At 49.7% G+C, this 130,685-nt stretch overlaps 3 protein-coding genes and 1 pseudogene across 3 annotated transcripts in view; 1 reads left to right on the top strand and 3 right to left on the bottom strand.

Moving 5' to 3' along the window:
• The window catches only part of LOC139268222 (macrophage migration inhibitory factor-like), a 14,990-nt gene extending 12,441 nt beyond the window's left edge, over positions 1-2,549 (bottom strand). The window contains exon 1 of the mRNA XM_070886273.1: positions 2,354-2,549. Coding sequence (XP_070742374.1) covers positions 2,354-2,461 — 108 coding nt within the window. The 5' untranslated portion in view covers positions 2,462-2,549. The remainder of the gene's footprint in view (positions 1-2,353) is intronic.
• Positions 2,550-9,485: 6,936 nt separating this feature from the next.
• On the bottom strand, positions 9,486-65,853 carry LOC139268831 (solute carrier family 2, facilitated glucose transporter member 11-like). The gene is made up of 11 exons (XM_070887574.1): positions 65,767-65,853; positions 59,204-59,364; positions 56,690-56,814; positions 53,838-53,967; positions 52,647-52,795; positions 14,522-14,709; positions 13,828-13,938; positions 13,613-13,714; positions 12,877-12,952; positions 12,456-12,583; positions 9,486-9,707 (listed from the first exon to the last, which is right to left on the bottom strand). The coding sequence occupies exons 1-11, from the start codon at positions 65,851-65,853 to the stop codon at positions 9,486-9,488; spliced, it is 1,479 nt and encodes a 492-aa protein (XP_070743675.1).
• A 42,035-nt stretch (positions 65,854-107,888) lies between these two features.
• On the top strand, positions 107,889-108,007 carry LOC139269435 (5S ribosomal RNA; annotated as a pseudogene).
• A 6,795-nt stretch (positions 108,008-114,802) lies between these two features.
• The window catches only part of patz1 (POZ/BTB and AT hook containing zinc finger 1), a 99,732-nt gene continuing 83,849 nt past the window's right edge, over positions 114,803-130,685 (bottom strand). Inside the window, exons 5-6 of the mRNA XM_070887570.1 lie at positions 130,509-130,685; positions 114,803-118,315 (exon numbers count right to left, since the gene is read on the bottom strand). The exon at positions 130,509-130,685 is cut by the window's right edge and continues 2,744 nt beyond it. The gene's annotated coding sequence lies outside the window, so the exon portion shown is untranslated. The remainder of the gene's footprint in view (positions 118,316-130,508) is intronic.

The following is a 130,685-nucleotide window of genomic DNA, read 5'->3' as shown; positions in this document are numbered from 1 at the left end:
GTTGGGGATGTGGAGTGGGGGGGGGATGGGGATGTGGAGTGGGGGGGGGATGGGGATGTGGAGTGGGGGGGGGATGGGGATGTGGAGTGGGGGGGATGGGGATGTGGAGTGGGGGGGGATGGGGATGTGGCGTGGGGGGGGGATGGGGATGTGGCGTGGGGGGGGATGGGGATGTGGAGTGGGGGGGGGATGGGGATGTGGAGTGGGGGGGGGATGGGGATGTGGAGTGGGGGGGATGGGGATGTGAGTGGGGGGGGGGATGGGGATGTGGAGTGGGGGGGGGATGGGGATGTGGAGTGGGGAGGGGATGGGGATGTGGAGTGGGGGGGGGGATGGGGATGTGGAGTGGGGGGGGGATGGGGATGTGGAGTGGGGGGGGGGATGGGGATGTGGAGTGGGGGGGGGGGGATGGGGATGTGGAGTGGGGGGGGGATGGGGATGTGGAGTGGGGGGGATGGGGATGTGGAGTGGGGGGGGATGGGGATGTGATGTGGGGGGGGGATGGGGATGTGGAGTGGGGGGGGGATGTGGAGTGGGGGGGATGTGGAGTGGGGGGGATGTGGAGTGGGGGGGGGGATGTGGAGTGGGGGGGGATGGGGATGTGGAGTGGGGGGGGGATGGGGATGTGGAGTGCGGGGGGGATGGGGATGTGGAGTGCGGGGGGGATGGGGATGTGGAGTGCGGGGGGATGGGGATGTGGAGTGCGGGGGGGATGGGGATGTGGAGTGGGGGGGGGATGGGGATGTGGAGTGGGGGGGGGGATGGCGATGTGGAGTGGGGGGGGGGATGGGGATGTGGAGTGGGGGGGGATGGGGATGTGGAGTGGGGGGGGATGGGGATGTGATGTGGGGGGGGGGATGGGGATGTGGAGTGGGGGGGGGATGGGGATGTGGAGTGGGGGGGGATGGGGATGTGGAGTGGGGGGGGGTTGTGGGGCGGGGGCACGGATTATGTCCAATTATTCAGTGCTGTTTATCCAGTGAATCAATGGGACATTCCAGTCTTGGTAAACTGCTGTGCTCACAGCTTGCTCTGTTCAGGTCCCCCCGGGCCATTTGCAGAACTCGTGGTGGCAGGCAGTGCAATGGCCTGGAAAGGAGACTCTTGTATCATCCAGGGCTCGGACAGTGTGCAGTCTCTCCTGGCGGGGGTGGGGGGCCCTTCAGGCTGTCGCACCTCCCCAGATCAGCCTTCCTAGCGCTGAACACACTCTGCATCCTTGTTGAAAGCCTTTTCCCACTGTGTGCCACCCCGCGGTGACGGGTATCTGGGGTCTCGCGCTCAGTATTCTACCCAGGGCGCCAGGCAAAGCCAGGTTTATGCAGGATGGGGTAGGAATGGTGAGCGAGAGTCTGTGTCACTCCACTCGGGGGCAATCATGGTCCCAGTAAGTCACCTCAAAGTATATTCATACCCGCCACAAACTCCGTTCCCTAGCCACTGACTCCATCCCTCTCCCCAACTCCTGTCTGAGGCTGAACCAGACTGTTCGCAACCTTGGTGTCATATTTGACCCTGAAATGAGCTTCCGACCACATATCCGCAGCATAACTAAGACCGCCTTTTTCCACCTCCGTAACATCGCCCGTCTCCACCCCTGCCTCAGCTCATCCGCTGCTGAAGCCCTGATCTATGCCTTTGTTACCTCTAGACTTGACTATTCCAACTCACTCGTGGCTGGCCTCCCACATTCTACCCTACGCAAACTAGAGGTGATCCAAAACTCGGCTGCCCGTGTCCTAACTCGCACCAAGTCCCACTCGCCCATCACCCCTGTGCTCGCCGACCTACATTGGCTCCCGGTTAACCAACGCCTCGATTTCAAAATTCTCATCCGTGTTTACAAATCCTTCCATAGCCTCACCCCTCCCTATCTCTGTAACCTCCTTCAGTCCCACAACCCTCCGAGATATCGGCGCTCCTCTAATTCTGCCCTTGAGCATCCCTGATTATAATCGCTCCACCATCGGTGGCCTGGGCCCCAAGCTCTGGGACTCCCTGAATATTGGGGAAGACTGAAGCCATTGTTTTCGGTCCCCGCCACAAACTGCGTCCCCTGGCCACCGACTCCCTCCCTCCCTCTCTTTAACCTCCTTCCTCTGTGACCAGGCTTTCAGTCACCGGCGCCAATTTCGAATTATGCGGCTCTGTGTCCAGCTTTGATTTAGAGCGCTCCTGAATGTCTCACTGTGGTAAAGGCGCTATAAAAATGAAGGTTGCTGGGGTCTGGTTTTCTGGCTCAGGCCCAGCCCGGCCCCTGAAGCCGGGTGAGGCACCGCTCACCTCCTGGCCCCGGCCCGGTTCCTGAAACCGGCTCCCTCTCCCCGCCCCTCTCCGGCTCCCGCTCCCTCACCTGCACAGGTTTGCCCAGCTCCTTGGACAGCACCGTCGTCAGCTCCTCCCCCAGGACGTCCGGGATGGTGGAGCGGCTCAGGTTTGTGTTGAGCACGAATGTCGGCATGTCTGCTCCCGCTCCCGCGATCAGCAACTGAACCGGCTGCAGTCAGCGCGTCCTCACGTCCGCACTCCTCCCGGCCGCCAGAGGGCGCTGCACCCTGTCCGCACCTCCTCCAGGCCGCCAGTGGGCGCTGCACCCTGCCCACATCTCCTCCCGGCCGCCAGAGGGCGCTGCACCCTGCCCACACCTCCTCCCGGCCGCCAGAGGGCGCTGCACCCTGCCCGCACCTCCTCCCGGCCGCCAGAGGGCGCTGCAGGCTGTCCGCACCTCCTTCCGGCCGCCAGAGGGCGCTGCACCCTGCCCACATATCCTCCCGGCCGCCAGAGGGCGGTGCACCTTGCCCGGCCGCCAGTAACTCACCCAGGCCGGAGGCGGCGCTGTCGGGAAGTCCGGCTCAGTCCCAGGCCCAGGGCAGCGGGGAGCGGGCGGTCTCTTTGACCACAACAAGGCCCGTTTACAGCCGCTCGCTGACTCCCAGCAGGAAGTGTTTGCTGCACTCAGTCATAAACCGATGGTCATGCCGTTCGGGCCGCAATGCTCTGGCCGCTGGCCCCACTCACCGGCAGAGCCTCTGTCCAGCAGCAGTCAGCACAATGGCTGCGGTCACTCTGACCTCTCCCCCTCCCACAATGTGACCTCTGACCTTCCCAATGTCTGCCTTCAGCCAGGCCACGGATCTCTCACCATTTCACCGAAGGGCGCCACTCATCGCCGAGCTCAGGGCCCGCACCCCACCGTAGGCAACCAGGCCCAAGCAGCAGAGCCTGGTCTCCCACCGCCTCGGACCCCTGCCACTGGACCATGACCAAGCTGTGATGAGCCCGTGTGGTGGCTGGTGTGGAACGGCTGCCCCATGTTAAAATAACTCGTGCACAGGCATCTTCCACCCTTCAACAGGAAGTTCGGGACATGGAACGTCAGGACCCTCATAGACATAAACCTCACCTTGCATCATGTGTGCGCATCGCGGTCCCCGGACCCAGCCCACTGGGAGCAGCCGCCCCAGGCCCAGGCTATGCTCGCCCCCACCCAAGGCCCAGGCTCCGCTCGCCCCCACCCCAGGGCCCGCTCACCCGCGCCCCAGGGCTCACTCAACCCTGCCCCAGGCCCTGCTCACCCCAGGCCCCATTCGCCCCCATCCCAGGGCACGCTCACCCCCGCCTCAGGGCCCGCTAACCCCCGCCCCAGGCCACGCTCAACCCCGCCCCAGGGCCCACTCAACCCTGCTCCAGGCCCCGCTCACCCCAGGCCCCATTCACCCCCCGTCCCTGGGCACACTCACCCCTGCCCTAGGGCCCGCTCACCCCCACCCCAGGCCACGCTCAACCCCGCCCCAGGGCCCACTCAACCCTGCCCCAGGCCCCGCTCACCCCCACCCCAGGCTCCACTCACCCCCGCACCAGGCCCCACTTGTCCCAGGCTCCGCTCACTCCCACCCCAGATCCTGCTCACCCCCGCGCCAGGCCAAGGCCCCGCTCACCCCAGGCCCTGGTCCCGCTCACCCCCGCCCAGGTCCCGCTCACCCTTGCCCCAGGCCCCGCTCAACCCCGCCCCAGGCCCCGCTCAACCCCGCCCCAGGGCCCACTCAACACTGCCCCAGGCCCTGCTCACCCCCGCCCCAGGCCCAGACTCCGCTCACCCCCACTCCAGGCCCCGCTCACCCCCACCCCAGGCTCCACTCACCCCCGCACCAGGCCCCACTTGTCCCAGGCCCCGCTCACCCCCGCCCCAGACCCCGCTCACCCCAGGCTCCGCTCACTCCCACCCCAGATCCTGCTCACCCCCGCGCCAGGCCAAGGCCCCGCTCACCCAAGCCCCGCTCACCCCCGCCCCAGGCCCCGCTCACCCCCGCCCCAGACCCCGCTCACCCCCGCCCCAAGCCCCGCTCACCCCCGCCCCAGACCCCGCTCACCCGTGCCCCAGGCCCCGCTCAACCCTGCCCCAGGCCCAGGCCCCGCCCACACTCACCCCAGGCCCCGCTCACCCCAGGCCCAGGCCCCGCTCACACTCACTCGCCCCAGGGCCAGCTCACCCCCGCCCCAGGGCCAGCTCACCCCCGCCCCAGGCCACGCTCACCCCCGCCCCAGGCCCCGCTCACACTCGCCTCAGGCCCCGCTCACCCCTGCCCCAGGCCCAGATCCCGCTCACACTCGCCCCAGGTCCCGCTCACACTCACCCCAGCCCCAGGCTCCACTCACCCCCGCCCCAACCCAGACCCCGCTCACACCCTTCTTCGAACAGCAGTGGTCGGTGAGCGGCCTTCACGGGCTGTGCGCCCACGCACCTTAGGGGGGATGTTACCGTGACGGAGGTGAAATTTCGAACTCAGCACTATGATGAGCAAAGTCACTGGTGTCTTTTTCCCCCTCCCTTAAAATGTGTTTGCCTGTTCTGATGGATGTAAAAGATCCCATGACTTTATTTGAAGAACGGGGGAGTTCTCCCAATGTCCTGGCTCACACCCCTCAACCAACACTACCAAAACAACATATTGGCCCAGATTTTGGATTGAGAATAACGCTGAGGCCAACACCATTATTATGAAGTAAATCGGACAGCTACCTCCAGAGTACGCGTATGCCGGAAATCCAGAAGTTGCAGTCTGAGTTACCCTGTTGCTCCACTGGCTGCACTATAACTGCACCTCAGCATTCATATCAATGCTGTATTTACACGTCAGAAAATTTTAGGGCTGATACATTCAGGTGTAAGTGACTTTTTAAACAGTGTGATCATTCATAATTACTGCTAAACAACCTCTCTGACCCAGAAAATTTAATTTTAAAAGTGAGGAGTCTCACTTCTTTAGAATGTAGTTAGTGTTGGAGATTTTAAACTTTTTCTGTCTGTTTCTTTTGTTTCTCTCAATCATATATTTATTTCTGGATCTTTATTGATTTAAACTTGATTTAAATCTAATTTATACTTGCTGGTTTATATTTCCTGGTTTAGATTCTGCGCATCTCAGTGAGGATTCTTCAATCTGATTGGTTGAAGGACCTCGCTGTTGCTTGTTCTGCTCACAAACGCCACAGATCCCCTGTAGAGGGCACTGTGCTGGATCAGACAACCAATGACAGCAAGTTTATGCTCAAAAGCCCGCAAAAACTTTGTAGGCAGCTGTCGGTGTCGTGAACTGCGAGCGCCGTTCCTTCACTGCTGACTGCAAAATCCAGGCCAATAAGCGGTCATTTGCTTTTTCATGGGATCTCGACATGCTCAAATTCACTGCCATGTTTGCCTGCATTGCACCAGTGACTGCACTACAAAGTCATTCGTTGGCTGTGAAGCACTTTGGGAAGTCGCGAGGATGTGAAAAATGAGACTAGAAATACAAGCTTGTTCTTTCTGACCTGGAGGTGAGGATGTTGGCAACGCTAGCTGGAATGTGGGTAAAAAAGTTTCAAAAAGTCACAGCAAGACTCTGAGCAATGATTGAAAGGCAGTCATTAAATCCGAATCCACAAGAAGAACTCACATACCTTACACATTGCTTGAAAAAGTCTGTTTATTTTCAGATATAGTTTCACAATAGATAAAAGTCATAGTTTGCCGTTTTAAGTAATAATACTAAACGCTGAGTAACAAACAGTAAACAATGAATGCAGAACGTGAATCAGAGCCCATGGAGAGCCGAGTGGATGCGCTAGGGTGTGGCGCAGTGTGCTGGGACTCCACATACGCTGCATGCCTAACCCTGGCCCTGTGACTGAGGACTGGACCCCAGCAGAGGCCACTGGCTCCCTAACAGGCGTCTGTATCGGTCTGTTATTCAGAGTCAAATAAATAGGCTTTAAAACGTCAGGCAAGATAGAGAGGGGGCTACACGATAAATTAGAGGTGTAGGTTCCTGTCAAGGTTACCCTGTTGAGTTCAGAGTTCAGTGAGCATCTTCCAGGTGCTTACGTATTAAATTAACGAAAATGGAGGTGAGCTCTTTGGAAGGGAGTCACATGGGCTTCCTCGTGCAGTGCCGATGTAAACTCATTGCATTCGGCTCCCGGGAAGGTGCCGCAGGGAATTCCCTTTAACACTTTCAATGTAAACGAGTTACCTTAAGATTTTGAGGGAGGTTACATGTACCTGCATGTGTTCTATCAACTAAGACCAATCCTGATGGAGAGAGCCCAACATGGTTGAGATAATGAAGAGCAGCAGTGTGCCACGATACCACGGAGATAGGGGCAGCAGTGGCAGATATAACTGGCGGCCTGCTAACAAGACGGGATTCTCAGACATGGCGCCTACCTGCCATTGTATTCGGGGTTTGTAACAAGACTGGCATTCTCCCGTTTCATTAAGAGAAGTCTCTCTCTAGTTACGTTTCCACTGATGGGGGAGACTAAAACTAGAGGGCACGATCTTAGAATAAGGGGCCGCCCATTTAAAACTGAGATGAGGAGAAAATTCTTCTCTCAGATGGTTGTAAATCTGTGGAATTCGCTGCCTCAGAGAGCTGTGGAAGCTGGGACATTGAATAAATTTAAGACAGAAATAGACAGTTTCTTAAATGATAAGGGGTTATGGGGAGCGGGCGGGGAAGTGGAGCTGAGTCCGTGATCAGATCAGTCATGATCTTATTGAATGGAGCAGGCCCGAGGGGCCGTATGGCTTACTCCTGCTCCTATTTCTTATGTTCTTATGTCATCGGGGCCTATTTCCTGATCGTGCCTGCCATTTCCCGACCTGCGCACACCACCCAGCACCAAGCGTGCAATGGGGAATCAGTCCCTTGACGTCAATAGTTAACTTGACATTCAAATCCAAGGCAACTCTTTTGCTGAAATGCACTGTCCCACCGGGACAACCAACATGTCACAAAGCATGGTTGCAGGAATGCACTGCACTGCAACCACCCGGCTCCGCACAGAGCACTAAAGTGAATAGAGCGGGAGGGGCGGGTAGGCAGCCCAAGGAACACTTCCGGTCTCAGTGAGCGAGCACCACTCTCCAATCAAAATAAAATCACAACCAAATAAATTAGAAGTAAACCAGAAACAGTGAATCCCAGTTTGGATACTGGGGTGTCCCCCCGTTCAGATATTCCCGCAGTTTTGAAATTTAAGTTGCTCCCTGAATTTTCACTCCCCTTGGGAGTAGATTTTGACTTTGAATGCGATTGAGTCAACGGAAATAAAAATCAGGAGAAATGTAGAACGGGCGGCCGATTCGCTATCACTCGTTTAACACGATCGCACCGAGTCAAACTCCGAAGATAATTGTGTTGTGAAGATAGGGGAAGCAGTGGCAGGTGTAAAAGGCGGACTGCTCACAAGACAAGTCAAAGTCCCCATTGTTCTCAGCCAATGCTGGTGCAGTGCCCAGTGTGAATAGTGCTGAAGAGAACACTGGGTCTTGTGCTTTTGGTATGACCGAGTGGCTTGCTGGGTCCCTTCCGAGGGCAGTTCAGAGTCAACCATATTGGTGTGGGACTGGAGTCACGTATAGGCCCTGACGGCAGCTTTCCTTCCCAAAAGGACGTTAGCAAACAGTTGATTTTTTTTACGACATTATGACAGCTTCATGGGCGCTTTTACTGACATCAATTTTTTTTTTAAAGTGAATTCAAATTTTCAAGTAACACTACCATGCCACGAAACCAATATAAAATCAGCAAAATATTACAGGCACTTCAGTGGACACCCCTGGGGGGAAGGGGGCTTTCAAACTTTAAACATGCTGAACCAATGCTGTTCGGCCACACAGTCTGTGCAACAGCGATGCTGTGCCCGGTAAAGGGGTTAACACTTCTATGTCAACTCCCTGTCAGCCGTAGCTCAGTGGGTAGCATTCTTGCCTCTGAGGTAGAAGATCGTGGGTTCAAGCCCCACTCCAGAAACTAGAACACAAAATTCAGGCTGACACTTCAGTGCAGTGCTGAGGGAGCGCTGCACTGTCGGAGGTGCTGTCTTTCAAGCAAACGCTCTATTCGGAACTCCTTCACGGCAAACGAGCCAAAGGTGGACAGAGGAAACGTTACAAGGACACCCTCAAAGCCTCCCTGATAAAGTGCAACATCCCCACTGACACCTGGGTGTCCCTGGCCAAAGACCGCCCTAAGTGGAGGAAGTGCATCCGGGAGGGCGCTGAGCGCCTCGAGTCTCATCGCTGAGTGCATGCAGAAAACAAGCGCAGGCAGCGGAAAGAATGTGCGGCAAACCTATCCCACCCTCCCTTTCCCTCAACAACTATCTGTCCCACCTGTGACAGGGACTGTGGTTCTCGTATTGGACTGTTCAGCCACCCAAGAACTCATTCTAAGAGTGGAAGCAAGTCTTCCTCGATTCCGAGGGACGGCCTATGATGATGATGATGACTTTCTGACGAGACGTTATACCAAGGCCCGTTTGCCCTCTCGGGTGGCGTAAAAGATTCCACGGCCAGTATTCCGAAGCAGAGCAGGGGGAGTTATCCCCGGTGTCCTGGGGCCAATATTTATCCCTCAATCAACGCCTAAAAACAGAAGACTGGTTGTTATCTCGTTGCTATTTGTGGGAGCTTGCTGTGTGCAAATTGGCTGCCACGTTTCCTACATTACAACAGTGATTTCACGTCAAAAATTACTTCAGTGGCTGTAAAGCGCTTTGGGACATCCTCAGGTTGTGAAAGACATTTCCTTCTTCCTTCCGATGTACTGTTTTAACGGTAGGTCCCTTCAGTTTCCGGTTAGCAAGGCACACCAACAACTGCACTGAGAATAAGGTTCGGCAAGAATTGAACCCACTAACATTATCCGGCGAGGAGCAAGGGCAGTAAAACCACTTAAAGCCTCAGGTTGTTTTGGGTTAACTCTTCAAAACTGTTCACAAATATAACAAATCCATTGCCCAGAGCCTCTGCACCCGGCTCTTATTGGCTTGCAGTTAGAGAGGGTTCCACGGAGACAGCTGCTCGCCGACTGACTGGAAATGCAGTCTGCAAAAGGTGTTTGAGGTCAGAGTGCACAAGGCAATGACGCTTCATTCACCTCCCTGCTGCCGCCCCCTCTCCGGACCGCATCGGTCACTATGTCCATCTCCTTAACCTGTTACAGTCTGGTCGCAATGACAAAGATCTCGGGAACGTTCCGTGGTTTGCTGCGAACTGCCACGGAACTGCCTCCCATCCTTTGCCGATTTATTTTCCGAAACTCCTCGGTGATTTCCAGAACGGTTTTTCCTTTGGTCTCCGGCAGAATGACGAAGACGAACACCGCAATGATCAGGCAGTCGCCCAGGAATATCAGGAAGCAGAATGGGCCCAATCCCTCCTGGAAGAGAAAGAAAAGGAGGGTCACTATTGAGTCACAGGTTAAACATACAAACTCACCCCATCTTTGGTCAACTCTGTTACTTTGCTTATTTTTATTTAAATTAAAGACCTGTATCTATACAGCATCTCATCACGTCTCTCAGAAACACCTCAAAGCAATTCAGATACAAATGGATTGCTTTGAGATGCAGCTGATAATGACAACAATTTATGCTGGTTAAAGATGAATAGTGCCGTGGGTTCTTTTACATCCACCTGAGAGAGCAGACGGGACCTCGGTTTAACATAGAAACATAGAAATTTACAGCGCAGAAGGAGGCCATTTTGGCCCATCGTGTCCATGTCGGCTGACAAAGAGCCACACGGCCCTTGTTCAGCAGCCCTGAAGGTTACATATAAACCTATGAACAATGACGGAAAGGCAAAGAGCACCCAGCCCAACCAGTCCGCCTCACACAACTGGGACACCCCTTATACTGAAACTTTCTACCCTCCACTCCAACTGGAGCCATGTGATCTCCTGGGAGAGGCAAAAACCAGATAAAAACCCAGGCCAATTTAGGGAGAAAAAAAATCTGGGAAAATTCCTCTCCGACCCATCCAGGCAATCGAAACTGTCCAGAAACATCTCATCTGAAAGACAGCACCTCCGGCAGTGCAGCGCTTCCTCAGCACTGCACTGGAGTATCAGCCTGGATTTTTGTGCTCAAGTTTCTGGAATGAGGTTTGAACCCTTGACCTTCTGTCTCAGAAGCAAGGGTGCCACCCACTGAGCCAAGATGAGTTAACAAAAGCAGTGAGGAGTGTTACAAAAATCATATTCGTTGCAATTTCTACCCCTTTGGTCATTTTCTCTGTTTCTTTCTTCCTCAATTTTTTTTTATATCATCCAAAACTTCACACCATGAATTCTTCCTCCCATCAATTGCCTCCAACATACCGGGGCTAAAAGGGTTAAATTATGAGGAACTGTTGCAGGGACTAAGCTTGTATTCCCATCAGTCTAGAGGATTAAGAGGTGATCTAATTGAGGTGTTTAAGGTAATGAAATGATTTGTTAGGGTAGATAGAGAAAAACTATTTCTTCTGGTTGGAATAGGGGATAGAGATTAAAACAGGAGATAGAACAAGTTTATCAAGTCAGGGAACAATTAGCGTAACATTGTTGGCAGGAAAGATAATGGAATCTTTACTCAAAGATGTAATAGAAAAACATCTAGAAAATGAAAATATAATAAAGAGTAGTCAGCAGAGATTTCAAAAGGGAAGGTCATGCTTGAGCAACCTCATTGAATTCTTTGAAGAAGTAACAGAAAGGGTAATGTAGTAGATGTAACATATTTGGATTTTCAAAAAGCCTTTGATATTGTACCACATTGTAGATTCATGACTACAATGTGGTACAATATGAAAGCATGTGGAGTTCGGGGACAAGTAGCAGAATAGATAGCTAGCGGACTACAAAACAGAAAACAGAGAGTCGGGGTTACAGGTAGTTACTGAGACTGGCAAACAGTGCAAAGTCGTGTTCCACAAGGATCGGTGCTGGGACCACTACTCTTCACCATTTACATAAATGATTTGGACATGGGAATCAGAAGTACAATTTTGAAATTTGCTGATGGCACCAAATTGGGGGGTGTAGTGCAGAGGAGGACTGTGACAAAAGACAGAAAGACATTAATAAACTTGGAGAATGGGCATGTAATTGTCAAATGAACAATATAGATAAGTGTGAGGTGATACATTTTTGTAGGAAGAATAACGAAGCCATATACTCCTTGGAAAATAAGTGTCTAAATGGGGGCAGAGGGATCTGGGGGTACAGATACACAGATCACTATAAGTTGCAATGCAGGTTAATAAGGTCATTAAAACAAAGCAAACAAAGCGCTGGGTTCATTTTTGGGGGGATAGAATCGAATAACAGAGAAATTATGTTAAACTTGTATAGAATCTTGGTTAGACCACACTTGGAGTACTGTGCACAGTGCTGGTCCCCATATTATAAAAAGGATATCGAGGGACTGGGGTAGGTGCAAAAAAGATTGACTAGAATGATAACTGAGAGATTCTAGCCATCAGGAAAGATTGAACAGGCCGGGGCTCTTTTCTCCAGAAAAGATTAGACTGAGGGGTGACCCGATAGAGATCTTCAAGATTATGAAAGGGTTTGATAGGGTAAACGTAGAGAAGATGTTTCCACTTGCGGGCAAGACCAGAACTCGGGGTCATAAATATAGGACAATCACTAATAAATCCAATAGGGAATTCAGGAGAAACTTCTTTACCCAGAGCGGTGAGAATGTGGAACTCACCACCACAGGGAATAGTTGAGGCGAATAGTACAGATGCATTCAAGGGGAAGCTCATGAGGGAGAAAGGAATAGAGGGTTATGCTGATGGGGTTAGAGTAAGAATGGTGGGAGGAGGCTTGTGTGGAGCATAAACATTGGCATAGACTTGTTGGGCCGAATGGCCTGTTTCTGTGCTTAAATACTATGTAATAGATAGATTTTTGTTGGGCAAGGGTATTAAGGGATATAAAACCAAAGCTGGTCGAAGGAGTTAAGATACAGATCATCCATGATTGAATTGAATGATGAAACAGGCTTGAAGGGCTGAATGCCCTACTCCTGTCCCGAAGTGCCTTGATACCAGGCACTGAAACCTAGTCACAGTTTTCCAATTGAATGTTATACTGAGGAGCCTCCCATTTCTAAGATTTATTTGTGATTTTACTCACCACAATAAATGGGAAGATCATTCCCAGAAGGACGAGGCCCAGCCACTGGAAGGAGCCGTTTATCACAAAGGCAACAGGTCGGTACGACTGTGTGAAGATCTCGAAGGGGATGATCGCAGTCACGCCCGCTGAAAAATCAAACACATTCTCAGCATCACCGCCGACAGTTCTGGTATACAGAGCGGCCAAATCAGTGAATAACCCCAGGGGGTGGGACGATGCTCTCCCCTCCTTCCCAGATCCCTATATTGGGACATTACCCTGCCCCGCCCCCGCCCCACGCCCCGCCTCTCCCAGACCTCTATAATGGGACATTGGCCCTAACCCCCCCACCTCCCCCACCCATGGTGGGACTCTGCCCCCGCAGCCCTGTGCTGGGACTCTGCCCCTCCAGTTTGTCAGTGAACATGTCCAAACTCACCAGGACCAATTCCATAGCTGAAGATATAAGCGAAGATGAGGAAGATGCTGCAGTACGGCATCCAGGTGAACTGATGCTGGAAAACAAGATGGAGAATGGAGCATTACACACCGGGGGTATCGGAGCACGGAAGGACCCAGTCATCCACAGCTTCGTGATAAGCTCTCAGTAAAAGTTTGCTTGGCATCTGTTAGTGTGTCACACCTTAGTGGAGAGTCATTGTGACAGAGACAATAGCCAGACGATAAACCCTACCGAACCTCTCAATGAGATTCCAGCTGGTAACACACTCCTGGGTACCTGTTACCTTATATATAACCCCCTGCCCCCTCACCGAACCTCTCGATCAGATTCCAGCCAGTAACTCACTCCCAGGTACCTGTTACCCTATATATAACCCCCCACCGAACCTCTCGATCAGATTCCAGCCAGTAACTCACTCCCAGGTACCTGTTACCCTATATATAACCCCCCATTGAACCTCTCGATCAGATTCCAGCCAGTAACTCACTCCCGGGTACCTGTTACCCTATGTATAACCCCCCACCGAACCTCTCGATCAGATTCCAGCCAGTAACTCACTCCCAGGTACCTGTTACCCTATATATAACCCCCCATTGAACCTCTCGATTAGATTCCAGCCAGTAACTCACTCCCGGGTACCTGTTACCCTATGTATAACCCCCCACCCCCACATTGAATCTCCGGATCAGATTCCAGGCACGGTAACACCCACCTGCAGAGGCAGGGTAACACACAGGAGTGCTGCCCACAGAGTCATCAAGCTGTACCCTTTCCACAGCAAGGCCCGTCTCCCATCTCGCTCGATGAAGAATCCCTGTCCAGAAACAACAAAAGAACTTCAGCAACAATAGTGAAACGAGCCACTCCAACAGAATGTGCGAAGCCCGTCCCCTCTCCCCATCACTTCCCCGTCTGACTGGTACTTACACAAGTCACTGATGTGAGCAGGAGTGTTGCACCTGCCCCTAACACCACGTACGGTATGGTCCAATCAGGAATTCCCGCTTCCTGGAACACTTCGAAAGAGTAGAAATAAATCTAGGGAACAGGAAATCAAGTAAACCTTAGTATTCAGATCTTTATTTCACCATGACAGCACAGATTCAGTGTACCTTAATCATCTCTCTGACTCTCATTCTCCGTCTCTCTAACTCTTTCTCTGCCTGTCTACTTGCCTGCCTGTGCCTTTCGCTCTGTCACTCAGTCACCTCTCTCCGTGTTACTGTCATTGCCTATCTATCAGCTCTCTGTCTCTCTGTGTGTATCTCTCTGCCTGTGTGCGTGTGTGTTTCTGCGCATGTGTGTGTATCTGTGTGTGTGTCTTTCCTATGTGTCTGTGTGTCTGTCTTTGCCTGTGTCTGTGTGTGTGTCTCTGCCTATGTCTGTGTGTCTCTGCCTGTGTACGTGTGTCTCTGCCTCTGTCTGTGTGTCTCTCTGCCTGTGTGTATGTGTGTGCCTGTGTGCGTGCCTCCTCTCTATTTCAGTCTCTCTGTCTCTGTTTTTTTCTGTCTGTTCTCTCCTCTGTAATCTCGTGTCCAGCCCCTTTCTGCCTGTGTGTTCAGCCCCTGTCTCCTGCATGGAGTTAGTTGCCAGCTGATGATTCAATGCCACCTCTACTCACCGCGTTGATGCCACACAGCTGCATGGCGACAGTCAGCATGATGTTGGTGATGAGCTGCCATCGTACCGAGCGGTCTAGGAACAGCTCACGGGCGGTCTTCGCTTGCTCCCCCTGTGTCGCAGCCTGTTCAGCCTCCATGTCCTGAACCTCTTCGTAAAAGTCGCCCTGACCCCAGAGTTTCCGGAGTGCTGATGGGCGAGAAACAGATAAAGAGTTATTTGGGGGAGGGAGGGGGGCGTCACTGGAAGTGCGGCTTCATTCCGGCCTCTACTCGCAGGCCTTTGTTTATAAATCCAGCCCAGGAAAAGGAAATCGAGGGACTGACTCATTCTGGTCCATCCGATCTCGGCTGTTGCAAACCTTAACCCAGTCCAACAACGCCTCGATTTTAAAATTCTCATCCTTATTTTCAAATCCCTCAATGGTCTCGCCCCTCCCTATCGCTGTAATCTCCTCCAGCCCCATAACCCCCTGACATCGCTGCGCTCCTCCAACTCTGGCCTCTTGTCCATCCTCCAATTCCTTCATCCTACCATTGGTGGCCGTGCCTTCAGCTGCCTGGGTCCTAAGCTCTGGAACTCCCTCGCTGTAGCCCTCCGCCTCTCCACCGCTCTCTGGAGACTGGACCAACCCTGTCGTAAGTTTCACTGTTTGTTCCTGTGTGTGTGCATGTTTTGGGGGTCACTGAATGTGTTCAATAATCTAATCTTAGCGCCGCCAAGACCCAACCTGCCACTGGGACAATTAACTATGGGCTGGACTTTCCACTTAAACATCTAGGGCCCAAAAAATGGGCAATGTTCCAGCCTTGCTGATGTTTCAGATATCATGACCGCTGGAACATCGCCCATTTTTGGGATGGTGATTTTCGGCTTTTTTGGGGGGGGGCGATAGCCCTAGCGATGTGAAACGGGCCCCAGCGATGTGAAATGGGGCCCTAGCGATGTGAAACGAGCCCCAGCGATGTGAAACGGGCCCTAGCAATGTGAAATGGGCCCAGCGATGTGAAACGGGCCCCAGCGATGTGAAACGGGCCCCAGCGATGTGAAACGGGCCCTAGCGATGTGAAATGGGCCCAGCGATGTGTAACGGGCCCCAGCGATGTGAAACGGGCCCGAGCAATGTGAAACGGGCCCCAGCGATGTGAAACGGGCACTAGCGATGTGAAATGGGCCCAGCGATGTGAAACGGGCCCCAGCAATGTGAAACGGGCCCCAGCGGTGTGAAACGGGCCCTAGCAATGTGAAACGGGCCCCAGCGATGCGAAACGGGCCCAGCGATGTGAAATGGGTCCGAGCGATGTGGAATGGGCCCTAGCGATGTGAAACGGGCCCTAGCTATGTCAAATGGGTCCGAGTGATGCGAAATGGGTCCTAGCGATGTGAAATGGGCCCTAGCGATGTGAAACGGGCCCTAGCCATGTGAAATGGGTCCGAGTGATGCGAAATGGGTCCTAGCGATGTGAAATGGGCCCTAGCGATGTGAAATGGGTCCTAGCTATGTGAAATGGGTCCGAGTGATGTGAAATGGGCCCTAGCGATGTGAAATGGGCCCTAGCGATGTGAAATGGGCCCTAGCGATGTGAAATGGGCCCTAGCGATGTGAAATGGGTCCGAGCGATGTGAAATGGGCCCTAGTGATGTGAAATGGGCCCTAGCGATGTGAAATGGGTCCGAGCGATGTGAAATGGGCCCTAGTGATGTGAAACGGGCCCTAGCGATGTGAAATGGGCCCTAGCGATGTGAAATGGGTCCGAGCGATGTGGAATGGGCCCTAGCGATGTGAAATGGGTCCGAGCGATGTGAAATGGTTCCTAGCGATGTGAAATGGGCCCTAGCGATGTGAAATGGGTCCGAGCGATGTGAAATGGTTCCTAGCGATGTGAAATGGGCCCTAGTGATGTGGAATGGGCCCTAGCGATGTGAAATGGGTCCGAGCGATGTGAAATGGTTCCTAGCGATGTGAAATGGGCCCAGCGATGTGTAACGGGCCCCAGCGATGTGAAACGGGCCCGAGCAATGTGAAACGGGCCCCAGCGATGTGAAACGGGCACTAGCGATGTGAAATGGGCCCAGCGATGTGAAACGGGCCCCAGCAATGTGAAACGGGCCCCAGCGGTGTGAAACGGGCCCTAGCAATGTGAAACGGGCCCCAGCGATGCGAAACGGGCCCAGCGATGTGAAATGGGTCCGAGCGATGTGGAATGGGCCCTAGCGATGTGAAACGGGCCCTAGCTATGTCAAATGGGTCCGAGTGATGCGAAATGGGTCCTAGCGATGTGAAATGGGCCCTAGCGATGTGAAACGGGCCCTAGCCATGTGAAATGGGTCCGAGTGATGCGAAATGGGTCCTAGCGATGTGAAATGGGCCCTAGCGATGTGAAATGGGTCCTAGCTATGTGAAATGGGTCCGAGTGATGTGAAATGGGCCCTAGCGATGTGAAATGGGCCCTAGCGATGTGGAATGGGTCCTAGCGATGTGAAATGGGCCCTAGCGATGTGAAATGGGTCCTAGCGATGTGAAACGGGCCCTAGCGATGTGAAATGGGTCCTAGCGATGTGAAATGGTTCCTAGCGATGTGAAATGGGTCTTAGCGATGCAAAACGGGCCCTAGCGATGTGAAATGGGCCCTAGCGATGTGAAATGGGCCCTAGCGATGTGAAATGGGTCCGAGCGATGTGAAATGGGCCCTAGTGATGTGAAATGGGCCCTAGCGATGTGAAATGGGTCCGAGCGATGTGAAATGGGCCCTAGTGATGTGAAACGGGCCCTAGCGATGTGAAATGGGCCCTAGCGATGTGAAATGGGTCCAAGCGATGTGGAATGGGCCCTAGCGATGTGAAATGGGTCCGAGCGATGTGAAATGGTTCCTAGCGATGTGAAATGGGCCCTAGCGATGTGAAATGGGTCCGAGCGATGTGAAATGGTTCCTAGCGATGTGAAATGGGCCCTAGTGATGTGGAATGGGCCCTAGCGATGTGAAATGGGTCCGAGCGATGTGAAATGGTTCCTAGCGATGTGAAATGGGCCCTAGCGATGTGAAATGGGTCCTAGTGATGTGGAATGGGTCCGAGCGATGTGGAATGGGTCCGAGCGATGTGAAATGGTTCCTAGCGATGTGAAATGGTTCCTAGCGATGTGAAATGGGTCCTAGCGATGTGCAATGGGTCCTAGCGATGTGAAATGGGTCCTAGCGATGTGAAATGTGTCCGAGCGATGTGAAATGGGTCCGAGCGATGTGGAATGGGTCCGAGCGATGTGGAATGGTCCCTAGCGATGTGGAATGGGTCCTAGCGATGTGAAATGGATCCGAGCGATGTGGAATGGTCCCTAGCGATGTGGAATGGGTCCTAGCGATGTGAAACGGGCCCCAGCGGTGTGAAACGGGCCCCAGCGGTGTGAATCGGGCCCTAGCAATGTGAAATGGGTACTAGCGATGTGAAACGGGCCCCAGCGATGTGAAACGGGCCCCAGCGGTGTGAATCGGGCCCTAGCAATGTGAAACGGGACACAGCGATGCGAAACGAGCCCAGCGATGTGAAATGGGTCCGAGCGATGTGAAATGGTTCCTAGCGATGCGAAACGGGTCCTAGCGATGTGGAATGGGGCCTAGCGATGTGAAATGGGTCCTAGTGATGTGAAATGGGTCCTAGCAATGTGAAACTGGCCCTAGCGATGTGAAATGGGAAAACTGGCCCTAGCGATGTGAAATGGGTCCTAGAAATGGGTCCTAGCGATGTGAAATGGGCCCTAGCGATGTGAAATGGGTCCTAGCGATGTGAAAGGAGCCCTAGCGATGTGAAATGAGCCCTAGCGATGTGAAACGGGCCTTAGCGATGTGAAACGGGCCTTAGCGATGTGAAACGGGCCCTAGCGATGTGGAATGGGTCCTAGCGATGTGAAATGGGTCCTAGCGATGTGAAAGGAGCCCTAGCGATGTGAAACGGGTCCTAGCGATGTGAAAGGAGCCCTAGCGATGTGAAACGGGCCCTAGCGATGTGAAACGGGTCCTAGCGATGTGAAATGGTTCCTAGCGATGTGAAATGAGTCCTAGCGATGTGAAACGGGTCCTACCGATGTGAAATGGGCCCTAGCGATGTGAAATGGGTCCTAGTGATGTGAAATGGGTCCGAGCGATGTGAAATGGGTCCAAGCGATGCGAAACGGGTCCTAGCGATGCGATGTGAAATGGGCCCTAGCGATGTGAAATGGGTCCTAGTGATGTGAAATGGGTCCGAGCGATGTGAAATGGGTCCAAGCGATGCGAAACGGGTCCTAGCGATGCGATGTGAAATGGGTCCTAGCGATGTGAAACTGGCCCTAGCGATGTGAAATGGGGAAACTGGCCCTAGCGATGTGAAATGGGTCCTAGAAATGGGTCCAAGCGATGTGAAATGGGCCCTAGCGATGTGAAATGGGTTCTAGCGATGTGAAAGGAGCCCTAGCGATGTGAAACGTGCCTTAGCGATGTGAAAGGAGCCCTAGCGATGTGAAACGGGCCCTAGCGATGTGAAACGGGCCCTAGCGATGTGAAAGGAGCCCTAGCGATGTGAAATGGTCCCTAGCGATGTGAAATGGGTTCTAGTGATGTGAAATGGGCCCTAGCGATGTGAAATGGGTCCTAGCGATGTGAAAGGAGCCCTAGCGATGTGAAATGGGTCCTAGCGATGTGAAAGGAGCCCTAGTGATGTGAAATGGGTCCTAGCGATGTGAAATGGGTCCGAGCGATGTGAAAGGAGCCCTAGCGATGTGAAACGAGTCCTAGTGATGTGAAAGGAGCCCTAGCGATGTGAAACGGGCCTTAGCGATGTGAAACGGGCCCTAGCGATGTGAAAGGAGCCCTAGCGATGTGAAATGGGCCCTAGCGATGTGAAATGGGTCCGAGCGATGTGGAATGGATCCTAGTGATGTGGAATGGGCCCTAGCGATGTGAAATGGGTCCGAACGATGTGGAATGGGTCCGAGCGATGTGGAATGGGTCCTAGTGATGTGGAATGGGCCCTAGCGATGTGAAATGGGTCCGAGCGATGTGGAATGGGTCCTAGTGATGTGGAATGGGCCCTAGCGATGTGAAATGGGTCCGAGCGATGTGGAATGGGTCCGAGCGATGTGAAATGGGTCCTAGTGATGTGGAATGGGCCCGAGCGATGTGAAATGGGTCCGAGCGATGTGAAATGGGTCCTAGTGATGTGGAATGGGCCCTAGCGACGTGGAATGGGTCCTTGCGGTGTGAAATGGGTCCTAGCGATATGAAATGGGTCCTAGTGATGTGGAATGGGCCCTAGCGATGTGAAATGGGTCCGAGCGATGTGGAATGGGTCCTAGTGATGTGACATGGGCCCTAGCGATGTGGAATGGGTCCTAGCGATGTGAAATGGGCCCTAGCGATGTGAAATGGGTCCTAGCGATGTGAAATGGGCCCTAGTGATGTGAATTGGGCCCTAGCGATGTGAAATGGGCCCTAGCGATGTGAAATGGGTCCGAGCGATGTGAAATGGGCCCTAGTGATGTGAAATGGGCCCTAGCGATGTGAAATGGGTCCGAGCGATGTGAAATGGGCCCTAGTGATGTGAAACGGGCCCTAGCGATGCGAAACGGGCCCTAGCGATGTGAAATGGGCCCTAGCGATGTGGAATGGTTCCTAGCGATGTGAAATGGGCCCTAGCGATGTGAAATGGGTCCGAGCGATGTGGAATGGGCCCTAGCGATGTGAAATGGGTCCGAGCGATGTGAAATGGTTCCTAGCGATGTGAAATGGTTCCTAGCGATGTGAAATGGGTCCGAGCGATGTGAAATGGTTCCTAGCGATGTGAAATGGGTCCGAGCGATGTGAAATGGGCCCTAGCGATGTGAAATGGTTCCTAGCGATGTGAAATGGGCCCTAGCGATGTGAAATGGGTCCTAGTGATGTGAAATGGGTCCTAGTGATGTGAAATGGGTCCTAGTGATGTGAAATGGGTCCTAGCGATGTGAAATGGTTCCTAGCGATGTGAAATGGGCCCTAGCGATGTGAAATGGGTCCTAGCGATGTGAAATGGGTCCTAGTGATGTGAAATGGGTCCGAGCGATGTGGAATGGGTCCTAGCGATGTGAAATGGGTCCTAGTGATGTGAAATGGGTCCGAGCGATGTGGAATGGGTCCGAGCGATGTGAAATGGGCCCTAGCGATGTGAAATGGGCCCTAGTGATGTGAAATGGGTCCTAGTGATGTGAAATGGGTCCGAGCGATGTGGAATGGGTCCGAGCGATGTGAAATGGGCCCTAGCGATGTGAAATGGGTCCTAGTGATGTGAAATGGGTCCGAGCAATGTGGAATGGGTCCTAGCGATGTGAAATGGGTCCGAGCGATGTGAAATGGTTCCTAGCGATGTGAAATGGGCCCTAGCGATGTGAAATGGGTCCTAGTGATGTGGAATGGGTCCTAGTGATGTGAAATGGGTCCGAGCGATGTGAAATGGTTCCTAGCGATGTGAAATGGGCCCTAGCGATGTGAAATGGGTCCCAGTGATGTGAAATGGGTCCGAGCGATGTGGAATGGGTCCTAGCGATGTGAAATGGGTCCTAGCGATGTGAAATGGGTCCTAGTGATGTGAAACGGGCCCCAGCGGTGTGAAACGGGCCCCAGCGGTGTGAATCGGGACCTAGCAATGTGAAATGGGCCCTAGCGATGTGAAATGGGTCCGAGCGATGTAGAATGGGTCCGAGCGATGTGAAATGGTTCCTAGCGATGTGAAATGGGCCCTAGCGATGTGAAATGGTTCCTAGCGATGTGAAATGGGTCCGAGCGATGTGGAATGGGTCCTAGTGATGTGAAATGGTTCCTAGCGATGTGGAATGGGTCCTAGTGATGTGAAATGGGTCCGAGCGATGTGGAATGCGTCCTAGTGATGTGAAATGGTTCCTAGCGATGTGAAATGGGTCCGAGCGATGTGAAATGGTTCCTAGCGATGTGGAATGGGTCCTAGTGATGTGAAATGGTTCCTAGCGATGTGAAATGGGTCCGAGCGATGTGAAATGGTTCCTAGCGATGTGAAATGGGTCCGAGCGATGTGAAATGGTTCCTAGCGATGTGGAATGGGTCCTAGTGATGTGAAATGGTTCCTAGCGATGTGGAATGGGTCCTAGTGATGTGAAATGGTTCCTAGCGATGTGAAATGGGTCCGAGCGATGTGAAATGGTTCCTAGCGATGTGAAATGGGTCCGAGCGATGTGGAATGGGTCCTAGTGATGTGAAATGGTTCCTAGCGATGTGGAATGGGTCCGAGCGATGTGGAATGGGTCCTAGTGATGTGAAATGGGTCCTAGTGATGTGAAATGGGTCCGAGCGATGTGGAATGGGTCCGAGCGATGTGAAATGGGTCCGAGCGATGTGAAATGGTTCCTAGCGATGTGAAATGGGCCCTAGCGATGTGAAATGGGTCCTAGTGATGTGGAATGGGTCCTAGTGATGTGAAATGGGTCCGAGCGATGTGAAATGGTTCCTAGCGATGTGAAATGGGCCCTAGCGATGTGAAATGGGTCCTAGTGATGTGAAATGGGTCCGAGCGATGTGGAATGGGTCCTAGCGATGTGAAATGGGTCCTAGCAATGTGAAATAGGTCCTAGTGATGTGAAACGGGCCCCAGCGGTGTGAAACGGGCCCCAGCGGTGTGAATCGGGCCCTAGCAATGTGAAATGGGCCCTAGCGATGTGAAATGGGTCCGAGCGATGTGGAATGGGTCCGAGCGATGTGAAATGGTTCCTAGCGATGTGAAATGGGCCCTAGCGATGTGAAATGGTTCCTAGCGATGTGAAATGGGTCCGAGCGATGTGGAATGGGTCCTAGTGATGTGAAATGGTTCCTAGCGATGTGGAATGGGTCCTCGTGATGTGAAATGGGTCCGAGCGATGTGGAATGGGTCCTAGTGATGTGAAATGGTTCCTAGCGATGTGAAATGGGTCCGAGCGATGTGAAATGGTTCCTAGCGATGTGAAATGGGTCCGAGCGATGTGAAATGGTTCCTAGCGATGTGGAATGGGTCCTAGTGATGTGAAATGGTTCCTAGCGATGTGGAATGGGTCCTAGTGATGTGAAATGGTTCCTAGCGATGTGAAATGGGTCCGAGCGATGTGAAATGGTTCCTAGCGATGTGAAATGGGTCCGAGCGATGTGGAATGGGTCCTAGTGATGTGAAATGGTTCCTAGCGATGTGGAATGGGTCCGAGCGATGTGAAATGGTTCCTAGCGATGTGAAATGGGTCCGAGCGATGTGAAATGGTTCCTAGCGATGTGGAATGGGCCCTAGCGATGTGGAATGGGTCCTAGTGATGTGAAATGGGTCCGAGCGATGTGAAATGGGTCCGAGCGATGTGAAATGGGCCCTAGCGATGTGAAATGGGTCCTAGTGATGTGAAATGGGTCCGAGCGATGTGGAATGGTCCCTAGCGATGTGAAATGGGTCCGAGCGATGTGGAATGGGTCCGAGCGATGTGGAATTGTCCCTAGCGATGTGAAATGGGTCCGAGCGATGTGAAACGGGCCCCAGCGGTGTGAAACGGGCCCCAGCGGTGTGAATCGGGCCCTAGCAATGTGAAATGGGACCTAGCGATGTGAAACGGGCCCCAGCGGTGTGAATCGGGCCCTAGCAATGTGAAACGGGCCCCAGCGATGCGAAACGGGCCCAGCGATGTGAAATGGGTCCGAGCGATGTGAAATGGTTCCTAGCGATGCGAAACGGGTCCTAGCGATGTGGAATGGGCCCTAGCGATGTGAAATGGGTCCTAGTGATGTGAAATGGGTCCTAGCAATGTGAAACTGGCCCTAGCGATGTGAAATGGGAAAACTGGCCCTAGCGATGTGAAATGGGTCCTAGAAATGGGTCCTAGCGATGTGAAATGGGCCCTAGCGATGTGAAACGGGTCCTAGCGATGTGAAAGGAGCCCTAGCGATGTGAAATGAGCCCTAGCGATGTGAAACGGGCCTTAGCGATGTGAAACGGGCCCTAGCGATGTGGAATGGGTCCTAGCGATGTGAAATGGGTCCTAGCGATGTGAAAGGAGCCCTAGCGATGTGAAACGGGCCCTAGCGATGTGAAACGGGTCCTAGCGATGTGAAATGGTTCCTAGCGATGTGAAATGGGTCCGAGCGATGTGAAATGGTTCCTAGCGATGTGAAATGGTTCCTAGCGATGTGAAATGGGTCCGAGCGATGTGAAATGGTTCCTAGCGATGTGAAATGGGTCCGAGCGATGTGAAATGGGCCCTAGCGATGTGAAATGGTTCCTAGCGATGTGAAATGGGCCCTAGCGATGTGAAATGGGTCCTAGTGATGTGAAATGGGTCCTAGTGATGTGAAATGGGTCCTAGTGATGTGAAATGGGTCCTAGCGATGTGAAATGGTTCCTAGCGATGTGAAATGGGCCCTAGCGATGTGAAATGGGTCCTAGTGATGTGAAATGGGTCCTAGTGATGTGAAATGGGTCCGAGCGATGTGGAATGGGTCCGAGCGATGTGAAATGGGCCCTAGCGATGTGAAATGGGTCCTAGTGATGTGAAATGGGTCCGAGCAATGTGGAATGGGTCCTAGCGATGTGAAATGGGTCCGAGCGATGTGAAATGGTTCCTAGCGATGTGAAATGGGCCCTAGCGATGTGAAATGGGTCCTAGTGATGTGGAATGGGTCCTAGTGATGTGAAATGGGTCCGAGCGATGTGAAATGGTTCCTAGCGATGTGAAATGGGCCCTAGCGATGTGAAATGGGTCCCAGTGATGTGAAATGGGTCCGAGCGATGTGGAATGGGTCCTAGCGATGTGAAATGGGTCCTAGCGATGTGAAATGGGTCCTAGTGATGTGAAACGGGCCCCAGCGGTGTGAAACGGGCCCCAGCGGTGTGAATCGGGACCTAGCAATGTGAAATGGGCCCTAGCGATGTGAAATGGGTCCGAGCGATGTGGAATGGGTCCGAGCGATGTGAAATGGTTCCTAGCGATGTGAAATGGGCCCTAGCGATGTGAAATGGGCCCTAGCGATGTGAAATGGTTCCTAGCGATGTGAAATGGGTCCGAGCGATGTGGAATGGGTCCTAGTGATGTGAAATGGTTCCTAGCGATGTGGAATGGGTCCTAGTGATGTGAAATGGGTCCGAGCGATGTGAAATGCGTCCTAGTGATGTGAAATGGTTCCTAGCGATGTGAAATGGGTCCGAGCGATGTGAAATGGTTCCTAGCGATGTGGAATGGGTCCTAGTGATGTGAAATGGTTCCTAGCGATGTGAAATGGGTCCGAGCGATGTGAAATGGTTCCTAGCGATGTGAAATGGGTCCGAGCGATGTGAAATGGTTCCTAGCGATGTGGAATGGGTCCTAGTGATGTGAAATGGTTCCTAGCGATGTGGAATGGGTCCTAGTGATGTGAAATGGTTCCTAGCGATGTGAAATGGGTCCGAGCGATGTGAAATGGTTCCTAGCGATGTGAAATGGGTCCGAGCGATGTGGAATGGGTCCTAGTGATGTGAAATGGTTCCTAGCAATGTGGAATGGGTCCGAGCGATGTGGAATGGGTCCTAGTGATGTGAAATGGGTCCTAGTGATGTGAAATGGGTCCGAGCGATGTGGAATGGGTCCGAGCGATGTGAAATGGGTCCGAGCGATGTGAAATGGTTCCTAGCGATGTGAAATGGGCCCTAGCGATGTGAAATGGGTCCTAGTGATGTGGAATGGGTCCTAGTGATGTGAAATGGGTCCGAGCGATGTGAAATGGTTCCTAGCGATGTGAAATGGGCCCTAGCGATGTGAAATGGGTCCTAGTGATGTGAAATGGGTCCGAGCGATGTGGAATGGGTCCTAGCGATGTGAAATGGGTCCTAGCAATGTGAAATGGGTCCTAGTGATGTGAAACGGGCCCCAGCGGTGTGAAACGGGCCCCAGCGGTGTGAATCGGGCCCTAGCAATGTGAAATGGGCCCTAGCGATGTGAAATGGGTCCGAGCGATGTGGAATGGGTCCGAGCGATGTGAAATGGTTCCTAGCGATGTGAAATGGGCCCTAGCGATGTGAAATGGTTCCTAGCGATGTGAAATGGGTCCGAGCGATGTGGAATGGGTCCTAGTGATGTGAAATGGTTCCTAGCGATGTGGAATGGGTCCTAGTGATGTGAAATGGGTCCGAGCGATGTGGAATGGGTCCTAGTGATGTGAAATGGTTCCTAGCGATGTGAAATGGGTCCGAGCGATGTGAAATGGGTCCGAGCGATGTGGAATGGGTCCTAGTGATGTGAAATGGTTCCTAGCGATGTGAAATGGGTCCGAGCGATGTGAAATGGTTCCTAGCGATGTGAAATGGGTCCGAGCGATGTGAAATGGTTCCTAGCGATGTGGAATGGGTCCTAGTGATGTGAAATGGTTCCTAGCGATGTGGAATGGGTCCTAGCGATGTGAAATGGTTCCTAGCGATGTGAAATGGGTCCGAGCGATGTGAAATGGTTCCTAGCGATGTGAAATGGGTCCGAGCGATGTGGAATGGGTCCTAGTGATGTGAAATGGTTCCTAGCGATGTGGAATGGGTCCTAGTGATGTGAAATGGTTCCTAGCGATGTGGAATGGGTCCTAGCGATGTGAAATGGTTCCTAGCGATGTGAAATGGGTCCGAGCGATGTGAAATGGTTCCTAGCGATGTGAAATGGGTCCGAGCGATGTGAAATGGTTCCTAGTGATGTGGAATGGGCCCTAGCGATGTGGAATGGGTCCTAGTGATGTGAAATGGGTCCGAGCGATGTGAAATGGGTCCGAGCGATGTGAAATGGGCCCTAGCGATGTGAAATGGGTCCTAGTGATGTGAAATGGGTCCGAGCGATGTGGAATGGTCCCTAGCGATGTGAAATGGGTCCGAGCGATGTGGAATGGGTCCGAGCGATGTGGAATGGTCCCTAGCGATGTGAAATGGGTCCGAGCGATGTGAAACGGGCCCCAGCGGTGTGAAACGGGCCCCAGCGGTGTGAATCGGGCCCTAGCAATGTGAAATGGGACCTAGCGATGTGAAACGGGCCCCAGCGGTGTGAATCGGGCCCTAGCAATGTGAAACGGGCCCCAGCGATGCGAAACGGGCCCAGCGATGTGAAATGGGTCCGAGCGATGTGAAATGGTTCCTAGCGATGCGAAACGGGTCCTAGCGATGTGGAATGGGCCCTAGCGATGTGAAATGGGTCCTAGTGATGTGAAATGGGTCCTAGCAATGTGAAACTGGCCCTAGCGATGTGAAATGGGAAAACTGGCCCTAGCGATGTGAAATGGGTCCTAGAAATGGGTCCTAGCGATGTGAAATGGGCCCTAGCGATGTGAAATGGGTCCTAGCGATGTGAAAGGAGCCCTAGCGATGTGAAATGAGCCCTAGCGATGTGAAACGGGCCTTAGCGATGTGAAACGGGCCCTAGCGATGTGGAATGGGTCCTAGCGATGTGAAATGGGTCCTAGCGATGTGAAAGGAGCCCTAGCGATGTGAAACGGGTCCTAGCGATGTGAAAGGAGCCCTAGCGATGTGAAACGGGCCCTAGCGATGTGAAACGGGTCCTAGCGATGTGAAATGGTTCCTAGCGATGTGAAATGAGTCCTAGCGATGTGAAACGGGTCCTACCGATGTGAAATGGGCCCTAGCGATGTGAAATGGGTCCTAGTGATGTGAAATGGGTCCTAGCGATGTGAAATGGGTCCTAGCGATGCGAAACGGGTCCTAGTGATGTGAAATGGGTCCGAGCGATGTGAAATGGGTCCAAGCGATGCGAAACGGGTCCTAGCGATGCGATGTGAAATGGGCCCTAGCGATGTGAAATGGGTCCTAGTGATGTGAAATGGGTTCTAGCGATGTGAAACTGGCCCTAGCGATGTGAAATGGGGAAACTGGCCCTAGCGATGTGAAATGGGTCATGGAAATGGGTCCTAGCGATGTGAAATGGGCCCTAGCGATGTGAAATGGGTCCTAGCGATGTGAAAGGAGCCCTAGCAATGTGAAACGTGCCTTAGCGATGTGAAAGGAGCCCTAGCGATGTGAAACGGGCCCTAGCGATGTGAAACGGGCCCTAGCGATGTGAAAGGAGCCCTAGCGATGTGAAATGGTCCCTAGCGATGTGAAATGGGTCCTAGTGATGTGAAATGGGCCCTAGCGATGTGAAATGGGTCCTAGCGATGTGAAAGGAGCCCTAGCGATGTGAAATGGGTCCTAGCGATGTGAAAGGAGCCCTAGTGATGTGAAATGGGTCCTAGCGATGTGAAATGGGTCCTAGCGATGTGAAAGGAGCCCTAGCGATGTGAAATGGTCCCTAGCGATGTGAAATGGGTCCTAGTGATGTGAAATGGGCCCTAGCGATGTGAAATGGGTCCTAGCAATGTGAAAGGAGCCCTAGCGATGTGAAATGGGTCCTAGCGATGTGAAAGGAGCCCTAGTGATGTGAAATGGGTCCTAGCGATGTGAAATGGGTCCTAGCAATGTGAAACTGGCCCTAGCGATGTGAAATGGGAAAACTGGCCCTAGCGATGTGAAATGGGTCCTAGAAATGGGTCCTAGCGATGTGAAATGGGCCCTAGCGATGTGAAATGGGTCCTAGCGATGTGAAAGGAGCCCTAGCGATGTGAAATGAGCCCTAGCGATGTGAAACGGGCCTTAGCGATGTGAAACGGGCCCTAGCGATGTGGAATGGGTCCTAGCGACGTGAAATGGGTCCTAGCGATGTGAAAGGAGCCCTAGCGATGTGAAACGGGTCCTAGCGATGTGAAAGGAGCCCTAGCGATGTGAAACGGGCCCTAGCGATGTGAAACGGGTCCTAGCGATGTGAAATGGTTCCTAGCAATGTGAAATGAGTCCTAGCGATGTGAAACGGGTCCTAGCGATGTGGAATGGGGAAACTGGCCCTAGCGATGTGAAATGGGTCATGGAAATGGGTCCTAGCGATGTGAAATGGGCCCTAGCGATGTGAAATGGGTCCTAGCAATGTGAAAGGAGCCCTAGCAATGTGAAACGTGCCTTAGCGATGTGAAAGGAGCCCTAGCGATGTGAAACGGGCCCTAGCGATGTGAAACGGGCCCTAGCGATGTGAAAGGAGCCCTAGCGATGTGAAATGGGTCCTAGTGATGTGAAATGGGTCCTAGTGATGTGAAATGGGTCCGAGCGATGTGAAATGGTTCCAAGCGATGCGAAACGGGTCCTAGCGATGCGATGTGAAATGGGCCCTAGCGATGTGAAATGGGTCCTAGTGATGTGAAATGGGTCCTAGCGATGTGAAACTGGCCCTAGCGATGTGAAATGGGGAAACTGGCCCGAGCGATGTGAAATGGGTCATGGAAATGGGTCCTAGCGATGTGAAATGGGCCCTAGCGATGTGAAATGGGTCCTAGCGATGTGAAAGGAGCCCTAGCCATGTGAAACGTGCCTTAGCGATGTGAAAGGAGCCCTAGCGATGTGAAACGGGCCCTAGCGATGTGAAACGGGCCCTAGCGATGTGAAAGGAGCCCTAGCGATGTGAAATGGTCCCTAGCGATGTGAAATGGGTCCTAGTGATGTGAAATGGGCCCTAGCGATGTGAAATGTGTCCTAGCGATGTGAAAGGAGCCCTAGCGATGTGAAATGGGTCCTAGCGATGTGAAAGGAGCCCTAGTGATGTGAAATGGGTCCTAGCGATGTGAAATGGGTCCTAGCGATGTGAAAGGAGCCCTAGCGATGTGAAACGAGTCCTAGCGATGTGAAAGGAGCCCTAGCGATGTGAAACGGGCCTTAGCGATGTGAAAGGAGCCCTAGCGATGTGAAACGGGCCCTAGCGATGTGAAACGGGCCCTAGCGATGTGAAAGGAGCCCTAGCGATGTGAAATGGGCCCTAGCGATGTGAAATGGGTCCGAGCGATGTGGAATGGGTCCTAGTGATGTGGAATGGGCCCTAGCGATGTGAAATGGGTCCAAGCGATGTGGAATGGGCCCTAGCGATGTGAAATGGGTCCTAGCGATGTGAAAGGAGCCCTAGCGATGTGAAATGAGCCCTAGCGATGTGAAACGGGCCTTAGCGATGTGAAACGGGCCCTAGCGATGTGGAATGGGTCCTAGCGATGTGAAATGGGTCCTAGCGATGTGAAAGGAGCCCTAGCGATGTGAAACGGGTCCTAGCGATGTGAAAGGAGCCCTAGCGATGTGAAACGGGCCCTAGCGATGTGAAACGGGTCCTACCGATGTGAAATGGGCCCTAGCGATGTGAAATGGGTCCTAGTGATGTGAAATGGGTCCTAGCGATGTGAAATGGGTCCTAGCGATGCGAAACGGGTCCTAGTGATGTGAAATGGGTCCGAGCGATGTGAAATGGGTCCAAGCGATGCGAAACGGGTCCTAGCGATGCGATGTGAAATGGGCCCTAGCGATGTGAAATGGGTCCTAGTGATGTGAAATGGGTTCTAGCGATGTGAAACTGGCCCTAGCGATGTGAAATGGGGAAACTGGCCCTAGCGATGTGAAATGGGTCATGGAAATGGGTCCTAGCGATGTGAAATGGGCCCTAGCGATGTGAAATGGGTCCTAGCGATGTGAAAGGAGCCCTAGCAATGTGAAACGTGCCTTAGCGATGTGAAAGGAGCCCTAGCGATGTGAAACGGGCCCTAGCGATGTGAAACGGGCCCTAGCGATGTGAAAGGAGCCCTAGCGATGTGAAATGGTCCCTAGCGATGTGAAATGGGTCCTAGTGATGTGAAATGGGCCCTAGCGATGTGAAATGGGTCCTAGCGATGTGAAAGGAGCCCTAGCGATGTGAAATGGGTCCTAGCGATGTGAAAGGAGCCCTAGTGATGTGAAATGGGTCCTAGCGATGTGAAATGGGTCCTAGCGATGTGAAAGGAGCCCTAGCGATGTGAAACGAGTCCTAGCGATGTGAAAGGAGCCCTAGCGATGTGAAATGGTCCCTAGCGATGTGAAATGGTCCCTAGCGATGTGAAATGGGTCCTAGTGATGTGAAATGGGCCCTAGCGATGTGAAATGGGTCCTAGCAATGTGAAAGGAGCCCTAGCGATGTGAAATGGGTCCTAGCGATGTGAAAGGAGCCCTAGTGATGTGAAATGGGTCCTAGCGATGTGAAATGGGTCCTAGCGATGTGAAACTGGCCCTAGCGATGTGAAATGGGAAAACTGGCCCTAGCGATGTGAAATGGGTCCTAGAAATGGGTCCTAGCGATGTGAAATGGGCCCTAGCGATGTGAAATGGGTCCTAGCGATGTGAAAGGAGCCCTAGCGATGTGAAATGAGCCCTAGCGATGTGAAACGGGCCTTAGCGATGTGAAACGGGCCCTAGCGATGTGGAATGGGTCCTAGCGACGTGAAATGGGTCCTAGCGATGTGAAAGGAGCCCTAGCGATGTGAAACGGGTCCTAGCGATGTGAAAGGAGCCCTAGCGATGTGAAACGGGCCCTAGCGATGTGAAACGGGTCCTAGCGATGTGAAACGGGTCCTAGCGATGTGAAATGGGTCCTAGCGATGTGAAAGGAGCCCTAGCGATGTGAAACGGGTCCTAGCGATGTGAAAGGAGCCCTAGCGATGTGAAACGGGCCCTAGCGATGTGAAACGGGTCCTAGCGATGTGAAATGGTTCCTAGCAATGTGAAATGAGTCCTAGCGATGTGAAACGGGTCCTAGCGATGTGGAATGGGGAAACTGGCCCTAGCGATGTGAAATGGGTCATGGAAATGGGTCCTAGCGATGTGAAATGGGCCCTAGCGATGTGAAATGGGTCCTAGCAATGTGAAAGGAGCCCTAGCAATGTGAAACGTGCCTTAGCGATGTGAAAGGAGCCCTAGCGATGTGAAACGGGCCCTAGCGATGTGAAACGGGCCCTAGCGATGTGAAAGGAGCCCTAGCGATGTGAAATGGGTCCTAGTGATGTGAAATGGGTCCTAGTGATGTGAAATGGGTCCGAGCGATGTGAAATGGTTCCAAGCGATGCGAAACGGGTCCTAGCGATGCGATGTGAAATGGGCCCTAGCGATGTGAAATGGGTCCTAGTGATGTGAAATGGGTCCTAGCGATGTGAAACTGGCCCTAGCGATGTGAAATGGGGAAACTGGCCCGAGCGATGTGAAATGGGTCATGGAAATGGGTCCTAGCGATGTGAAATGGGCCCTAGCGATGTGAAATGGGTCCTAGCGATGTGAAAGGAGCCCTAGCCATGTGAAACGTGCCTTAGCGATGTGAAAGGAGCCCTAGCGATGTGAAACGGGCCCTAGCGATGTGAAACGGGCCCTAGCGATGTGAAAGGAGCCCTAGCGATGTGAAATGGTCCCTAGCGATGTGAAATGGGTCCTAGTGATGTGAAATGGGCCCTAGCGATGTGAAATGGGTCCTAGCGATGTGAAAGGAGCCCTAGCGATGTGAAACGAGTCCTAGCGATGTGAAAGGAGCCCTAGCGATGTGAAACGGGCCTTAGCGATGTGAAAGGAGCCCTAGCGATGTGAAACGGGCCCTAGCGATGTGAAATGGGTCCTAGCGATGTGAAAGGAGCCCTAGCGATGTGAAACGGGCCTTAGCGATGTGAAAGGAGCCCTAGCGATGTGAAACGGGCCCTAGCGATGTGAAACGGGCCCTAGCGATGTGAAAGGAGCCCTAGCGATGTGAAATGGTCCCTAGCGATGTGAAATGGGTCCTAGTGATGTGAAATGGGCCCTAGCGATGTGAAATGGGTCCTAGCGATGTGAAAGGAGCCCTAGCGATGTGAAATGGGTCCTAGCGATGTGAAAGGAGCCCTAGTGATGTGAAATGGGTCCTAGCGATGTGAAATGGGTCCTAGCGATGTGAAAGGAGCCCTAGCGATGTGAAACGAGTCCTAGCGATGTGAAAGGAGCCCTAGCGATGTGAAACGGGCCTTAGCGATGTGAAAGGAGCCCTAGCGATGTGAAACGGGCCCTAGCGATGTGAAACGGGCCCTAGCGATGTGAAAGGAGCCCTAGCGATGTGAAATGGGCCCTAGCGATGTGAAATGGGTCCGAGCGATGTGGAATGGGTCCTAGTGATGTGGAATGGGCCCTAGCGATGTGAAATGGGTCCGAGCGATGTGGAATGGGTCCTAGTGATGTGGAATGGGTCCTAGTGATGTGGAATGGGCCCTAGCGATGTGGAATGGGTCCTAGCGATGTGAAATGGGTCCGAGCGATGTGGAATGGGCCCTAGCGATGTGAAATGGGTCCTAGTGATGTGAAATGGGTCCTAGCAATGTGAAACTGGCCCTAGCGATGTGAAATGGGAAAACTGGCCCTAGCGATGTGAAATGGGTCCTAGAAATGGGTCCTAGCGATGTGAAATGGGCCCTAGCGATGTGAAATGGGTCCTAGCGATGTGAAAGGAGCCCTAGCGATGTGAAATGAGCCCTAGCGATGTGAAACGGGCCTTAGCGATGTGAAACGGGCCCTAGCGATGTGGAATGGGTCCTAGCGATGTGAAATGGGTCCTAGCGATGTGAAAGGAGCCCTAGCGATGTGAAACGGGTCCTAGCGATGTGAAAGGAGCCCTAGCGATGTGAAACGGGCCCTAGCGATGTGAAACAGGTCCTAGCGATGTGAAATGGTTCCTAGCGATGTGAAATGAGTCCTAGCGATGTGAAACGGGTCCTACCGATGTGAAATGGGCCCTAGCGATGTGAAATGGGTCCTAGTGATGTGAAATGGGTCCTAGCGATGTGAAATGGGTCCTAGCGATGCGAAACGGGTCCTAGTGATGTGAAATGGGTCCGAGCGATGTGAAATGGGTCCAAGCGATGCGAAACGGGTCCTAGCGATGCGATGTGAAATGGGCCCTAGCGATGTGAAATGGGTCCTAGTGATGTGAAATGGGTTCTAGCGATGTGAAACTGGCCCTAGCGATGTGAAATGGGGAAACTGGCCCTAGCGATGTGAAATGGGTCATGGAAATGGGTCCTAGCGATGTGAAATGGGCCCTAGCGATGTGAAATGGGTCCTAGCGATGTGAAAGGAGCCCTAGCAATGTGAAACGTGCCTTAGCGATGTGAAAGGAGCCCTAGCGATGTGAAACGGGCCCTAGCGATGTGAAACGGGCCCTAGCGATGTGAAAGGAGCCCTAGCGATGTGAAATGGTCCCTAGCGATGTGAAATGGGCCCTAGTGATGTGAAATGGGCCCTAGCGATGTGAAATGGGTCCTAGCGATGTGAAAGGAGCCCTAGCGATGTGAAATGGGTCCTAGCGATGTGAAAGGAGCCCTAGTGATGTGAAATGGGTCCTAGCGATGTGAAATGGGTCCTAGCGATGTGAAAGGAGCCCTAGCGATGTGAAACGAGTCCTAGCGATGTGAAAGGAGCCCTAGCGATGTGAAATGGTCCCTAGCGATGTGAAATGGGTCCTAGTGATGTGAAATGGGCCCTAGCGATGTGAAATGGGTCCTAGCAATGTGAAAGGAGCCCTAGCGATGTGAAATGGGTCCTAGCGATGTGAAAGGAGCCCTAGTGATGTGAAATGGGTCCTAGCGATGTGAAATGGGTCCTAGAAATGGGTCCTAGCGATGTGAAATGGGCCCTAGCGATGTGAAATGGGTCCTAGCGATGTGAAAGGAGCCCTAGCGATGTGAAATGAGCCCTAGCGATGTGAAACGGGCCTTAGCGATGTGAAACGGGCCCTAGCGATGTGGAATGGGTCCTAGCGACGTGAAATGGGTCCTAGCGATGTGAAAGGAGCCCTAGCGATGTGAAACGGGTCCTAGCGATGTGAAAGGAGCCCTAGCGATGTGAAACGGGCCCTAGCGATGTGAAACGGGTCCTAGCGATGTGAAATGGTTCCTAGCAATGTGAAATGAGTCCTAGCGATGTGAAACGGGTCCTAGCGATGTGGAATGGGGAAACTGGCCCTAGCGATGTGAAATGGGTCATGGAAATGGGTCCTAGCGATGTGAAATGGGCCCTAGCGATGTGAAATGGGTCCTAGCAATGTGAAAGGAGCCCTAGCAATGTGAAACGTGCCTTAGCGATGTGAAAGGAGCCCTAGCGATGTGAAATGGTCCCTAGCGATGTGAAATGGGTCCTAGTGATGTGAAATGGGCCCTAGCGATGTGAAATGGGTCCTAGCAATGTGAAAGGAGCCCTAGCGATGTGAAATGGGTCCTAGCGATGTGAAAGGAGCCCTAGTGATGTGAAATGGGTCCTAGCGATGTGAAATGGGTCCTAGCAATGTGAAACTGGCCCTAGCGATGTGAAATGGGAAAACTGGCCCTAGCGATGTGAAATGGGTCCTAGAAATGGGTCCTAGCGATGTGAAATGGGCCCTAGCGATGTGAAATGGGTCCTAGCGATGTGAAAGGAGCCCTAGCGATGTGAAATGAGCCCTAGCGATGTGAAACGGGCCTTAGCGATGTGAAACGGGCCCTAGCGATGTGGAATGGGTCCTAGCGACGTGAAATGGGTCCTAGCGATGTGAAAGGAGCCCTAGCGATGTGAAACGGGTCCTAGCGATGTGAAAGGAGCCCTAGCGATGTGAAACGGGCCCTAGCGATGTGAAACGGGTCCTAGCGATGTGAAATGGTTCCTAGCAATGTGAAATGAGTCCTAGCGATGTGAAACGGGTCCTAGCGATGTGGAATGGGGAAACTGGCCCTAGCGATGTGAAATGGGTCATGGAAATGGGTCCTAGCGATGTGAAATGGGCCCTAGCGATGTGAAATGGGTCCTAGCAATGTGAAAGGAGCCCTAGCAATGTGAAACGTGCCTTAGCGATGTGAAAGGAGCCCTAGCGATGTGAAACGGGCCCTAGCGATGTGAAACGGGCCCTAGCGATGTGAAAGGAGCCCTAGCGATGTGAAATGGGTCCTAGTGATGTGAAATGGGTCCTAGTGATGTGAAATGGGTCCGAGCGATGTGAAATGGGTCCAAGCGATGCGAAACGGGTCCTAGCGATGCGATGTGAAATGGGCCCTAGCGATGTGAAATGGGTCCTAGTGATGTGAAATGGGTCCTAGCGATGTGAAACTGGCCCTAGCGATGTGAAATGGGGAAACTGGCCCGAGCGATGTGAAATGGGTCATGGAAATGGGTCCTAGCGATGTGAAATGGGCCCTAGCGATGTGAAATGGGTCCTAGCGATGTGAAAGGAGCCCTAGCCATGTGAAACGTGCCTTAGCGATGTGAAAGGAGCCCTAGCGATGTGAAACGGGCCCTAGCGATGTGAAACGGGCCCTAGCGATGTGAAAGGAGCCCTAGCGATGTGAAATGGTCCCTAGCGATGTGAAATGGGTCCTAGTGATGTGAAATGGGCCCTAGCGATGTGAAATGGGTCCTAGCGATGTGAAAGGAGCCCTAGCGATGTGAAAGGAGCCCTAGCGATGTGAAATGAGCCCTAGCGATGTGAAACGGGCCTTAGCGATGTGAAACGGGCCCTAGCGATGTGGAATGGGTCCTAGCGACGTGAAATGGGTCCTAGCGATGTGAAAGGAGCCCTAGCGATGTGAAACGGGTCCTAGCGATGTGAAAGGAGCCCTAGCGATGTGAAACGGGCCCTAGCGATGTGAAACGGGTCCTAGCGATGTGAAATGGTTCCTAGCAATGTGAAATGAGTCCTAGCGATGTGAAACGGGTCCTAGCGATGTGGAATGGGGAAACTGGCCCTAGCGATGTGAAATGGGTCATGGAAATGGGTCCTAGCGATGTGAAATGGGCCCTAGCGATGTGAAATGGGTCCTAGCAATGTGAAAGGAGCCCTAGCAATGTGAAACGTGCCTTAGCGATGTGAAAGGAGCCCTAGCGATGTGAAACGGGCCCTAGCGATGTGAAACGGGCCCTAGCGATGTGAAAGGAGCCCTAGCGATGTGAAATGGGTCCTAGTGATGTGAAATGGGTCCTAGTGATGTGAAATGGGTCCGAGCGATGTGAAATGGTTCCAAGCGATGCGAAACGGGTCCTAGCGATGCGATGTGAAATGGGCCCTAGCGATGTGAAATGGGTCCTAGTGATGTGAAATGGGTCCTAGCGATGTGAAACTGGCCCTAGCGATGTGAAATGGGGAAACTGGCCCGAGCGATGTGAAATGGGTCATGGAAATGGGTCCTAGCGATGTGAAATGGGCCCTAGCGATGTGAAATGGGTCCTAGCGATGTGAAAGGAGCCCTAGCCATGTGAAACGTGCCTTAGCGATGTGAAAGGAGCCCTAGCGATGTGAAACGGGCCCTAGCGATGTGAAACGGGCCCTAGCGATGTGAAAGGAGCCCTAGCGATGTGAAATGGTCCCTAGCGATGTGAAATGGGTCCTAGTGATGTGAAATGGGCCCTAGCGATGTGAAATGGGTCCTAGCGATGTGAAAGGAGCCCTAGCGATGTGAAACGAGTCCTAGCGATGTGAAAGGAGCCCTAGCGATGTGAAACGGGCCTTAGCGATGTGAAAGGAGCCCTAGCGATGTGGAATGGGTCCTAGCAATGTGAAACTGGCCCTAGCGATGTGAAATGGGAAAACTGGCCCTAGCGATGTGAAATGGGTCCTAGAAATGGGTCCTAGCGATGTGAAATGGGCCCTAGCGATGTGAAATGGGTCCTAGCGATGTGAAAGGAGCCCTAGCGATGTGAAATGAGCCCTAGCGATGTGAAACGGGCCTTAGCGATGTGAAACGGGCCCTAGCGATGTGGAATGGGTCCTAGCGACGTGAAATGGGTCCTAGCGATGTGAAAGGAGCCCTAGCGATGTGAAACGGGTCCTAGCGATGTGAAAGGAGCCCTAGCGATGTGAAACGGGCCCTAGCGATGTGAAACGGGTCCTAGCGATGTGAAATGGTTCCTAGCAATGTGAAATGAGTCCTAGCGATGTGAAACGGGTCCTAGCGATGTGGAATGGGGAAACTGGCCCTAGCGATGTGAAATGGGTCATGGAAATGGGTCCTAGCGATGTGAAATGGGCCCTAGCGATGTGAAATGGGTCCTAGCAATGTGAAAGGAGCCCTAGCAATGTGAAACGTGCCTTAGCGATGTGAAAGGAGCCCTAGCGATGTGAAATGGGCCCTAGCGATGTGAAATGGGTCCTAGTGATGTGAAATGGGCCCTAGCGATGTGAAATGGGTCCTAGCAATGTGAAAGGAGCCCTAGCGATGTGAAATGGGTCCTAGCGATGTGAAAGGAGCCCTAGTGATGTGAAATGGGTCCTAGCGATGTGAAATGGGTCCTAGCGATGTGAAACTGGCCCTAGCGATGTGAAATGGGAAAACTGGCCCTAGCGATGTGAAATGGGTCCTAGAAATGGGTCCTAGCGATGTGAAATGGGCCCTAGCGATGTGAAATGGGTCCTAGCGATGTGAAAGGAGCCCTAGCGATGTGAAATGAGCCCTAGCGATGTGAAACGGGCCTTAGCGATGTGAAACGGGCCCTAGCGATGTGGAATGGGTCCTAGCAATGTGAAACTGGCCCTAGCGATGTGAAATGGGAAAACTGGCCCTAGCGATGTGAAATGGGTCCTAGAAATGGGTCCTAGCGATGTGAAATGGGCCCTAGCGATGTGAAATGGGTCCTAGCGATGTGAAAGGAGCCCTAGCGATGTGAAATGAGCCCTAGCGATGTGAAACGGGCCTTAGCGATGTGAAACGGGCCCTAGCGATGTGGAATGGGTCCTAGCGACGTGAAATGGGTCCTAGCGATGTGAAAGGAGCCCTAGCGATGTGAAACGGGTCCTAGCGATGTGAAAGGAGCCCTAGCGATGTGAAACGGGTCCTAGCGATGTGAAATGGTTCCTAGCGATGTGAAACGGGTCCTAGCGATGTGGAATGGGGAAACTGGCCCTAGCGATGTGAAATGGGTCATGGAAATGGGTCCTAGCGATGTGAAATGGGCCCTAGCGATGTGAAATGGGTCCTAGCAATGTGAAAGGAGCCCTAGCAATGTGAAACGTGCCTTAGCGATGTGAAAGGAGCCCTAGCGATGTGAAACGGGCCCTAGCGATGTGAAACGGGCCCTAGCGATGTGAAAGGAGCCCTAGCGATGTGAAATGGGTCCTAGTGATGTGAAATGGGTCCTAGTGATGTGAAATGGGTCCGAGCGATGTGAAATGGGTCCAAGCGATGCGAAACGGGTCCTAGCGATGCGATGTGAAATGGGCCCTAGCGATGTGAAATGGGTCCTAGTGATGTGAAATGGGTCCTAGCGATGTGAAACTGGCCCTAGCGATGTGAAATGGGGAAACTGGCCCGAGCGATGTGAAATGGGTCATGGAAATGGGTCCTAGCGATGTGAAATGGGCCCTAGCGATGTGAAATGGGTCCTAGCGATGTGAAAGGAGCCCTAGCCATGTGAAACGTGCCTTAGCGATGTGAAAGGAGCCCTAGCGATGTGAAACGGGCCCTAGCGATGTGAAACGGGCCCTAGCGATGTGAAAGGAGCCCTAGCGATGTGAAATGGTCCCTAGCGATGTGAAATGGGTCCTAGTGATGTGAAATGGGCCCTAGCGATGTGAAATGGGTCCTAGCGATGTGAAAGGAGCCCTAGCGATGTGAAAGGAGCCCTAGCGATGTGAAATGAGCCCTAGCGATGTGAAACGGGCCTTAGCGATGTGAAACGGGCCCTAGCGATGTGGAATGGGTCCTAGCGACGTGAAATGGGTCCTAGCGATGTGAAAGGAGCCCTAGCGATGTGAAACGGGTCCTAGCGATGTGAAAGGAGCCCTAGCGATGTGAAACGGGCCCTAGCGATGTGAAACGGGTCCTAGCGATGTGAAATGGTTCCTAGCAATGTGAAATGAGTCCTAGCGATGTGAAACGGGTCCTAGCGATGTGGAATGGGGAAACTGGCCCTAGCGATGTGAAATGGGTCATGGAAATGGGTCCTAGCGATGTGAAATGGGCCCTAGCGATGTGAAATGGGTCCTAGCAATGTGAAAGGAGCCCTAGCAATGTGAAACGTGCCTTAGCGATGTGAAAGGAGCCCTAGCGATGTGAAACGGGCCCTAGCGATGTGAAACGGGCCCTAGCGATGTGAAAGGAGCCCTAGCGATGTGAAATGGGTCCTAGTGATGTGAAATGGGTCCTAGTGATGTGAAATGGGTCCGAGCGATGTGAAATGGGTCCAAGCGATGCGAAACGGGTCCTAGCGATGCGATGTGAAATGGGCCCTAGCGATGTGAAATGGGTCCTAGTGATGTGAAATGGGTCCTAGCGATGTGAAACTGGCCCTAGCGATGTGAAATGGGGAAACTGGCCCGAGCGATGTGAAATGGGTCATGGAAATGGGTCCTAGCGATGTGAAATGGGCCCTAGCGATGTGAAATGGGTCCTAGCGATGTGAAAGGAGCCCTAGCCATGTGAAACGTGCCTTAGCGATGTGAAAGGAGCCCTAGCGATGTGAAACGGGCCCTAGCGATGTGAAACGGGCCCTAGCGATGTGAAAGGAGCCCTAGCGATGTGAAATGGTCCCTAGCGATGTGAAATGGGTCCTAGTGATGTGAAATGGGCCCTAGCGATGTGAAATGGGTCCTAGCGATGTGAAAGGAGCCCTAGCGATGTGAAATGGGTCCTAGCGATGTGAAAGGAGCCCTAGTGATGTGAAATGGGTCCTAGCGATGTGAAATGAGTCCTAGCGATGTGAAAGGAGCCCTAGCGATGTGAAACGAGTCCTAGCGATGTGAAAGGAGCCCTAGCGATGTGAAACGGGCCTTAGCGATGTGAAAGGAGCCCTAGCGATGTGAAACGGGCCCTAGCGATGTGAAAGGAGCCCTAGCGATGTGAAATGGGCCCTAGCGATGTGAAATGGGTCCGAGCGATGTGGAATGGGTCCTAGTGATGTGGAATGGGCCCTAGCGATGTGAAATGGGTCCAAGCGATGTGGAATGGGTCCTAGTGATGTGGAATGGGCCCTAGCGATGTGAAATGGGTCCGAGCGATGTGGAATGGGTCCTAGTGATGTGAAATGGGTCCGAGCGATGTGGAATGGGCCCTAGCGATGTGAAATGGGTCCGAGCGATGTGGAATGGGCCCGGGCGATGTGAAATGGGTCCGAGCGATGTGGAATGGGCCCGGGCGATGTGAAATGGGTCCGAGCGATGTGAAATGGGTCCTAGTGATGTGAAATGGGTCCTAGCGATGTGAAATGGGTCCTAGTGATGTGGAATGGGCCCTAGCGATGTGAAATGGGTCCGAGCGATGTGGAATGGGTCCTAGTGATGTGGAATGGGCCCTAGCGATGTGAAATGGGTCCGAGCGATGTGGAATGGGTCCTAGTGATGTGGAATGGGCCCTAGCGATGTGAAATGGGTCCGAGCGATGTGGAATGGGTCCTAGCGATGTGGAATGGGTCCTAGTGATGTGGAATGGGCCCTAGCGATGTGGAATGGGTCCTAGCGATGTGAAATGGGTCCGAGCGATGTGGAATGGGCCCTAGCGATGTGAAATGGGTCTGAGCGATGTGAAACGGGCCCCAGCGATGTGAAATGGGCCCTAGTGATGTGGAATGGGTCCTCGTGATGTGAAATGGTTCCTAGCGATGTGAAATGGGTCCTAGTGATGTGAAATGGGTCCGAGCAATGTGAAATGGGTCCTAGTGATGTGAAATGGTTCCTAGCGATGTGAAATGGGTCCGAGCGATGTGAAATGGGTCCTAGTGATGTGAAATGGGTCCTAGCGATGTGAAATGGGTCCTAGTGATGTGGAATGGGCCCTAGCGATGTGAAATGGGTCCGAGCGATGTGGAATGGGTCCTAGTGATGTGGAATGGGCCCTAGCGATGTGAAATGGGTCCGAGCGATGTGGAATGGGTCCTAGTGATGTGGAATGGGCCCTAGCGATGTGAAATGGGTCCGAGCGATGTGGAATGGGTCCTAGCGATGTGGAATGGGTCCTAGTGATGTGGAATGGGCCCTAGCGATGTGGAATGGGTCCTAGCGATGTGAAATGGGTCCGAGCGATGTGAAATGGTTCCTAGCGATGTGAAATGGGTCCTAGTGATGTGAAATGGGTCCGAGCAATGTGAAATGGGTCCTAGTGATGTGAAATGGTTCCTAGCGATGTGAAATGGGTCCTAGTGATGTGAAATGGGTCCGAGCAATGTGAAATGGGTCCGAGCGATGTGAAACGGGCCTTAGCGATGTGAAAGGAGCCCTAGCGATGTGAAACGGGCCCTAGCGATGTGAAATGGGTCCTAGTGATGTGAAATGGTTCCTAGCGATGTGAAATGGGTCCTAGCGATGCGAAACGGGCTCTAGCAATGTAAAATGGGTCCTAGCGATGTGAAATGGTTCCTAGCAATGTGAAATGGGTCCGAGTGATGTGAAATGGCTCCTAGAGAGGTGAAATGGGTCCTAGCGATGTGAAATGGGTCCTAGTGATGTGAAATGGTTCCTAGCGATGTGAAATGGGTCCTAGCGATGCGAAACGGGCTCTAGCAATGTGAAATGGGTCCTAGCGATGTGAAATGGTTCCTAGCGATGTGAAATGGGTCCGAGTGATGTGAAATGGCTCCTAGCGATGTGAAATGGGTCCTAGCGATGTGAAATGGGTCCTAGCGATGTGAAATGGTTCCTAGCGATGTGAAATGGGCCCTAGCGATGTGAAATGGGTCCTAGCGATGCGAAACGGGCCCTAGTGATGTGGAATGGGCCCAGCGATGTGAAATGGGTCCTAGCGATGTGAAACGGGCCCTAGCGATGTGGAATGGGTCCTAGCGATGTGAAATGGGAAAACTGGCCCTAGCGATGTGAAATGGGTTCTAGAAATGGGTCCTAGCGATGTGGAATGGGCCCTGGCGATGTGAAATGGGTCCTAGCGATGTGAAATGGGTCCGAGCGATGTGAAATGGGTCCGAGCGATGCGAAACGGGTCCTAGCGATGTGAAATGGGCCCTAGCGATGTGGAATGGGCCCTAGCGATGTGAAATGGGTCCTAGTGATGTGAAATGGGTCCTAGCGATGTGAAATGGGTCCTAGCGATGTGGAATGGGTCCTAGTGATGTGAAATGGGTCCTAGCGATGTGAAATGGGTCCTAGCGATGTGAAATGGGTCCTAGTGATGTGAAATGGGTCCTAGCGATGTGAAACTGGCCCTAGCGATGTGAAATGGGGAAACTGGCCCTAGCGATGTGAAATGGGTCCTAGAAATGGGTCCTAGCGATGTGAAATGGGCCCTAGCGATGTGAAATGGGTCCTAGCGATGTGAAAGGAGCCCTAACGATGTGAAATGGGTCCTAGCGATGTGAAAGTGCCCTAGCGATGTGAAACGAATCCTAGCGATGTGCAATGGGTCCTAGCGATGTGAAATGGGCCCTAGAGATGCGAAACGGGTCCTAGCGATGTGAAATGGGTCCTAGCGATGTGAAATGGGCCCTAGAGATGCGAAACGGGCCCTAGCAATGTGAAATGGGCCCTAGCGATGTGCAATGGGTCCTAGAGATGCGAAATGGGCCCTAGCGATGTGCAATGGGTCCTAGAGATGCGAAACGGGCCCAACGATGTGAAACGGGCCCTAGCGATGTGAAACGGGCCCTAGTGATGTGCAATGGGCCCTAGTGATGTGAAATTGGTCCTAGCGATGTGAAATGGGCCCTAGCGATGTGCAATGGGTCCTAGAGATGCGAAACGAGCCCTAGCGATGTGAAATGGGCCCTAGTGATGTGAAATTGGTCCTAGCGATGTGAAATGGGCCCAGCGTTGTGAAATGGGCCCTAGTGATGTGAAATGGGTCCTAGTTATGTGAAATGGGCCCTAGTGATGTGAAATGGGTCCTAGTTATGCGAAACGGGCCCTAGCGATGTGAAATGGGTCCTAGAGATGCGAAACGGGCCCTAGCGATGTGAAATGGGCCCTAGCGATGTGAAATAAGCCCTAGCGTTGTGAAATGGGCCCTAGCGATGTGAAATGGGTCCTAGTTATGTGAAGTGGGCCCTAGCGATGTGAAATGGGCCCTAGCAATGTGAAATGGGCCCTAGCGATGTGAAATGGGTCCTAGTTATGTGAAATGGGCCCTAGCGATGTGAAATGAGTCCTAGCGATGTGAAACGGGTCCTAGCGATGTGGAATGGGGAAACTGGCCCTAGCGATGTGAAATGGGTCATGGAAATGGGTCCTAGCGATGTGAAATGGGCCCTAGCGATGTGAAATGGGTCCTAGCAATGTGAAAGGAGCCCTAGCAATGTGAAACGTGCCTTAGCGATGTGAAAGGAGCCCTAGCGATGTGAAACGGGCCCTAGCGATGTGAAACGGGCCCTAGCGATGTGAAAGGAGCCCTAGCGATGTGAAATGGGTCCTAGTGATGTGAAATGGGTCCTAGTGATGTGAAATGGGTCCGAGCGATGTGAAATGGTTCCAAGCGATGCGAAACGGGTCCTAGCGATGCGATGTGAAATGGGCCCTAGCGATGTGAAATGGGTCCTAGTGATGTGAAATGGGTCCTAGCGATGTGAAACTGGCCCTAGCGATGTGAAATGGGGAAACTGGCCCGAGCGATGTGAAATGGGTCATGGAAATGGGTCCTAGCGATGTGAAATGGGCCCTAGCGATGTGAAATGGGTCCTAGCGATGTGAAAGGAGCCCTAGCCATGTGAAACGTGCCTTAGCGATGTGAAAGGAGCCCTAGCGATGTGAAACGGGCCCTAGCGATGTGAAACGGGCCCTAGCGATGTGAAAGGAGCCCTAGCGATGTGAAATGGTCCCTAGCGATGTGAAATGGGTCCTAGTGATGTGAAATGGGCCCTAGCGATGTGAAATGGGTCCTAGCGATGTGAAAGGAGCCCTAGCGATGTGAAATGGGTCCTAGCGATGTGAAAGGAGCCCTAGTGATGTGAAATGGGTCCTAGCGATGTGAAATGGGTCCTAGCGATGTGAAAGGAGCCCTAGCGATGTGAAACGAGTCCTAGCGATGTGAAAGGAGCCCTAGCGATGTGAAACGGGCCTTAGCGATGTGAAAGGAGCCCTAGCGATGTGAAACGGGCCCTAGCGATGTGAAACGGGCCCTAGCGATGTGAAAGGAGCCCTAGCGATGTGAAATGGGCCCTAGCGATGTGAAATGGGTCCGAGCGATGTGGAATGGGTCCTAGTGATGTGGAATGGGCCCTAGCGATGTGAAATGGGTCCGAGCGATGTGGAATGGGTCCTAGTGATGTGGAATGGGTCCTAGTGATGTGGAATGGGCCCTAGCGATGTGGAATGGGTCCTAGCGATGTGAAATGGGTCCGAGCGATGTGGAATGGGCCCTAGCGATGTGAAATGGGTCCTAGTGATGTGAAATGGGTCCTAGCAATGTGAAACTGGCCCTAGCGATGTGAAATGGGAAAACTGGCCCTAGCGATGTGAAATGGGTCCTAGAAATGGGTCCTAGCGATGTGAAATGGGCCCTAGCGATGTGAAATGGGTCCTAGCGATGTGAAAGGAGCCCTAGCGATGTGAAATGAGCCCTAGCGATGTGAAACGGGCCTTAGCGATGTGAAACGGGCCCTAGCGATGTGGAATGGGTCCTAGCGATGTGAAATGGGTCCTAGCGATGTGAAAGGAGCCCTAGCGATGTGAAACGGGTCCTAGCGATGTGAAAGGAGCCCTAGCGATGTGAAACGGGCCCTAGCGATGTGAAACAGGTCCTAGCGATGTGAAATGGTTCCTAGCGATGTGAAATGAGTCCTAGCGATGTGAAACGGGTCCTACCGATGTGAAATGGGCCCTAGCGATGTGAAATGGGTCCTAGTGATGTGAAATGGGTCCTAGCGATGTGAAATGGGTCCTAGCGATGCGAAACGGGTCCTAGTGATGTGAAATGGGTCCGAGCGATGTGAAATGGGTCCAAGCGATGCGAAACGGGTCCTAGCGATGCGATGTGAAATGGGCCCTAGCGATGTGAAATGGGTCCTAGTGATGTGAAATGGGTTCTAGCGATGTGAAACTGGCCCTAGCGATGTGAAATGGGGAAACTGGCCCTAGCGATGTGAAATGGGTCATGGAAATGGGTCCTAGCGATGTGAAATGGGCCCTAGCGATGTGAAATGGGTCCTAGCGATGTGAAAGGAGCCCTAGCAATGTGAAACGTGCCTTAGCGATGTGAAAGGAGCCCTAGCGATGTGAAATGGTCCCTAGCGATGTGAAACGGGCCCTAGCGATGTGAAAGGAGCCCTAGTGATGTGAAATGGGTCCTAGCGATGTGAAACGGGCCCTAGCGATGTGAAACGGGCCCTAGCGATGTGAAAGGAGCCCTAGCGATGTGAAATGGTCCCTAGCGATGTGAAATGGGCCCTAGTGATGTGAAATGGGCCCTAGCGATGTGAAATGGGTCCTAGCGATGTGAAAGGAGCCCTAGCGATGTGAAATGGGTCCTAGCGATGTGAAAGGAGCCCTAGTGATGTGAAATGGGTCCTAGCGATGTGAAATGGGTCCTAGCGATGTGAAAGGAGCCCTAGCGATGTGAAACGAGTCCTAGCGATGTGAAAGGAGCCCTAGCGATGTGAAATGGTCCCTAGCGATGTGAAATGGGTCCTAGTGATGTGAAATGGGCCCTAGCGATGTGAAATGGGTCCTAGCAATGTGAAAGGAGCCCTAGCGATGTGAAATGGGTCCTAGCGATGTGAAAGGAGCCCTAGTGATGTGAAATGGGTCCTAGCGATGTGAAATGGGTCCTAGCAATGTGAAACTGGCCCTAGCGATGTGAAATGGGAAAACTGGCCCTAGCGATGTGAAATGGGTCCTAGAAATGGGTCCTAGCGATGTGAAATGGGCCCTAGCGATGTGAAATGGGTCCTAGCGATGTGAAAGGAGCCCTAGCGATGTGAAATGAGCCCTAGCGATGTGAAACGGGCCTTAGCGATGTGAAACGGGCCCTAGCGATGTGGAATGGGTCCTAGCGACGTGAAATGGGTCCTAGCGATGTGAAAGGAGCCCTAGCGATGTGAAACGGGTCCTAGCGATGTGAAAGGAGCCCTAGCGATGTGAAACGGGCCCTAGCGATGTGAAACGGGTCCTAGCGATGTGAAATGGTTCCTAGCAATGTGAAATGAGTCCTAGCGATGTGAAACGGGTCCTAGCGATGTGGAATGGGGAAACTGGCCCTAGCGATGTGAAATGGGTCATGGAAATGGGTCCTAGCGATGTGAAATGGGCCCTAGCGATGTGAAATGGGTCCTAGCAATGTGAAAGGAGCCCTAGCAATGTGAAACGTGCCTTAGCGATGTGAAAGGAGCCCTAGCGATGTGAAATGGGCCCTAGCGATGTGAAATGGGTCCTAGTGATGTGAAATGGGCCCTAGCGATGTGAAATGGGTCCTAGCAATGTGAAAGGAGCCCTAGCGATGTGAAATGGGTCCTAGCGATGTGAAAGGAGCCCTAGTGATGTGAAATGGGTCCTAGCGATGTGAAATGGGTCCTAGCGATGTGAAACTGGCCCTAGCGATGTGAAATGGGAAAACTGGCCCTAGCGATGTGAAATGGGTCCTAGAAATGGGTCCTAGCGATGTGAAATGGGCCCTAGCGATGTGAAATGGGTCCTAGCGATGTGAAAGGAGCCCTAGCGATGTGAAATGAGCCCTAGCGATGTGAAACGGGCCTTAGCGATGTGAAACGGGCCCTAGCGATGTGGAATGGGTCCTAGCAATGTGAAACTGGCCCTAGCGATGTGAAATGGGAAAACTGGCCCTAGCGATGTGAAATGGGTCCTAGAAATGGGTCCTAGCGATGTGAAATGGGCCCTAGCGATGTGAAATGGGTCCTAGCGATGTGAAAGGAGCCCTAGCGATGTGAAATGAGCCCTAGCGATGTGAAACGGGCCTTAGCGATGTGAAACGGGCCCTAGCGATGTGGAATGGGTCCTAGCGACGTGAAATGGGTCCTAGCGATGTGAAAGGAGCCCTAGCGATGTGAAACGGGTCCTAGCGATGTGAAAGGAGCCCTAGCGATGTGAAACGGGTCCTAGCGATGTGAAATGGTTCCTAGCGATGTGAAACGGGTCCTAGCGATGTGGAATGGGGAAACTGGCCCTAGCGATGTGAAATGGGTCATGGAAATGGGTCCTAGCGATGTGAAATGGGCCCTAGCGATGTGAAATGGGTCCTAGCAATGTGAAAGGAGCCCTAGCGATGTGAAACGGGCCTTAGCGATGTGAAACGGGCCCTAGCGATGTGGAATGGGTCCTAGCGATGTGAAATGGGTCCTAGTGATGTGAAATGGGTCCTAGTGATGTGAAATGGATCCGAGCGATGTGAAATGGGTCCAAGCGATGCGAAACGGGTCCTAGCGATGCGATGTGAAATGGGCCCTAGCGATGTGAAATGGGTCCTAGTGATGTGAAATGGGTCCTAGCGATGTGAAACTGGCCCTAGCGATGTGAAATGGGGAAACTGGCCCGAGCGATGTGAAATGGGTCATGGAAATGGGTCCTAGCGATGTGAAATGGGCCCTAGCGATGTGAAATGGGTCCTAGCGATGTGAAAGGAGCCCTAGCCATGTGAAACGTGCCTTAGCGATGTGAAAGGAGCCCTAGCGATGTGAAACGGGCCCTAGCGATGTGAAACGGGCCCTAGCGATGTGAAAGGAGCCCTAGCGATGTGAAATGGTCCCTAGCGATGTGAAATGGGTCCTAGTGATGTGAAATGGGCCCGAGCGATGTGAAATGGGTCCTAGCGATGTGAAAGGAGCCCTAGCGATGTGAAAGGAGCCCTAGCGATGTGAAATGAGCCCTAGCGATGTGAAACGGGCCTTAGCGATGTGAAACGGGCCCTAGCGATGTGGAATGGGTCCTAGCGACGTGAAATGGGTCCTAGCGATGTGAAAGGAGCCCTAGCGATGTGAAACGGGTCCTAGCGATGTGAAAGGAGCCCTAGCGATGTGAAACGGGCCCTAGCGATGTGAAACGGGTCCTAGCGATGTGAAATGGTTCCTAGCAATGTGAAATGAGTCCTAGCGATGTGAAACGGGTCCTAGCGATGTGGAATGGGGAAACTGGCCCTAGCGATGTGAAATGGGTCATGGAAATGGGTCCTAGCGATGTGAAATGGGCCCTAGCGATGTGAAATGGGTCCTAGCAATGTGAAAGGAGCCCTAGCAATGTGAAACGTGCCTTAGCGATGTGAAAGGAGCCCTAGCGATGTGAAACGGGCCCTAGCGATGTGAAACGGGCCCTAGCGATGTGAAAGGAGCCCTAGCGATGTGAAATGGGTCCTAGTGATGTGAAATGGGTCCTAGTGATGTGAAATGGGTCCGAGCGATGTGAAATGGGTCCAAGCGATGCGAAACGGGTCCTAGCGATGCGATGTGAAATGGGCCCTAGCGATGTGAAATGGGTCCTAGTGATGTGAAATGGGTCCTAGCGATGTGAAACTGGCCCTAGCGATGTGAAATGGGGAAACTGGCCCGAGCGATGTGAAATGGGTCATGGAAATGGGTCCTAGCGATGTGAAATGGGCCCTAGCGATGTGAAATGGGTCCTAGCGATGTGAAAGGAGCCCTAGCCATGTGAAACGTGCCTTAGCGATGTGAAAGGAGCCCTAGCGATGTGAAACGGGCCCTAGCGATGTGAAACGGGCCCTAGCGATGTGAAAGGAGCCCTAGCGATGTGAAATGGTCCCTAGCGATGTGAAATGGGTCCTAGTGATGTGAAATGGGCCCTAGCGATGTGAAATGGGTCCTAGCGATGTGAAAGGAGCCCTAGTGATGTGAAATGGGTCCTAGCGATGTGAAATGAGTCCTAGCGATGTGAAAGGAGCCCTAGCGATGTGAAACGAGTCCTAGCGATGTGAAAGGAGCCCTAGCGATGTGAAACGGGCCTTAGCGATGTGAAAGGAGCCCTAGCGATGTGAAACGGGCCCTAGCGATGTGAAACGGGCCCTAGCGATGTGAAAGGAGCCCTAGCGATGTGAAATGGGCCCTAGCGATGTGAAATGGGTCCGAGCGATGTGGAATGGGTCCTAGTGATGTGGAATGGGCCCTAGCGATGTGAAATGGGTCCAAGCGATGTGGAATGGGTCCTAGTGATGTGGAATGGGCCCTAGCGATGTGAAATGGGTCCGAGCGATGTGGAATGGGTCCTAGTGATGTGAAATGGGTCCGAGCGATGTGGAATGGGCCCTAGCGATGTGAAATGGGTCCGAGCGATGTGGAATGGGCCCGGGCGATGTGAAATGGGTCCGAGCGATGTGGAATGGGCCCGGGCGATGTGAAATGGGTCCGAGCGATGTGAAATGGGTCCTAGTGATGTGAAATGGGTCCTAGCGATGTGAAATGGGTCCTAGTGATGTGGAATGGGCCCTAGCGATGTGAAATGGGTCCGAGCGATGTGGAATGGGTCCTAGTGATGTGGAATGGGCCCTAGCGATGTGAAATGGGTCCGAGCGATGTGGAATGGGTCCTAGTGATGTGGAATGGGCCCTAGCGATGTGAAATGGGTCCGAGCGATGTGGAATGGGTCCTAGCGATGTGGAATGGGTCCTAGTGATGTGGAATGGGCCCTAGCGATGTGGAATGGGTCCTAGCGATGTGAAATGGGTCCGAGCGATGTGGAATGGGCCCTAGCGATGTGAAATGGGTCTGAGCGATGTGAAACGGGCCCCAGCGATGTGAAATGGGCCCTAGTGATGTGGAATGGGTCCTCGTGATGTGAAATGGTTCCTAGCGATGTGAAATGGGTCCTAGTGATGTGAAATGGGTCCGAGCAATGTGAAATGGGTCCTAGTGATGTGAAATGGTTCCTAGCGATGTGAAATGGGTCCGAGCGATGTGAAATGGGTCCTAGTGATGTGAAATGGGTCCTAGCGATGTGAAATGGGTCCTAGTGATGTGGAATGGGCCCTAGCGATGTGAAATGGGTCCGAGCGATGTGGAATGGGTCCTAGTGATGTGGAATGGGCCCTAGCGATGTGAAATGGGTCCGAGCGATGTGGAATGGGTCCTAGTGATGTGGAATGGGCCCTAGCGATGTGAAATGGGTCCGAGCGATGTGGAATGGGTCCTAGCGATGTGGAATGGGTCCTAGTGATGTGGAATGGGCCCTAGCGATGTGGAATGGGTCCTAGCGATGTGAAATGGGTCCGAGCGATGTGAAATGGTTCCTAGCGATGTGAAATGGGTCCTAGTGATGTGAAATGGGTCCGAGCAATGTGAAATGGGTCCTAGTGATGTGAAATGGTTCCTAGCGATGTGAAATGGGTCCTAGTGATGTGAAATGGGTCCGAGCAATGTGAAATGGGTCCGAGCGATGTGAAACGGGCCTTAGCGATGTGAAAGGAGCCCTAGCGATGTGAAACGGGCCCTAGCGATGTGAAATGGGTCCTAGTGATGTGAAATGGTTCCTAGCGATGTGAAATGGGTCCTAGCGATGCGAAACGGGCTCTAGCAATGTAAAATGGGTCCTAGCGATGTGAAATGGTTCCTAGCAATGTGAAATGGGTCCGAGTGATGTGAAATGGCTCCTAGAGAGGTGAAATGGGTCCTAGCGATGTGAAATGGGTCCTAGTGATGTGAAATGGTTCCTAGCGATGTGAAATGGGTCCTAGCGATGCGAAACGGGCTCTAGCAATGTGAAATGGGTCCTAGCGATGTGAAATGGTTCCTAGCGATGTGAAATGGGTCCGAGTGATGTGAAATGGCTCCTAGCGATGTGAAATGGGTCCTAGCGATGTGAAATGGGTCCTAGCGATGTGAAATGGTTCCTAGCGATGTGAAATGGGCCCTAGCGATGTGAAATGGGTCCTAGCGATGCGAAACGGGCCCTAGTGATGTGGAATGGGCCCAGCGATGTGAAATGGGTCCTAGCGATGTGAAACGGGCCCTAGCGATGTGGAATGGGTCCTAGCGATGTGAAATGGGAAAACTGGCCCTAGCGATGTGAAATGGGTTCTAGAAATGGGTCCTAGCGATGTGGAATGGGCCCTGGCGATGTGAAATGGGTCCTAGCGATGTGAAATGGGTCCGAGCGATGTGAAATGGGTCCGAGCGATGCGAAACGGGTCCTAGCGATGTGAAATGGGCCCTAGCGATGTGGAATGGGCCCTAGCGATGTGAAATGGGTCCTAGTGATGTGAAATGGGTCCTAGCGATGTGAAATGGGTCCTAGCGATGTGGAATGGGTCCTAGTGATGTGAAATGGGTCCTAGCGATGTGAAATGGGTCCTAGCGATGTGAAATGGGTCCTAGTGATGTGAAATGGGTCCTAGCGATGTGAAACTGGCCCTAGCGATGTGAAATGGGGAAACTGGCCCTAGCGATGTGAAATGGGTCCTAGAAATGGGTCCTAGCGATGTGAAATGGGCCCTAGCGATGTGAAATGGGTCCTAGCGATGTGAAAGGAGCCCTAACGATGTGAAATGGGTCCTAGCGATGTGAAAGTGCCCTAGCGATGTGAAACGAATCCTAGCGATGTGCAATGGGTCCTAGCGATGTGAAATGGGCCCTAGAGATGCGAAACGGGTCCTAGCGATGTGAAATGGGTCCTAGCGATGTGAAATGGGCCCTAGAGATGCGAAACGGGCCCTAGCAATGTGAAATGGGCCCTAGCGATGTGCAATGGGTCCTAGAGATGCGAAATGGGCCCTAGCGATGTGCAATGGGTCCTAGAGATGCGAAACGGGCCCAACGATGTGAAACGGGCCCTAGCGATGTGAAACGGGCCCTAGTGATGTGCAATGGGCCCTAGTGATGTGAAATTGGTCCTAGCGATGTGAAATGGGCCCTAGCGATGTGCAATGGGTCCTAGAGATGCGAAACGAGCCCTAGCGATGTGAAATGGGCCCTAGTGATGTGAAATTGGTCCTAGCGATGTGAAATGGGCCCAGCGTTGTGAAATGGGCCCTAGTGATGTGAAATGGGCCCTAGAGATGCGAAACGGGCCCTAGCGATGTGAAATGGGTCCTAGAGATGCGAAACGGGCCCTAGCGATGTGAAATGGGCCCTAGCGATGTGAAATAAGCCCTAGCGTTGTGAAATGGGCCCTAGCGATGTGAAATGGGTCCTAGTTATGTGAAGTGGGCCCTAGCGATGTGAAATGGGCCCTAGCAATGTGAAATGGGCCCTAGCGATGTGAAATGGGTCCTAGTTATGTGAAATGGGCCCTAGCGATGTGAAATGGGCCCTAGCGATGTGAAATGGGCCCTAGCGATGTGAAATGGGTCCTAGTTATGTGAAATGGGTCCATGTTATGTGAAATGGGTCCTAGAGATGTGAAATGGGTTTTGAATAAATCCAGCCCATTTAAAGCACCCATCCCCCGCCCCGCTTCCACTCACCGTCCACACACAGCTCCTTATTGCCCTTGTCGATCAGCAGGTATCTGGGGCTCTCTGGGAACCAGGGCAGCAAGGCGAGCTGGATGAGGGCAGGCAGGCCACTGAAGGCCAGCAACAAAGGCCAGGCCCCCTCGGTGCCTAAAATCTCTCTGAGGAAAGACAAAGAGTGGTGTTAGAAAGCGGCACCGCAAATATTCACAGTAACACACGCGTTCACGTAGTCTATCGCAGTATCATCCAATGGGAATCGCTGACAGATGTGGCTACTGCGACAACATTTAGCCCCCTGAATTAATATTAGTAGAAAATGCCTCACACACAATACAGGTAAATGTACTTCACACGTGTAGTTTTATAGGTGTATTTATTTAACAAATATCTACCACCAGTAAGTAACTAAGGAAGTAACGATCAAAAAAATCATCGTGTCCGCGCCGGCCAACAAAGAGCCGCATGGCCCTCGGTCAGCAGGCTTAAGGTTACATATAACCTATGAACAATGAACAATGGCAGAAAGGTAAAGAGCACCCAGCCCAACCAGTCCGCCCCACACAACGGCGGCACCCCTTGCACCGAAACATTCTACACTCCACCCCAGCCGGAGTCATGTGATCTCCTGGGAGAGGCAATAAAACAAATTAAAAAACCAGGCCAATTGGGGGGAAAAAATCTGGGAAAATTCCTCTCCGACCCATCCAGGCAATCGAAACGAGTCCAGAAGATCATCCTGGACATATTCGATTCGCGGCAGTACATAACACATCCATCCTCAGTGCGGATTGTGATTTTGGGGGCATGGGGAGACTAGGGGTGGGCACGAGGAGACTGGGGTGGGGGCAGCAGAGGGGGGCTGGGGAACACGGGGGAGACTAGCGGGCATGGGAAGGCTGAGGAGGGCACGGGGAGACTGGGGAGGCACTGGGAGGTTGGGGGGTGAGACTGGGAGGGCACAGGGGAAGACTGGACAGGCATGGGAAGAGACTGAGGTGGGGGGTCACTCCAACATTACATGGTTGACTCTTAATTCCATCAGGGCCACAATGCCAGTATCATCCATTTCCCAAGAACACATTTTTTGAGAAGTTTATATAAACTGAGCCAATGACAAATGAAACCATCGGCCATCCCTTGGCGGGAAGCATGAGCGGAGTACTGGGCAAGATGTGTTTGTACAAATATTGAGTATTTTACCTGAGTCCAACCACTTGTCCTACGAATTTACCAAAGGCAACGAACATTGCACGGGTCAGAGACACGAGACCTCGCAGTTCCTTCGGCGCACTTTCTCCAAGGTACATACTGTGAACGTTGAGGCCGATACCTTCAAATTACACAACAAGAAAATCTGAGCTGATAAAAGCAAAGGTCACTTACTGCATGGCCCAGTTTTATAAATCACTCCCAAGTACAAGATATAGTTGTGTCTCATTAGTATGGGTCTCCCCTTTCTTCTTCTTCTGCATTCCTCTTTACTAATCCAAGTTCAAACTTGTAAAACAGTGATCACTAGAACACTCACCAATAACACACTCAACAGTGCACCCATCAATAACACGCCCATTGATAACACCCCCATCGATAACACCCTCATCGATAACACCCCCTTCGATAACACCCCCATCGATAACACGCCCATCGATAACACGCCCATCGATAACACGCCCATCGATAACACCCTCATCGATAACATCCCCATCGATAACACCCTCATCGATAACACCCCCATCAATACACCCCCATCAATAACACCCCCATCAATACACCCCCATCGATAACACCCCCTTCGATAACACGCCCATCGATAACACCCTCATCGATAACATCCCCATCGATAACACCCCTTTCGATAACACGCCCATCGATAACACCCCCATCGATAACACGCCCATCGATAACACCCCCATCGATAACACGCCCATCGATAACACGCCCATCGATAACACGCCCATCGATAACACCCTCATCGATAACATCCCCATCGATAACACCCTCATCGATAACACCCCCATCAATACACCCCCATCAATAACACCCCCATCAATAACACCCCCATCGATAAAACCCCATCGATAACACCCCCATCGATAACACCCTCATCGATAACATCCCCATCGATAACACCCTCATCGATAACACCCCCATCAATACACCCCCATCTATAACACGCCCATCGATAACACCCCCATCGATAACACCCCCATCGATAACACCCCCATCGATAACATGCCCATCGATAACACCCCCATCAATAACACGCCCATCAATAACACCCTCATCGATAACACCCCCATCGATAACACCCCCATCGATAACACGCCCATCGATAACACCCTCATCAATAACACCCCCATCGATAACACCCACATCGATAACACCCTCATCGATACCACCCCCATCAATACACCCCCAGCAATAAACCCCATCGATAACACCCCCATCGATAACACCCCCATCGATAACACCCCCATCAATAACACCCCCATCGATAACACCCCCATCGATAACATCCCCATCAATAACACCCCCATCGATAACATCCCCATCGATAACACCCCCATTAATAACACCCCTATCGATAACACCCCCATCAATACACCCTCATCGATAACACCCCCATCAATACACCCTCATTGATAACACCCCCATCAATACACCCCCATCAATAACACCCCCATCAATAACACCCCCATCGATAAAACCCCATCGATAACACCCCCATCGATAACACCCTCATCGATAACATCCCCATCGATAACACCCTCATCGATAACACCCCCATCAATACACCCCCATCAATAACACGCCCATCGATAACACCCCCATCGATAACACCCCCATCGATAACACCCCCATCGATAACATGCCCATCGATAACACCCCCATCAATAACACGCCCATCAATAACACCCTCATCGATAACACCCCCATCGATAACACCCCCATCGATAACACGCCCATCAATACACCCTCATCGATAACACCCCCATCAATACACCCTCATTGATAACACCCCCATCGATAACACCCACATCAATAACACGCCCATCGATAACACCCACATCAATAACACGCCCATCAATACACCCTCATCGATAACACCCCCATCAATAACACGCCCATCAATACACCCTCATCGATAACACCCCCATCAATAACACGCCCATCAATACACCCTCATCGATAACACCCCATCAATAACACGCCCATCAATACACCCTCATCGATAACACCCCCATCGATAACACGCCCATTGATAACACCCTCATCGATAACACCCTCATCGATAACAGCCCCATCGATAACACCCTCATCGATAACATCCCCATCGATAACATCCCCATCGATAACACCCCCATCAATACACCCCCATCAATATACCCCCATCAATAACACCCCCATCGATAACACCCTCATCGATAATATCCCCATCGATAACACCCTCATCGATAACACCCTCATCGATAACATCCCCATCGATAACACCCCCATCAATACACCCCCATCGATAACACCCCCATCGATAACACCCTCATCGATAATATCCCCATCAATAACACCCCCATTGATAACATCCCCATCGATAACATCCCCATCGATAACACCCCCATCGATAACACCCCCATCGATAACATCCCCATCAATAACACCCCCATCGATAACATCCCCATCGATAACATCCCCATCGATAACACCCCCATCAATACACCCCCATCGATAACACCCTCATCGATAACACCCTCATCGATAATATCCCCATCAATAACACCCCCATCGATAACATCCCCATCGATAACATCCCCATCGATAACATCCCCATCGATAACATCCCCATCGATAACACAGTGACAGTGGGAAATGTGCCTGTAAATAAGTTGATGATTTTGCAGTTCCCCGCCCGCCCGCACCCGCCCCTTCCCCACCCACCCCATGTAGGCCAGGAGTCACCACACCACATCAGACGAAGCAGTCGATTGCAGCTTTCAAAAATATTATGGCAAATCTTGAAAAACAACCAAAGAAGGAGGCAACAATTCTGCTGGTACCTGCATTGATTCCGTACAGGAATCTCCCCACCAGGATCATCTCGAAGGATGTTGCCAGCTTGCTGAACATCATTATTATTGCAGCTACGATGGCCACTATGTTGTTGAAGAGCAGAGCTTTCTTCCTGGAACACAAGCCCATTGGTTTCATTAGCAGCAGCATTGCTAACAACACAAAACTAGGTGTGATTGTGAGTTGTGAGGAGGATGCAAAGACGCTGCAAGGCGATTTAGATAGGTTGAGTGAGTGGGTAAATACATGACAAATGCAGTATAACATGGATAAATGTGAAGTTATCCACTTTGGTAACAAAAACATAAAGACAAAGTATTATTTAAATGGTGATAGCTTGGGAAATGTCGATGTGCAAAGGGACCTGGGTGTCCTTGTGCACCAGTCATTGAAAGCAAACATGCAGGTGCAGCAAGCAGTTAGGAAGGCAAATGGTATGTTGGCCTTCATTGCAAGAGGATTTGAGTACAGGAGCAAGGATGTCTTACTACAGTTATACAGGGCCTTGGTGAGACCACACCTGGAGTATTGTGTGCAGTTTTGGTCTCCTTACCTAAGTAATGATATACTTGCCATAGAGGGAGTGCAGCGAAGGTTCACCAGACTGATTCCTGGGATAGCAGGACTGTCATATGAGGAAAGATTGGGTCGACCAGGCCTGTATTCACTAGAGTTTTGAAGAATGAGAGGGGATCTCATTGAAACATATAAAATTCTGACTGGGTTGGATAGACTGGATGTGGGGAGGATATTTCCCCTGGGAAGTCTAGAACAAGGGGTCACAGTCTCAGGATACGGGGTAGGAAATTTAGGACTGAGATGAGGAGAAATTTCTTCACTCAGAGGGTGGTGAACCTGTAGAATTCTCTACCACAGAAGGCTGTGGAGGTCAAGTCATTGAATATATTTAAGAGGGAGATAGATAGATCCCTAGACACAAAAGGTATCAAGGGGTATGGGGAAAAAGCAGAATATGGTGTTGAGATAGAGGATCAGCCGTGATCATATTGAATGGCGGTGCAGACTCGAAGGGCTGAATGGCCTACTACTGCTCCTATTTTCTAATTCAGTGAAGTCAGATAACACTGTGCAGGTTATTGGGCGGTCTATGGGTGATGGCCAATCTATGGGCGATGGCCAGTCTATGGGCGATGGCCTATGGGCGATGGCCAGTCTATGGGCGATGGCCAGTCTATGTGCGATGGCCAGTCTATGGGCGATGGCCTGTCTATGGGCGATGGCCAGTCTATGGGCGATGGCCTGTCTATGGGCGATGGCCTGTCTATGGGCGATGGCCAGTCTATGGGCGATGGCCAGTCTCTAGGTGATGGCCAGTCTATGGGTGATGGCCAATCTATGGGCAATGGCCTATGGGCGATGGCCAGTCTATGGGCGATGGCCAGTCTCTAGGCGATGGCCTGTCTATGGGCGATGGCCTGTCTATGGGCGATGGCCAGTCTATGAGCGATGGCCAGTCTATGGGCGATGGCCAGTCTATGGGCGATGGCCAGTCTATGGGCGATGGCCAGTCTATGGGCGATGGCCTGTCTATGGGCGATGGCCAGTCTATGGGCGATGGCCTGTCTATGGGCGATGGCCTGTCTATGGGCGATGGCCAGTCTATGGGCGATGGCCAGTCTCTAGGTGATGGCCAGTCTATGGGTGATGGCCAATCTATGGGCCATGGCCTATGGGCGATGGCCAGTCTATGGGCGATGGCCAGTCTCTAGGCGATGGCCTGTCTATAGGCGATGGCCTGTCTATGGGCGATGGCCAGTCTATGAGCGATGGCCAGTCTATGGGCGATGGCCTGTCTATGGGCGATGGCCTGTCTATGGGCGATGGCCTGTCTATGGGCGATGGCCAGTCTATGGGTGATGGCCTGTCTATGAGCGATGGCCAGTCTATGAGCGATGGCCAGTCTATGGGCGATAGCCAGTCTATGGGTGATGGCCAGTCTATGGGCGATGGCCTGTCTATGGGCGATGGCCTGTCTATGGGCGATGGCCAGTCTATGGGCGATGGCCTGTCTATGGGCGATGGCCAGTCTATGGGCGATAGCCAGTCTATGGGTGATGGCCTGTCTATGGGCGATGGCCAGTCTATGGGTGATGGCCTGTCTATGGGCGATGGCCTGTCTATGGGCGATGGCCAGTCTATGGGTGATGGCCAATCTATGAGTGACGGCCAGTTTGTTGATCATTCTTTTCCTCATTGAGAGGATGGGCAAATGAGCTGACAAGTTCCCCAGCCTGTTGGCGAATGACCCCGGGCAGTGACCCAAGACTTGAGACAAGCCACCCCAGCCTGTAGACATGTCGCCTCAGCTGATGGACAAATCACCTCAGCTTACAGATAAGCCACCTGTAGTACTGAGCAAGTCCCCGTGTGCCAGTCTGCCTCACCTCCGGTCTGGCTGAGACCAAAAGTTGGGAATTCACGGAAAAGACATTTACGCCTTGTGCATTATTTTCAGTGAACAGATTCTCGGCGATCCTCACCTCCCATACTTTACTGAGAGATGCCCAGCGTTCATTGCTCCAAGCAGTCCTCCGATCGGATAAATCGAGACGACCAGGCACCAGAGGAGTTGGATGGCAGTTTCGTCCAGCGTTATGCTAAATCGCGCGATCCACGTCTCATTAATGAATTTCTTAATAAACTGCATCACAATTGTGCAAAAAAAACACTTTGGATTAGCAAGCTGAAATTCAGTGTATGAAATAACAGAAAGTAAAAAAGACTTGCATTTATATAGCACCTTTCATGGCCTCGTCATGTCCCAAAGCGCTTCACAGCCAATTAATGACTTTTTGACATGTAGTCACTGCGGAGTCAGGAATGTCTCAGGATGAGCATGGATTGGCGCAGCCTTGAATTTCCCAAGCTTCCCACATATCTGCCAGTGGTGGGAAACTGCGCCTGATGGCGAGGATTATTGGAAAATCGAGGACAGACACAAAAGGCGAGATTCCTCACCGCTAGTAAGTAAATGGGAAGTTACCCCCTCGTCACACATATATCCGTATTTTGGATGAGATGATAAACTGAGGACCGTCTTCCCTCTCAAGTGGATGTGAAAGACCCCACGGCATTATTGGAAGAAGAACAGGAGAGTTTTCCCCGGTGTCATGGCCAATATTTATCCCTAAACCAACACCACTAAAACAGACTATCTGGTCATTATCACATTGCTGTTGTGGGATCCTGCTATGCGCCAACTGTCTGCCGTGTTTCTTACATTACAACAGTAATTACACTTGAAGAAGTACACCTGAGGTCGTGAAAGGTGCTATATAAAGTTTCTTTCTTCTTTCTTAAAGGTAAAATCTTGTGGCTTCTGCTGACCAGGTTGTTTTTGGTAAGTCAATTACGGGTCAAAATTTGGTACCACCGATTTTAAGGCGATGTCACCGTGTGAGATGATTTTTTTACCGTTAGGCACGGTCCTGAAACTCGAAATTCAGTTTTGCCGCCTGAAAATTAGAAGACAGCATTAAATCATGGTGTTGCACACTTCCCTGGAGGCGGTAAGTGGCAGTGAGTGGGCCGTTAAGTGTGGGCTCAACATCCAGGCGTTGGGCAGCATTTGGAGCAGCGCCATAGACATAGTGGCGTCACCTTGGTTCCATTGAGGCGTTGATTGGGGCCCCATGGGTATATTCACTTCCACCGCACTCACTCAGACTGTGAGCATGGCAGACCCAGCAGCAACTCATCGGCGTGCTCACCAGTTCACGGACGCCGCATTGGATGCTCTCCTTGCTGCCCTGGAGAGACAGGGACCAACTCACAGAGGCCTGTGGAGGGAAATCTCAGAACAAATTTCTGCAAGTGACAGGGTGGCCAGGACAGCCACTCAATGCCTACAAAAGTGGAACGGGATGATGTGCCTGGTGAGGGTGAGTATCTTAAATGTGAAACGGCGACATGCTATGCTCTGAGCTCAATGCGCACTCTCTGCTCAGTGTAGTGTTTGGGAATCCGTGGGTGAGGCCAGATACAAGGTTCCCATTTGAAGCCTCACCCACTGCAAGGGCCTGCATGCTCTGTTAAGCTTGCTAGTCGGCTCTGCAGACCCAGCCTGCTGTTAACTCCTCGGTCTTCATATGCGTATTGAAGACGGTAGCCTCCCCATTAATGGTGGGTCCTGGCCACTGAATACAAGCATTGCCACAGCAAGTCCACGCAGTGAATGGAAGTTACATCGAACTGTGAAGACTCTCAGACAACCAAATCCACTAAACTATTTAAGGCACTTGGGACACACTGATAGAAGGGCTCTAACTCAGATGTTCTCTTTAATCTCACAGGAGAAGCTTGCCCACAACCGCAGGGAGCAGATGTGGACTGGTCAAGGGGACTCTGACCTGCAGGTCCTGACTCCGTTCGAGGAATTCGTTTCGGCCCTGATGGGCGTTCAAGTTGGTCGGGGAGATGCGGGTGGGTTTGATTTCAAATTTATCTGTTTTGTCTTGTAACACTGCTGTGAAATGCCTTGGGATGTTTTACTGCATTAAAGGCGCTATATAAATAAAAGTTGTTGTTGTTGATGCTCTGGGACCCAGTGGCCAGCAACAATGCCACAGGGGAGGGGAGATCGGGGGCCAGCTCCCAGGAGGGCGAGTGTGCACCTGAGTGATGCCGACTTCGAGGATCTCACCAGACAGTCATTGCAGATGCACTGCGATCTGCTGGGTGTTTTGTCGAGGGTGCCCGAGAGTGTCGATGCACTTGCTTTGAGTGTGGTGGAGGCCACCTCAATGACTGCATTTGTGTCTCAGCAGCCCATCAAGCCCATCCTTGGTAGATACCAATGGATGTTGGACGCTTCAAGTGACCATGGGGCCCCAGACATGATGGCACGGGCTCTGGCTGATGTGGCAATAGCCATTGAGCACCAGGCCGACGCTGTGATGGGCCTGCAGACTGTTATGTCGTCAGTGCATAGTGGCATCAATCAGCTCCATGGTGTGTTACAGTCGCAGTCTGCCCTGATGCAGAGCCAACTTGAATCCACGCGGGCACTGACCATGCAGGCACTGACCGCTGCCATCGTGTCTGGGGCCCCATCAGTTGCACGGGGAACTAACGTTGGCGAAGCACGGCAGCAATCTCTGCTCAACCAGATAGTTCCAGATGCTGAGGCTCTGCCCCAGGGGAGTAGCAGTGTGTCGGGCCTGTTGGAACGTGATGTCCTCTCTCAGGATGACATCATTCCGCCCTTGCCCCTCTCTGCAACCCATCCACCCACAGAGTACTGCCGCCCATGCTGAGATGACGCAGTCCGCAGCCGGCCCTTCCGGGGCGCAAGCTGGTGCGGGACGTACTGCTCGGCCATCAGCTGTGGCAGCGGCACCAACACAGCGACCTTCTACCAGCCTTGCTGCAGACACTGAGACCCCCATTGAGGAGGAGCAGTAGGTCCGGGAGAGGGGAGAAGGGAAGGGGTGGGAAAGCACTGAGAAAGAGAAAGTAAACATGTGTGTGCTAGTGGCCAGAAATAGTCACCTTGCTCCAATGTGAACTACTGTAAATAGTTGCAGTTGGATGAGCCAATAAAGAATTGTGTGATGCTGGTCATAGATGGTGTCCTTGTTCCATGATGAAGTAATGTGAATAGGTGCACGTGGATGTGGCTAATAATGTGTCAAGGGGACTGGGTTTCAATTATCGTTTGCTGTGGATGGTGGCGTCCTTTAGTGTCTCTTTACAGCACACTATGGCATTTTCTGTAAATAAAAATTTGTTTCATGTGTCATAATCTTGTGTTGCCATTTATATGCACGGAGGCATGGAGGGTGGGGCACAATGTCTTCAGCAGATGGTAATGTGAAGAGGCTGGCCAGGTGAGGTGGGGCCCGTAATGCCAGATGCATACAATCGATGGCCCCTTGAACCATGAGGAAGCCCGCCATCCTGGCAAAGTCACGGCAGTGCTCATCCAGGTGCTCCCTGGACATGCTGAACTTGACGTAGTCCATGCGTTTGAGTTCGTCGGTCACCTGGCGAATGCAGCAATGGACCGCAAACTGCGAGATGATGCAGCCGGTAGCATAGAAGTTGAGGGCAGCTGTCACTTTCACTGCCACTGACAGCGAGGTACTGGTGCCGATGTCAGCTGCCAGGTATGTCCACAGGAACATTGTGAAATTGAATTCAATAAAGCTGGTCATTTGTGGGCTGGCCCCAGATTGGAGCTGCCAGATTGTCGGAAAAGCCCAACTGGTTCAATAATGTCCTTCAGGGAGGGGAACCAGCCCACCCCTGCACAGCTGGCCTGTATGTGATTCCAGTCCCACACTACATGGGTGACTCCTAATGCCCTCGGGGCAACTGGGAATGGGCCAATAAATGCCAGCGCCACCCACATCCTGACAAAAAATACATTAAAAAAATGTGCAGTTGATTAAGAGTGAACCTGTATTTATGACGGGTAAACCCAGCGACTGTACGACTTCCTGCCCCTCCGTCTAGGGTCTCTCCTCTAGCGAGCTTCCAACATTTGCCATACGCCGTCTCTGCAGCCAGCGCCTTTCAAGTCGTCGCTGCAGGACGAGGTGGTGTGCAATCACTGCCCCCATCACTTGGCACAGGTCACAGCGATCTACTAGTTCCAAATGTAGGCGATGGTGAAGGCAACAATGTCTCCGAAATGCGAGCACTGAAAGTTAGGAGTCAGTTGCCGCAGGACGCCAGCACCTTCGTACTGTGCAAGCAACCAACGCAGCACAGACCGCGAGCGTTCTGGGGTGGCTGCAACTCCCTGTAAATAACGCCCCGGATTCCTTTCTCCGCCTTGTGCATGCCAATATTTTCAGGCGTCATCGCCGTCAGCCGGTAAGTGAGGCGGCCAAAATGAATTTGGTGAGACCGGAACCAAGGAGGCGTTGCAGGCGTACTGACGTCAGGATTTCCATGGTGGTAGTAGGCGGGATGGCAAATCTTTACGCCCTTGAGAAAAGGCCAACCGAATTTCCCATCAGGCTGCACCCACGCCTAATGCTGCCGCCCAGCCGTTCACGCCCTGTTACCGCCTCACTCAGGCGGGATCAGCTGGCGGTAACAACCGAGTATCGACCCCTCAGTATCTTACAACATCACACATCATATACACAACTAAGGAGTTGAGCAGGCCACTTCTCTGGAGCTTCTCTTTACCAATGAATTTCTGTATCCTGGGCCAAACATAACTTTCAGGAGCACTCGAAAAAAAACTTTTCTAAAAGCTCCTTATGATCTGAATTTTCCCTCCCTCTGTCACTGTGTGGAGTCTCCTATTCAGCTCCTTGTGAAGCCGCATTGCCGAGCTTGAGAAGACCACCTTCCCCCAGCACCGGCCAACTCTGTGAGTGAAATTGCCAGATCGGCGAGGACAGTACTTGTAGGTTTGGTATTGTGAACCCACAAGAAACTCAGTTCAGACTGCCCCAGAAACTGGCTGGACAGTCGGCAACCAGGGGTCACAGATTTAAAGTAATTGGCAAAAGAACAAGAGGTGAGATGAGGAGATGTTTCTTTTACTCAGCGGGTTGTTACGATGTGGAATGCGCTGAATGGACGGTGGAATCAGATACAATAGTAACATTCCAAAGGGAATTGGATATAAAGAAAGAAAGACTTGGGTTTATATAGCACGTTTCACGACCACTGGACGTCTCAAAGCGCTTTACAGACAATGAAGTACTTTTGGAGTGTAGTCATTGTTGTAATGTAGGAAATGTGGCACCCAATTTGTGCACAGCAAGCTCCCACAAACAACAATGTGATAATGACTAGATAAGTTGTTTTTTGTTATGTTGATTGAGGGATAAATATGGCCAGGACACCAGGGATAACTCCCCTGCTCTTCTTCAAAATAGTGCCATGGGATCTTTTACATCCACCTGAGAGGGCAGATGGGACCTCGGTTTAATGTTTCATCTGAAAGATGGCACCTCCGACAGTGCAGCACTCCCTCAGCACTGCATTGGAGTGTCAGCCTGGATTTTTTGTGCTCAAGTCCCTGGAGTGGGACCTGAATCCACAACCTTCTGACCTAGAGGTGAGTGTGCTACCCACTGAGACACAGCTGACACTGTAGGGTGGAAGATGGGAGTCCGGCCAGGCTCCCTCAGCACTGCACTGGTGTGCTCATGGAGTCGCTGGAGAAATACCACCAACGATATCTCCGCAAGATCCTGCAAATCCCCTGGGAGGACAAATGCACCAACGTTAGTGTCCTCGACCAGGCCAACATCCCCAGCATTGAAGCACTGACCACACTTGATCAGCTCCGCTGGGCAGGCCACATAGTTTGCATGCCAGACATGAGACTCCAAAAGCAAGTGCTCTACTCGGAACTCCTTCACAGCAAACGAGCCAAAGGTGGGCAGAGGAAACATTTCAAGGACACCCTCAAAGCCTCCCTGATAAAGTGCAACATCCCCACTGACACCTGGGAGACCCTGGCCAAAGACTGCTCTAAGTGAAGGAAGTGCATCTGCGAGCACCTCGAGTCTCGTCGCCGAGAGCATGCAGAAATCAAGCGCAGGCAGCGGAAAGAGCGTGCGGCAAACCAGTCCCACCCACCCCGTCCCTCAACGACTATCTGTCCCACCTGTGACAGGGACTGTGGTTCTCATATTGGACTGTTCAGCTACCTAAGGGCTCATATTTAGAGTGGAAGCCGAGGGACTGCCTATGATGATGATGATGGAGTACTCAAGTCCCCGAGTGGGACTTGAACCCACAACCTTCTGGCTCAGAGCCATATATACTTGAAAAGGACAAAATCTACAGATCTATGGGGAAAGAGTGGGGAGGGAGACTAAATGGATAGCTCTTTCAATAAGCCAACACAGGCAGAATGGACTAAATGGCCTCCTTCTATGCTGTATGTTCTATAACCTATCAATCTGGGCAGGTTTGCTTCCTTGATCCCAGAACTGGAAGGTTGGTGTCTTCCCCACTGCGCCATCCAGTCCGCAAACTCGGTTAAAGCGGCCATTGCCTCTCTCCTCTTGACAGAATTAAATGTAAATGATCTGCGCCACACCTTTCACTACAAATGGGAGCTGCTTACCATTGAAGGCGCATTGATGGAAGACATGTTGAATCCATACTGGAAGCCACCTCCAATCCCGGTCACGAGGATCAATGGGAGAAGCATGCGTCCCTGGAGCTACAGTGTGGACAAAGGGAGACCGGAATCACGGACCAAACTCTTCACACTGGTGACAAGAGCCACTCAAAGATATCACAAATTAGGTGAGTGGGAAAAACTGGCAGATGAAGTTCAACGTGGGAAAGTGTGAGTTCACCCACTTCGGACATGAGAACATAAGAAATAGGAGCAGGAGTAGGCCATTTGGCCCCTCGAGCCTGCTCCGCCATTCAATAAGATCATGGCTGATCTGATCATGGACTCAGCTCCACTTCCCCGCCCACTCCCCATAACCCTTGCCTCCCCTATAGATCAAATATCTGTCTATCTCCACCTTAAATATATTCAATGACCCAGCCTCCACAGCTCTCTGGGGCAGAGAATTCCACAGATTTACAACCTGCTGAGAGAAGAAATTCCTCCTCATCTCAGTTCTAAATGGGCGGCCCTTTATTCTGAAACTATGCTCCCTAGTTCTAGATTCCCCCACGTGGGGAAACATCCTCTCTGCATCTACCCTGGCAAGCCCCCTCAGAATCTTATGTTTTAATAAGATCACCTCTCATTCTTCTAAACCCCAATGATTAGAGGCCCAACCTGCTCAACCTTTCCTCATAAGTCAACCCCTTCATCTCAGGAATCAACCTCGTGAACCTTCTCTGAACTGCCACCAATGCAAGTATATCCCTCCTTAAATAAGGAGACCAAAACTGCACGCAGTACTCCATGTGTGGCCTCACCAATATCCTGTACAGCTGTAGCAGGACTACCCTATTTTTATACTCCATTCCCCTTGCAATAAAGGCCAACATTCCATTTGTCTTCCTGATTACTTGCTGTACCTGCATACTAACTTTTTGTGTTTCATGTGCAAGGACCCCCAGATCCCTCTGTACCGCAGCATTTTGTAGTCTCTCTCCATTTAAATAATAATTTGCTTTTTTATTTTTCCTACCAAAGTGGATAACCTCACATTTTCCCACATTATACTCCATCTGCCAAATTGTTGCCCACTCACTTAACCTATCTATATCCCTTTGCAGATTCTTTGCATCCTCCTCACAACTTGCTTTCCCACCTATCTTTGTATCATCAGAAAATTTGGCTACAGTACACAGTCTCTTCTTTCAAGTCATTAATATAGATTGTAAATAGTTGAGGCCCCAGCACTGATCCCTGTGGCACCACACTAGTTACAGTTTGCCAACCTGAAAATGACCCATTTATACCGACTCTCTGTCTTCTGTTAGTTAGCCAATCCTCTATCCTCTAATAAATTACCCCCAACCCAGTGAGCTCTTACCTTGCGCAGTAACCTTTTATTTGGCACCTTATCGAATGCCTTCTGGAGATCCAAATACACCACATCTACTGGTTCCCCCTTTATCCACCCTGCTCATTACATCCTCAAAGCACTCCAGCAAATTTGTCAAACACGATTTCCCTTTCCTTTGTCCTGCTGCTACTTCCTTAATAATGGACTCCAGCATTTCCACAATTACAGGCTAACTGGTCTATAGTTTCCTGCTTTCTGTCTCCCTCCTTTCTTGAATAGAGGCATTTCATTTGCAGTTTTCCAATCCGCTGGGACACAAGAAAGATAGATCAGTGTATTTTCTAAATGGTGAGAAGTTGGGAACATGGAGGAGGCTGGAATGTAAAGGGGTGGAAGTTATGCTGCACCTGTGCAGAGCTCTGGTCAGACCCCCTCTGTGTTCAGTCCTGGGTACCACACCTCGGGAAGGATATATTGGCCATGGAGGGTGCACAGTGCAGATTCACCAGAATGATCCAGCGCTAAAAGCTTTAAATTATGAGGACAGGTTGCATAGAGACTAGGCTTGCATTCCCCTGAATATAGAAGATTGAGGAGTGATATAACTGAAGTGTTTAAGATAATTAAATGATTTGATAGGTTCGAGCCAGAGAAACTATTTCCCCTGTTGCGGAGTCTGAGACGGGGTGGGGGCATAACCTTAAAATTAGAGCGAGGCCATTTAACGGTGATATCAGGAAGCACTCCTTCACAATAAGGGTAGTGGGAGTCTGGAACTCACTCACCAAAAAGGTGTTGAGGCTGGGGGGACAATTGAAAATTTCACATATAGATTTTTGTTGGGTTAGGGTATTAATGGTTATGGAACCAAGGTGAGATACAGATCAGCCTTAATCTCACTGAATGGTGGAACAGGCTCGAGGAGATGAATGGCCTCCTCCTGTTTCTATGTTCCCAGCAACAAAAGTCAGGAAAAGCTCGAATAAATGTCACCCATTTAACAATGGCAACCACACACTGTGGTTTGTTTTGGCATACGTCACTGTAAAATAAGCACAACTTTGTGTGTGAATGGGGTTTGTGATCTGTGCCAGTCATAGCTGATGTTCACAGTGGCCATCTATTACTGTCTTACATCTTCATCTCCAATAATATCCACATTTATAAAGCAACATATCCTGTTGTCGAAATGACTCAAAGCACTTCACCTGGTTTACTACTGAAGTGAAATGGCAATGGTTGTTTCAACTGAGCCACACTGCCACCCAGAGGCAACCCAGTGCTCACAAATGTGAGAGAAAGCAGTGACATTCTGATTGTAAACCATGGACTACTTCGGTGTAAGTGAACGCCCTCTATAAGTAGGTCAGATGTTCAGCACGCAACAATCCTACCGCTGGGATTTGGACAGACTGCAGTCACCAGCAGAATATTACTGGTATCAAGTCCCAATTTTTGTCTCAAGTATTTTCAGAGAAAGCAAGTCCAGATCATACCTGCTATCCCAGCCAATATTTCAGTACTAAACCTTCCTCACAAGAGCTATAGTGCCTCCATTTCTGCACTCGAAGATATTGGTGATAACTCAAACCGACCTGCAGCATTTTTCGACCATTTAACTCCGAAGTTAATAACTAAGACGAGCTTAGACAGTGTGAACCCACCATTACAACCTGCACTCAGAGCTGTTACATTAATGGGCACTGGTTGGGACAGTTTCAATGCTGTCCTTTCATCTCTGGGACCTGTGCTTGAATCCAGCCCACACAGATAGGATACAGCCGACTTTCTCTGCCAGTTGTAAGGGTTCGATATGAACTGTGCTTGAGCAATGATTATTGCCCCATCCCAGGCCATGTACAGCATGGGTTGGATACAGAATAAAGCTTACTCTAAACTATCCTATCAAACACTCCCAGGGCAGGTACAGCACGGGTTAGATACAGAGTAAAGTTCCCTCTACACTGTCCCATTAAACATTCCCAGGGCAGGTACAGCACGGGTTAGATACAGAGTAAAGTTCCCTCTACACTGTCCCATCAAACACTCCCAGGGCAGGTACAGCACGGGTTAGATACAGAGTAAAGTTCCCTCTACACTGTCCCATCAAACACTCCCAGGGCAGGTACAGCACGGGTTAGATACAGAGATCCCTTAATTGTACTATCAGTGTGCCTGAGCCTCAGAATGACAGCCCTTACTGCACCAGTGCAACATCTCCATTTCACACAGCAGCCGTCATGGTGACAATTCCAATTTCAAGCCAACTTATTCCAGCTCTTGGCACCACCCAAATGCATGTGTGTCTACACAGCCGACAGGTGGAAGAGAGCCATACCATTGGGTATACTGCAAAGGACAGGAATACACGGGTAAAGTAATAAGCAGGAATAATCCACGGGTAGAACGTACCAGTTTCTTCAGCATGGTGCCGTTCCGATGTGTTCAATAGGAACTCCCTGCCCTCTGTAATTCCCGTTGGGTTTGGCTGTCTCCGGGTGGAAGCGAGGTATTTAAAGGTGGACAAAAACATGAAGCAATCGGGCTTCACGCATCTATTGTTGTTTTTTAACCTGAGCCTAATTTATTAACTATCTTTTGCCAACAGTAAAATACCTAAAGCTTGTGCTTTCACGGGCCGTTAACTATCTCAGCTGAGATTACGGTTCCATCAGAATCTCTGCGTCATGAAGAAAAGAGTAAAAATTAAACTTTAAATGTAATGAGAGTTGTCAGCCAGGAATGGTTCACTGCGCTAGTGTTACTCCGGAAATCAGCCACCTTGGCGCCCCTTGCCATGTCAGGCCCCCATGGGAAGGGGAAATGTGCCTTGTCTTTTCTCCTTAGTTTGAAATTAAAGAAAAAAATTGTTTTTTTAAAAAAGAGTAAATGAAATTGGTGAACTTGCATTTATTACAAATAATTTACAGCACAGAAACAGGTCCATGCTGGTGTTTATGCTCCATATGAGCGATTGATATAGCGCCTTTCATCTCCTAAGGATGTCCCAAAATACTTCACAGCCAATTAATTACTTTTGAATGTGCAGTCACCCTTATTAAGTTAACAAACACGGTAACTAATTTGCACACAGCAAGATCCCAGAAAAAGAAGAGGATAATGACAGAATTAAGGCAGTACGGTAGTTACAGTGGTTATGTTACTGGACTAGTAGAGGCCTCATCCTCCAAGGAGGGAAAATCAATCATCACCCCCACCCCCCTTAACAGCATCCAAACATACAATTGGTTCTTGAGTTTTGCCTCCAATGCCGAACCCAGAAATCTATTCCAAAGATTGCTTCTATCCAGGTATTGAGTGATCTTTGTTGAGGACATATTTATTGGGGTCTATCACCATTTTGAACCTATGTTTGTGCCCCCACCCCACCTCACCCCTCAAGCTTGTGGCCCACCTCAAACTAGTGCTCTCTCAATTTACCTTTTATGTACCATTTAATATCATATCTTTCTAAAAGGCCCCCTTCTTCTTTCAAGGTGACAGGGCCCTAGTTTCTCCAGCTTCTATCCACTGGGGTGTGGAACCCATCTTTACATCCCTTCACCTGCCTGGCTTTTTGGCTTGACTGTCCCCCATGTCTCTCAGCGAGCAGATTTGGACACAGCACCAGCTGAGGTCGGGCTAGAACACGAAGCAGTCCCTGCACGACTTGCTCCGATTTATACTCTGTTGTTCTAGCTGCAACGGTCAGCAATCTTGGTGCTTTGTTGTTGCTGCTCCACAACATCTTAAACACCTATTCTATCAACAGCCAGAGATCTCCCGCAACCTCATCAGCGGTGCACCATTCCCAGAGTATGCAGGTCTCTCATTTTCCCTTCCAATGGATCATTTTACACTGATCTATCCTTGATTGCATTCGTCACTACTTCACACATTGAATCTTTCAGAGTGTAGCATACTAAATTTTCTCTTTTCAGTTACAATTTAAAAATGTGATGGTACAGAAAATATATTGAGGAGGTTGAGTAGGTTGGGCCTCTACTTATTGGAATTCAGAAGAATGAGAGGTGATCTTATCGAAACATATAAGATTATGAGGGGGATGCAGAGGGGGTGTTTCCACAGATGGGGGAGGCTAGAACGAGAGGGCACGATCTTAGAATAAGAGGCCGCCCATTTAAAACTGAGACGAGGAGGAATTTCTTCTCTCAGAGGGTTGTAAATCTGTGGAATTCGCTGCTTCAGAGAGCTGTGGAAGCCGGGACATTGAATAAATTTAAGACAGAAATAGACAGTTTCTTAAATGATAAAGGAATAAGTGGTTATGGGGAGCAGGCAGGGAAGTGGTCCTGAGTCCATGATCGGATCAGCCATGATCTTATTAAATGGCGGAGCAGGCTCGAGGGGCCGTATGGCCTACTCCTGTTCCTATTTCTTATCTTATATTTGAACACAGTAGCTTGTTCTCTAACTCACCCTCACGCTCTCTCTCTCTCTCGCTCTTTGTCCATCTCTCACTCACTTGTGCTTTCTTTCTCTCACCTCTATCTCTCCTTCTCATTCTCTCTTGAGCTCGTTCTCTCTCAGTTTCACTCTTTCTTTCTCTCTTGCTCTCTCTCTGGTTTTCTCATCATTCTGCCTGTCACACTCTTTCTCTCTCTCTCTCTGCACAGCAGAAATTCCAGCTAGCAAAGCCAGGATGATGGGGAGGGGAAAGCGGGGGGCTTTAGCATGTGTAGGCCTGGACTGGACACTGGGCTGAGCACAGACAAAGCAAACCGCAGAGGGAGGCGGGAGCGTCCAGTGGAAAACCCTGTGTTGGCTGTTCCCTGTGAACCACTTAGTTTGGAGTAAGTTGGGCTGTTCCAGGTTTGAATGGAATAGAGAGCAAATTCTACAAGTGAACTCACCCAGCACAGAGCCTTGAATGCAGAGAATTACTGCGGGGGTGGGGGGGTTATTCCTGATATGTGCTGTCAGCGGACAAGGCTCCACACTGGAAGCATGCATTTGTTCAATTTCAAATAGCTGGTTGGAAAATCAGGCTGATGCGTGTGGACGCGTGAGGGTGCAGGAGTGTGTACCACAGGTGTGAGAGGGTACAGGAGTGTACCACAAGTGTGAGAGGGTGCAGGAGTGTACCACAAGTGTGAGAGGGTGCAGGAGTGTACCACAAGTGTGAGAGGGTACAGTAGTGTACCACAAGTGTGAGAGGGTGCAGGAGTGTGCACCAGAAGTGTGAGAGGGTGACCAGAGGGGTTTAGAAAGAAAGAAATTGCATTTATATAGCGCCTTTCACAACTTCAAGACATCCAGAAGCACTTTACAGCCCATGAATTATTTTTCAAGTGCAGTCACTGTTGCAATGTATGAAACGGAGCAGCCAATTTACGCACAGCAAGCTCCCACAAACAGCAATGTGACAATGACCAGATAATCTGTTTCAATGATGTTATTTGAGGGATAAATATTAGCCAGGATAGTGTCATGCGATCTTTTACATCCACCTGAGTTAGCAGATGGGTTCTTAGTTTAACGCCTCTTCCGAAAAACAGCATCTCTGACAGTGCAGCACTCCCTCAGTACTGCGTTGAAATGTCGGCCTAGATTATCCGATCAAGTCTCTAGATTAGGGCTTGAACCCACGACCTTCTTGTTCAGAGGGGAGAGTGCAACCACTGAGCCCCAGTTCCTTTCCCTCATTGAGTGTAAATAAATAAACTCTCACTGTTTGTGTCAGCAATCCTCTGCCTGTTTATTACTGTTTGCACCTTGATATAATTCAGCCTTGTTCTGTGTCTGGGTTTATAGAGGGTCACAGCTTCCCTGCTGAAAAGGTAAATAATTAAATATTTTTCCCTAACACCAAATTGTAGCGACTGAAAACTTTAGGGATTACTTGGTCTACCAAGTGACACTCAGATACGCGTTACTGTGACGTACATGCTACTTCAAGGTACATGCTACTGTTTGGTACATGCTCCACTGAGGTTAGGCAGGTTTATTCAGTATTTAGTCAGGTTTATTGAGTCAGCTGTGGCTCCATGGGTAGCACATTCACCTCTGAGTCAGAAGGTTGTGGGTTCAAATCTCATTCCAGGGACTTGAGCATAATATCCAGGCTAAAACTCCAGTGCAGTGCTGAGGGAGTGCTGCACTGTTGGAGGGTGACGTCTTTCGGATGAGGTGTTAAACTGAGGCCAGGTCTGCCCTCTCAGGTGGATGCAAAAGATCCCATGGCAGTATTTTGAAGAAGAGCAGGGGAGTTATCACCTCAATCAACATAACAAAAACAGATTATCTGGTCATTATCACATTGCTGTGTGTAGGAGCTTGCTGTGCACAAATTGGCTGCCGAGTTTCCCACATTACAACAGTGACGACATTCCAAAAGTACTTCATTGGTTGTAAAGCGTTTTGAGATGTCCGGTGGTCGTGAAAGGTGCTATATAAACCCAAGTCTTTCTTTTCTTTTTATTATCCAGGTTATTTAATGCAGACTGAGGGCACAGAACTAGAGGACTCGAGTGGAAAATGGACACGCTTCAGGCGAGACTCTGTATTCGCACATTTTCCCTCACTGAATCATTGATAAATAGAATAGATTCCCAGCTAAAGCAAATATCAATGTCCATTAGCACCTTCAAAAACACCCATTTGGAAATGGGGTTGAGGCAGATAAGATTAAGAGAGTCTGTCAAATACTTGGTGGAACTTTCAATATTGTCAAAGGCGTAAAACAGGCGATAGTGGATTGGCTGCTCTTAATTGCTATGCCTACATGTTAACTTTCTGTGATTTGAGTACAAGGACACCCAAATCCCTCTGAATACCAACAGTTATTAATCTTCCACCTTTAAAAAATATTCTGCTTTTCCATTCTTCCTACCAAAATGGATAATTTCAAATTTCTCCACATTATACCCGTCTGCCACCTTTTTGTCCAGTCGCTTAACCTGTCTCTATCCCTCTGCAAACTCTTTGCGTCCTCCTCACAGCTTACTTTCCCATCTAGCTTTGTATCATCAGCAAACTTGGATACATCACACTCGGTCCCCTCATCTAAGTCATTGATATAGATTGTAAATAGCTGAGGCCCAAACATTGATCCTTGTGACACTCCACTAGTGACACCCTGCCATCCCCAAAATGACCTGTTTATTCTACTCTCTGTTTTCTGACTAATTTAATCTCCACATGTAACATTCCTGGTAAGGCATCTTTGACTGGCCAGAATTCCGTGACTACCCACAACAATCTCCGTACAGCACCAATTTGAAAGGTGGCAGTGAGTCTAGTGTTTGGCACCAACTAGAAGTTGGTTTGATGGTCAGGAAGGCCTGGAAGAGAGGTGGACACTCGGAAGAATGCGCAGGATCAGAGACTATGGATATTGATCCAGAGCGGTGGTCTGCGGATTGAGAAGGAGTAATCGGGTTTGTAAAAAATAATTTTCCTGCCAGAATTGCCATGTTAGCATTTTCTTTCTTAACCTTAATTTCCAACTGGATTGGTTACTGACAGAGTTAAATATTTATATTTCCATCCTCGTCGGCATGGCGATTACCCCATTACCTTTAACATCCATCAGCAGGGGCCTCCGTCATCGTACGGCTGGCCTCGAGTAGGTTAGAGGCACAGTGACGAGCCTATCAATCATTAAACAGGACCCCCTGTGGGTCACTGAACAGCTATCTGTGTATTACTTCAAAATGTCCCCTTTCCACATTTATTCCCTCGCCACATATACAAACACAATATAACCCCCACCGAAGAATTCAAGCAGCGGGTGAGCACAAGTAGGCCTGGACTTAAAGGGCTGGATTGCCAAGGCTGAGGTTTCATATGTCGCCCACAAGCCCAGGATCAAGAACAGATTTTGGACTGGCCACATCCATGTAACTGATCCCTGTACTTGGGGAGGCGGGGGGGGGGGGGGGTAGGGCAGCAGGGAAGAGGGTCAAGCAATAAAAATCAAGCTTGGGTTTTGTGACTGGAAGGCTGTTTCCAGTGGGGTTCCGCAGGGCTCAGTACTCAGTCCCTTGCTTTTTGTGGTATATATCAATGATTTAGACTTGAATGTAGGAGGTATGATTAAGAAGTTTGCAGATAGTTGATAATGAAGAAGAAAGCTGCGGACTGCAGGAAGATATCATGAACTGGTCAGGTGGGCAGAACAGTGGCAAATGGAATTCAATTCGGAGAAGTGTGAGGTAATGCATTTGGGGAGGGCTGACAAGGCAAGGGAATACACAATAAATGGTAGGACATTGAGAAGTGTGACTGAACAAAGGGACCTTGGAGTACATGTCCACAGATCCCTGAAGGTAGCAGGACAAATAGATAAAGTGGTTAAGAAGGCATACGGAATACTTGCCTTTATTAGCTGAGGCATGGAATATAAGAGCAGGGATGTTATGCTTGAACTGTATAAAACACTAGTTAGGCCCTAGCTGGAGTACTGCATGCAGTTCTGGTCACCACATTACAGGAAAGATGTGATTGCACTAGAGAGGGTACAGAGGAGATTTATGAGAATATTGCCTGGACTGGAGAATTTTAGCTATGAGGAAAGATTGGATAGGCTGGGGTTGTTTTCTTTGGAATAGCGGAGGCTGAGGGGAGACTTGATAGAGGTGTAAAAAATTATGAGGGTCCTAGGAAGGACCCATTTCCCCTAGCAGAGAGGTCAATAACCAGGGGGCATTGATTTAAAATAAGTGGTAATCTACAGGGCTACGGACCAAGAACTGGAAAGTGGGATTAGGCTGGATAGCTCTTTTTCAGCCGGCACAGACACAATGGGTCGAATGAACACAAGAAATAGGTGCAGGAGTAGGTCATATGGCCCCTCGAGCCTGCTCCACCATTCAATAAGATCATGGCTGATCAGATCTTGGTCTCAACTCCACTTCCCTGCCCACTCCCCATAACCCTTGATGCCCCTATAGCTCAAGAATCTGTCTATCTCAGCATTGAATTTATTTATTGACTCAGAATGACTTCCTTCTGTGCCGTAAGTTTCTATGTTTCTATGAAAAGGCTGTAGATTGTAGCTGCTTTAAGCAACAATATAGAAACATGCCCCAAGGTGCTTCACAGAAGTGTCATTAGATAAAAATGGATGCCGAGCCAAAGAGGGCGACATTAGGACAGTGTGACTAAAAGCTCGATCAAAGTGGTTTTAAGGAGTGTCATAAAAGAGGAGGGGGAGATGAAGAGACTTATGGAGGGAACTCCAGAGCTTCAGGCCGAGGCAACTGAAGCTACGGCCACCAATGGTCAGGTGAAGAGATGCACAAGGTGCTAAAGTCGGAAGAAAGCAGGGTTTTGTAGGGGGGTTTTAAGGCTGTGCGGGGTTATAGGACTGTGCGGGGTTATAGGGCTGTCGAGAGTTATAGGGCTGTGGGGGGTTTTAGGGCTATGGGGGGTTTTAGGGCTATGGGGGGGTTTTAGGGCTGTGGGGGGTTTTAGGGATATGGGGGGGTTTTAGGACTGTGGGGGGTTTTAGGGCTGTGGGGGGTTTTAGGGCTATGGGGGGGGTTAGGGCTATGGGGGGGGTTTAGGGCTATGGGGGGGTTAGGGCTATGGGGGGGTTTAGGGCTATGGGGGGCTTTAGGGCTATGGGGGGGTTGAGGGCTGTGGGGGGGTTTTAGGGCTATGGGGGGGTTTTAGGGATGTGGGGGGTTTAGGGCTATGGGGGGGGTTTAGGGATGTGGGGGGGGTTTAGGGCTGTGGGGGGGTTTAGGGCTGTGGGGGGTTTTAGGGATGTGTGGGGGGTTTAGGGCTATGGGGGGGGTTTAGGGCTATGGGGGGGGTTTTAGGGATGTGGGGGGTTTAGGGCTATGGGGGGGGTTTAGGGATGTGGGGGGGTTTAGGGCTGTGGGGGGGGGTTAGGGCTGTGGGGGGGTTTTAGAGATGTGTGGGGGGTTTAGGGCTATGGGGGGGGTTTAGGGCTATGGGGGGTTTTAGGGCTATGGGGGGGTTAGGGCTATGGGGGCGTTTTAGGGATGTGGGGGGGTTTAGGGCTGTGGGGGGGGTTTAGTGCTGTGGGGGGGTTTTAGGGATGTGTGGGGGGTTTAGGGCTATGGGGGGGTTTTAGGGCTGTGGGGGCAGGGGGGGAGTTTAGGGCTGTCGGGAGCTGAAGGACATTACAGAGACAGGGAGGGGCGAGGGCATGGAGGGAATTAAACAGGAGAATGAGAATTTTAAACTGGAGGCATGGGGGAGCAGGAGCTAATGTAAGTCAGCGAGCACAGGGGTGATGGTAACCAGGACTTGAAGCCGAGATTAGATTAAGATATTTCCAGAGCAGTAATTGTCCCAATACTTAAAACAAACAGATGCCCAGTCAGTCCAGCCCCTTCCTGTGACAGTAATGCAGATGGTGCCTACATGCCCACATGAGTTACAAAGTTTGATGAGTATTAATAACTGCAAACTTTTGATTGGATATGTGCAAGAACACCCAGCAGGAATGAATGCTGCATCTCTTGCTAATTCCGAGGATTCACACCGCCACCCATATATGCCACATGCTTTGTTTTCACAGCAGAGAATGTTATTCAATTAATTTGAGTGCTGTTCAGGCGGACGTAAAAGGTCCCACAGCACTATTCGAAGAAGAGAAGGGCGATCTCCTCGTGTCCAGGAAAATACGCATGCCTCAACCAACATGACCAAAGCAGGTGAACTGGTCATTTATCTCATTTGATATTTGTGGGGCTTTGCTGTGCACAGATTGGCTGCCGAGTTTGCCTCCATATCTGCAGTTCAGAAGTAATTCACTGGGCGGGAAGTACTTTGGGACACCATGGGGACATGGAAGGTGCTATATAGACACAAGTTCTTTCAATGATGTTTTTGATCAAATAGATAAGGCTTTAGTAAAGATTCATTAATATAAGAAAAACTTTGCTCATCACCAGAAAAACGGTCATGATCTCCCATGGAGAAGGATGTAGGAAATTTAGGACCGAGATTAGGAGAAATGTTTTCACTGAGGTAGTAAACCTGTGGAATTCTCGACCACAGAAGGCTGTGGAGGCCAAGTCACTGAATATATTTAAAAGGGAGATAGATAGATTTCTAGAAACAAAAGGCATCAAGGGGTATGGGGAAAAAGCGGGAATATGGTGTTGAGATAGAGGATCAGCCATGATCATATTGAATGGCGGTGTCGGCTCAAAGGGCCGAATGGCCGACTACTGCTCCTATTTTCTATGTTTTCTACGTTTTCTATGTCAACGTGCAATGATTCTAATAATAAATGGACCGCTTGAAATTTTTGTGACGATACTTGGAGAACTTGCCTTTCATTGGATGCTAAATCTGGTGCAACTTTCCTGTAAAGTCAAGCCTTTACCTTTGACGATTTGTGCTCAAATCACTATTAAAATTAACAAAACTAAACACTGTAGCTCACAGAGCGAGTTTGTAGAGATTGGGAATTATTGTTTAATTCAGACGCTATATAACATCCTGTTTACATCAGAAACAAAGTGTGAAGGGGCAGTCAGTGACGCCACAGGGGAAATAGAATAATTGGCAACTCATCCAAGTTACGTGTCAACCTGCGTCACTGGCAGCTAATATTTTATTTGCAGTTCAAATTTCACGTCCAATAGATGACATGTTTGGAATATTTAGTATTTTTAACTGAACCTTTGTACCCATTTTCCAAGAAGTTTGAGCACACACAACACACAAGTGGAGCAATCTAACTATTGGACCAGTGCTCAGTCGGAACGTTAATATTTGACAAGTGTTTAAAATTAGAACACTGTAAAAAAGCAATTAAATAAAAGTGTGGGTGGAGTGTGGGGGGGGGGGGGTGGAAATGGAAAATGCCCAAAACTCCTCCTTTGGAAACGTGAATTGTTAAACGCACAGGTCTTGTGAAATTAGTTGGTAATCCATTTACATTTTGCGGATTACTTTTCCACAGTGCGTCATCGCACGCCCCCCACCCCAGAGACCTGAGGCACCACCAAATCCACTTTATTTCACCTCCGCAACATCAGTCGCTGCTGCCCGAAGCTAACCCTGCCTCTCGAGGAGTCAGGGTACAAATTCAAAACCAGCACCTCACAAGGCAATAATCTCTGGCTGACTACCTGAGCCACATGCAAATTGGCATAGAGACAAACAGATTAGAGGTTTATATGCTTGGTTGAAAGACTGATGTGGGAGGCAGGGGTTTTAATTCATGGGACGCTGGCATCAATACTGGGTAAAGAGGGTGCTGTTCCGTTGGGACAGGCTCCATTAAACCGGGCTGGGGAAGGTTCAGATAAGGGTAACTTTATACATCTGAAAAGAAAAAGTCAAGGCTGTAGAGCAGAGTAGCGATTTGGGTAAAATAAAGCAGATTGTGTCAGGAAGGGACAGAGAGTTTAATAACGGTAATAGTGCATTATTGCAGAGTGTTCAGTGGCATTCGCAATTCCTCAGATAATGAAGCAGGCCGTGCCCACATGCAGCAAGACCTGGACAACATTCAGGCTTGGGCTGATAAGTGGCAAGTAACATTCGCGCCACACAAGTGGCAGGCATAGCTATCTCCAACAAACAAGAGTCTGACCACTGCCCCTTGACATTCAACGGCATTAGCATCATCGAGTCTCCCACCATTAACATCCTGGGGGGATGGGGGAGGTCACCATTGACCAGAAACTTAACTGGACCAACCACATAAATACTGTAGCAACAAGAGCAGGTCAGAGGCTGAGTATTCTGCGGCAAATGACTCACCTCCTGACTCCCCAAAGCCTTTCCACCTTCTACAAGGCACAAGTCAGGAGTGTGATGGAATACTCTCCACTTGCCTGGATGAGTGCAGCTCCAACAACACTCAAAAAGCTCGTCACCATCCAGGAAAAAGCAGCTCGCTTGCTTGGCACCTCATCCACCACATTAAACATTCACTTCCTCCACCACCGACGCACCGTGGCTGCAGTGTGTACCATCTACAAGATGCACTGCAGTAACTCGCCAAGGCTTCTTCAGCAGCACCTCCCAAACCTGTGACCTCTACCACCTAGAAGTACAAGGACAGCAGGTGTGCGAGAACACCATTACCTTCAACTTCCCCTCCAAGTCACACACACCATCCTGACTTGGAAATATATCGCCATTCCTTTATTGTCGCTGGGTCAAAATCCTGCAACTTACTCCCTAACAGCACTGTGGGAGCACCTTCACCATACGGTTCAAGAAGGTACCCACCTTCTCGAGGTTTATAGGCCCCCAAATAATAACTTCAAGGTGGGGCGGACAATAATCAAGGGAATAATAGAGGCATGTGAAAAAGGAACGGCAGTAATCATGGGGGATTTTAACCTACATAGCGATTGGTCAAATCAAATCGCACAGGGTAGCCTGGAGGAGGAATTCATAGAATGCATACGGGATTGTTTCTTAGAACAGTATGTTACAGAACCTACAAGGGAGCAAGCTATCTTAGATCTGGTCCTGTGTAATGAGACAGGAATAATAAACGATCTCCAAGTAAAAGATCCTCTCGGAATGAGTGATCACAGTATGGTTGAATTTGTAATACAGATTGAGGGTGAGGAAGTAGTGTCTCAAACGAGCGTACTATGCTTAAACAAAGGGGACTACAGTGGGATGAGGGCAGAGTTAGATAAAGTAGACTGGGAACACAGACTAAACGGTGGCACAATTGAGGAACAGTGGAGGACTTTTAAGGAGCTTTTTCATGGTGCTCAACAAAAATATATTCCAGTGAAAAAGAAGGGCGGTAAAAGAAGGGATAACCAGCCGTGGATAACCAAGGAAATAAAGGAGAGTATCAAATTAAAAACTAATACGTGTAAGGTGGCCAAGGTTAGTGGGAAACTAGAAGATTGGGAAAATTTTAAATGACAACAAAGAATGACTAAGAAAGCAATAAAGAAAGGAAAGATAGATTACGAAAGTAAATTTGTGCAAAACATAAAAACAGATAGTAAAAGCTTTTACCGATATATAAAACAGGAGAGTGACAAAAGTAAATGTTGGTCCCTTAGAAGATGAGAAGGGGGATTTAATAATGGGAAATGTGGAAATGGCTGAGATCTTAAACAATTATTTTGCTTCGGTCTTCACAGTGGAAGACACAAAAACCATGCCAAAAATTGCTGGTCACGGGAATGTGGGAAGGGAGGATCTTGAGACAATCACTATCACTAGGGAGGTAGTGCTGGACAGGCTAATGGGACTCAAGGTAAACAAGTCCCCTGGTCCTGATGAAATGCATCCCAGGGTATTAAAAGAGATGGCGGAAGTTATAGCAACTGCATTCGTTATAATCTGCCAAAATTCTCTGGACTCTGGGGAGGTACCAGCGGATTGGAGAGCAGCTAATGTAACGCCTCTGTTTAAAAAAGGGGGCAGACAATAGGCCAGTTAGTTTAACATCTGTAGTGGGGAAAATGCTTGAAGCTATCATTAAGGAAGAAATAGCGGGACATCTAGATAGGAATAGTGCAATCAAGCAGACGCAGCATGGATTCATGAAGGGGAAATCATGTTTAACTAATTTACTGGAATTCTTTGAGGATATAATGAGCATGGTGGATAGAGGTGTACCGATGGATGTGGTGTATTTAGATTTCCAAAAGGCATTCGATAAGGTGCCACACAAAAGGTTACTGCAGAAGATAAAGGTACGTGGAGTCAGAGGAAATGTATTAGCATGGATCGAGAATTGGCTGGCTAATAGAAAGCAGAGAGTTGGGATAAATGGGTCCTTTTCGGGTTGGAAATCGGTGGTTAGTGGTGTGCCACAGGGATCGGTGCTGGGGCCACAACTGTTTACAATATACATAGATGACCTAGAAGAGGGGACAGAGTGTAGTGTAACAAAATTTGCAGATGACACAAAGATTAGTGAAAAAGCGGGTTGTGCAGAGGACACAGAGAGGCTACAAAGAGATTTAGATAGGTTAAGCGAATGGGCTAAGGTTTGGCAGATGGAATACAATGTCGGAAAATGTGAGGTCATCCACCTTGGAAAAAAAAAACAGTAAAAGGGAATATTATTTGAATGGGAAGAAATTACAACATGCTGCTGTGCAGAGGGACCTGGGGGTCCTTGTGCATGAATCCCAAAAAGTTAGTTTGCAGGTGCAGCAGGTAATCAGGAAGGCGAATGGAATGTTGGCCTTCATTGCGAGAGGGATGGAGTACAAAAGCAGGGAGGTCCTGCTGCAATTGTACAGGGTATTGGTGAGGCCGCACCTGGAGCACTTGGAGTGCAGTTTTGGTCACCTTACTTATGGAAGGATATACTAGCCTTGGAGGGGGTACAGAGACGATTCACTAGGCTGATTCCAGAGATGAGGGGGTTACCTTATGATGATAGATTGAGTAGACTGGGTCTTTACTCGTTGGAGTTCAGAAGGATGAGGGGTGATCTTATAGAAACATTCAAAATAATGAAAGGGATAGACAAGATAGAGGCAGAGAGGTTGTTTCCACTGGTCGGGGAGACTAGAACTAGGGGGCACAGCCTCAAAATACGGGGGAGGCAATTTAAAACCGAGTTGAGAAGGAATTTCTTCTCCCAGAGGGTTGTGAATCAGTGGAATTCTCTGCCCAAGGAAGCAGCTGAGGCTAGATCATTGAATGTATTCAAATCACAGATAGATAGATTTTTAACCAATAAGTGAATTAAGGGTTATGGGGAGCGGGCGGGTAAGTGGAGCTGAGTCCACGGCCAGATCAGCCATGATCTTTTTGAATGGCGGAGCAGGCTCGAGAGGCTAGATGGCCTACTCCTGTTCCTAATTCTTATGTTCTTATGTTCTTATGTTCAATTAGGGATGGCAATAAATGCTGACCTTGCCAGCGCTGCCCACATCCCATGAACGAAAAAAAAATTAGCAATTACGACCACATCAGGGAAAAATAGTATAAAGTTAAAATTAACGTTGCTATATCTGAATGAACGAAGCATTTGTAACAAGATAGATGAATTAATGGGTTTGATCTAGAAGCCATTACTGAGACGTGGTTACAGGGTGGCGACTAAATATTCTGGTGTACTTGACTTTTAGAAGAGAAAGGCAGAATGGAAAGGGAGGTGGGGTAGCCTTGATAATAAAGGATGTGATAAAGGCAGTAGTGAGGATCAGGATGCAGAATCAGTATGGGTGGAGCTAGGAAATAACAGAGGGCAGAAAACACTGGTGGGAGTAGCTCATAGACCCCCCCCAAATAGTAATCACAGTGTTGAGCAGAGTATAAATCAGCAAATTAGAGGAACGTGTAATAAGGGTAACATAAAAATCCTGGGGGACTTTAATCTTCATATAGACTGGGCAAAGCAAATTAGTAAAGGTAGCTGGAGGACGAGTTCAGGGAATGTATTTGAGACAGTTTTGTAGAACAATATGTCGAGGAACCAACTAGGGAACAGGCTATTTTAGATCTATTATTGCATAATGAGACAGGGTTAATTGGTAATCTTATAGTAATGGATCCTCTGGGGAAGAATGATCATAATGATAGTATTTCATATTCAGTTTCAGAGTAATGGGATTAAGTCCAAAACTAGGGTCTTAAATGTAAACAGAGTCAATGACGGAGGAATGAGGGGGGAGTTGGCTAAGGTAAATTGGGAAACTATATAGAAGATATGATGGTAGATAAGCATTGGCAAACATTTAAATCAATCATTATTAATTTTCAACAGATAAACATTCCCTTGAGGAATAAAAACTCTGCTGGTAAAGTGGTATAGCCATGGCTAACTCGGGAAGTTAAGGATAGTGTTAGATTGAAAGAAGAGGCTGACAATGTTGCCAGAAAAAGTAGTAAGCCTGAGGATTGGGAGGTTTTCAAAAAATCAGCAAAGGATAACCAAGAAATTGATAGAGGGAGAAAATAGAATATTAGAGTAAACTAGCAAGAAAAATAGAAACAGATTGTAAGAAATTTTACAAGTATATAAAAAGGAACAGTATTATGTCTTTAATACTCTTATGAATGACTCCACGAGGTCTAGTATTGTACTGGAGCTGTTGTGACCTTAGTCCCATTTATTATAACTCCAGAGTGAGGCACAAGCCTGGTGGGCAGTCTTTTATACTAGGCCCTGCACACCTATACAAGTGACCCTCAGGTCTCCCACCGCAGTGCCCTCTGGTGGCACACCTTATATGATTATAGAGTTAGTGTACATTGGTCTACATACATGACATCACTTCCCCCCAAGTCTTTAATGCAAATTGACTCGTACATTGACGGTGACCTGAGCTTTACTCTTCCTGGTTGACCATTGGAGGGTCACTTCTAGCTTGGGTGGGTTGGTAGTGAGATTTGTTGCCAGTGGAGGTCCCGGTGGTTTCTGGCTGTGAGTCCATGACTACTCCATTCTCCCCCCCACACAGAGATCATGCTAATGGCCCATTACATGCAAGTTGCATTCAAGTTCATCACATGGGTTTTACATTTACATCTTGGTACATTTGTTGCGTGGATTACAGTTGCGTTTCTTTTTGTGTGGTACATTTACATGATCAGTACAGGTATATCAGTGCAGGTACACAAGGACAGTCTAGTTCCAGCACGGCCGGATGAGATCCGTGTCATCTGATGGCGGCGCAGCGCCCCATGCTAGTGGGTCTGTGGGCGAGGTGAGCACATTTTGCTCGAGTTGCCGGAGCTCAGGGCTCTTGCCATTACTCCTAGTGTCGGGCAGGCCCAAAGACAGCTGATGTGTCTTTGACCTCCCTGTCCTTTTTGTTTGCACAGAGTCACTGCTGCTCCCTGGGAAGCGGTCTGAACGAGTCAGCGTTTCATCGAAGCGATGGTGGGGCTGCCTCGTCTTATCTAGCAGTTCGCAGGGGACTGCTGACTCGCTTTCCTTGAGGGCACCGTTGTGAGCACTCTCTAGTTTGGGATCCTGGCTGGTCCAGGTTCCGTTCAGAGGAGCTGTTGCGGGTGACCCTTTGTTCTTGGGCATTGCCGTGGTGGTGAATGAGTTTGTAAGCAGTTCCTTTTCCACCCGGGTGGTGGGCGACGGTAGCCGACTGCGAGCATAGGCGCAGTTTACTGTTTCTGGCCCGTGGCGGTTCATGCCATCGGGTGCCTGCAATGTTAAACCGATCTGAGGCAGGGTATCACTACCGGTGCCAGTGCTGTCCGGGGTGTTATGTATTTAACCCCTTGTAACCCGCATCACACCTGACCACCAGAGGGCCCACCTGTTGGAGCCCCAAGGGATCCCAGCATCCCTTGAGAGCACAGTATATAAGCAGGTCACCCACGAGCTCCCTGCGCTTTGGAACCTTAATAAAAGAGCTAAGGTCACACTTGCTTATTATACACAGTACTCAGTCTGACCATTTATTATGAGCGTAACAATTGGCGACGAGGTAACGAACAACTGCACGAAAATGTAAAGAACGGTCGGCATCCTGGAGAAGTTCTCGGAGGGGGACGATTGGGAGGCCTTCGTGGAGAGACTCGACCAATACTTTGTGGCCAACGAACTCGAAGGGGATGAGAATGCTGCCAAACGAAGGGCGATCCTCCTAACTGTCTGTGGGGCCACTACCTATGGTCTCGTGAAGAATCTCCTGGCCCCGGCAAAACCAACAGAGAAATCCTATGAAGAACTGTGTACGCTGGTCCAGGAGCACCTAAATCCTAAGGAAAGCATTTTGATGGCGAGTTATCGGTTCCACGCGTGTCAACGATCGGAGGGCCAGGAAGTGGCGAGCTACGTCGCCGAACTAAAGCACCTTGTAGGACATTGTGAGTTTGAGGGATTCCTAGAATAAATGCTCAGAGACTTTTTTGTACTGGGCATCGAACATGAGACAATCCTTCGCAAACTGTTGACTTTAAAAACTCCGAATCTGAGTAGAGCCATAACGATAGCCCAGGCATTTATGTCCACCAGCGACAACACCAAACAGATTTCGCAGAACAAATAAGTTTCGGACAGTACTGTGCATAAAGTAATGTTGGTTTTGAGCAGAAATGTACAGGGCAGGACGTACACGCCAGCTGCTGTGGCCCGACCTCAATCGACCCAGAGTCCGCCATCGTCTGTTAATGTGAGGCAGCTAACACCCTGTTGGCGCTGCGGAGGTGATCATCGGCCCCATCAATGCTGCTTTAAGCACTATGTGCAATGGCCGCAGAACAATCGGATATCTCCAACGAATGTGCAGGTGAGCTGCAAACCCTGCAATCCACCACATTGCATAGGAAGATCGATCCACAGTGGATCAGACGGAATTGAAAACTCATACGGAGGGGGCAGAGGTATACGGGGTACACACGTTCAGATGAAATGCCCACCAATAATGTTGAAAGTTGAACTGAACGGTATTCCAGTGTCTATGGAGCTGGACATGGAGGAAAGTCAGTCCATAATGAGTAAGACGGCCTTCGACAGGCTGTGGGGAAAAAAGTCACACAGGCCCAAGCTCAGTCCCATTCACACAAAACTAAGGACTTACACAAAGGAACTAATCTCTGTAATTGGCAGTGCTGAAGTCAAAGTCTCCTATGATGGAGCTGTACATGAACCCCCGCTGCGGATTGTGCCAGCGGATGGCCCCACGTTGTTTGGCAGAAGCTGGCTGGGGAAAATCCGCTGGAACGGGGAAGACATCCGAGCGTTTTCATCCATCGATGACAGCGCATGTACCCAGGTTCTAAGCAAGTTTCCTTCGTTATTCGAGCCAGACATTGGAAGCTTCTCGGGGGCAGAAGTGCAGATCCATTTGGTTCCCGGTACGTGACCCATCCACCACAAGGCTCGGGCAGTACCGTACATGATGCGTGAAAAAGTGGAAATCGAGCTGGACAGGCTTCAATATGAAGGCATCATCACGCCGGTGGAGTTCAACGACTGGGCTAGTCCAATTGTTCCGGTACTCAAGGAGGACGGTATGGTTAGAATTTGCGGGGACTATAAAGTAACGATTAACCATTTTTCGCTGCAGTACCAGTACCCGCTACTCAAGGCAGATGACCTTTTCGTGACCCTGGCTAGAGGGAAGACATTCACCAAGCAGGACCTGACCTCGGCCTACATGATGCAGGAGCTGGAGGAGTCTTCATCTGCATCAACACGCACAAAGGTCTGTTTATCTACAACCGGTGCCCGTTCGGGATTTGGTCGGCTACAGCGATCTTCCAGTGGAATATGGAGAGCCTGCTAAACTCGGTTCCTTGCACAATGGTCTTCCAGTTCAACATATTGGTTACAGGTCGGGACACCATGGAGCACTTGAAGAATCTGGAGGAGGTTCTGTAAGGGGGTGGTCCCGGAGGTTAGGTTCACCTCTGACCAACTTGAGCGGATCAAATCGCTCTCACTCCCTTGGGTTCTAGATTCTGGGTTTATTTGGGGGGGGGGGGTGATCAAGTGCAAAGGACACTGGTTTGATGCAAAAGAACTTTGATAGTCAAGAAATTACAATGTCAAACCTATAATCACTCTAATAAAGGACAATACATTACACATTCAAAGAGGGTTACAGTAAAAATTATTCCTCCCACCTCCCAATACCTAATTCTAGCTAGGTTAGACTCCATGGCAGGCAGGGACTATGCTTACCAATCCTTTCTGGTCAGTTGGCAGTAGTTTGCGATTTCAGGGTTCGTTGAATTCTGTGGGTTCTGCTTGCCGTACCCCGAACGTCGGTGAAGACTTCTTCCTGCGCAATCTTCAGTTGGGGTTGAGTCCGCTGATGCAGTAAGGCGCGTTTTGGATCTATGGGGTAAGTACCCGGTTTTCTTCATTAGAAATAGGTTCAAGTCTCTTTAGGTAATGTTTTCACCTGTTGGTAGTCAGGCCTTAGATTGTAGAGTGGAAACTTTCGATTCTTCAGTTTCTTCCTGTTGGAATTTTGTTTCGAGTTTCGTCGATCGCGGTGGTTTTTCGTTGGGACCATGTTGGCTGTGGTCGGTTGCTGCCACGATGGTGATGTTCTTCCTTCCTTCAGGACTTCAGGACATTGAGGCTGGAGAAGTTAGTTTACAACTGTCACGTTGGTTTCTCTCCTTGTCTTGATGGCATACTCGCAGTATATCACCTGTGGCATACCCTCTGTTAAAACAGGGGGCCAGTTATACCGTTTGAGTTGTTCTAATCTTTGCGCCAAATCAGTCCAGGATTCTTTGTTTGAATTTGGCGGGCTTGACTTCTTTTGTAATATTTTGGCGGGCTCGTTAAAAGTTAATATGTTTTGGGTGGATTGCATTTCTAAATCTATTTCCTGATGGAAATATTAGCTTGGCAATCGCGATGTCCCTTTGTGCTTAGTTTTTTGCATACAGGCTGCATTGGGCCTCTTTGTGATGTATATGCTGAAATGGTTTTCCAGATTCAGGTTGATGGTTGGCTATCTCTGGGTTATTTGTTGTAATGTTAATGTCTCTTGTGGAGAAGGATTCTCGAATACCCATTTCTCCAGACAAGTTACGTTAGTCCCAACACCCAGACAGCCTCAATAATCAAGTTGTCTCCTGTTAGTTCTTTAGGCCCGCTTACAGCCTTGAATTTGTCTTTTAAAAGTCCAAAATTCAATTAACGTTCATAGTTTCTTCCATAAGCACTTTAGGATTTCAAACTTTTCGTTAGATAGTCCCAAATTAAATTGCCTTTCAAATGAGCCCAAAAACGGGGGGGGTTCTTGTGAATTTTGCATCGTTCAGTTCTTGGTCGGTTGGATCGCGTGGGACTCAGGTTGAAACACTTGAAGTGTGTTTTCCTGGCACAGGATGTCGAATTCTTAGGAAGAAGAATCGCAGCAGATGGCATCAGACCCACTGACGCCAAGACGGAGGCCATCAAGAATGCGCCGCGACCACAGAACGTGACGGAGCTGCGGTGGTTCCTGGGACTCCTTAACTATTTCGGTAATTTCCTACCTGGTTTAAGCACCCTGTTAGAACCCCTACATGCACTACTGCGCAAAGGAGATGACTCGGAATGGGAGAATTCACAAGAGGCTGTCTTTAAGAAAGCCAGAAACTTATTGTGTTCTAACAAACTGCTTGTCCTGTATAACCCATGTAAACGATTGGTGTTAGCTTGTGATGTGTCGTCATATGGAGTCGGGTGTATGCTACAACAGGCTAATGAATCAGGGATTTTGCAAACAGTTGCATAAGCATCCAGGAGTTTGTCCAAGGCCGAAAGGGCCTGCAGCATGATTGAAAAAGAGGCTCTGGCGTGCATTTACGGGGTAAAAAAAATGCACCAGTACTTATTTGGCCTCAAATTCGAGCTTGAAACTGACCACAAGCCGCTCATATCGCTATTCTCTGAAAGCAAAGGGATTAATACCAATGCCTCTGCCCGCATCCAAAGATGGGTGCTCACGCTGTCGGCATACAACTATGTAATCCGCCACAGACCAGGCACAGAGAACTGTGCAGATGCTCTGTTGGCTACCATTGCCCACCACCGGGGTCGAAATGGCACAGCCAGTGGACTTGCTCATGGTCATGGAGGCATTTGAGAATGTTACGGCCCGCCAGATTAGGACCTGGACCAGCTAGGATCCTTTACTGTTCCTGGTAAAAAAATCTGTGTCCTCCATGGGAGCTGGTCCAGTGGAGATGCAGGAAGCAATTAAGCCATTCCACAGACGCAAAGATGAGTTGTCCCTGCAGGCGGACTGTCTTTTGTGGGGCAATCGCGTAGACTTGCCCAAGAAAGGCAGAGACACATTCATTTGCGAACTGCACAACACCCACCCAGGCATCGTGATGATGAAAGCCATAGCCAGATCCCACGTGTGGTGGTCTGGCATCGACTCAGATTTAGAGTCATGTGTGCGCCAGTGCAACGCTTGCTCTCAGTTGAGCAATGCACCCAGAGAGGCACCGCTAAGTTTGTGGTCCTAGACATCCAAATCGTGGTCCCACTCATAGGCAAAATGTTTTTGGTTGTCGTGGACGCTTACTCAAAGTGGATTGAATGTGCAATAACATCTGTAAGCACAACCACGGCCACCATTGAAAGTCTACGAGCTATGTTTACCATGCACGGCTTGCCTGATGTCCGAGTCAGCAAAAATGGGCCGTGCTTCACCAATGCTGAATTCAAAGAATTCATGACCCGCAATGGGATCAAACATGTCACATCTGCCCCTTTCAAGCCCACATCCAACAGCCAGACAGGGCGGGCAGTTCAGACCATCAAGCAAAGCTTGAAACGCGTGTCGGAAGGCTCCCTGCATACCCAGCTGTCCCGAGTACTGCTCAGCTACCGCACCAGACCCCACTCACTCATCAGGATTCCTCCAGCTGAGCTGCTCATGAAAAGGGCACTTAAAACAAGGCTCTCTCTGGTCCACATTGATCTACATTATCACGTGGAGGACAAGCGGCATCAACAAAGTGTGTACCATGAACGCGCAAATTTGTCACGTGATATTGAGATCAATGATCCTGTGTTTGTGCTCAATTATGGACTTGGTCCCAAATTACTCGCTGGCACAGTCACAGCCAAAGAGGGGAGTAGGGTATTTCAGGTCAAACTGACCAATGGACAAATGCACAGGAAACACTTGGACCAAATCAAATTGCGGTTCACCAACAGCTACGAACAACCTGAAGAGGACACCACCAACTTTGAGCTTCCAACACACACAGAAGTGGCAACTGATATCACAGTTGATCACGAAACCGAACTCATCATCCCCAGCAGCCCGGCAAGGTCGTCTGCCCAACAGCCAAATGAAGAACTGACCAACCCACCCACACCAACATTTGTACCGAGACGATCGACAAGGGAGTGCAAAGCCCCAGATCGTCTCACCTTGTAAATAAGTATACTGTTGACTTCACGGGGGAGTGATGTTATGTATTTAACCCCTTGTAACCTGCATCACACCTGACCACCAGAGGGCCCATCTGTTGGAGTCCCTAGGGATCCCAGCATCCCTTGGGAGCACAGTATATAAGCAGGCCACCTACGAGCTACCTGCACTCTGGAACCTTAATAAAGGAGCTAAGGTCACACTTGTTCATTGCACACAGTACTCAGTCTGACCATTTATTATGAGTGTAACACGGGGATCGTTTACTCTGTGGCTTATCTACTTCTGTCAGCTGTGATACATCTTTATGATACATCGTTGTGATCCCGGGGACGCAGGCCACAGAATTGGGTAGCCCGCTGGACCTGAATACAATTGTTAGGTGTTCGCCTGCTACATTGGCTGATTGCAATTTGCACCTGACATTGCTCAACAACATTTTGCTCGTTACAGCTGGACTTTTACATTGGTTACCAATCTCAAGCAGTTCATTCAAAAATGGCGGGTTGCTGGCCTCCTTTAAAATGGCCTTACTACTTTTAACCCAATTGTCTTCCTTGCATGGAACTATGTGTCGTTGCTCCATTAGCACTTCACCTCGTGGCTTGGAAGCCATCTTTTTCCTGTCCATGATGTCAACTGCCGCGATCTTCTTTCCCAGGGATTCTGCCACTGAAGCTGGGAAGGCGCCCTCGGATCCAATCTTCCTCCCCAGGAGTCCTGCCACTGAAACCGGGAAGGTGCGTTCGGGTCGTCTCGGCCGGATCATCGCCCCGCAGTCGTGATGAGCGGTCTGTGCCTCAGCGGCTGCGCGGATCTGCTCTCCGGTGCCTGGTCCAACCGAAGGTGGGGGCTTGCTCTGCCTCTGAGCATGGGGGATGTCGATCGCCGGAGAGATGAAGTCTTCCCAGTTCCAATGAATCTTCCCCATCCATCTTCTTCCAAGTAGCATTGGTCCATCACCTGAAACAATCCACAATGGTAAATTGTGCACCGCGCCATCATGGGATACACTTACATCCACACTACCAACAACTGATATCAGTTCCTTGGTATAGGTGTGCAGCTTTGCCTGAACTGGGACCAGCTTGGGTCGTTCAGCTTGATCGTTCCATAGCCTCTCAAAGGCTTTCTGGCTCATTACTGACTGACTCGCCCCCGTGTCCACTTCCATGAAGACTGGAACGCCATTTATCTCGACTTCCATTATCACTGGAGGACAATCTGTGGTGCAGGTATATACTCCATACACTTCGTCCTGGGACTGAGCTGCCTCTCTAGCCATCTCCTCGTAATCCGCGCTGGATTCACAACCATCTGCTGACTACTCTTCCACGTGGTGAATCACAGCTCTTTTGCACATTCGCTGGAGGTGGCCCTTTGTGCTGCAGCCTTTGCACACATAGTCTCTGAACCGACACTGATGAGCCCTGTGATTACCTCCGCAATGCCAGCATGGTGCTACTCGACTTACGTTTGCACCCCTCGGCAGACTCTGAGTTAAAGGACTCGGGGCCTGTACGCTCTGTCCTGGGCAGATTCACGTTCAACAGTTCTGCCTGTGAAAGGCGCCATTCAATTTACAGTACTTGCCGGGTTTGAGTCCTGAAAGTGAGTCATCATCTGCTTGGAGCTGCAGCTTGAGGTCATGAACGCCTGGTTGATGCTGATGGCCTTCTGCAGAGTGACGGTGGTTTCGGTAGACAGTAGCCTGCGAAGAAGGGCCTCATGACCGATGCCAATTATGAAGATGTCCCGCAACGCATCGGCGAGGGATGCGCCGAATTCACACAGTACTGCCAGCCTCCTGAGGTCGGCAGCGTACTTCGCGATTTCCTTGTCCACAGGATGGCTGTGTGTATCAACTCGATGCCTGGCCGTGAGGATGCTCTCCTTCGGTTTGAGTTGGTCCCGAATTAGCACTTTCAGCTCCTTGTATGACTTGGCCGTTGTTTTCTCTGTTGTAAGCAAGTCCCTGACGAGGCCGTAGACTGCAGGCCCACAACTGGTCAACAGGATAGCTCTGCGCTTATCTGCCAGAGTGGTCGGATCATCGCCTACCAGGTTGTTTGCTACGAAATATTGGTCGAGCCGCTCCGTAAAGTCTTCCCAATCTTCACCCTCTGAGAACCTTTCTAATGCACCAACGTTAGTCATTTTTGTGTGAAAGTTCGTAATCTCGTCACCAGTTATTATGTCTTTAATACTCTTATGAATGACTCCACGAGGTCCAGTATTGTATTTGAACTGTTGTGACCTTAGTCCCATTTATTGTAACTCCAGAGTGAGGCACAAGCATGGTGGGCAGCCTTTTATACTGGGCCCTGCAAACCTATGCAGGTGACCCTCAGGTCTCCCACCACAGTGCCCTCTGGTGGCACACCTTATGTGACTATACAGTTAGTGTACATGGTCTACATACATGACAAACAGATTAGCGAAAGTAACCTTGGGCCCCTTTGAGGCGGAAACAGGAGAAATTATAACAGGGAATAAAGAAATGGCGGAGATGTTAAACAAATATTTTCTTTCTTCACAGTAGAAGACACAAAGAACATGCCGGAAATTATGGGGAATCAAAGGTCCAATGAAAGTGAGGAGCGTAAAGTAATTAACATTTGTAAAGAAAAAGTATTGGAGAAATTAATCTGACTAAAAGTCGACAAATCCGCTGGACCTTATGGCCTACAACCTAGGGTTTTAAAAGACGTGGCTGCAGAAATAGTGGATGCATTGGTTTTGATCTCCCAGAATTCCCTAGATTCTGGAATAGTCCCTGTGGATTGGAAGGTAGCAAATGTAGCTCTGCTGTTAAAGAAAGAGAAAACAGAGAACTCATTCATTCATAGGCAGTCCCTCGGAATCGAGGAAGACTTGCTTCCACTCTTAACATGAGTTCTTTGGTGGCTGAACAGTCCAATATGAGAGCCACAGAGTCTGTCACAGGTGGGGCAGATAGTTGTTGAGGGAAGGGGTGGGTGGGACAGGTTTGCCGCACGCTCCTTCCGCTGCCTGCGCTTGATTTCTGCATGCTCTCAGCGATGAGACTTGAGGTGCTCAGTGCCCTCCCGGATGCATGTCCTCCACTTAGGGCGGTCTTGGGCCAGGGACTCCCAGGTGTCGGTGGGGATGTTGCACTTTATCAGGGAGGCTTTGAGGGTGTCCTTGTAATGTTTCCTCTGCCCACTTTTGCCTCATTTGCCGTGAAGGAGTTCCGAGTTTCGGCCAGTTAGCCGGACTTCAGTAGTACGGAAAATGCTAGAATCTAGGGCTCAAGTTTTCCTAAATATCTGCGCCGTTTTTTTGGCGTGCACCGTTTTGTTTTGGAGTAAATTAAAATCTCCAAGTTTTTCCAAAGTTTCTGCGCTTGTGTAATTCACTTAGGTAGGATTCTTTTAGGCTACGATTTGCTTACCTCATAGGGGGCGTAACCTGCCACCTGCGCCAATTCTGGCCATTTAAGCAAGATTGGCCAACTCCGATTTACGCCCAATTTTTCTTATGTATCCGATCTGGAAAAATCTTCGGAGCAGTTAACAAAATCGGCTCAGGTACGAGAATCAGTGTAGCAGATGCTGTTCCACGGCCAGGACAGCAGCAGCAGAGAGGGAGAGAGAGAGGAGAGAGGGGGAGAGGACAGAGGGGGGGAAGAGGTGAGTGGGGGGAGAGGAGAGAGGTGGGGGAGAGGTAAGAGGGGGGAGAGAGGAGAGAGGGGGGGGAGAGGAGAGAGGGGGGAGAGAGGAGAGAGGGAGAGAGGAGAGAGGGGGAGAGGGGGAGAGGTGAGAGGGGGGGAGAGGTGAGTGGGGGGAGAGGAGAGAGGTGGGGGAGAGAGGAGAGAGGGGGAGAGGGGAGAGAGAGGATAGAGGGAGAGAGGAGAGAGGGGGAGAGGGGGAGAGGAGAGAGGGGGGAGAGGTGAGTGGGGGGAGAGGAGAGAGGTGGGGGAGAGGCAAGAGGGGGGAGAGAGGAGAGAGGGGGGAGAGAGGAGAGAGGGGGGAGAGAGGAGGGAGGGGAGAGGAGAGAGAGGGGGGAGAGGTGAGAGGGGGTAGAGGAGAGAGAGGGGGGAGAGGAGAGAGAGGGGGAAGAGGAGAGAGAGGGAGAGAGGAGAGAGAGAGGGGGAGAGGAGAGAGGGGGGAGAGCTGAGAGGGGGAGAGAGGGAGAGAGGGGGGAGAGAGGAGAGGGGGGGGAGAGCTGAGAGGGGGAGAGAGGAGAGAGAGGGGAGAGGTGAGTGGGGGGAGAGGAGAGAGGTGGGGGGGAGGTGAGAGGGAGAGAGAGGAGAGAGGGGGAGAGGAGAGAGGGGGGAGAGGAGAGAGGGGGGAGAGGAGAGAGGAGGGAGAGGAGAGAGGGGGGAGAGGTGACTGGGGGGAGAGAGGAGAGAGGGGGAGAGGAGAGAGGAGGAGAGAGGGGGAGAGGAGAGAGGGGGGAGAGAGGAGAGAGGGGGAGAGGAGAGAGGGGGGAGAGGTGAGAGAGGGGTGAGGAGAGAGGGGGGAGAGGTGAGAGAGGGGTGAGAAGTGAGAGGGGGAGAGGAGAGAGAGGGGGGAGAGAGGAGAGAGTGGGGAGAGGAGAGAGGTGGGAAGAGGAGAGAGGGGGGAGAGGAGAGAGGTGGGAAGAGGAGAGAGGTGGGAAGAGGAGAGAGGGGGAAGAGGAGAGAGGGGGGAGATAGGAGAGAGGTGGAGAGGTGAGAGGGGGGAGAGGAGAGAGGGGGGGAGATGAGAGAGGGGGGAGAGGAGAGAGGGGGAGAGGAGAGAGAGGGGGGAGAGGAGAGAGGGGGGGAGAGGTGAGTGGGGGGAGAGGAGAGAGGGGGGAGAGGGGGAGAGGTGAGGGGGGAGAGGAGAGATGGGGGAGAGGAGAGAGGGGGGAGATGAGAGAAGGGGGAGAGGAGAGAGGGGGAGAGGAGTGAGGGGGAGAGAGTGAGGGGGGAAGAGGAGAGAGAGGGGGGAGAGGAGAGAGGGGAGAGGGGAGAGGAGAGAGAGAGGGGGAGAGGTGAGTGGGGGGGGGGAGAGGTGAGAGGGGAAGAGGAGAGAGGGGGTGGGGGGTGGAGGAGGCCTTTTGGCCAGGGTTAGGAGCGGCACCTGGCACCGGGAGGGCAGGAGGGGCGGGGGCGCGCGGCGGGGTGGGGTGGTGGAGGGAGGGGGAGATAGACTTTTGGCGTACACGCTTTAATAATTTAATGCTGATAAGCTGCTGCAATGTGTAAGGTGATGTGCAGGTTGATGTTTCACTTTCGAGCCTCAGTCCGCAGTGTGTCCCTCGTTACTCTGGCAACCCAATCTTTTTGGCGCAGATCTTAGGCTCCACCCCCAAAGCTAAAGGACAGGCTAGGCGGCGCCAAAATCAACATTCAAATGGGGAAAGTTGGATGATTTTTTTTGGCGTAGTTGGGCCCCCAAAAAAATGGGCGTACTCTTCAAGTACGCCAAAAAACGGCATTGGGGAAAATTGAGCCCTTGGCATTCGAGACATGGTAACAGAGCAATTGGAAAATCACAACATGATTAGGCAGGGTCAACACAGGTTTATGAAAAGGAAATCATGTTTGACAAATCTGTTAAGAGTTTTTTGAGGCTGTAACTAGCAGGGTAGATAAGGGGGAACCAGTGGATGTAGTATATTTGGATTTTCAAAAGGCATTCGATAAGGTGACACACAAGAGATTGTTACACAAGGTTATGGCACATGGGATTGAGGATTGGTTAATGGAAAGAATAGAGAGAGTGGCAGCAAGAAACAGGTTATTTTTGGGATGGCAGGGTGTAACTAGTGGAGTGCTGCAAGGATCAGTGCTTGGGCCTCAGCTATTGTAGGTGGTTTTCTCGGGTGTACCAAAAACGCACCTCCTACTACAAGTTCTATGGGCAGATCAGACACAGATACACATTGTTTGGGCCCAACCATATTGTGTTTAATAAGATTAATAACACCACTCATCAACAGTGCAAAACATTACAACACTGGCTTGTCCAATAAGCCCTGCCATACTAAATTACCACGGCTTAATAAAAAAAGCCCTCTCGTGAAATAAACTAACACAGCACCCCCCCCCCCCCCCCAGCACTAAACCCCTTGGGTTTGGTTGGGAATTACAATCACCCCCTCACACAGCTAAGTGGTCTTGCGGATGTGTAGGCGCAGACAATATGCTCACCCTGATTGCCCGTTGTCTTGCATGCAGCTTCTTCCTGTACGTCTCGCCCCTGGTTCCGTATCGCCGCGCAGTATCCAAGTTCCAGTTTGAGTCGAGGTCCGTTGGTGAGGGTTGACGAGCAGCGCTCAGCTTCTGGTGGTGTTTTATTGAAATGAAGAGAGCTTCGAACTTGAGCTTGAACTTCAGCTTGCCGGAGCTTCCGCTTGAGCTTTTTCCTGAGCGTTTTCCTGCTTCCCAGGCTCCCGTGGGCCAACTGGAGGAACTCCTCCTGGTGCTGTGCTGGAACTATCCACCGATCCCCCTTGAAAAGCATCCCCTCCTTAACCGTGATGTCCGCTGCCCCGAACGGACCCTCTACCGGTTCGCCGTTCTCTCTTTTTAGAAGGACGGCCTTAAATACGGGATCCTGCGCTTGGACTTGTTTTAAGTCCGGGGCCAAAGCTACCCCCTGTGTGCCTCCCTTGCCCCGGATTGCTGCTACTGGACCTGCTCTGTATGGATCCCAGAATACTCCTTCCCTGGCCCCCTTTTGGCCAGCTCATCTGCCTTTTGGTTGCCCTCCCTCTTGGGCCCTGTCTTTTAATGGGCTTTAACCTTGTGTATGTAGTAATCTCCCCGGGTGTCCATGACCTCTAGCAACAGTGGCCAAGTGCTCCGTGCATGAATTACAAGTGAACATGGAATCCCAGCAGATGGTATAGGGGTTGGGGAACTCATCGGGTTGGGTAACCACGTACACCATGGCCAACAGTTCGGCGTGCTGAGCGCTCAGGGTGCTGGGGAGTTTAATGGCCTTTGCTACCTTAGCCGTGGGGTCATAAATCCCACACCCAGTGAGCCGCTCCCCATTCACCACCGAACTGGATCTGTCTACGTAGATCTCCCGGCCTGTTGGGTGTATCCCGGCCCGGAATCCCACATCTACGTCCCACACCCCTTCTACAGTACATGCATGGGCCGTCCCTTGGTAGATTAAATTCACAGCCAGCTTTGGCTCTATCAACCCCTACACTCTCAGATTCATCTGCGAGAGCAATAAAGTCCAGCGAGCAATACGGGCACGGCTCACTGCTCTGTCCTTTATCCTCCCATCTAACAACATCTGAGTGGGGGTGTGGTGAGTCAGTAAAGTTATCAGGTATGATCCCATTAAGAGCTGGGAGCGCTTTACGGCCCAGTGCGTGGCCAGGAGATGCCTCTCGCAGTTGGAGTATCCCCGTTCTACTTCAGTGAGAACCCTTGAGGAGTAGGCCACGGGTCGTAGCTTGTCGCGCCGCTCCTGGAGCTACACCGCACTCAAGCTATCGCAGCTGGCTGCTACCTCCAGAAAGAATTCCTCACTCCTGTTAATGGCTCCCAGTGCCGCCTGTAAATCCTCCTTGAGGCAGATGAACGCTTCCTGGCAGTTCTGGTCCCACTCCCACCCGACTCCCTTGCGGATGAGCCGAAGCAGAGGGGCTGCCGTGGCTGCGTAACACTATATAAATTCCCGGCAGTATTCTGAGTCCCAGGAAGGATCTTATCCCGGCTACATTCCTGGGGGCGGGTAACTCCTGTACTGCCTTCCTCTTTGCCTCATCTATAGACCTTTCACCAGCCCTTACGATCAGCCCGAGGAATTTGACTTACGCCCGGGCGATCTGGGCTTTCTTTGGGTTCACTTTAAACCCTGTCTCCCGCAACAGCCTCAACAGCTCATCCAGCAGTGGCTCGTGCTCCTCCCCCTCCACGGAGAACAAAAGCAAGTTGTCCACATACTGGATTAGCTGGTTGCCAGAGCTTCCACTTGAGCTTTTCCTGGGCTGGAGCTTGTTACAAAACAAGGCTCCTTATATCCTCAAAGCCCATCACATTTCCTCCCACCAATACTGACCGTTGGATTGACGGATCCGTACCCCCACCCCACCCCCAGTCCCGGTGGCCTGGAGTGGCTCACAGAAACATAGAAACATAGAAAATAGGTGCAAGAGTAGGCCATTCGGCCCTTTGAGCCTGCACCACCATTCAATAAGATCATGGCTGATCATGCAACTTCAGTACCCCATTCCTGCCTTCTCTCCATACCTCCTGATCCCTTTAGCCATAATGGCCACATCTAACTCCCTTTTGAATATATCCAACGAACTGGACTCAACAATTTTCTGTGGTAGAGAATTCCACAGGTTCACAATTCTCTGGGTGAAAAGGTTTCTCCTCATCTCGGTCCTAAATGGTTTACCTCTTATCCGTAGACTGTGACCCCTGGTTCTGGACTTCCCCAACATCGGGAACATTCTTCCTGCATCTAACCTGTCCAATCCCATCAGAATTTTATATGCTTCTATGTGATCCCCTCTCATTCTTCTAAATTCCAGTGAGTATAAGCCGAGTCGATCTAGTCTTTCTTCATATGTCAGTCCCGTCATCCCGGAAATCAGTCTGGTGAACCTTCGCTGCACTCCCTCAATAGCAAGAATGTCCTTCCTCAGATTAGGAGACCAAAACTGCACACAATATTCAAGGTGTGGCCTCACCATGGCCCTGTACAACTGCAGTACGATGTCCTTGCTCCTATACTCAAATCCTCTCGCTATGAAGGCCAACATGCCATTTGCTTACTTTATTGCCTGCTGCACCTGCATGTCTACTTTCAATGACTGATGTACCATCATGACACCCTGGTACACCTCCCCTTTTACTAATCTGTCACCATTCAGATAATAATCTGCCTTCTTGTTTTTGCCACCAAAGTGGATAACCTCACATTTATCTACATTATACTGCATCTGCCATGCATTTGCCCACTCACCTAACCTGTCCAAGTCACCCTGTAGCCTCTTAGCATCCTCCTCACAGCTCACACTGACACCCAGCTTAGGGTCATCTGCAAACTTGCAGATATTACATTCAATTCCTTCGTCTAAATCATTTATAAGTAGCTGGGGTCCCAGCACTGAACTTTGCGGTACCCCACTAGTCAATGCCTGCCATTCAGAAAACGGCCCATTTATTCCCATTCTTTGCTTCCTGTCTGCCAACCAGTTCTCTATCCACATCAATACATTACCCCCAATACCATGTGCCTTAATTTTGCACACTAATCTCTTGTGTGGGACCTTGTCAAAAGCCTTTTGAAAATTCAAGTACACCACATCCACTGGTTCTCCCTTGTCCACTCTAGTAGTTACATCCTCAAAAAATTCTAGAAGATTTGTCAAGCATGATTTCCCTTTCATAAATCCATGCTGACTTGGACCGATCCTGTCACTGCTTTCCATCTTTAATAATTGATTCCAGCATTTTCCCCGCTACCGATGTCAGGCTAACTGGTCTATTGTTTTCTCTCTCCCTCCTTTTTTAAAAAGTGGGGTTACATTAGCTACCCTCCAATTCACAGGAACTGATCCAGAGTCCATGGAATGTTGGAAAATGACCACCAATGCATCTACTATTTCTAGGGCCACTTCCTTAAGTACTCTGGGATGCAGACTATCAGGCCCTGAGGATTTATCGGCCTTCAATCCCATCAATTTCCCCAACACCATTTCTTGTCTAATAAGGATTTCCTTCAGATCCTCCTTCTCGCTAAACCCTCGGTCCCCTAGTATTTTCAGGAGGTTATTCGTGTCTTCCCTAGTGAAGACAGAACCAAAGTATTTGTTCAATTGGTCAGCCATTTCCTTGTTCCCCATTATGAATTCACCTGATTCTGACTGCAAGGGACCTACATTAGTTTTCACTAATCTTTTTCTCTTCACATATCTATAGAAGCTTTTGCAGTCAGTTTTTATGTTCCCTGCAAGCTTACTCTCATACTCTATTTTCCCCCTCCTAATTAAACCCTTAGTCCTCCTCTGCTGAATTCTAAATTTCTCCCAGATCTCAAGTTTGCTGCTTTTTCTGGTCAATTTATATGCCTCATAAGCCTTTCAAATCTTTCTGAAAAATTATATTTAATTTCCCCACTCCCAGGCCTTGCACCTGGAGAGATATTGGGTGCTGATTACTGGATGGCTGTCGTTTCCTGAGTTGATGGCCCCCATGGGTAATGAGTTTCGATCTCAAACCAATCTTGCTTATCTGGCTTATCTTTTGGAAGACAATGGCCTAGCCATTTCCTGCCTTGCAACAGTTTTGGTTGGGACTGAGTCGTGACTGTGCTTTAATAATGCGAAGGCACAGTGTCTCTGAAATACCTCTCGGGGTATTGTTCCCAGTAATCACTTTGGATGGTGATGACATCAATGGGCCTGGGGTCCCTTCCATCCAGCCTATCAGTGTGAAATGTCAATATTCCAACAATATTCCAACAGTGGATTGTCAAGGGGCCAAAGACCACCCTAAGTGTAGGAAGTGCACCCGGGAGGGCGCTGAGCACCTTGAGTCTCGTCGTCGAGAGCATGCAGAAATCAAGCGCAGGCAGCGGAAGGAGCATCGGGCAATCCAGTCCCACCCACCCCTTCTCTCGACAACTGCTTGTCCAATCTGTGACAGAGACTGTGGTTCTCGTATTGGACTTAGCCACCTAAGAACTTATGCTAAGAGTGGAAGCAAGTCTTCCTCGATTCCGAGGGACTGCCTATGATGATGATGATGATGATGATGATGTGGGGTGGCGGGGGGGAGGAACTTAACGCAATTACAATCACTAAGGAGGTGGTACTCAGTAAGATAATGGGACTAATGGCGGATAAATCCCCCGGACCTGATGGCTTGCATCCGAGGGTCTTAAGAGAAGTAGCAGCAGGGATTGTGGATGCATTGGTTGTAATTTACCAAAATTCCCTGGATTCTGGGGAGGTCCCAGCAGATTGGAAAATTGCAAATGTAACGTCCCTATTTAAAAAAGGAGGCTTTGAGGGTGTCCTTGTAACGTTTCCGCTGGCCATCTTTGGCTCGTTTGCCGTGAAGGAGTTCCAAGTAGAGCGCTTGCTTTGGGAGTCTCGTGTCTGGCATGCAAACTCTGTGGCCTGCCCAGAGGAGCTGATCAAGTGTGGTCAGTGCTTTGATGCTGGGGATGTTGGCCTGGTCAAGGACGCTAATGTTGGTGCGTCTGTCCTCCCAGGGGATTTATAGGATCTTGCAGAGATATCGTTGGTGGTATTTCTCCAGCGACTTGAGGTGTCTACTGTACATGGTCCATGTTTCTGAGATATACAGGAGGGCGGGTATTACTACAGTCCTGTAAACCATGATCTTGGTGGCAGTTTTGAGGACCTGGTCCTCACTCTTTTCCTCAGGCGGCTGAAGGCTGCACTGGTGCACTGGAGGTGGTGTTGGATCTCGTCGTCAATGCCTGCTCTTGTTGATAGGAGGCACCCGAGATATGGGAAGTGGTCCACGTTGTCCAGAGCCATGCCATGGATCTTGATGATTGGGGGACAGTGCTGTGTGGTAAGGACAGGCTGGTGGAAAACCTTTGTCTTGCTGATGTTTAGCGTAAGGCCTATGCTTTCCTACGCCTCGGTAAATACGTCGACTATGTCCTGGAGTTCAGCCTCTGTGTGAGCACAGACGCAGGCGTCATCCACGGATTGTAGCTCGATGACAGAGGTTGGGGTGGTCTTGGACCTGGCCTGGAGACGCCGAAGGTTGAACAGCTTCCCACTGGTTCTGTAGTTTAGTTCCACTCCAGTGGGGAGCTTGTTGACTGTGAGGTGGAGCATGGCAGTGAGGAAGATTGAGAAGAGGGTTGGGGCGATGATGTAGCCCTCTTTGACCCCGGTCCGGACGTGGATTCGTCCTTCTTCGACCTTTCAAAGGCCTTTGACACCGTCAACTGCGAGGGTCTCTGGAGCGTCCTCCTGCGTTTCAGATGCCCCCAAAAGTTTGTCACCATCCTCCACGATGACATGCAGGCCGTGATCCTTACCAACGGATCCATTACAGACCCATGCACTATTTACAAGCTATATTAATGATATTATTGACTTAGATGAGGGGACCGAGTATAATATATATAAGTTCGCTGATGATACAAAGCTAGGTGGGAAAATAGGCTGTGAGGAGGACGCAAAGGGGCTGCAAAAGTGAAGTGATTCGGCAAGTAGGTAGCAGATGGAATATAATGTGGGGAAGTGTGACATTACTGGCCAAAGACCGCCCTAAGTGGAGGAAGTGCATCGGGAGGGCGCTGAGCACCTCGAGTCTCGTCGCCGAGAGCGTGCAGAAATCAAGCGCAGACTGCGGAAAGATTGTGCGGCAATCCAGTCCCACCCACCCTTTCCCTCACCGACTATCTGTCCCACCTGTGACCGGGACTGTGGTTCTCGTATTGGACTGTTCAGCCACCTAAGGACTCATGTTAAGAGTGGAAGCAAGTCTTCCTCGATTCTGAGGGACTGCCTATGATGATGATGAGCAGATGAAATATAATGTGGGGAAGTGTGAAATTATCCACTTTGCAGGTACAGCAAGCAATTAGGAAGGCAAATGGTATGTTAGCCTTTATTGTAAGGGGGTTGGAGTGTAAGGGTAAGAAAGTTTTGCTACAATTATACAGGGCTTTGGTGTGACCACTACCTGGAGCACCATGTACAGTTTTGGTCTCCTTACCTAAAGAAGGATATGTTTGCCTTAGAGGGAGTGCAACAAAGGTTTACTGGATTGATTCTTGAGCTGAGAGTGCTGACTTACGAGGAGAGATTGAGTAGAATGGGCCTATATTCTTTGTAGTTTAGAAGAATGAGAGGTGATCTCATTGAAACGTATAAGATTCTTAGAGGGCTTGACATGGTAGATGCTGGGAGACTGTTTTACCTGGTTGGAGAATCTCGAACTAGGGTCATAGTCTCACATAAGGGGTTGCCCATTTACGCCCGAGATAAGGAGAAATGTCTTCACTCAAAGGGTTGTGAACCTATTCTTTACCACAGAGGGCTGATGATACTCAGTGAACGATTATATTCAAGACTGAAATCAATAGGTTTTGGGGCATTAAGGGACTCAAGGGATATGGGGACAGGTCAGGAAAGTGGAGTTGATGTAGAAGTACAGCCATAATCTTCTTGAATGGTGGAGCAGATTTGTGGAGCTGTATGGCCTACTCCTTCTCTTCCCCTAACCCTTCCCACCTCTTTCCCAACCCTTCACGTCTGCCTGCTGAAATCCAAATCCGCGCGTTTATCACCTCATGGTTGGACTTCCCCAACACTCTCCTTGCTGACATTACAGCTTTTACAATTCATAAAACACGTGTCATCCAGCATTCCTCACCGACACTAAGGCTACTTACTCTCTTCTTAGGAAGTCCTTTGGAGTTGAGGATGCATTGCTTTCACAATACAAATGAGTTCTCAGGTGGCTTATGAGTCAGATGCAGGAACTACAGTCTCTGTCACAGGTTGGGCAGATGGTGGTTGAAGGGACGTTGGTTGAAGGGATGGGTAGGTGGGGCGCTTGGAGTGTTGTGCGCTCCTTCCGCTGTTTGCACTTGGTCTCCGCTTTCTCCTGGCGAAGTGACTCGAGGTGTTCGGCACCTTCCCAGATTAGTCTCTTCCACTTTGAATGATCTTGGGCCAGGGATTCCCAGGTGTCGGTGGGGATGTTGCACTTTTTCCAAGGAGGCTTTGAGGGTGTCCTTGAAGTGATTCCTCTGTCCACCTGGGGCTCGGTTGCGTGTTGGAGCTCCGAGTAGAGCGCTTGTTTTTGGAGTCTCGTATCGGGCATGCAGACGATGTGGCCCGTCCATCAGTGTTGATTGAGCGTGGTCAGTGCTTCGATGCTGGAGGTGTCGGCCTGAGCCAGAACACTGACGTTGGTGCGCCTATCCTGCCAGTGGATTTGCAGGATCTTGTGGAGGCAGCGTTGGTGGCACTTCTCCAGTGCTTTGAGGTGCCTGCTGTACATGGTCCATGTCTCTGACGCATACAGGAGGGCGGATATCACTACTGCTCTGTAGACCATGAGCTTGGTGCCAGGTTTATAGTTCCGGTCTTTAAACACTCTCTTACTTAGGCAACCAAAGGCTGTGCTGGCGCACTGGAGGCGGTGTTGGACCTCGGCATCGATGTCTGCCCTGGTTGATAGTAGGCTCCCGAGGTATGGAAAATGGTCCACATTACCCAAGGCCTTATCGTGGATTTTGATAATCGGGGGGCAGTGCTGTGTGGCTGGGGCAAGTTGATGGAGGACCTTTGTCTTACAGATGTTTATGGCCCATGCTCTCGTACGCTACGGTGAACGTTTTGACAATGGTTTGGAGTTCGGCCTCCGCGTGTGCGCAGATACAAGCGTCATCTGTACACTGTAATTCAATGACAGAGGATGGGACGACCTTGGATCTGGTCTGGAGGCGACGGAGGTTGAACAGTTTGTTCTATAGATTAGCTCCATTCCAGCGGGGAGCTTACGGACGGTGAGATGGAGCATTGCAGCAAGGCTGCTCTATCATCCTGCCCTCACCCGCACTAAAGCCGCATCTCCCCGTCCCTATCACGCTCCACTGAGAATCAACTTTCTCATCTATGCTTTTGAATTCCTTCACCACCTCACCAGTCCCTACCTCCGCAATCTCTTCTAGCCCCAAGACACTGCACCCATCCTCCAACATCAGTCCATTTCTCTTTCTCCAAGTCCCAGTCACCCATCACCCTTGTCCTCTCGGGCGTGTACGGGGGGCGGGGGAGAAAGAGAGGAGAGGAGAGAGACCTGGAGCCAACACTCCCATGTTAATCCTTTGCCTGATATTGGCCCTCCCTATATGTGTAGCCTACTCCAGCTCTACAACCTCTCGGAACTTGCCGCTTCTCTAACTCTGGGTTTTTGTGCATCCCACCATCCCTTGGCCCAACATTGTCGACCGTGTCTTCGGTCGTCTAAACCCTACTTTCTGGAATTCCCTCACGCTCCTCCTTTACGGATCTTATCAAAATTGTTGCAGGGCCACAGTGCATTTGAAATAAATTCTGCCTCATCTTCCCCAACCCCCAATTAGTAATAAACCCACATCACCCCCTCTGTATGTGGGAGGAGACAGATAATGTCAAGCCTGATGGTGGGAGCAACAGCAGCCAAAGTGGTTACAAGATCTCTGATTGAGTAATAAAGGGGTAAATCCTCACTCAATAATGTCCTGCCATGCAAGCTGAGGAGAAAATCACAGGTGGCCTGACTTTCATCATCATAGGCAGTCCCTCTGAATCGAGGAAGACGTGCTTCCACTCTTAAAATTAGTCCCTAGGTAGCTGAACAGTCCAATACGAGAGCCACAGTCCCTGTCGCAGGTGGGGCAGATAGTCGTTGGGGGAAGGGGTGGGTGGGACTGGTTTGCCGTACGTTCTTTCCGCTGCCTGCGTTTGATTTCTGCATGCTCTCGGCGATGAGGCTTTAACACCCTAGGGACACCTACAGGATGCTCTTAGGCATGCCCCTCAAGTAGCATCAGCCAATGCAGACTCCCCATCATTAGACAACGTCGAATGGGACTCGACAGCTTTCTTAAACTGCCAGCACTGGTGCTTCAACTGGTGCCGGGCTGGCAAATCATCTTGACCAGCACACCCCAATCTGCAACATCAGAGTCGGTTGAACAGTCACGTCAGCTCTGAAGAGTTGGGCACCTGTGGGGCAGCACCAATTAAGGTATGATCAAAATGCTCGGTGATGGTTGGTACTCGACTACCTTAACCCCTTCCTCACCACTATTGGACTGGCGTGTGGTCAATAATTTTAGCTATCAGGAAAGATTGAAGAGGCTGGGTTTATTTTCTTTGGAACAGAGGAGGCTGAGGGGAGACCTTATTGAGGTGTATAAAATTATGAGGGGCCCAGACAGAGTGGGTAGGAAGGACCTGTTTCACTTAAAAGAGGGGTCAACAACCAGGGGGCATAGATTTAAAGTAATTGGTAGGAGGTTCAGAGGGGAATTTTTTTCACTCAGAGGATGGTGGAGTCTGGAACTCACTGCCTGAAAGGATGATAGAGGCAGAAACCCTCACCACATTTAAAAAGTACTTGGATGTGCACTTGAAATGCTGTAAGCTACAGGGCTACGGACTGAGAGCTGGAAAGTGGGATTAAGCTGGATAGCTCTTTGTTGGCCGGCACGGACATGATGGGCCGAAATGGCCTCCTTCCATGCTGTAAATTTCTATGATTTTATTCTATATGGGAGGTGGCTGTGGCATGTTTGAATGGCAGATTGTGCACCCAGCTGTTTGGGCCACCAGCCAAGGAGAACATAAGAACATAAGAATTAGGAACAGGAGTAGGTCATCTAGCCCCTCGAGCCTGCTCCGCCATTCAATAAGATCATGGCTGATCTGGTCGTGGACTCAGCTCCACTTACCCACCCTCTCCCCGTAACCCTTAATTCCCTTATTGCTTAAAAATCTATCTATCTTTGACTTGAAAACATTCAATGAGCTAGCCTCAACTGCTTCCTTGGGCAGAGAATTCCACAGATTCACAACCCTCTGGGAGAAGAAATTCTTTCTCAACTCAGTTTTAAATTGGCTCCTCTGTATTTTGAGGCTGTGCCCCCTAGTTCTAGTCTCCCCCACCAATGGAAACAACCTCTCTGCCTCTATCTTGTCTATCCCTTTCATGATTTTAAATGTTTCTATAAGATCACCTCTCATCCTTCTGAACTCCAAGGAGTAAAGACCCAGTCTACTCAATCTATCATTATAAGTTAACCCCCTCGTTTCTCGAATCAGCCTAGTGAATCGTCTCTGTACCCCTTCCAAAGCTAGTATATCCTTTCTTAAGTAAGGTGACCAAAACTGCACGCAGTACTCCAGGTGCGGCCTTACCAATACCTTATACAGTTGCAGCAACACCTCCCTGCTTTTGTACTCCATCCCTTTCGCAATGAAGGCCAACATTCCATTTGCCTTCCTGATTACCTGCTGCACCTGCAAACTAACCTTTTGGGATTCATGCCTACGGCCACACTAGTCTGAAAACGCCCGATCTCGTCTGATCTCGGAAGCTAAGCAGAGTCAGGCCTGGTTAGTACTTGGATGGGAGACTGCCTGGGAATACCAGGTGCAGTAGGAACAGAAGAAGCTGGTGGACTTCTTCTGGAACAACAGGAAGCACTGGGTCTCTGTCGCGGTCTTGAGTCTCCCGCTTGAGGAGGGCGGTCAGTCGTTGGTGTGCGTCAGCGCCCAGCTCGCGACTTTCCGTCTTCAGACCCTGCAGAGATACCTTTACGTCGAGCCCCCTCCTAGGTGGTGTGCTCTGGCGAGGTATTTCTTCCGCCAGCAGCTCGACCTCAATTATGACACGCAGCTCCTGTTTGTGAACTTGGGGGGTGCCAGGACCGCCCTCCGGGAGCTGCCTGTCTTTTACAGGGAACTCATCAGGGTCTGGAACAAAGTCTCCACCAAGCGCAGCTCTCCACCGGCTGGAGTGGCGGCCGTCCTGCAGGAACCGCTGCTCGGGAATCCGTACCTCCACGGCCGAGGCTTCATGTGGCGGTCGGAAGAGAGGGCTGTGGCTGGTGAGGTGACCAGGGTCAGGGACCTGCTCGATGGCGGAGGAGCGGGCTGGATGGCGCCAGTCACGCTGGCGCGGCGCCTAAATTCTGCCAACGTCCGCCGCGCGGCCGATGCCATCGAGTCGCTAAAAACAGCTCTGGGCCCTGACTCCGTTAGGTGTATCGAGGAGGCTCAAGCACGTGGGGAGATCCCGTCCGAACTGACCCCCGTCCGGACGGAATTCCTCATCGGCGCCAAACCCCGGAACCTCCCTCGGGGGCCGGCGCCTCACAACTTGAGCCGCCTCGGGGAAATCCCCTCCGTGCCTTTCAGTTCCGCGCGGAGGGGTTTCCTGTACGGGCTGCTCCTGCACACCCTCAACTTTGCCATCCTCGCCGGCCGTCCGGACACGCCATGGCGTACCATCTTGCCGTCCGGAGGAGGCGGGGGTCCCCGATGGAGGGCACTCTACGCAGGGGTCCTCCCACTATTCATCGGGGACTTGGCCTGGAGGGTGGTGCACGGAGCAGTGCCGTGCAACAAATTTTTAAGCCGGTTCACGGACTCCCAGGCCGCCTGCAATTTCTGCGGTCTGGAGGAGTCCGTGTTCCATGTTTTTATTGAATGCACAAGGTTGCAGCCCCTGTTCCACTATTTGAAGGGGCTGCTCCTGAAATTCTGGCTGCACTTCAGTCCCACTCTCCTGATCTTTGGGCACCCTGTGCGGAGGGGAGCGGGTAGGTCCGAGGGCCTCCTCGTAGGACTGCTCCTGGGCACGGCCAAGGGTGCCATCAGCCGGTCCAGGTAGCGGGCGGTCGAGGGGGTCGTTCAACCTGACTGCCTGCCTCTCTTCCGCTCTTACATCCGATCCAGGGTGTCCTTGGAGATGGAGCACGCGGTGTCCACCGGTACGCTCGCGGCCTTCCGCGAGAGGTGGGCACCGGAGGGACTGGAGTGCATCATCACGCCCGGCAACCAAATTTTAATTTGATTTTACGTTTTAAAGTTTAATTTGTTTTAATTGCCGGTGCTTTTAGTGTCCCCCTCTCCTTTTATAGGGGGCACTGGAAAAAGGAAAAATTTGATTTTAGTGCCCCAAAAAAAAAAAACACAAAAAAAATAAATAAAAAAGGGGCCTTGTAAATGTCTTGTGTGTGTCATCCAGGTCGGGTGGCACGGATACATGTTTTATGTTTTTGCAGGTGAACTCCAAAAAGAGTTTCATGCACAAGGACCCCCAGGTCCCTCTGCACCACAGCATGTTGTAATTTCTCCCCATTCAAATAATATTCCCTTTTACTGTTTTTTTTCCCCCAAGGTGGATGACCTCACACTTTCCGACATTGTATTCCATCTGCCAAACCTTAGCCCATTCGCTTAACCTATCCAAATCTCTTTGTAGCCTCTCTGAGTCCTCTGCACAACCCGCTTTCCCACTAATCTTAGTGTCAGCTGCAAATTTTGTTGCACTACACTCTGTCCCCTCTTCTAGGTCATCTATGTATATTGTAAACAGTTGTGGTCCCAGCACTGATCCCTGTGGCACACCACTAACCACTGATTTCCAACCGGAAAAGGACCCATTTATCCCGACTCTCTGCTTTCTGTTCGCCAGCCAATTCTCTATCCATGCTAATACATTTCCTCTGACTCCGCATACCTTTATCTTCTGCAGTAACCTTTTGTGTGGCACCTTATCGAATGCCTTTTGGAAATCTAAATACACCACATCCATCGGTACACCTCTATCCACCATGCTCGTTATATCCTCAAAGAATTCCAGTAAGTTAGTTAAACATGATTTCCCTTTCATGAATCCATGCTGCATCTGCTTGATTGCACTGTTCCTATCCAGATGTCCCGCTATTTCTTCCTTAATGATAGTTTCAAGCATTTTCCCCACTACAGATGTTAAACTAACCGGCCTATAGTTACCTGCCTTTTGCCTGCCCTCTTTTTTAAACAGAGGCGTTACATTAGCTGCTCTCCAATCCGCTGGTACCTCCCCAGAGTCCAGAGAATTTTGGTAGATTATAACAAATGCATCTGCTATAACTTCCGCCATCTCTTTTAATACCCTGGGATGCATTTCATCAGGAGCAGGGGACTTGTCTACCTTCAATCTCATTAGTCTGTCCAGTTGTCGTGGTGTACATTGGTACCAACGACATCGGTAAAAAAAGGGATAAAATCCTACGAGACGAATTTAAGGAGCTAGGAGTTAAATTAAAAAGTAGGACCTCAAAAGTAGTAATCTCGGGATTGCTACCAGTGCCACGTGCTAGTCAGAGTAGGAATCGCAGGATAGCACAGATGAATACGTGGCTTGAGCAGTGGTGCAACAGGGAGGGATTCAAATTCGTGGAGCATTGGAACAGGTTCTGGGGGAGGTGGGACCAGTACAAACCGGACGGTCTGCACTTGGGCAGGAACGGAACCAATGTCCTAGGGGGAGTGTTTGCTCGTGCTGTTGGTGAGGAGTTAAACTAATATGGCAGGGGGATGGGAACCAATACAGGGAGACAGAGGGAAACAAAAAGGAGACAAAAACAAAAGACAGAAAAGAGATGAGTAAAAGTGGAGGGCAGAGAAACCAAAGGCAAGAAACAAAAAGGACCACTGAATATAAAAGGGCTGCAGGAGGGGTAAAAACTAAAAATCATGGTTTAAAAACTAGGATGAAAACACTCTACCTAAATGCACGCAGCATTAGAAATAAAGTAAATGAGTTGACGGCACAAATCATTACAAATGGGTATGATTTGGTGGCCATTACAGAGACATGGTTGCAAGGTGGCCAGGACTGGGAATTAAACGTACAGGGGTATCTGACGATTCGGAAAGATAGGCAGGAAGGGAATGAAGGTGGGGTAGCTCTGTTAATAAGGGATGATATCAGGGCAGTTGTGAGGGATGATATTGGCTCCAATGAACAAAATGTTGAATCATTGTGGGTGGAGATTAGAGATAGTAAGGGGAAAAAGTCACTGGCCGGCGTAGTTTATAGGCCCCCAAATAATAACTTCATGGTGGGGCGAGCAATAATCAAGGGAATAATGGAGGCATGTGAAAAAGGAATGGCAGTAGTTATGGGGGATTTTAACCTACATATCGATTGGTCAAATCAAATTGCAGGGGGTAGCCTGGAGGAGGAATTCATAGAATGCATACGGGATTGTTTCTTAGAACAGTATGTAACAGAGCCTACAAGGGAGCAAGCCATTTTGGATCTGGTCCTGTGTAACAAGACAGGAAAAATAAACGATCTCCTCGTAAAAGATCCTCTCGGAATGAGTGATCACAATATGGTTGAATTTGTAATACAGATTGAGGATGAGGAAGTTGTGTCAGAAACGAGAGTACTATGCTTAAACAAAGGGGACTACAGTGGGATGAGGGCAGAGTTGGCTAAAGTAGACTGGAAACAAGGACTAAACGGTGACACAATTGAGGAACAGTGGAGGACTTTTAAGGAGCTCTTTCATAATGCGCAACAAAAATATATTCCAGTGAAAAAGAAAGGCGGCAAGAGAAGAGATAACCAGCCGTGGATAACCAAGGAAATAAAGGAAAGTATCAAATCAAAGACCAATGCGCATAAGGTGGCCATGGTTAGTGGGAAACTAGAGGATTGGGAAGATTTTAAGCAACAGCAAAGAATGACTAAAAAAGCAATAAAGGGAAGATAGATTACGAAGGTAAACTTGCGCAAAACATAAAAACAGATAGTAAAAGCTTTTACAGATATATAAAACGGAAAAGAGTGACTAAAGTAAATGCTGGTCCCTTAGAAGATGAAAAGGGGGATTTAATAATGGGAAATGTGGAAATGGCTGAGACCTTAAACAATTATTTTGCTTCCGTCTTCACAGTGGAAGACACAAAAACCATGCCAAAAATTGCTGGTCATAGGAATGTGGGAAGGGAGGACCTTGAGATGATCACTATCACTAGGGAGGTAGTGCTGGACAAAGGCCTGGTGCTTTTCACGCTTTTGCTTGAATCATTCTCACTGGACATTTTGGACATTATTAGACTCAATGGACCTACCTGCAGAGTTGATGGGTACCTACTGATGGATCCTGTATTACTATCAATAACAATTGATGAATGACAGGCATCAAAGCAGAACAGTAGGCGTCAGGTGGTGTCGGCTGAGACGATGAGTGTGGGTCACATTGAGGCATTAATCAACACTATGTCAAAAAACAATCTTTTGTATAAATGTCGGACAACAATCTATGAATAGTTTTTCACACCATTTGCAAAAACTAGAACAGCCGTCAGCTCAACAAGAAACCTCACAAATAACGGCAACAGTTAGATGCAGGGGTAGAGAACGATTAAAGAAAACAAGAATATTCTTTACACGGTGAGTTGGTGCGATCTGGAATGCATTGCCCGAAAGGGCGGTGGAAGCAGATTCAATAGTAACTTTCAAAAGGGAATTGGATATATACTGGAAAATAATTTTTTTTAGGGCTATGGGGAAGGAGCAGGGTAGCAGGACTAATTGGGTAGCTCTTTCAATGAACCGACACAAGCACGATGGGCCGAATGGCCTCCTTCTGTGCTGTATGATTCGATGAAAACACTGCTCTATCACGCCCAGAGGTGTTGGAGATTGTGTCGGAGCCAGGGAAATCCCAAGGGTCAAAGCTGTACGCTGTCAAAAAACCATAGTGTCAATCGCAGAATGTTGTGCAACTTAGTCCCAACTCCAGCAGAGGTTGCTGAGGAAAAGGGGTTTCAACCCATCTTCTAGACAGATGAATCCAGTTCATTAAATGTTCAGAAATGTCCTGCTTGTATCATGCTCTATTTCTGTGTCCCAATTTGTTACGTTATGTCTATCATGCCTGGCTGTCACATCTGGAGGTACTTTCAAACCGTAAAGTGTCTATACTTCGCGTTAGACTCACCTTTCAGTCCTTCAGGTGTTGGGTGGAAAGATTTCATTTTTGCCCACCAGCTTCCCAATGCTCTCATGCCCGCTCACTGACTTCCCCGAGGCCGTGCCTTAATGCTAGTTCGCCTCACCTGCCCAATGCACTCCCGACGTCTGCTCCAGTCAGCTGCTGTGTCGTTGCTCCTCGGCCAATCGCCAGTTCACTCCCTTCCTATCCGTCCCCTTGAATCTTTCTGTTGGTTTCCAACCACCATTTCTGCTTTAAAGCGCTTCTACTGTACAAGTACTACAGAAAAAAAACAAAGCCCGTTTCCCAGCTCGGTGTTAGGAAACAAGTCTCCCAAGGGCTAGAATTTCCCCAAGGCCCACCAGTGCCCGGTTGTTGCCCAAAAAAACCGCTAAGGCCAGGAAGAATATCGCTGGCGAAAAGTTCCCTACATTTTATTTTTAAAATCTGCCCAGCGAAAAACATGGGCCTTGCACCCCCAATCAGGCGGTCGGTGCCTAAAGAAAATGGGCGAAAAATTAAAAATTCTATTAAAAATTTATCCCGAGGCTGCGGGTTGGGCCTAACATCAAAAAAATAAAAATAATTTAAAAAAAAAACTTAACTACAAAATCCCAAAAACTTTCCCAAGACACCTTTAAATTAAAATCACCCAACAGAATTTGAAAATAATTAGTAAAAAACCCAATTGCTTACCTTTTTCTTGCAGACCTACTTACCTACCGCCCAGTTCCACTGATCCTCCTGGACTTTTTTTAATACTTACCTACGGGTCACCGTTCAGCCAAAAATCGCGTCATGGCGATCTCAGGACGATGCACGCCGGCGGTCAGCTCCCCAGTGGGACTTCAAAACCGCCGGCGTACCTCAGTCGGAGAATTTTTTGCCGACCCGGTTCTCGACCAAAACCGCCAAGAAACCGGGCGGTGAACCACTGGAAATTCTAGCCCCTTGGTCTTTTAAAGTTTTGGGGAGGGAATGAAATATGAAGCAGGGGGAAAAGAGAGGTGGAAAATATGTAGAGGTGGGGACGGTGGGGAAGACAGGGATGGTGTAGGACTACAGATAGGAGATACAAGAGGAAGGGGAACTCTGGGAGGAGATAGTGATCCTGGTGAAGGCAAGGATAGTTGAGGAAAAGGGGTGGGGATGATTAAGGGTTTGTTAGGGTGACGGTGAATGATTGGGTGAGGAGGAAACGAGGTAAAGGGGTGAGTGGGAAGGGCTGCAGGTCAAGAGGAGAATAGGAGAGATAGCACAGTGCTGATCATGGGGCTGAAGGTGCAGGGGAGGAGATGGGCCAACTCCAAATACATTGCAAGCACTTTCCTTCCTCTTACCAACAATCCACGATGAATGAGCGAGGTGATAGCAAGACAAGTAGAAGAAATACTCCCAGGTCTCTCTGTGAACAGCATCAGAGGAGAGCCATTAGATGAAGAAATAAACACTCCGTATTAACTCTAGACATTTATTAATAAGTCATATGATTACATCCATCCCTGTAAGTACATGATACAGAGAATATAACTTGCAAGCTAGTACAAAAAGCAACACATGCCTGTGGGAGACATGTACTCAGTCACTTTACGAAACGGAAAAAAAACACTTCTAGTTTAGTAACAGACGGTCAGAGTAACATTGCTACATTTTTAAAATCTGATTCAGAACAACTGGGATAAATGATACAAAGACAAAACAGAATTCTTGCATATAAACTGTACTCCAATCAATAGCATTATACTGTATTTATATATATATAAATATATATATATATATATATATATAAATATCCCATTGAAGGCACATAGTAACAGGTCTGCAGCACACATGTATAGTCTGCACATATTTAACAATTAATATCCGAGTTTAACAAAATAAGATAAAGCGGGTGCATTTTTCTTATGTAGAACTACAGTGTGGTCAGGTTTTTTTTTCATTTTTTATATACATTTATATGGCTAAAACATTCTTGCAGCTAGCTTTATTTCAGTATTCTACTTTATATTGTGGTGGGGTGAAAAATAAAAGAAAATTACATCAAACTGATTCTATCTAAAGTTCCAGACAGTGTCAAATCATCTAACACCATCTGTTTGATCGTTTATCACTGGGGTCTCCAGACTATGTGCGGCCCAAGGACACTGTCAAACTGGCCCCATGAAGCTCAGGAAACTCCCTCCTATTTGAACTTGTATCTCGTGCTTGCGGCCTCGTGCTGTTTGAATATTGTGGCTCTGCAGGTTTGAACGGGGCTTTCCTTAGTCCTGTCGCACCAGGGTGGATGAACCAGAATACCAAGACCTGTTGGTGTCTGCAGGTTCATAGGAACTTTATATGCGGTCCGTGAGATTCCATGGTACATGCCTAAGTCACCCACGAAGGCAAAAAGCTTGGACACTGATTTTAAATGGTGGTGGGAGCGAGGGGGAGAAACATATCATCAGTATCATACTACTAAATATTCTTCGGTTCCCTCTCCCTATTCGTCATGGTTAAGCCTATAGGGGAATGGTAACACTGCAGCCAAACAGCAGAACACTGACTAGGCATATTGCGTGATCGGAAAGCCAACATATAATGGTTAATAAGACACAAAGACACAGCTTCTTCTCAAGATCAAAGCCATTCAAGTACTGATTGGGGTTGTGTTGCCGCTTCATTGGCATGTAACCATCGCATTCGCTAATTGAACTCTTTCTGTCCCTTAAATTCTCTAGTGAACTGCCCCACATGGTGATCTCTGATTAAATTGAATCTCAATTAAGAGTCTTGTAAGGAGAGTGTTGCTACAGAATGAAAGGTTTGTTCCAACAATTTTCTTATACCTTCAGCAACCTAGCAAAATCACATTGAAATCATGATAAATGTGTAAAGACAAATCCTCCCCTCTCCGAGTGATCGATTGACTTATTGTGAAGTACCCTTACTGGCCCCTCACTTTAGGTATCTTCTATGCGGCTACAGCAAGTGGAGTTGCTACAGAATGCAAGAAGGAACTGCGTGCTGGGCAGAAGGCTGGAGACACTGCATTGTTACAGTAAAGCCTGGTTTACAGTGCTGATAAACACAGCCTACTTGGCAGGGAAGGAGTTGGAAATTTCAATTATGACTCATTTATTCTCCTACAATGGAAATGGTGTTTGAAATTTCTGATCTGTCTCCTATGCCAAGCACACTACACGTATCCTATTTCAGGGACAGCTGAGCCAGGTCTCAGTTATGCTGGGAGAGAGAATATCACAGCTTGGATGGAGGGAGGTGGGGGCCAACAGAACAGAGTGGGATCATTCTGCATGTTTTGTTTTGAGTTACCCTTGAGGCCAGTCTTCTCTCCTGGGTAGGGGCTAGCATGCAAGGTATCTGGCATAAAAAGGCCAGCACCCCCCATCACCAAACAACTTTAATTCCTGATGCGGTCAATGGCAATTACCATGCACCCCCCCCACCACACACACACACACACAGACACAGAGCAATGCTCCACCCAGCTGACTTACAAGATTGACCAAAACTTAAACTTGCTCCTGTGCAATACGTGAACCAGCTGCAAGCTGTAGCACTGTGACTTATCTGGACCCTGGAGGCTGCCCTAGTATTCTACAGCTTGAAATACTCTTTCTAGACGTAGCCCAAGGCAGGAAGGGCAACATCTACAATTGTACTCTGGGGTGTCTTCAGTTCAAGTGAAGAATTTCCACATGCCCACCTTTACACTTTATTGAAATGCTTGTGGCAACACTGCACTGCCATATTATTCAGTTCATAATGGTGAATGGCAGCAGGTGCTAGTGGATCTAAAAGTCTAATTTACCAATAGTCAACCTAACAGAAACTGAAATGCTATGGTACAGTAGTTACTACTTTTCAAGTCTAATTAAAGTACAACCCATATTAATGGAACAGTGGAGTACATAGCTTATCTGACTGCAGGAACCCTTCAATCCATGAAGGGAAGCCATGAAGAGGGATTAATGGGATTGGTCTCTCCTACGGGATAAACTCAGTGGTCTCTCCTATGGATAAACTCAATAACCCACTGCTCTAACAGTTTAAAACATAGTTAAAATAATTAAGACACACAGACTACTATTAAACATATTGAAAAAGTTGCTTTTAATTACATGGAAACACAAACTAAAGGTAGTTCTTTAGGAGGTCATGAATACGCTAATCTGACTTCATGAAGCGTTACCCGCCTTCTCCCCGACATCCACGGTATAAAAATATTGAACAGATTACATTACATCATCTACTTTAGCTTTCTACAGTTTACAAGCCATCATAGACCAGAACAAAGGCTCTTCTCTCAAGTAGCTTCGCAATCAAATCAGGGTCTGTACATAGTACTGAATAACCCACTGAAAGAAAAAGTTCATAACTTTCTAAACAGTCACATGATCAACATAACACATTTGTTTGCATCACGGAGGCTTGTAGCACGCACTCAGGAAATTTATCAAGTTCTACCAAACCTGTACACATTACAAGCAGAACACAGGTAGGAAGCAGTTAAAGGTATTAACAGAATGAAGGGTTCAGATATAGCATACAAAATGGCTCAAACATTTAGTATTTAAATGCCTGTGATTTTTCCCATCCACCTACCCATTACTGTACATGTTAAGAATAAAAGGACCCACACTAATGTACAATCCCCCTCTGCTGAAAACATTTGGAGCAATTCATTCCCAGGACACATTATCTGCCATTAATGGGGTTACAGCACATGCTGGTGCCACAGCCACTCTCCCATCCTTTGCAGCAGCCTTGGAATTCCCTGTGCGAAGCCCTGTAGCTGGAGTGACTGCCCAGTGTATACTCTCTTACCTTGCTCTCGGCCGAGGCTGCTCATTCTTGGAGCTTCCCGTGGCGACCGAGCATTTCACTCTAAAGGGGACGGACACAATGGAGGCACGCTGCCCGACTCATCGCCCGGAAACCGCTAAGGCATGCTGTCGAGTGCCAACCTTGGGAAAGGGAAATGGGGGTGGGGGTGAGAGGTTTTAAAAAAAAATGAAAAATGACAGTAACTGCACTGAACACACATCTTATTGCTTGGTTGTGAGGAGTGAATACTCTGGTGGTGCAGCAGGTGAGATCTGTACCCTGCTCACTGTACAGTGCTGTCTCCAATGGCACATTTGCCACCAGAGGCATTTTCATCAGTGGCTTGCCAGTAGTGCTGCCGAGCGCAGGCACCAAAACCCTGCTCAGGAAGAGGGTGAGGGCTGGGGGGCTTCCAGATTCCACCCGTCTGCAGGATCAGCCACTTATGACATTGCTTGACTCCACAGATTTCCTATTGACATTGAGAGAAAGCTGCAGGCCAGAGTTCTGCGTGCGTGGAGCTGCTGCACTGTTGCCGAATCTGCCCGGCACTGCACTGCAAACGGAGAGAATTCAACAAGATGGACACTGACATAAGCCAACAGTCCAGAGTTTATACTTCAAGTCATTGGAATACCCATTCCCACATGTTACTGGAGTTAACTTTGGCTGCAAAACCGGCTTGTTCCCAGACTGGTATAAATTACTGGAGCAAACCTTCTTGCCATTTTCTTCCCAATAAATTGGAACCTGAATCAGGCTGGTGATGCAGGGCCAACCAGCGGATCAAGCTGGTGATGCATGTTCAACCAGCGAATCAGGCTGGTGATGCATGTCCAACCAGCGAATCAGGCTGATGATGCAGGGCCAACCAGCGAATCAAGCTGGTGGATGCATGTCCAACCAGCGAATCAGGCTGGTGGATGCATGTCCAACCAGCGAATCAGGCTGGTGATGCAGGGCTAACCAGCGAATCAAGCTGGTGATGCATGTCCAACCAGCGAATCAGGCTGGTGATGCATGTCCAACCAGCGAATCAGGCTGATGATGCATGTCCAACCAGCGAATCAGGCTGGTGATGCAGGGCCAACCAGCGAATCAAGCTGGTGATGCATGTCCAACCAGCGAATCAAGCTGGTGATGCATGTCCAACCAGCAAATCAGGCTGGTGATGCAGCACCAACCAGCAAATCAAGCTGGTGATGCATGTCCAACCAGTGAATCAGGCTGGTGATCATGTCCAAGCAGCGAATCAGGCTGGTGATGCAGGGCCAACTAGCGAATCAGGCTGGTGATGCAGCAACCAGTGAATCAGGCTGGTAAACAAGTACCAACCAACGAATACACTGAAGCTAAGTAGTGGAGGGAGCAGAGTTAATGAGGGACTGGGGAGGTAGTGGGAGTGAGGAGAGGTGGAGGTGATTGCATTCAGTATGGACGAAAGAGAATGCTCCATCTAAAAGGCTATCTACAAATCTGTTTTCGTTTCTTCAGAAAATGCTGTAAATGAATCAATATTCTGTAATACTACTTCATAATATTCACGGTTAATGAACAAGTCTAACAAATGGGAGATCTGAGTGACGAAATCACCCAGGAAAGTCCATTCAACTTGGTGAAGTAACCTCCATCAGTACTACCTGGCAAATTAAAGCACCAGGAAATTCTACCTTTAACAATGGAGTTTGTTAAATATTCAATTATATAATTTGCTAGTTATATAGCACAGTAAAGAAAGTATTCCAGTGTATTATGCCCCATCAATAGACTCAATTGTTTCCTAACCTTCCATATAACATGCTGCAATATTAGTTTTGACCATTTTAGACATACAATGGTTAAATCAGCTGTGCTGAGGCTTATCCGATCGGAGGGCAAGTGATTGGCTAGCTGTATCACTGCCACCCGGGACTATTCTTTTGCTGTAACATTGCTGAATTGAGACAGCAAATCACGCTTCACATGGTACATGCAAAAATGTGCTGGATTGACAATGCGTGTCTCACACTGGCAATCACTTGCCTTCTTGACGGAAATGATCCATCATCTTGAAAGCTACAAAGGGACTGTGTTACCATGTTCATTTGGAAACAAAAGGAAGTGCACTTTAGCCAGTTATGTTGCAATACTCTCAGTTCATTCTGTCAAACCGCTCCAATGTTAGTGACCGACTTGTAACTACCAGTACTTCACCCCAATGCCAATACAGTTCAGAATGTGCTCTCCAAATGCAGGTTGACTTTCGAAGGACAACAGCCGGAATTGGGTTTATTAGATCACAGTTCAAGTTGACACAGCATGATGATTGCAAACAGTCACCGTTACACTGCACACAACGTCTAATGGCCGCATTCCTAGAGTTGGTTTGTACTTGTTGTTAGGATTCCCCATTAAGCATGAACAGACAAGAATGTATCTGCTTACAGCAGTTTTCCTATCCCACAGCTCGTTTTCACACTGGAGGCCAATATATTATACACACTCCTAGCTTTTCATTCATTATAATCGCTCAATCCCAGATCTCAAATCTGTTTTTGATGTGTTAAACCTCTCCGCCTCTTTCCTCCTTCAAGATGCTCCTTAAAACATACCTTTTTGACCAAGCGTTGGGTCACCTGCGCTAATTTCTACTTATGCAGCTTGATGTCGAATTTTTATCTCATAATACTCCTATGAAGCACCTTGGGATGTTTCACTATGTTAAAGGTGCTATATAAATACAAGTTGTTGTTGTTGCATTTAAATAAACTGTACTGTATTATAACTACCACAAACAGTTCTACACAGATCGAATAAGGTACAGTAGAAGTTATGTTACTGGACTGGTAATCCAGAGAATGAGAATTCAAATCCCTCCATGGAAATTTGAATTCAGCTTAAAAATTCTGGGATCAGTAAAAGTGACCAAAACAGGTGTGCAGAGGCTGGGAGAGGTAAACAGAAGACAATGGGGGTTCTAATAGTACTAACTGTATGTAAATGTTCCAGGGGTTTTACTGACGTCATGGGAACCAATCGTGGCTTTGATACCAACATCTCAGTAGTCAAATGGTCGATAGCATGCAGCAAAGAAATGACCAAGAACACCAGGGAGGATTACTCTCGAAGGGTTAGTTAGATATCTAAAAACACCAAAAAGATTTAATAGGTTAATTAAAACTCCAAGCTGCCCTGATAGTCTAGTGAGTAAATGCGGTATTGTAAATATCAATAGTCATACAGGCCAGGCTCAATTTCCTGATTGTGCTGTTAGGATATCTCAACTGTGTATTATAAATGGCTTCAGCATCTTTGGATCCCTGCTCCTGATTGATATTCAATGGCCTCCTACAGGAAGTTCACAGGAATGGATTCTGGGTGATGACAAGATTGAGCTCGGCTGTGATGCACTCCATGGCCAAAAAAGCATGAAGGACTGCTTAGGCAAAGTATTGGAGGGCTGCACCAGCACGGAACAGTTAGTACCAATAGGGAACAGCACCCCAGCCAGAGATAGTACCCCAGCAGGGAACAGTACCCCAGCCAGAGTCACTACCCAAGCCGTCAGTATCAGCAGGGAACAGTACAACAGTCTGGGCTTTGGCTGGCATTCACTCTGTTTTCCCAGAAAGATGGAGTTGATGAACAACGCCTCTATGTACGTTCACACATCCTTCGCAGAGAGGAGTGTTGACCATGGTGGGGTCACAAACAAAAGTGTCGCCTGGGCTACAGGGGAGGAGGGAAGTGGCAAGGATTCTACCTCATTGAAATTCATAGCACGGAAGAAGGCCATTTCGACCCATCGTGTCTGTGCCAGCCGACAAAGAGTTATCCAGCCTAATCCCACTTTCCAGCTCTTGGTCCGCAGCCCTGTAGGTTCATGTGCATATCCAAGTAAATGTGGTGAGGATTTCTGCCTCTACCATCCTTTCAGGCACTGAGTTCCAGACCCTCACCACCCTCTGGGTGAAAATAAATCCCCTCTAAACCTCCGACCGATTACTTTAAATCTATGCCCCCTGATTGCACTCCACATCAGCAGCTTAAAGGGCAGCGAACACCAGCAGGAAGGATTCACACGCCCAGCCAAAGAAGCTATATACAGGCTAGCGTCAGGGCAGAAAAATAATACATGTTAAATAAATAAGACAAACGCCGCCAGGTCATTGGGCAAAGTTAATTCCCCATGAGGTCTCTCACACCAATGGCACCTCATACTGTCTATTGATGGTGACAACAGCCCCCACAAGTACAAGATTTTCTCTGGGTGCTAAATAATATTTGCTACACATTAATAACCTTGTCTTGGGTATACAGGTCATCATTTCTAAGTTTGCAGATAATACAAAACTCAATTGTAGGAAACAATGAGGAGGATAGTAACAGACTTCAGGAGGACATACCCAGACTGGTAAAATGGGCAGGCATATGGCAGATGAAATTTACCACAGAAGTGTGAAGTGGTACATTTTGATAGGAAGAATGAGGAGAGGCAAGATGAACTAAATGGTACAATTTGAAAGGGGGTCCAAGAACAGAGAGACCTTGGGATGAACGTATACAAGTCTTTGAAGGTGGCAGAATAAGTTGAGATGGCTGTTCAAAAAGCATATGGGATCCTTGGTTTTATTAATAGAGGAATAAAGGACAACAGCAAGAAAGTTATGCTAAATCTTTGTTTTAAAAAAATGGTTCGGTCTCAGCTGGAGTATTGTGTTCGATTCTGGGAACCACACTTGAGGCCTTGGGACAGGATGCAGAACAGATTTACTAGAATGGTACCAGGAATGAGCAACTTCAGTTTTGTAGAGAGACTAGAGAAGCTGGGGTGGTTGTTCTTGGAGCAGAGAAGATTAAGGAGAGGTTTGATAGAGGTGTTCAAAATCAAGAATGGTTTTGATAAAGCAAATAAGGAGAAATATAGAGTGGCAAAAGGGTCGGTAACCAGAGGACTCAGATTTAAGGCAATTGGCAAAAAAAACAGAAGCGACATGAGGAAACTTTTTTTTTAAAACACAGCAAGATTCAATAGTAACATTCAAAAGAGAATTGGATAAATACTTGAAGGAAAAAATTTACTATGGAGAAAGGGCAGGAGAGTGGAATTAATTAAATAGCATTACCAAAGAGCTGGCACAAGTAGAATGGGCCGAATAGCCTCCTTTAGTGCTGTATCATTCTATGATCTAAAAGTCACCTACCCATTTATAAAGAACAGATTTACAATGTTGCTACACAGTGCAGGAAGATCATGTCCTTAGTTTTGGGTACAAGATTGATAAACAGAGCAGGGGCAGTCACTCAAAGTCCTGTGTAAGTACAGGTGCCTCTTTCTGTACTTTGGTTGCAAATGTACACTTCAGACTAACTGCTCTTCCACAAATTCTGCAGAGGTCTAGTCCACAGCTGATATGTATATGTAAAAAATAATCCTCCATACCCATATTCTGCAGCAGTTCTGCTTCTACCCCATGACTGAGAAAAACTGCAAACATCAACTCCAATTCTAACGAAGGGTCACCACCTGGAATCTTACCCCAGCTTTTCAGAGGCTGCATTTCTGGTTTGTTACCCCCATCCCTTATGCTCCATTCTGACTGCATGTAGGTCCTGCTGCCATTTGGTTGCTAATATTCAGGCAGCCAGCAGGTGGTGCTGCAGAGCTAAGGAGATTGATTCAACTCAGCTTTTGGCCTCACCGCACCGTCACATGCTTATTGTCTTGATCCTTCTTCAAAGGTTTTAATGTGAAATGAGGGAGAAAAAAAACGACACGATTTGTATTTAGTTATTCCCCACCATCCACTTCTAAAGGCACCCGCAGTGCTCCTGGACCTCGCTCGAGCAGTCAATCTTCACGTTCAAGTCCCGACAATGAGTGAGAGCTATTCAACCACGGGAGAGGTGGATATTGCTGCCAAGCCTAAGCCTGTCCTCATCCACGTGTATGCACGTGCAGTTTCTAGTAGCGGGCAATGATTGGGTAGCGATCACGAATGGAATCTGATTTTAGTTGTCGTTGGATCAGGGCACTGAAGCCAATTGTAGCATTCCTACCCGCCTTTCCTCGCGAGTTCAGCTATCGGTACTGACCAGGAATTAAGCATGGAACCTCCTTGGTCGGTGTAGTTCAATGCAGTATCAGATGGTGTCCTTACCAATGAAACCATCCAGGGGGGTCTTTTCTGTCAGTTTAGCAGCTGCATCACCCTGGGTGTGTTAGGCCCACAGGTTTTATAGAGAACACGCCAATCAACTGATATTGCAGGATTGAAAGACTTGCGTTTATATTGCGCCTTTCACAACTTCAGGACGTCCCAAAGTGCTTCACAGCCAAGGAAGTACTTTTGAAGTGTCGTCACTTTTTTAAAAATTCGATCCTGGGATGTGGGCATCGCCAGCATTTATTGCCCACCCCTAATTGTCCTTGAAAAGCTGTTGGTGAGCTGCCTTATACAACCGAGTGGCTTGCTAGGTCATTTCAAAGGGCAGTTAAGAGTTAACCACATTGCTGTGGGTCTGGAGTCACATATAGGCCAGACCGGGTAAGGGCGGCAGATTTCCTTCTCTAAAGGACATTAGTGAACCAGATGGGTTTTTACGACAATCCAGTAGTTTCATGGTCACCATTACTGATACTAGCTTTTTATTCCAAATTTATGTAACTGAATTTAAATTCCCCAGCTGCCGTGGTAGGATTTGAACTTACATCTCCAGATCATTAGTCCTGCCCAGTTGTAATGGGGAAATGCGGCAGCCAATTTGCACACAGCAAGCTCCCCCAAACACCAATGTGATAATGACCAGATAATCTGTTTTTTACTGATGTTGATTAAGGGATAAATATTGACCAGGACACCAGGGGTTAACTCCCATTCTTTGAAATAGTGCCATGGGATCATTTACATACACCTGAGAGAGTAGAAGGGGCCCCGGTTTAATGTCTCATCCGAAAGACAGCGCTCCCTCAGAACTGCACTGGAGTGTCAGCCTAGATTGTTGTGCTCAAGTCTCTAGAGTGGGACTTGAACCCACAACCTTCTGACCCAGGAACGAGGGTGCTACCCACTGAGCCCCGGCTGACACCTGTCTTGCATACCACTGCTCCTTCCTCAGCAGCACTGGGTTTTTTTAAATGCAGTTGAAAGGTTCAGGCTTCAGTTCAGTATTTGGACTGCATGGAACCAAGCTTAGCTTCTACAACAGTGTTGGACTGTGAGCTCCAGATACATTTTCAGAGATTAGGAATACAAGCTCTGCTCAGAGGAGCTTCTGGAGGAATAGAATTGAAAAGCAGAGGAGTTATGTTAATCTTGAATAGAACCTTGGTTCGACCACACTTAACTATCGTGCACAGTTCTGGTTCCATATGACAAAAAGGATATGGAGGCAGTGGAGAAGGTGCAAAAAAGATTTAAAGGGATGATTACAGAAATGCGGGTTATAACCATCAGGAAAGACTGAATAGGATGTGGCCCTTTTCTCTAAAAAAAGAGAAGGTTGAGGGGTGACCTTATAGAGGTTCTTTTAATTATGAAGGGGTTTGATAGGGTAGATGTAGAGAAGGTGTTTCTGCTTGTGCGGGAGACCAAAACCATAGGCCATAAATATATGATGGCCACTAATAAATCCAACAAGGAATTTTGGAGAACTTCTTTACCCAGAGATCGGTTAGAATGTGGAACTTGCTACCACATGGAGTGGTTGAGGTGAATAGCATTGATGCATTAAAGGGGAAGTTAAGTAAGTACGAGGAAAGGAATAGTTATGCTGATAGGATTAAATGAAGTAGGGTGGTAGGTGTCTCGTGTGGAGCATAAACTCGGGCAGAGACCAGTTGAGCCGAATGGCCTGTTTCTGTGTTGTACATTCTACACAACAAACCTGACCGAGCAATCAAAAACTCCAACAGACTTAAGTTTTGGATTTACCCAATTATTGGCTTGGGAGTTTTAATGTCGGCTGACGGTGAAATCAGCACTTCTAAAAGCAGAACGCAGTTAACATTACAAGTTGGCCAAGGAGCTACATCACACCAGTGAAGCAGAGTTCTGGTTTTGAAATATTCCCAGAGTCTGATTCCATCTCTGTTTGCATGATTAAATCAGTGTCCAGCAAGTGTTGCCATTTCCGTTCTCACTCAGTGACCATACACACATGTGCCTTCTAACAGTGGTCACTGGGTAGCAAGCAGGAGCTGCAACCCAATTCAGCTCCCAGTCTAGGAGTGTTGCCACCCTATCGGCTGTCCCAGCTAGCTATCGGTTGCCTAAGCAAGCTATCGGCTGCACCAGCTAGCTATCGGCTGCCCCAGCTAGCTATCGACTGCCTAAGCTAGCTATCGGCTGCCCCAGCTAGCTATCGGCTGCCCCAGCTAGCTATCGCCTGCCCCAGCTAGCTATCGCCTGCCCCAGCTAGCTATCGGCTGCCCCAGCTAGCTATCGCCTGCCCCAGCTAGCTATCGCCTGTCCCAGCTAGCTATCGGCTGCCCCAGCTAGCTATCGGCTGTCCCAGCTGGCCACCGGCTGCCCCAGCTAGCTATCGCCTGTCCCAGCTAGCTATCGGCTGTCCCAGCTGGCCACCGGCTGCCCCAGCTAGCTAGGCACAGACCAGGACTGAACACACCTGAAACATGCCCGCAAACTGGCCACCATATTTGAGCCCAGTCCACGGCCCCATCAGCACAGCAGGAACGGCGCAGATTCTGGTATTAAACTAATCACTTTTTAAGAAAAAAACAAAAAGAAAATAGCACAGATTCTGGAAATCTAAAATAAAAATACTGAATGCAAGGTCTTCGACCTGAAATGTTAACTCTGGTTTCTCTCCACAGATACTGCCTGACCTGCTGAATGTTTCCTGCACTCTCTGTTTTTATTCCCAGTCACTCCAAATCCTGCTCGTTCTTTAATAATACAAATCCAACCACAGGGCCTCCTTGTGTAGACTGCAGGTGGTTTGGTCAGTTGGTCAGTAGTGGACTTGGCGACGATTGCCACTGCTTTCAACTGGAAAATTGGCAATGTGTGGCTTGTAGTGCCGACACCAGCTTTCCCCTTTCTACAGAGCTGACCGACCTCACTCCCAACGCCGGGCCTGCCGCAGCAATAGGCAAGTTATTAAACTTAAGCCTGCGACAATCCGAATGGGAGGCTGGTACCCCGGCATCAGGCCGCGTCGCCCACACTCCACTTCAATTCTGGAGCCTTTCTGTGGCTCGAGAGGTTCATTTGAAAATGGAAGGAAATGTTTTGGGTTGGGGGAGGTAAAAGAGTTCTTCCTACACAGAGTACACCCCATCTCACTTCAAAAAATGCCCCATACGTTCTAGGAGCTATCTCGGTTTTAAACAGTGTATCTCCAGCATTATACATCCTTGCAATTTTGAGTACAGGCCCTTACAACCTGCGCTACAGACATGGTGCATGGGAAACAGATTGCTTGTGTCCCAGAACAGGCCTGTTTATTTCATTAAAAGTCAGCGTTTCAGGTAGACCAGCAGGTATCCAGCACCCTGTGATCCCCATCCTCGCCTCACCTAGCTTCCAGACTATTCTGCAGACCAGCTCCCATCAATGGAATAAGTCTGGGGCATGCTGACCTACCATCCCTGTAACGCACCTCATCAGAGCAGCTCAGAAACCTGAAACAGCAGGTCTCCACGCAGCAGAGAATTTGCTGTGGACACAAAAATCTCTCATGAGGCAGGAGACAGAGGATCAGAGCATCCAGCCTGACCCTGCTCTGCTGTATTCCCAACCACGGCAGCTCTAATCTAACCCAAATTCCCGGCCTTTTCTTCATATCCTTCAATAGCCATGGAAGATATTGTGGCCTTTGGGAACAGTCTGTTCCCCTCTCCCATCCCCGGCCCATACTACTTCTTGACAAATAATGACAAACGTGCACTCACACGAGTCTCACGCTGTGAAAACCGCCAATTTGGGCATCACTTTGCACAAACTTCAGTACAAACCGGAATAAAATCACTTACTACAAAAAACCCCCCACAAAGTTATAAAAGCTTCGGCATGCATCAAACGGGACACTGACCCCGGGGGAAAAAAATCTTTTCCAGTCTCCTTTAGCACCCAACTTGTCACTTCTCTGATGCAACAACCCTAGCAATTCACCTCACTGGTCAAAGGTTACTCTAACTTCAGCACATTGTGTCCGACCCCTTCCTGGCTTGTTTTGTAGCTACAGATGACCAGTTCATAACTTAGCTCATGCCCGCCATTCAGTGCTTTATAATAGACACGGCCAACTGCACATCACCAGTCTCTAAAAAGCATCAATAGGAAGGAGCCCAGTTTGGAAGAATACACTTACAAATACTGCCTGCATCTTAAATCTCCTCTCCACAGACTGGAGGACAGGTCATTGATAAGCATGCTGAAGCAAATCTTATTCCCCAACGCAGAGATATGAAAGCTGCCATCTTACGGTTTGAACACAACACAAATAAACTCTAGCAAGACTAAATCCCAGCTCAGGTCAACCCTTTCTTTGGTAACATCGAACTCACATCAGGAGCTAAGCTGTACAGGAACACTGTTGTTTCTCAAAGGTTGAGAGAGAAATTCATTTTTTTTTAATAAAAGACTTTCCCGATTAAATGTATTTCTTACATTATTCTCATCCATGCACATCACTATTGGAGAAACTGCATAATCTAAATACTTTCACACAAATGCTTTAATCTGTGCAGCATCAATTCCTGCTAATTGCAATACCTGGTTCAACAATAGGCCTCCAACGTACTCCTTACTTTCCATCCACTCCCATTATATAGAATTCCTAATCCAAATCCTTAATGAAAACGCTCCCGTTTCTTTGTGCTGCGCAGCCTTTGCAAAGAATCATGATTTGTCTACTCGCCAAAGTCCTGCCCATCTCCCATAAAGGCACTGAGTCTTGCTGGGCACCTTTCCACAGGTGTACGGCAGCCTCCTGTACCTTGCCATCTCGGTATGTGGGGGGGGTGGAGATAAGTACAGCCAACCCCGACCCTGTCCTCACTTGACCTGCCCACACGAGCAATTTCTAGCAGGGTCATTGCATAGTGATCAGGTTAGGTATTGGCAGGGTATTTACCTATGGTTGTAGGGAAATCATAGTTAACCCTGATCCCGTGCACACTTGACCTCCCAACGCACTTTCCAGCAAAGATCACGAAACTCTGGCCGACCTTTCCCCTTCCCAGCCCGGGGGACATCACAAGGCCATTTATGACACTCATACTACCAACTGGCTGAGATTAGCCTACTAGCCAAAGGCGGGCAGCGGAAACGTTACAAGGACACCCTCAAAGCCTCCCTGATAAAGTGCAACATCCCCACTGACACCTGGGAGACCCTGGCCAAAGACTGTCCTAAGTGGAGGAAGTGCATCCGGGAGGCGCTGAGCACATCGAGTCTCGTCGCCGAGAGCGTGCAGAAATCAAGCGCAGGCAGCGGAAAGAACGTGCAACAAACCAGACTCCCCACCCACCCCTTCCTTCAATGACTATCTGCCCCACCTGTGACAGAGACTGTGGTTCTTGTATTGGACCGTTCAGCCACCTAAGGACCCATGCTAAGAGTGGAAGCAAGTCTTCCTTGATTCCGAGGAACTGCCTATAATGATGATGAGGATTCAAACCTGGGAGTTGAACCGGTCTCATACAGATTTGGTGGCAACACGAATAAATAAATGGGACAAAGTACATATACAATAAATTAGCAGTTTAAATGTAATCAGCCGACAGAAATTTTAACCTGAATGGGACATTTACTGGGAAACAATTTCTGGGCATTTTCAGGATATTATTCATTCAGTGACAAATGAAGGATAACTGCTGATAAACAGCACAAACTTAAGGGCTTTTAAACAAGGCGGGCGGGGGTTGGAACGGGAAGGGGGTGAGTCAGTAGTGCGCACACTGTCCTTTCACCTCTGAGAGCTGGCTTTAATACAATCCCAACAGATGGGAAGAAAGATTTGCTCTCTCTGCAGGATATGAAGCTGTTAACTGAAGGGGAATTTGGCACCATCTCCAACCAGTTCCTATGAGGTGCCTCTGAGTCACCACCAGTTAACAGCTCCAGTCAGAGAAGCTGCAAGGGTAGCTGATATGGAAATAGAAAAAGGTTGGACCTGATACACGATGTGGCAATACATGGCCTGTGCCAGACCTGACCTGAGGAAGTGCTCCAAACTCAGGCATCACCGAAGTAGAAAAGTGTTCTTTTCCCCAGTACAAAACCTCACCAAATATATAAATATATATTTTTTTTAAAACAAAGACAAAACAACATAAATAACCACGTATCCCAAGTATCCATGATATTAATTTAAATGGGAGATTACCAATGACAACAGAACTTTCTTCCCATCTGACGAAAAGGTTAAGAACCAGATTCAGCCGTCCCTGCTGTTGGATGGGGGATTACACTTGGGCCTGGATCCTGTCAAAGTACATGTGGTCTCCTGCATCGAAGCCCAACAGGCACCTCGAGCAGCTCTCTGACCAAAAGGCAGTTAACA

This window comes from Pristiophorus japonicus, chromosome 8, assembly GCF_044704955.1.
Source record: "Pristiophorus japonicus isolate sPriJap1 chromosome 8, sPriJap1.hap1, whole genome shotgun sequence".
Taxonomy (NCBI): Eukaryota; Metazoa; Chordata; class Chondrichthyes; family Pristiophoridae; genus Pristiophorus; species Pristiophorus japonicus.
This window is presented reverse-complemented; position numbering and strand designations above follow the sequence as displayed.

Excerpts from the sequence above, each read along its gene's own strand:
- LOC139268831 (XM_070887574.1), bottom strand. The coding sequence starts at position 65,853 with ATGCTTCTCCCATTGATCCTCGTGACCGGGATTGGAGGTGGCTTCCAG. Across the intron at positions 13,715-13,827 it reads TGCTCACATCAGTGACTTGT|GGATTCTTCATCGAGCGAGA; the intron begins GTAAGTACCAGT and ends GTTTCTGGACAG. Across the intron at positions 12,584-12,876 it reads CAGCTATGGAATTGGTCCTG|CGGGCGTGACTGCGATCATC; the intron begins GTGAGTTTGGAC and ends TTGATTTTTCAG.